The sequence below is a fragment of the Corylus avellana genome, chromosome 5 (genome assembly GCF_965113065.1).
Source record: "Corylus avellana chromosome 5, dhCorAvel1.hap1.2, whole genome shotgun sequence".
NCBI classification, from domain to species: domain Eukaryota; kingdom Viridiplantae; phylum Streptophyta; class Magnoliopsida; order Fagales; family Betulaceae; genus Corylus; species Corylus avellana.
Genome location: NC_142494.1, coordinates 19,785,575 through 19,929,753, shown reverse-complemented (window position 1 = coordinate 19,929,753; position 144,179 = coordinate 19,785,575). Strand labels below are relative to the sequence as shown.

Here is a 144,179-nt window from a genome sequence, read left to right as displayed (position 1 = left end):
ATTACTTTTCATGCAACTTGGTAAACGTTTTAATAACTTATTAATAAGATACATTGTATAACATGGTACACCGGTACATGCAGTATAATGGTCATGAGCTTATTATATAAACTTCATTCTATGATCAAATGTGTGCATATTATATGGATGTTGGATCTAATGGTTAGTTTGTAACTGGCGTAACTATGTTTGATTGGCGGGTCACTACATGACGTACATTATTAGTAGCGTGGGCCACCTAAGGTCGGACTCGATTTGCTAGTGTTCTTGATGGTAGCATATAATAGTCGAGACACTAGTATTGTAATACAAGTTCCTCGGGATAGAGCAAACCTTATGAGAATAGGTAATATCTTGAGTATATCATGTATGATAGTTATGATCTATTAACACAATAATTTTCTATATTAAAACTTATAGGCGATTGTCGTTGAGATTACACATATACATCTCATAAAGCAAAACTATACTTTTATGGTGTAATAACATAGGCAACACCTTATTTGCTTACCACAACAAAATACACGTTTACTTATGCTTATAACAAGAGCTCATCTAATACTCGACTATAAGGTTTACTTATTATGTCTTAGATTTACACAGTGTTTGCGGCTTATCAGGTTACCTGTTTTGAGATGATTTTTAAAGGAAAGAAGCCTCGAGTCTATGGTATATATATCAAGTTTGATTAGAATATCCATATCTCGATTCGTAGTTCTCAGTCTATGATTAATGATAGTACATACATGCCTTGTAATTTTTAGATATCTCAAATCTATTATTTTCACATTCCATTACAATTACTATGAATATTACAATTACTATGAATATGCTTAATGGGTAATCACTTCAATTAGTTATCAATTAACTAAATTGGAGGAATTGCCGATAACTCCACTAAAATGGTTAATGCCAATTTTGGGAGAGTTACAGTATGGTATCAGAGCATTTGGTTTTTGTCAACTGCAACAGAAAATTTGACAATAAATTATGGTGCACTAGGATTAAATTGTAAAAGACCGGATCATAGGATAGGATTAGAATTTCTGTCATGTTCTGAGTGTTGAGGTGTGAGCTAAAATAATAGTCTTATTGATTGCATAGTAATAAGTCAACTGAGAGAGAGAGCTCACATGCTCTGTGGCATAGATACTTGATTCTACTTTACACTCAAATGCGCGATCGGTGCAGTCACAAGGCAATTGTACGTGATTGACCAGAAGAATACGGACCGTATGCGCCAAGTTATAAACCTCCCTCCACACCTCCACAGAAGGTAGGCTAGTACTCATGGAGCGTGGTTATAATTGGACAACCTCAACTGAGTCACCTCAAGAGGTTATTTATATTAAACATGTTTGAGCAACTCGAGGAGTAGATAAGCAGCAAAGCCGCTGATAGTCAAATGGAAGCACCGCAGTGTGTCTGTAGTACAAGATTTTTCACCAATTCCTAGAGAGCATAATCCTTGCCTTTAGTTCCAAAAGGAGATGAGAGAACATTCAGTTTCGGCTCATCTTGCACAAAAGCAGCTCTAATGTCGAAATATTTTCAAAATATATATATAAGACACAAAATAATATATATATATATATATATATATATATATATATATTATTTTGTGTCTTGAAAATGTTTTAAATGGAAGGTTTTAAAGAGCATTGAATGAAAGTTGTCTTACATTAGAAAAAGTGAAGATTTTGTTGACATTTATAAGTTCTAACAAATTTAAGCTGTTAAATGAGCTATGCTAGGGTACACCATAATACATGTTAACGTACGGTGCAAAGCACCAGATGCACACGCGCTTAGCGCCTTGATGGTGCACTTGGCACTTAGCATCGGAGCTCTGAGCGATCTGATCATGACCATTCATTTTTGGACGGTTAAGATAATTCAATCTAGTGACTTGATCTAAACTGTAAGATGCTTCTCAAGTAGATCCAGTGGTTGTATCTATTGTTGATCTAACGATTGAGATTAAATAATTAAGATAATTATTTAATCCAACGGTCAGATTTAAGTGCTAGTTGGATTATCAATTTATAGCAGTTTAATTTTTTAAAATTCAAAACAGCGGTTTTATTTTGAAATTCAAAACAACAATTTTTTTTAAAAAAATTCAAAATTATCTAAGAGTAGATAATTATCTATGACAATTCAATTATCTTTAATATCTTTGTTTTATTTCGAAATTCAAAACAGCAATTTTATCTTCGAAATTCAAAATAACAATTTTTTTTTGAAATTCGAAATTATCTGAGAATGGATAATTATCTATGACAATTCAATTCTCTTTAATCTATTTGTTTGAATTTTTTTTTAAAAAAGCATTATCCTTTTATTTTTTGGTCTCTGATTAGAATAGAAAATTTCAGGGTATTTTCGGGTTTTAACTTCGTTTGTGCAGAATGTAGTTATAATACAGAAGTTTCTAGGCTGCATTATATCCTGGAGAAAAATTTGCTGTAAACCCTGTTGCATACCAATTCTGGTGGGGGCAAATATTTTTTTAAGGAAAGTGACGTTGTAACACACCTTAGGAGCATTTTCGTTTTCTGTATTTTCCCTATTTATATAACATCTAAGGATTAGAAACAACTTCATCCCAATTGTCCTCAAGATTAGAAACTAAACAAAGACTTATAACTATTATTTAGTAGATTATAATACGACTGTCATTCAATTAAAATGACGTTATATTTGTTTGGGATCATGTCTTTTTAGGGCACTTAATTTTTTTTTAAGTGTTGATTAAATGACTGATTTTCATGCTGATTAAATCACTGATGAAATTATAAATATCATTACTCATTAAAATTAGCAAGAATTAAAATAAAATAAAAAGTCGGATTGAAAAATAGATTATGTATGCAGGAGTTTGAGCTTCCAGCAGTAGAAGCCGCACGAGGCCTTGTTTTTATTATGCGTGTATTCACACGTGGCAATCAGACGGTCTGTCTCTATCCGCAGCCCTTTTTCTTTTTTGGCACAGTATCCGTTAACCTATTTTGTTTAATTTAATAGTTAAAACATATAGTACACCTCCCTAATCTATATACCATACTACCCCTAAACTAAACAAAATACCATATTTATCCCAAGTGAATGACGTGGCGGATTGGTGTCCTATGAACTTTTTTATACCTCAGCTGCAGCGTACAATGTCTAATGGAGACTGTACTCAGGAAACGTCCTTAAGATCTAGGATAGGCAAACTTTGTTAACTAATGAGATCCCGCCACGTCATGCAGGACTCGCTCGTGACCGTGGCGATCTAACACCGACTGTGTCTTGCGATCAGGACACAACACGTGTACAAAGGTGCCCCGGGTACAGCCGGTGGCATGGGTCTGGATACTGGTGCAGCCGGTAAAGCCCCCCTCTGCAATTCCCGCTAGGTATATATAAGCAGCCTCAACCAGAACTTCCTCTCTTTCTCTCTCTTGGCGATTTCGCAGTTTTGTAGAAAGCATAGAAAAGCAGCCAAAAAAAAAAAAATAAAGCGTTTTTCTTAGCTCGCGTTTCAAAGGTCAGTGGCCGGTCTTCATTTTAATTACTGTGTTTTTTGTTTTTCACCTGATTTTTGGTGGTAGTTTAAGTAATATAATTTTGCTTTAATCGATCTCTGAGACTGTAAAAGCTCTTTTTTTTTTAAAAAAACTTTTTGTTTGGTAGCTCCTGATCTTGTAGTTTTACTGGCTAATGATTCTCTAATGCAGTTTAGTATGTTTAATTAGTGGGGTTTAGAGTTAAAACTTTGTGCAATTTCTTATTCGATTTGAGCTATTTAGGCCTTCGATCGCAGCTTATGACTCTTGGAACGACAAAATTGGGGCTAAATTTGATTAATGGCTTATTTTTTAGTTTAATATTTCGGTCTTGCAATTCGATCGTTGTTTCGCGCATTTAGTTTATAAAGTTTTTGGAATTTTGCTGTATATGCTAAAGACACTGTTTGGGGTTAAAAGTTAGGGTTTTGTTCGAATTATTTCGATATATATATTTTTTATTTCCGCTTTTTCCAAGGGCTAGTTTGAGAGTGATTTTCGATGTCTTTAGGCCTAATTTCAGTCTTTAATTTAACGGGGTGAGGCAGTTAACAAATTTTTCGTGTTTATTTCTATTTTTAGCTAGTTTTTTTCTTGTCCTTTTCTACGGCTAATGTTGTTTGGTTTGTTCATTTTAGATCCCAATTACAAATTGTTGAAAGCTCAAACAGAATGAAACTTTGCGAGCAGTTGGAACGCACTAGAGCTTGTAGATTTGTAAAAATTGTACCTTGAGTGGTGAAATCTGGGATACAAGGGTTCAAATAGTGTTTTATCTTTGGTTGGTGAAGTGGGGAATGCACTACTATTTTTAGCTTTCCATGCTGTCTTTGTGGAGCTATTTTAGGCTTTTTTTTTAATACGGTTTTTGTTTTTGGATCATAATAAGTGGGTTGAGCGTATTTGCTTTAGTAAATATAAACCCTAGTTAGATCTGGCTCTGGAGAGCTACTTAGACTCCAGCCACCAAGGGGTGGTGCCCCCCATGGCACCTTCTCGGGTGGCTGGAGGGTTAACCCAATCTTCCTCAAGTTCTGGAATATTCTTCCAGGGAGATGGGCAGTCCCAGGTTGTAGTTAACTCGCACTTGAGCTCGTCTTTTGGGAACTCTTCTAATTCAATTCCTGGAACTGGGCGTTCAAATCTGGGTCCGGTTTCGGGGGATATGAACAATGCTGCGTTGAACAGTGTGGCAAACTCCGGACCAAGTGTTGGGGCGAGTTCTTTGGTCACAGATGCAAACTCTGCACTTTCCGGAGGTCCCCATTTGCAAAGAAGTGCAAGCATCAATACGGAGTCTTACATGCGTTTACCTGCATCGCCTATGTCCTTCTCATCTAATAATATTAGTATTACGGGCTCATCAGTTATGGACGGGTCTTCTGTAGTGCAGCAAAATTCTCATCAAGACCAGAATTCGCAACATGTGCAGCACAATCAGCACCAGCCACTGGGGGCTTCAAGTGCTACATCATTACCTACATCACAAACTGGCCAACCTTCACTTTCCATGGGTGCCCGCATTGGAGCTTTCATTCAGGATCCAAATAATTTATCCCAGGTGCAGAAGAAACCTCGGTTAGATATCAAGCAAGAAGATATCTTGCAGCAGCAGGTGTTACAACAGCTATTGCAGAGACAAGACCCCATGCAATTCCAAGGCCGTAACCCACAGTTACAAGCCTTGCTTCAGCAGCAGAGGCTAAGGCAGCAGCAGCAACAACAACAACAGATTCTGCAGTCTATGCCACAGTTGCAGAGAGCCCAGTTGCAGCAACAGCAGCAGCAGCAGCAGCAGCAGATGCAGTTGAGGCATCAACTGCAACAACAGGCAATGCCGCCAGTATCAGCCATGAAGCGGCCATATGATAGTGGTGTTAGTGGTGTATGTGCTCGTCGGCTGATGCAATACCTATTTCATCAATGGCAACGGCCACAGGTGACTACTTGCTTTTATATCTTTATCTTGTAAGACCTATAAAGAACAGATATGTTGAAATAACCTCCTTATGATCTGAATCATATCCAATATATTCTCCGCAATATCCAAATGTGTATTTGGATATGGTGGAATGCGTCTCAGATGTGGAATAGGATCAGATATTTATCTGTAAACAAAGAAAATTTATTTTTTTAATTCTTTTGACAAATATGATGGGATTCTGCTGGGACCGGGCATGAATATGGCAAAGATATTTGTTGAGGTGAAAGTTGGATATCCTTAAGAAAAAAAGGTTCTAAATGTTAAATGATTCTCTAGTATTTTAGAAAGAAAGATTCAAGATTTTAAAATTCTATCAATCTCAAATATGGATACTGTGGATCCTAGGTAGTTTCATTGTTATACATGCTTTATGCCTATTGATTTTGGTTATTTATTTTTTTAAACAAATACTAGCATAATATTTAGAAATATTCATTATATATTTATTAATTAACATATCACTGCCACGTTGCATCCTAGATTTTCAAATACGTTTCTGTGTCTGTATCATATTATATTTGTATTGGTGCTTCATGGGGTAAAACATATTTTTCTGCTGTATATGAATTTTGGTAATATTCTTCCCTTATTTACACAAGATTTCTGTGTTTTGATGGCCTAATATTTTTTTGAACATGCTGAACCTCCATGTTGACTTTATTTGTTAATTAAGGTGCTTCTGAAGCTCAATGGGCTTTTTGTTATTATCTTTTTTTCACAGGAAAATAGTATTGGGTACTGGAGGAAGTTTGTGGCAGAGTATTACTCTCCTCGTGCAAAGAAAAGATGGTGCTTGTCATTATATGATAATGTTGGGCATCATGCACTTGGTGTTTTCCCCCAGGCATCTATGGTCAGTTTTTCTGTTCCGATGATCTTTTTTTTTTTTTTTTTTTTTTCCTTTAAAAGATAGAGAAAATAGCTTATAGCATAAACACTTAGACTGACCTCATGTAAAGTTTATCCTATAATGAATATTGAAATATTTTCTTTAAAGTCATTGCATGAGTTGATTCTCATGTAATTGACAAGGACCTTGTATCCATGCTTCTGTAGTAATTATGGATTTGTTAACTTCATCAATTGCATGTATTTAGATTTTAATGTTATTTTCTCTATACTTGTTGAATTTCATGATTGTGTTTAGCACATATAAAAGTTTTTTCTTAATTTTTTTTGTTTCTTGTTTTGTTGCCAGGATGCATGGCAGTGTGATATTTGTGGTTCCAAATCTGGAAGGGGATTTGGTAAGAAAATTAGGATTATGGTATAGAATGCTTTAATTGGAAGACTTTCCTATCATGATCATGCTTTGTTGATTTTTCTGGACTTGTGTTTATATATCTTTTTCTGTTGGTAATCCTTTTCTGGATTTAGTTCTGGTACATATTATGTATTAATGAGAGCGAAAGAGATTCTTAATGAATATTAATATATTCTTGCATTTCAAATAGGTGGAGAGATATCTTTATTATAACAATTATTTTTGAGTTAAACTTAGTTTCTCATTGAGTTAATTTGTATTAATTCAATGAAAGTTCAGAGAAGCCTTGGTATGTTGTAAATAAGTTTGTGGAAGTCCGAGGGAAATTTCCAATTTAAAATGAAAGACTGCTGACAAAATGAAGAAAGAGGTTCTAGGGCCCTGCACTTGGTTTCGCATGGCCCTGCACCTAGGATTAGAATACATCACATAATCCTTTTAAATAACTTAGAGGGAAAGCTTTTGAATGAACTCTATCTGATTGCAATAGTTAAGTGGGTACTTACAGGCTGCTGGCAACTCCTTATTCTAATTAGAATAGGACCCCAAACTTAGTAATCCTATAATATAAGTTTGGCTACTGAACTGCTACAAAAGGACTTGGTTAGACCCAATTAGTTACAAGACCCATGGACTGTGACTGCTGCCTGTATCCAACAACTCAAGAACTTACAACAACCAAAAAACGAGAAGAATAAAGAAAAACCTTTACCTTAAATTTCAAGAAACTCAATGGAGACAAAAAGGGACAGAAGCCTAATGCAAAAAATAACATAAAGTTAACATGCAATGGTAACTATGAAGGGCCCAAGGTGGGGCCCTATCTCAAATTAAATCCAGTAATTCCACTGATCATATTGTCTCACACATGCCTAGGTCTTGAATCCAGCTTCACCTTTAATGTTATAGTTCCGTGAAATGTTTGCATGTTGGGATGTTACCATTTGAGGATCTCTGATCAAATCTAAGTAATAATTCTCCTTTTTACAGAGGCAACTTTTGAAGTACTTCCTAGACTTAATGAGATCAAATTTGGCAGTGGAGTCCTTGATGAGCTTATGTTTTTGGACATGCCACGGGAATATAGATTTTCTTCTGGAATAATGGTGTTAGAGTATGGAAAAGCGGTCCAAGAGAGTGTTTATGAGCAACTTCGTGTTGTTCGTGAGGGTCAGCTTCGTATCATATTCACCCACGATTTGAAGGTTAAAAAAAGATTCCAATCTCATCTCAAGTGTTGTTAGTCTCTGTCTTGCACTAATTGTCTGCCGGAAATTTTATGTTTTCGCAGATATTATCTTGGGAATTTTGTGCACGGCGGCATGAAGAGCTTCTTCCGCGTAGGTTGGTTGCACCACAGGTATTAACTTTGTTACCTTATCAACTCTTGCTTTTTGGTTGACATTATGATTTTGTCAACTAGTGCATGCACGGACTAGTAATAATCTTGATATTGCTGCTACAGTGTGTTGATTGTGATCTTTAAAGTGGGAGCTGTTTTAGATACTTTTTGGGAACTCTCACAAGAGATGATATGGGATATTTGTTTCCAGAAAAAATGGGAAATGGCTATAGGAGACAGTTCAAAGAACCTAATGAGAAAAGTTTCAAAGCTCAACTGTATGACATTAGGACTAAACACTAAGGACATCAACTTCTTAGGAATTGTCAAAACATTCTTATAAGAAAGTGTTGTTTTCTAACAAGTACCATTGATTGAAAAAATGTGTGAGAAATAAGGTGGGCTTCCTTTCATTGTTAAGAAGAGGTTTCAGTTGTTTCCAAAGATAGGGTTAGCAGGAAAGCTTCCTCCAAAAAAGAGGTCTACTAACGTCTAATGTGAATAGTGAAAAAATATTAGTTTTGGTCATGTTGTACTTCTCTGTTCATTATAATCCCCAAACATCTTTCCTACAAAATGTTAGTTGCCATTCATATTCCCATGCTCAAAGGTTGAATTTGTCTTAAAATTTAGTTTATTCATGAGAGGCTCAGCCCTGAAATCATTAATTTGTAACATAGGCGTCAATTTCTAGTTTGATTTTTTCTTACTGATTTTTAGATTGCCATTCAGTTCCCTGCTTTAAGTGTTCTAGTTTGTGTATGATTTTATACACACTGGTTCTTTATCTAGATTTATTTATGTTGCTCAGACTGCTTGAGGATGTTAAGTATAAACATCTATAACCTACTCATTACCCTTCTATTGCAGGTGAACCAGTTGGTTCAGGTTGCACAGAAATGCCAGAGCACAATTGCTGAAAGTGGATCTGATGGGATTTCTCAGCAGGATCTGCAAACAAACAGCAATATGTGAGTAGATCAATCAATAAGAAATTTTCTGTGTGGTTTGATATATTGTTTCTTCAGTCCTTTTTAGCTGAAGCTTGTTTCTTCAACTGGATAGTTTACTCGATTAGTGCATTAGTAGTGTAGGAGTCCTGTCCTAGCTCCCATTTTAGGTTTGGTGGTTGTGGTAAGGAAGGAAAAGCAGGTACTGTTGGATCATTTGGAGATATTTGCCCTTGCTCTCATCCTCTTGACACGTGCTGAAAATGCAACCAAGTTTGAAGCATGTGCTGCTCATTTAGGTGCTTCAAACTTGTGATGGGATGAGTGGGAGTATCAGTAATGTCTATTCTCCGCAAGGATGATACGGTCCTGCAAGGATACTGGCACCAGCAAGTAAATTAAAGTCTCATAGGGTTTTTTTGAAAAGCTTTTTGGTCTCACTTTTCACTTAGCTTTGAGGGTTAAGGGCATGCTGAGTAGATTGCTTGCTATGGAGTGCAATTTAATTATAGTAATATACTTAATCCTGCATGTTATAGCTATGAACTGAGCCTAGACTGGTCCTTTGAGAAAAAGAGAATGATCTGCTACTTATGTCTGGGTTTGAGCGGGATTGGTTCTAACATAAACTCTGTGAGGTAGCACTGGTGTCATGTCAATTGCTTTTCCTCAGGGTGCTGACAGCTGGGCGCCAGCTTGCGAAGAGTTTGGAGTTACAGTCATTGAATGACTTGGGTTTTTCCAAAAGATATGTTAGGTGTTTGCAGGTATGTGTTTATCTATTTCTGACATGGGTATAAAAAATTGATATGTTATATTTTATCTTAAGTTTTACTATAGTTGTCAATTCCAACTCTTTACAGATCTCTGAAGTTGTCAATAGCATGAAAGATTTGATAGATTTCTGCCGGGATAACAGAGTCGGGCCAATTGGTAATTTCTTTTTGGCTTTTGTTATCACATATCATTTTGTAACTTTAGAATTGGCTTGCTAATTATCTTTTTGAGACTTCTTCCTCCTTTGACTCAATTATGGACTTGCACTTAGCTCATCAACTTGATATTTTATCCAAACTTTTATCTGTTTACTGAGCTGGAAGTTTGATACGAGATTATTCATATTTATACACAAAGCATGGAATAATGATACTAAAACTTTTTAGAAGCTTAAGCCAGTACAATTCTCGAGTTTGATTTTATCTTGGTTACGGAAAATTTTGAAGCAACTTGTGTTGGTATTTTATCCTCTTAACTATACCCCAATTTCCTTCCCACCTCTTTTCCTTTTATGTTCATTTCCCCTCCGTCAAAGTGGTAGTTGTCCTCGTTTCATTTAGTGGTGGGAAGTCTTCTTGTAAAATTTAAACAGGTCTTGGTGGACATTCCGACTTTCATTAGCTGCCGACAAAAATGCTATTTATGGAAACTGTCTTCATTTCTTCAGCTATAAATTGTTTTCTGGTGGTGTTCTGTGCTTAGTTGTTACAGTTGCCTTATTTATTATGTGTCTGTATGAAATAGTTATTTTAACTATGTAACCATGGCCTTCTTGGACCTCATTGCGACTTTTATTTGCAGAGGGCTTGAAAAGTTATCCTCGACATGCCTCTGTAGCCAAGCTCCAGATGCAAAAGATGCAGGAGATGGAGCAACTAGCAAATGTTCAGGGTCTTCCAACTGACCGGAACACCCTCAATAAATTAATGGCATTGCATCCCGGTCTAAATAACCAAATAAGCAACAATCATAATATGGCTGGTCGAGGAGCTTTAAGTGGTTCGGCACAAGCTGCTCTGGCACTGACCAGTTACCAGAATAGGCAGAATCCTATGAATTCAAATTCTCACTCACTTCAACAGGAGGCTTCATCTTCCTTCAATAATTCTAATCAGAGTCCATCGTCAAACCTCCAAGGGACAGCTGCTTTAATATCAGGATCCATGCAGAATTTACCTGCAAGTGCCTTTTCAAGTCCCCATTTACCTTCCCAGCAGCCGCAGCAGCCACAGCAACTGCAGCAGCGCTCACTGAGCGGTAATAACCTACTCCAACAAAACCATCCACAGACCCCCCATGGTAACCAGGTCTTACAACAGCAGATGATGCAGCACCTGCTGCAGATGTCTACTAACAGTTCAGGTGCACAACAGCAATCCCTTGGTGGGCCAAATGCAAATGGGAGTGTGGCAAGAAATGGATTGGGATTTGGAGCTAACACTACGGCAGCAGCTGCAGCCATGGCCAATGCATCAGGAAGTAATGGGCCGGCTCCAAGTCGGAGCAACAGTTTCAAAGCTGCTTCAAACAGTGATTCTGCTGCTGGAGGCAATAACGGATTCAACCAGAGATCTCCAGATCTGCCACAGAATCTTCATTTGCAGGATGATATAGTAGTTCCGGATATATCCAGTGACTTCACGGAAAATGGGTTTTTAAATGGTGACTTTGATGATAGTATCGGTTATGGCTGGAAGGCGTGACTAACATAAATTGGTTTCAATCAATTATTAGCATCTGTTGGGTAAGTGTCCATCCATCATACATCTTTGTACAGGATATTTGAAATAGCTGGGTCTCTTTCTCCCTTTTTTTTTTTTTATTCTATTAATCACGGAATTTGTTGCGACTTCTCTCACTTGTACTCAGTAGGTATATTAGACATCTGTTTTGATGGCTTTCTGTCTCCAAGTCTTGCGCAAGTGTAATCTATTGGACAATAACTCTATGAACGGGTTCCTATTAATTATGATATTTACATGTTTCATTCCCGAGTTTTACACATTTGTATAAGTGAATCCGCTTCATTTTGTAGCTGCCTGCTTCAATAGCCCCCTTCCAGACCCTGATCCTTGATTGTTTGGTCAAATTTCCATTGTTCCTGATGAAAATAAACAGGTTGTGGGTGCCCATGAGAATTTGACATTTCTTCCCATCCCCTCCACTTCTTCCTTCGTACCCTAGGCGTGCTTTTCTCCAAGAGAATGTGACATTTCTAATTATCAAATGGAAGACACGTATATAATTTATCTATTATTGGATCAGATTAGGAAAATCCCTAATCAAAGGAAAATATGTTGGAAACTATTTATTGTTTGGTAGCAATTTGATTCCATTTTGTATGTATTGATACTTATCCTTTCGTAGGTATATGGAAGCTACGAGGATACTATTCGCAAGATGATCCAGTGCTTTAGAAGGGACTCCTTAATTTGTAAACTCATGTTAGCTGCAACTGTTTACATACATTAGAGCCAAGGGAACTTGACAACCTTTTACGCACAACTCTTGTAATGCGTTTTATGGTGTCATGTATTATGCAACCCGTACAACTCTATGCTCGCAAGCTTACACAAGAAAATAAATGGCTTCTATATCACTTTAGACGAGGTGTTTTTGGTCTCTCAGATGCTTTACTTTATGAAAGAGAGTGATTTGGGCTCTCTGAATTTCAATTCACTTTGTATTATTATAACACTAGTATAGAAATTGAGAAATATGAATCAGTTTGCTCCTGCATGGGCCTAAGTAGCCCTGAAATGCTGACCAACATGGCCTTTGCGATACTTCCTCAAAATTGATCGAGGAAAAAAGAGAAGTAACATTGTAAAAGGCATACCATTTCTCATGGCCTTATTTAGAAGCGACATATTAAACCATGGGCAAACGAGTCAAAGACCGACCTATACACCTTGATGAATTACTCCAAATTCTAAAGACACTAATTTGCATCAATACAAGCGTTTCCACTGATCAACATCATCTAATTACGATATGATAGTACTGTCCAGACTCAGCTGGGTTTATATAAACAGCAGAAAACAAACGGAAAATAAGTCGGTACTACAAATTTAGGCCGGTGGCTCCTCATCTGACTCATCGTCAACTGCCCCATTCCCTAGCAGCTGCATCAGGAATGTACGAATGCGAGAAGGTGTACTTGCCTCTCCCTCAGTCAATTGTGTTGAAGACGTGCAACACTGCATTTCGGGGTTGTATTTTAAGGAACATTTTCCCGAGGGATCAACTTCAATATCAAATGGTGGTAAAAGTAGTTGTCCCACAACTTGAACATGCGAGACACTGCACCACGCAAGAATGGTCCAGAGTATAAGAAACAAATAGATGAGTATAGAATCCAACTTTCAGAGGCTAAAACAATAATTATTGAAACTAAAAGAGAAGTGTGTGCGCTTTTTTTTTCCTCAGAAAGTAATTACTTCCCAGTCTCGAGTTTCACTCTTTTCCTAGGAAAGCATATATCTATATTTTCATTAATTACTTTTTTCCATAAGAAACAGTTTCATTAATTATTTCGAGTCTTGAGTTTCATTTGGCTCTTGAGTGGGACTTGAGATATACGTCTGACAATCTTACTTACAGTCACGGCTCCATACATCACTGGCAAAAACTTCTCAGTCCCTCCTCAAATTTCCATAGGTCACTATATATATGATAACAATGATTACCAGGGGGAGGGAAGAGAGAGAACGAGTGAGAACTGAGAAACTGACCATATATAATATAATCCATCCATTTCTTGTCTCTGAACCCGACCCAGTAGCTCGACCTGCAGAATCCCTCCAATGCAAAGAACAGGTTCTGGTAACTTGAACTTTTGCAAGAAGTTCTCCTGTTTCATCACATGGTTAAGCAAACATATTACCAATGCAGTTGCAAGCTAACACGGAGCCCTTTGAAACTCAAAACTATGTGCTTCCTTACAGATATTACCACTATATTCTAGAGTGATGATAAAATATTCATTTCATAAAGCATATTGAGCCAATCCCAGGATTAAAAAGCTAAAATACGAAATACCAGAAAAATCATGACGGGAGATTGCAGGTCAAGTGTTCTATAGCTATACTTGTATTAAAATAGACATGTCTAGGATCTCCAGGATTGAATATATATATATATATATATATATATATATATATATATATATATATATATATATATATATATATATATATATATATATGTTACAAGCAAGAAGACAGTGCTTACAAAAAGTGATTCTTATTTATCTAGGCTTAGTAAATTTTGTTTAGTTAGTATCCAAAAGAAAGTGCCATTGAATCCCTATCCACCTCCCCATTCTCACTGAACAATAAGTAAGCTAACATGTTAAACAATGCTACTCACCTGAGCCATTGGAAATTCTGGTGAAGTATATGTCCAAACAAACTCATCATCCATCCAACTGTGAGCAGCTAACCAATCATCTCTGATGTCAGCATCCAATATCAATGGAGTTCTGGGATAGCCCATTCTGAATCGAACAGCCTTAGGTGAATATATAGGCACGCCATGCTGAAAATATGCTGATGTGAACAAATTTGTCTTTGTCAGTTAATTAGCAAAATGTTCACGAGCTCAAATCATATTAAAGTTACAACACAAATCTACAGGCTGTGAGAATTAACCTTGGAACGGTTGAACATCGATTTCGGTAACAACACACAATTTGGCAACCAACTTATAGATTAATGTCTCAGGAACACTGGGATCACCTTCCCCTTTACTAGACCAATAAAAAGCTCTGTGCCCAACTCTATCCCTTGGTTCCAAAGTATTCTGTATGCTTTCATCAGGATAATTATCAGTGCTTGATGCACTAATGGGTTTTGATATGCAATCTTTTCTTATGCTTGGGGTCAGACCTCGGGCTAAGAAGGCATACACTCCATGATCCCTCTTAAGGCGCTCCCATTCTGTAGAATCATCAATGTTGAGATTCACAGGTTCTATCATGTTCTTGACTTCAATAATGTGCGTAGCACTAGATATTTCAGGAAACATTTTCAAGCAGAGCTGCTTACAAAGGCCATGTTCAATCACTGCATGATGATTAACCCACATCAGTATCAATCAAGAAAACATTACCTAACATAGTTCAAAGGCATACTTATTAATTAAATCAAGGTTATGATGAAAAGATAACTTGATGAAGTAGAATGAACATTGTGTGAACAGTATCTGTGAACGGTATTTTCTGTTTGGTATCTCATGAGGGTTGGGTGGTTTAAGGCTTTGATGATTAGGCTTTTAAGGCAAGGTTCATGTCTCGTAGGGTGGTGCACAGTTTTTTGGGGGTGTCATCATGTGGGCCTTCAAGAGGTATTTTGATTATGTGGGACAACAGGGTGGTGGGGAACTTCACCTTGGCTGTAATTCTTATAGGCTAAAAGGTTTCTTTGGGTTGAGATGATTGGGGTGCATTTGCTCTTTCTAGTTAGTGTTTTCTTTTGTATACTTCCTACAAAAAAGGGGGTGTTACACATCTAATGTTGAACCCTGATGGACTTGGATTCCTTGGGTTAAACTAGTAAGTCCAACCAAAGAACTAGTGAAACCCATAAATAAAACTCAATACCAACAAAAATAAAAAATACAAAGTAAGACCCAACTAGATTTTAAACTGAATTATGGATGTTCATAAGTAGGGCTTGACATTATCTAAACATATGCCAAATTAAAGTTTGGGCCTTGGAGGCATCTTTTCCACGATTTTTATAAACTTTTATAAGGATGTTGCTACTTTTCTTTGTCACTCAAATAACAGTCAAGATGTCATTCTTATTGATTGATAAGTTCTTTAGAGGGATTAAGGTTGTGAACAGGTAATTAAACTGCATTGTAATATTTTTCCTCTGCCATCATTATCAAGAAGAAGAAAAAAGATAAAGATGACTGTAATGATTGTAATCAGTTTATATTCTAAATGATTTCCTTTTATGAACTCTTTTTTCTTTTATTTTTAACAAGACACTTAACTGCCATGAGAAAAAGACCCATGTCAGTGCTATGCCACTCACTCCTATTTGTAGGACCATTTGAAATGACTTAAATGGAATGCAGTAAGCTAGATCTAACACATGTATATGCTTTTACCATATAGAGTAGAATCCTAGCAATAATATCACTGAAACACACAAATGTCATTCAAACCATTATAACCTATTTACATTGGTCACTTACTGGAGCCAAGGCTTCCCTGCTCAGAAACAATTATGCGGTTCCTTATTTAGATAACTAAGCTTAATAGATGTTTCGGGGGGAAAATTCACATTTGGGATACATAATACGGTTAGCTGACTAGCATTCCCTGCAACAGTACCCCAATCACTGCCTTCTTGTCCATATCTGTCATATGTTTCTCCCCCTTGCTTTATGGGCGTTGGCACCCCTCGCGGTTTACGCCATCAACTCAAGGTAATTAGGCAAGCTAGATTCCAAGCCTCGCCGGCTACCAAGCAAGAACACGAGAAGAGTACGAACTAGGATATGGATTCTGCTGTGCAATCATCTAAATTCAGGATTCCCAAAGAAGCAAAGAAGAGTGTAATAGAAATAAATCAATCACACAAGACACCAAGATTTAAGTGGATCGGCTTAACAAACCTACATCCACTGGCGGAGACAATCCAAGATAAATTCACTAACAAAAGATGGGGTACAAAAGAGTAAGGAGAAAACCATTAAAAATCCAAAGCCCCAATACATCCAAATCTCACTCTCACACAAAAGAGAGAAGAACAAAGAAAAAACTCTCTTTTTCTCTAAGTGCCATAAGGCACAACAAAGTGAGAAAATCCTAGTGAGATATTGCGGCTCTTTTTCTCCAATTTCTCCACGCTCTGCTTGCTGACTTTTATAAGCATTAAAGTCGGTCAGCAAAACACAACTCCAAATTAGTTTAGTAAATGGTGCGGGGCCCATGTGATTTTGACCTGAGTAATTCAAGTCACGCACAACAGGTTCAGTGATCAGCTATGAAATTTCCAAGGAGCCAGGCTTAACAGAACTAAGAGGAAGCTTAACCATAAGTTTTTTATTTTTTATTTTTATTTTTATTCTGCTTAACCATAAGTTATGCGTGGGGATCACCGACACTCACAAGCTGGTCTGACAGGACAAACTTGAATTGAGCATAGTAATACAGGTATCGGCATCCGGCATCCTGCAGCTGTACATTACTCCTTTATCCATATATATAAACAGGCCTCCTACATCGTCCAATACCCTCAATCGTTTTGGCTAAACAAGCAATGAGAACCTAAAATTCAAGCTGATAATTCCAATGGAAAAAGAGACATAGGAGTTGGTACCAAATTCGTGACAAGAACATAAAACTTCTAGCAACACACCATTAATTAAACCCAATTGAATTTGGTTATTCAACCCCCAATAAGCTTACCAAATCGGTGCCAAGAACTCGAAACAGAACTAGCACGGACAAGGTCAGATGGGTCATCCAAATGGGTGAGAATCTTTATGGACATGTCAGGTCCAAGCCATTGTATGAAGTCACGCCCATTATCCATTTTTGGCATATTAACAGTTATTGAAGCCTTCAAGCCACTGGAAACCTGAATAATTTTGGAAAAACGCCGTGAGAAGCATATTAGCAAAAATCAGGATTCTCTTAAAAAAGAAAGCGAGAGAGAGAGAGAGAGAAATAAAACCTTTTTCATTAACAACGCAAAACGTAATAAAAATCATAGTTTTAATTAAAAATTCAACGAAATTACGAGAGAAATACACATAACAATTGTCCGAAAACATTTTACCCCCTTTTATCATATTACATGCAATTTGCAAGAGAAAATTCATCAATGTCACAATTAAATAAAAAATTAAAAAAAATTTAAAAAAAAAAAAGAAAAAAAGAAAAAGAAAAAAGAACTTAACGGGCACACACAACACAGAGAGGAGAGAGAGTATAGTGTGGAAATGGAAGAGGAAGAAAGGAATTCGAGAGTGTATACAGTGTGGAAATGGAAGAGGAAGAAAGGAATTCACCTTTTCTGCAGAGGAGAGACGGATCTAAAGCAACACAGAGAGGTCTGGGTTTAGCTTCGGGACACCCTGGTGAAACCAAAAATAAAAAAGGTACATCTCATAAGTATTTCTGGACTGGATAAGAATTTATATCTTGAGGGTGAATACAGGAAATTAGAGTTGTCAGAAAAATAAATAAATAAAAAGGCTTAATTTTATATAAAGTGATTTAGTTGTTGGATTTGGTTGGTTTGATAAAAAAAAATTTAGAGGATGTTATTCGTTTTTTTTGGTTGAAAAATATTCCAACGTTACAAAGAAAAAAAAATTGTAGTTTTTTTATTTTTTATTTTTTATTTTTAAGTACATTGAAAGAATCCAAATTACAAGAAACAAACGAGATAAGGAGGGTCTTTCCCGCTATCAAGAGAAATAGACGAAAGACAGAGAGAGAGAGAGGAAAAGGGAATGCTTCCAGAAAAAGATCTGGCGGCAGCCCAACGTGCCACATAGTGGGTACAAAAGTTTGCACTTCTATTAACTTTCCTAACTTACCAAGAAGAAGCAGAAGGAATAGAACCTATAGTATTTGAAATGACATTGGAGACGCGTCAGTCTTTGGATTTTTGTGGGAGTTGTAGAGCTGAGATCACCACCTCTGAATCGCCTTCCAGAATAAAACGATCAATATGAAGTTGAGTAGCCAAAGAAACCCCAAGAAGAGTTGCTAGAGCTTCCCCCATGTTTGGAAGAGAAGGAGGGCTAATTTGGGAGATCATGTGCATAATATGTCCATTAGAATCACGACAGACAGCCGCCTACACAGAAAAGGAGTCCCGGATAGCAGTATCAAAGTTAATGTTGAACCAGTTGAGAGGAGGAGAGATCCATTTTTCCACTGGGGTTTGAGACTTGGATTGCCAAGCTTGGAATCAAGAGAGATTTTATTGATATGAATAGAAACACTGCGAGCATCAAAAGAAAGACCATCATGAAAAGCTTTATTCCTGTAGAACCATAAGATATCACATGCTACAACGGCAAAGATTTGAAACTTGTGATGATCAACTTGAGGAATACCCAGAGAACTACCTGGAGAGATAATAATATTAATCCAATCTACCATAGAAATGAAATTGAAGGCTGCAGAGTTCAGGGGCCAGAAAGAGTGACACCAAGCAACTTTGGCAAAGACACAATTGAAGAATAAATGATGCATAGAGTCAGCCTCCACTTTACATAGGGGACATGAAGGAGCCGATTTGGAAGAAAACAAGTGACTTAGTTGCTCCTTTGTTGGAAGAATATTCCAGGCAATTTTCCATAAAAAGAGCTTGAGCCTATCATTGAGATTAAGCTTCCATAAAGATTTTCAAAATTGATTGGGAAGAGAAGAGGGGACATGAATGGATGTATGCGAGTTTATGAGGCGGTAGGCTGAGGAGGTGGAAAAAAGTCCAAAGGAAGACGGTGTCCAGATGTAATTTGGCTCGAGATCCGTGGAGATGCAAATCTTTAAAATCACTTGGGCTGAGGTGTCGTCAAATAGAGCATGGATAGAAGAGGATTTCCATTGGGGGAAAAGAGGATTGATTAGATCCTTAATATGAAAAGAGGGAAGATTTTGATTGTTGGGAAATTTTGGCTTGGGTTTGAAAGAAGGGATAGTGGGAATCCAGTTGGAGGTCCAGATTGAGGAAGATGAGGTACTTGAGACTTTTAGACAGGCTCCCTCTAGAATAAAAGGTTTGGATTTTTGAATGCCTTTCCATATCCAAGAAGTCGAAGAAGGGCTAGAAGAGGATAGGAAATTCCCATATTTCACGTATTTGTTCTGAAGTTGTTTGACCCAGAGGCAATCAAAATTAGAGAGTAATTTCCAACCCAGTTTGGCAATAAGAGCCAAATTAAAATCATGCATCCGGCGAAAGCCTAGACCTCCCAATTCCCACGGGAGGTAGATGGAAATCCAAGATTTCAGAGAGAGATTTTGGATTTATCTTTTGGAAATCCCCACTAAAAATTCTTAAATTTTCGATCAAGAGTTGAGCTCAGAGAAATTGGGAGCAAAAAAGTACTCATAGCATAAGAGGGAATTGTAGACGCAACTGATTTAATAAGAATAGTGCGGCTAGCTAGAGATAGAGTTTTGGTACACCATCCCTCAATTTTGTTTGAGACTATCCCCAAGATATCCTGAAAAGCAGTTGCTTTAAATTTACCAAAGAAAAGAGGCAAACCCAGATATTTGGAGGAGATTGATGCCTGCTTGAAGGGAAAAATCCTACTAATGCTGTTGATACTAGAGGAGACAATGTTTTTGCTAAAATGGATAGAGGATTTGGAAGTGGTAATCGCTTGTCCAGACCAAAGGCAATATTTGTTTAAGCAAGACTTGAGAATACTCGCCTCTGAAGAAGTTGCTTTAGCAAACATAATGAGATCATCCACAAAAAGGAGATGAGTAATTGGAGAGCAATTTCGAGCAATTTTGATGCCTTTAAGAAGATCTAGAGATTCCTGACGGAGCAGCAAGTGAGAGATGACTTCAGTGCCAATGATGAAGAGAAAGGGCGATAAAGGATCCCCTTGACGAGGCCCTCTAGCTGGGCTAAAAAAACCGAATGGACTTCCATTAATAAGAATAGAGAAAGAGGGAGAAGTGATACGAATTCTGATCCAATTTATCCAAGTTGGATGAAACCCAAGTTTGGATAAAATGGCTAGAAGAAAACTCCATTCCATTCGGTCAAATGCGTTTTCCATATCAATTTTAATAGCCATAAGCCTCCTTGGCCTTTTTTTGACTTGAGAGAATATAGGAGCTCATGGGCCAGAATGGAATTATCTTGAATACTTCTAGAGGGAACAAAAGCAGATTGGTAAGCAGAGATAAAATGATGAAGCAAATCCTTAAATCTATTAGCCAAAATTTTGTAAATAATTTGATAGATAATATTGCACAGACTGATAGGCCGAAAATTATGTACATAAGAAGCACCCAATTGCTTAGGAATGAAAGCAATAAAAAAGTGGTTTTGCTCTTTTAGAAGATGATTATTTCTGAAGAACTCCAAAACGCTAGAAATCACAACATCCTTGACAATGCTCTAGTATTTCTTATAAAAGAGTGCAGTAAACCCGTCAGGGCCAGGAGCTTTTGTAGAACCAATCCTAGATAAGACAGAGAAAATTTCTTGTTTCGATAGAATAACACAAATGAAAGCATTTTCCTCAGGGAAATACAGTTATCAAAAAGAGATAAAAGATCCTCATCCAGACTAGGAGCAGAAGAGGAAAAAAGAGTCTTGAAATGAGACGTAAAACAGTTACCTATTTCAGGACGATCAGAGGTCCATGCCCCAGAGGGCAACTTTAAAAAGTCAATAGCGTTCCTCCTTCTTTCGGTGATAGTGGAAGTATGGAAGAATTTCGTATTCAGGTCTTTGCATGTGAGCCATAGTTCTCTAGATTTATTTCTCCATAAAGATTCTTCCTGAAGAAGAAGATTATCGAAATTGTGTTGGAGACTAAGTTCTTGATCAAAAGAGTGACATGAAGGCACAGACTGCTGAATAACATCAAGTTGACAAAGAGTGGAAGCAATCCGTTTTGGATATTCCCAAATTGAGTGGAATTCCAGATTTTTAGAGCCGCCTTAGTAGCTTTGAGTTTCTTAGAAAGGATGTAATCTGGTGAGCCATGGAACGACCTAACTCAAGCATTAGAAATAACCCAACTGCAAGAAGGGTCAAAGGTCCCAAATTCTTCAAATCTAAAGGGACGAGGAAGAGAGAGATCAGAGGCAGCTGTATCCAAGATAATTGGGTTATGGTCGGATGAGTACACAGGTAGATGTTGAACAGAGAAATGGGGAAACAGATGAATCCATTGAGAATTTGCTATGCCTCGGTCTAGACGTTCTTTAATAAGATGACGACCTTGCCTTTTATTAGACCAGGTAAAAGGATTACCAGAAAAGCCTAGATCAATGATACCAAAAGAGTCCAGAAAATTATGAAATGGGTTAGTCGAGGAGCATGCATAAGGACGACCACCATATTTTTTAGATTGGGAAATAATCATGTTAAAGTCACCAATGCAAAGCCAAGGCCCAACATACCCCTTACCCGCATCCAAGAGAGAATCCCAAAATCCAGATTTATTTTTATGAACAGGTGGAACATAAATGCAAGAGAGTAACCATGGATTATTTAGGAGGATCAGAGTAGCACCAAACATTTATTGTATTAACAGTGGTCGAAATACATTTTAGATCTACACCATTATGCCATGCTAACAAAAGCCCTCATTTAGTACCAGTGGGAGGAGCATGGGCCATAAAAAAAAAATGTAAACTATTGAGAACAACAACATGTAAAGGTTGAGTTAGTTTCAGACAAAAAGAGGATATCAAGAGAATGTATTCGAAGTTTATCCCTTAAGCTACGAATTGTAGTGGCACGAGATAACCCACTACAATTCCAGGCTAAAAACTTCATGCAGGGGGAGGTGGCCTCACCGGGCCAACCTCCAAAATCTCTAAATCAGCCTAATCAGAAGTAGCATAAGGGGAAGAGGGTTGAGTATCCATCTCATTTCCATGCACAACATCATTAAATAGCCTCCTTCTTCCACATAAAGCTTGATAAAAACAGCGTGAAATTGCTGGGGTAGCAGCCACAGAGGCAATTAGAGGGGTATTCCCTTCCAAACTAGAAGCAGGGATCTCAGCGGCCAAGGCAGAGGTGGCAAAAATATCAGAAGCAAAGTCCATAGCTGGTTGAGGCAGAGACTCCCATTTTTGTCCATGACTCCCGTAGAGAGGGCTGGCCATAAAGGATTGAATGGGTCCTCTAGGAGGGAGAGAGTCTTGGAGCTCAGTAAGAGAGAGAGCTGCCATTTCCAAGCTAGAGAGAGAACCTGTAGAATCATGTTGCGCATAACGAGTTTTCTTCAAATATGCAAGCGGGATGTCATTATCAGATGATATGAGCTTTGATTTTCCTTTGCCTCTAGCCGCAGGTGGAGTGGGTGGACTATTATCAATTGGTCGTATGGTCAAGGCAGTAGTAGTAGCATGGGGAATTTGGACAGATAGGCACGGTGGATCAGGAGAGGCAGGGGGTGAGACAATGGGCTAGTGATGAGAGTATGGTTGAAATCATGATGTTTGGTGTGGGTGGGTTACACTTTTCCGTGAGGGTGGGGCAGCTGTATTTTAGGTAATCTGCAGGTATGTGGGACTGATTGGGGAAGTGTGGCCTTGGGTGAGGGGATGGGTTAAACTGAATGGGGGAGGTTGGCCAAACAGGCTAGGGTTGTTTGAGTTCTGGGCCCAATTCGATAGGAATTCTCTAAGGAAAATGGGTTGAGTTGGGCGTGTGGGGTCTGCAGTGTATACATGGTTTGCAAGATATTTATGAGCTAGAAATGAAGTTGCTTCCAGCTGAGGGATATTAGGGTAGGCGTGGAAATAAGGGTGTTGGGATGAGGGATCATGTATTAAAGGATAGGGGCATGTGGAAACAGTAGATTGGGTTGGTAGGTGAGAGGAAGTACCTTTGGCTTCTAGATGACATAAAGATTGGGCGTGAGAGAAACTTTTCCATTGATGATGCTTTGTAGACACAATAGACAAACTTGACTTTGAGGGACTCATCAAGTCCACGTGTATGGCTGGGGTTACGTTGATGGAAGAGCTTGAAATGTTCATGGAAGCATGTGAGCCATCCATATTTGCAGACATGTGATGGACCATTTGAGATTGTTTTTGCCTTGGAGAAAGTTGCAAGTGAGTGGGCTCAACATTGCTTGGTGAATTACCAACAGATGCTACTGAAGAAATACCTGAATCAGAGTCCTCTTGATGAACTATAGAGACCATCCTTGGGCTGGTATATGTTGAAGTATGAAGAGAAATGTCATATTTCCCAGGAGGAATTAGAATTTGGGGAGCATGACAGACATTCTTCTTGTGAGCAATAAGACCGCAGAGAGTACAATAATCATCCAAACGCTCATATTTGAACTCGACCCAACAAGGTTCCACACTTGGGCGAGGAATATGGAACCCTGGAGCAAGAGGTAGAGAAATGTTGATTTCCACCTTGAACCGTATGAACTGACTGCAGATGAGTCCAATGGAGTTGTTATTATCTAACTCCAAAATTTTACCTATCCCTTTGCCAATCTTAATGGCATTCCTTGTGGTCATATTCTGATAGGGAAGATTATGGACTTGCACCCAGAATCGACAGAGGAGGAGCTTCACTTCATCAATAACAAGAGATGGAGACCAAGGTTGAAGTAGAAGAAGCGAGCCTTGGACATTCCAAGGGCCTTGAGCAATGATATTTGTGAAATGACTTTCTTGCGGAACTGTGAACAAATATTTGTTGGGAGCTCGAACCTCCATGGATAGAGGTGTTGCAAAACTGCACACAGATGATAGGTTGTATGAACATGATAGGTATTTTGAGGTTTCAAGGATAAAAGTTTACCAATAAACACAAAGCCCTCCTAACCAGTAGAATTACCATCATGCACTTTCAGCTGGTTCAGATTATCCCAGCCTGGAGCTTCAGTCTCAGTAATAAGAGCTTGGAGGGCATCTTAGGACATGATCGCATCTGCCATAAGACAAGGAAAACAAATGATAGAAGAAAAAAAAAAGACAAACTTTGGTATACGATGGGAAAATATAAAATATATAGAGTATGATGGTGTGGGGAAGGGATGGAGAGTAATGGAAAATAGGGAATGGAAACTTGGGAGAGGGATGTAGTCGAATTAGTAACTATCCATGAAGTAAGATAGGGAAAGCTCTAAGGAAGAGCGAGAGAGCTTTTTTCATCTTTAGAGTTAGTACTTAATAGTTAAGGACATAAATTTCATCCAAACTAGTTTAGAGGAAATATCCTTCAACCCATTTAAAATAGTACCAAGTATTTATAAACATTTAAAACGTTAGTCTAAATTAGGGAACATGATCCTCTCCAATCCATTTTGGATTGGAGAATATCCAGTTAATAGCTAGGATCTCTCTAGAGAGATCCTGAAGCCATAAATAGGAGATATGTCCATAAATAAAAAACAACAATAAAATATTATATATTTTTCAAACATAATTAAAAAAAAACAAAATTAAAAAATATATATATTAAAAAATTAAGGGGTGGCTGACCACCCTAGTTGGGGCTGGGGGTGGCCAAAGCCACCCCATATCCCTTGGGGGTGGTGCCAAATAAAAAAAAAAAAAAAAAAAAAAAATATATATATATATATATATATATATATATATATATATATATATATATATATATATATATATATATATATATATATATATTTAGCCCTTGGGGGTGGCCGATCCACCCCCAAGGGCGGAGCCATCCCAGACCGGTCCTTGGGGGTGGATCGGCCAACTCCAAGTGCCAAATTATTTTTAGTTTTTATTTTTTTGATTTGGTCCTTGGGGGTGGGCGGCCAACCCAATGGGTTGGCTGGCCACCACTTTATTTTTTATTATGTTTTTTTAATTTTTAATTATTTTTAAAAAGAATTTATAATATTTTATTATTATTTTTATTAATGGGACATATGTCCCATTTATGGCCCTAGGATCTCTCTAGAGAGATCTAAACCATTAACTGGGTATTCTTTTTGGATTGGAGAGGATTCGAATTCTTAAATTAATAAACTTCTATTAATGACCTTAAGAATTTAATGTTTGTTTTAAATGTTTATGGACACTTGGTACTATTTAAATGGATTGGAGGATATTTCCTCCAGATTGGTTTGGAGGATATTTCTGTCCAAGAGTTAATATCTTATTTTTGAGTAATGATATAAAGAGGATTAGAGTCCTTTCAAATGTAACGTAGCTTTTAAAATCATCATTGAATTTGAGATAGTTATTATTAAAATTTGATCTATGGCTAATTTTAAATGCCACATTACATTTGGGAGGAGTCTTCAGATTGAGATCCCCTAAAATTCTCCTTAAATTTGAGATTCTCAAGTTCATAAATCCTAGTCGTCCATCTCATCTAAGGATTGAGATTCCCTAAATACTCTACCCCTCTTTATATCATTACTGATAAGGCTAAAAGAGAGCTCCAACATATTGTCCTTACGTTATTCTCTGGAAAGGAAGGTGTCAGAGAGCAAAGAAGCAAGGGTTGGAGATGAGGGATCTCGTGGTGGTGCTCTTAGGGTTCTCTGTGGCTGTTGGTCATGCATCATCGTCTTCTTCATCTTCACCCTCTTTCTTTATTTCTCTCTCCATGTAGCTACAAAGTATATTTTGCAAATAGAGAGCTTGAATCCTCACTCCTAGGGTAGCCGTAGAGCACTGAAATTGGATATCATTGAAATTGGAGCAGTGGCTATAGATCATTGGAGCAATGAATTGAGGGTTTCAAAAATAAAACCCAATTTGTCTTTTTAGGGTTTGTTTGGGATTACAGTTTCAATAAATGCGATTTTAAAAATTGCGTTTTTGAAATCATTACTACTATTCAAAATCGTGTTTGGTAAAACATATTAAAAACTATTTTTTTATCAAATATTTGTTATTTGAAATCAAGATTTTGGTTTAAATTCGCACATTTTCAAATAAGCACCCTTAGTCTACTTATAGAAATTGCAGATTTTTTTTTTTTTTTTTTTTTTTTTTTTTTTTTTTTTTAAATCGCAATGCCAAATGCCTTACGTTTTGCGATTTCTTTTAAAAAAGCCGATTATCTTTGTGAAATCGAAATTTCAAACACTCCCTTATTTTTGTAGCACCTCTTTTGCGCCGAATACAAATGTGCATTATGATAGCCCATATATTTGATTTTCGTTTTGTGTTGTGTTTGATTTTGTTTTCATGAACTCTGCTTGATTTTAGTTTGTGGGTTTTGATGATTTAACTCATTTGTTGATTTAAATAGAAAAATAAAGGAGAAACTTCACTTACCCCCCTATACTTTCGCGCTTTTTGCAGACACCCTCCCATTGTTCAAAAACTCTCACTTTGGTGTATCAAACTTTTGTTTCATTCCAAATACCCCCTACCATTAGCTTTTGCAGTTAAATCAAATGGTAGATTTAGTAAAAGACCTTTATACCCCCAATTTTTTTTTTAAAATTCCAAATTTACCCTTATTTATAAATAAAAAATTATTATTATAATTATTATATTAAAAAATAATTAAAAAAAAAGTGACCCACCGGGGGTCACGGGGGCTCACATGCAGTCGAATTTTTATTTTTTTTATTTTTTTTTTATAATAATAATAATTTGACCCGTGGGTCACAATACGGGTGGGTTAGATCCACTGGTAAACCCACGGGTCAAGATTAAAAAAAAAAAAAAAATTTAATAAAAAATAAGGGCAAGATTGTAATTTTACACCCCTCCGTTAGGATTTAACAGAAAATCCTAACGGAATGGGCAAAGTGAAAGGAAACAAAAGTTGGATACATCAAAGTGAGAGTTTTTGAACAATGGGGGGTGTCTGCAAAAAGCGCGAAAGTATAGGGGGGGTAAGTGAAGTTTTCTCCTAAAATAAAGTTCATGTTAGGTTTTAGTGTTAGCCTATTCGGTGATCAAAACAAATGTTCTAAGTCATTAACACTTAATGTTTTTTCGTGGATGTAATCTAGAGTTAAATTATGAATATTTTTAAATTGCGTTAAGTTATTCGTCAACAAGAACATCACGATGTGGTTGGTCTAGAAGCACTCCAGAGGGCCTTGCTAACAACGGCGTCAGCAAGCTGTCCTAATGTGAGTGGTCTAGAGGAGCCACTGAGAGCCTCTTCTGCAAGGGTGTCAACAACACGTCTTGATGCAACTCGAGTAGATGACTTACTAAAGTGTCATTAGCAAGGCTGTCAGCAAACAAGTCCTAACTTGATGGATTATTGAATATCCATCGAGAGGTTTGTCAGCACCACGTCTTGACACCTTTGATATTTGGATGCTAAGACACATGAAACCCTAGAGGCATCTTATAATGCTTGAAAATAAATACATTTATTTATCACGCTTTATAAATCAAGACATTAAAATAAATCCAAATAAAAGCCATACACCAAGATTTTCAAAAACAACTTTGAAACCTTGACCATTTTCTAAATTCTAAAAGTTCGACATCCCATTGGAGTATTTGAAGTTAACCCTAGACGAACGTACAATGTATACCTAGAATGTTTGATCATGCTTGAGGAGCATTTTAACTTTTTAGTGACAATAGTCATTTTACCACTTCTCATGCCTATAAATAATATACTATTTCCCTCAGCCCATGTCCTTCATTTTTGCATTCCACCCTAAACCTAAAGAGAGAAGATTTTCAGAGAGAGAGAGAGAGAGAGATAATGATACTTGGTGAAGTTTCATCCTCAATAAGGTAACTCTTGAACCGAAAAATCTGTTTTTTCATAATATTAGTATACTAACCTTGTGGTTTATCATACATTTTGTGAGCCTTACCATGCCAAGTTAGGTTTATGATTTATCACGCCAAAATAAATCATATGAATGTATAGATTTATCTCTTTATATTCCTCTCTCTCCTATTCAGGTAATAAATGTCTAGATTTATATCTTTATATTTCTTTCTCATGCTTTCAAATCTGCATAAAAATGTATCCAACTAATAAATGTTTATATTCCTTCCCTTGCTTTTAAGTCTGCATAACCAAATCGGCTAGGACCACGCATAATAAAGCAGATGTCACTAGTTCGAATCCCCCTCCCCCCTCTTGTGCTGACATGTCAAAAAAAAAAAAAAAAAAAAAGAAGTCTGCATAACCAACAAATGTTTATATTTCTTTTTCTATTTATCTATTCTGTTTCCTTATGCAATATTGTTTCTTTAATTCATTTCGCCTGCTAGCTATTATGACCTTGGTATTTAAGCATTGGGAATCCTCACCCCCTCCCTTTTTTTTTTTTTTTTTTTTTTAATGATATCTCTTTCTCTTCGTTGATATAATAATCCAATGAACGACGAGAAAACAGTGCTTGGTGTCTTCTCTGTAGTCTCGGTGCCCTCCTCACCTTCCATGTCTCTCTTCCTCTTCCCCATGGTAGCAGTGCTCGGTATTTTCTCTGTAGTTTCTTCCAGACTTTGTTTCTAGTAGTTTTGTTTTATATATAGTTTGTAGATCTAGATCTAATTTTTTAAACTCAGATCTACTCATCTTCACTAGCCAAGGCAAGACTTCTCGAGGTTGTCTACAATATCGTGCTCCTCCATTGTTGCTTGTATTGAGAATTTTATTTTTTTGATTTTTTGTCCTAGTTTTTGGGTCGTGGATGTGAGTTGTTTTCCTAACCTTTTAGGTTGAAGAGGAATAGATCGGTGTGGGGGACTATATCTCATAGCCGAAAAATAAAGTTTGAGAATTTGAGCTACCCATGTCTTACTCTGATAAATCATGCCCAGAGCAGATCTGTTTCATAATTGTAATTGTATATGGGTTAACAGAAGTTGAAATCATAGATAACACTTGATTGTAAAAATTTTCTGATTTTATCTATGATTTTGTAACCTCATCGTTTTTGGCCATGATTTATCAGAGTTTTACACTATGTGATGTAAGAGCTTTATACTCTTGATATTTTGTCAATGAAATCTAACAAGATTCCTATTCAAAAAAGATATAATAATCAAATGGGACAAAATGCTACACAATACAATGCAAAAGATACAATATGAAACGTCCACAACCTAAACATTATCTATAACATACACAATAGCCTCTCGGGCTATTACAATCTTTGAATATCATTGTCCCCATCAGTTTCAAATCTGCAACAAATTTCTGCGAATCACATCTCTAGTTGCTTAGTGTAGTGGCCCAAAATAATTAACTAGACTTAAGACAGCTTGGTTAGGTGATTAATTAGAATTTGGGTCACTAGGGACAACTAGAGGGGCATTTTTGAGATTTCAGACCGCTTTGGCCGAACGCTCGAGTGGGGGACCACACGAGCGCTCGCCTGTCAACGGTACACGAGCGCTCGTGTACTGTTGGTCGAGCACTCGTTGATTTTTTGTTGACCAATGATTTTTGCCCGAATGTATTACCTGCAACCTAAAATCCCATTGGTAAACAATACATGAGCACTGGTGTACTGTTGGCTGAACACTTGTTGACTTTTTTTTGACCGATGGTTTTTTACCGGATGTATGACCTGCAACCTAAAAACCCCTGGGTAAACAGTACATGAGCGCTTGCTCTATAGTACGCGAGCGCTCGCACCTTTTTTGGACTTCTCTTGCAGCGCCCTCAGCCTTTTCCCCTATATATACCTACCCCCTCTCGACCCTTTAGCCTTATTTTAGCCTCTGATGCCCTCTAGAACTACTGTTTGAGTGTTGGTGTGAGCCTTGAGTGTTTCCTTGGTGTTTTTGGAGAAGAAGGAGGAGCTTCTTGAGGTTCTTGTTATGTTAAGGTAATTATCTCTCTCTAATGTTTTTTTTTTAGAAGTTATGTTAGCTTTGTAGTAGCTTAGTTGCTAGAAGCCTAGAAGTAGAAGTCTTGATCTTGTTACAAGCCTTTCCTTTCCATTAGACTTAATCTTATTGTATGGTGACGGTTTTTGGATAGGAAGTGTTAGAAATCATTTTTGTGGCCTTAGGACTAGTTGAGGAGGCTCAGGAGAGCATTGGACCAAATGAGGTTCTACCTGAACATCTCTGGCCGAACGCTCACCCCTAGGGGCCGAGCACTCACCTAGAGACGTTCCAGGGAATGCCATCTTGGCCTTAGGACTAATATTAGGTTTTCTATAGATTTAGAGAACCTGGAACCCTTGGAGGACTTTTCAGAGGATTTATACGACCCATGTGAGTTCTAACTCACATAATGCTCATCATTTCTTTTCCCGCATTACACGACTATTTGTGTACCAAACATGCATATTTACAACTCTCATGAAATACATTTTGTTGCATCATAAACTCTATCATTTGTGAAAATGTGCTACTTAACAAGATAATGACGATGAGACTTGTAAAAGCATGCATGTAAAATACGGACAAGACTAATTGTATCGTATGACATGGTACACCGATACGTGCGGGATAACAGCCATAGGCTTATTATACATGTTAACTTTATGGTCAAATGTGTGTGTTTATATGAGCCTTAAATCCAATTGTTGCTTTGTGATTGGCACAGCCTTAACATGTGGTCACTACATGACATACATCATTAGTAGTGTGGGGTCGAGCCACTAGTGCTTTGGACGGTAGCGTACAATATTCGGGGCACCGGTATTATATTACAGGGTCCCTCGGGACAGCGCCAACCCTGCTGAGAAATAGTAATATCTCAGGTATAGCATATTGTTGAACTATCACTGATTTTCATGATTATAGTATATACTATATCTATATTGCATTCATGGATAACTGTCATAACTAAAATGTCTCATACTTTACCAAACAGAGTTCATCACTAAATGGTATGGGTATTGTGTGCATTATTACTTACTAAGTCTTTGGACTTACCCAATTATTTTTTTCCCCCCTCATTATGTATAATTGCGCGGTTTAGCTAGCATAGTGGAAGATGCCTTCAGACTAAATAATGGTGGTGGCCCAGCATCTGATCCAGGTCATTTTTGAGGATATGGACCCGGTATGGCTGAAGTCCATGTGGGACGATGGAGGAACCATACGGGCAGAGATGATTGAGATCTTCATTATGTTGGCTTTACTTAAGGTTAGGCGTTGATTTTGTTATCTTATTTCCAAACAATTATTCTATGGGTTGTAACCTATTTTGTTGATCGGTCTTTGACCAGTACATTTTGAAAGATCTATCTATGTTATGGTGTTTATCTTTACTTTGGTGATTATAATTGTGGTATTTAGTTATTGCTTTCTATTCCTGTAGTTGAAGTCTTCCGCTGTATTCTCTCGTTTAGGAGGTTAAGATCCTTGAGTCTTGTCTCGTAAAGGATAAGATTGGGAGACGAACCATAAAGTCAATTACCAGTTAATTGATTTTCATGAGGTGTTACACCCGGTCATTGAATTAGGGGCTTTTTCATCTTCTCTACAAGTGCATTTCCAAATGCAATCCCCTTTAGTGCCTCTACTATAGTGACAATTCTTCTATATGCCTAAAAAATCCTCCGCATCGGTCAATGATTTACTTCCAGAAAAGAACCCTGACTCGAACATTAGAGACTCCCTGGTTTTGCTAGGGACTACCTTGCAGATGGAGCCTCAAACATTTGCGAGAGTTGGAAGAAAAAGCATATCCACTTCAAAGGTGAAGGCAATAATCTCGCCTGGGCCGGTAAGGGTACACCCCATTTAATGCATACGATACTCCCTTACTCAGCTACTTAAAATAGTGTTCGGGTATGCCTACTTGCCAAAACTCGCCATCTCCACATCAAAGGTGAAGGCAATAATCCCACTTGGGCCGGTAAGGGTACACCCTATCTAAATGCACGCGATACTCCCTTACTCGACTACTTAAAATAGTGCTCGGGTATGCCCACTTGCCAAAACTCGCAATCTCCACATCAAAGGTGAAGGCGATAATCCCGCTTGAGCTAGTAAGGGTACACCCTGCCTAAATGCACACAGTACTCTCTTACTCAGCTACTTAAAATAGTGTTTGGGTATGCCCACTTACCAAAACTTGCCATCTCCACATCAAAGGTGAAGGCAATGACTCCTGCCTGGGCTGACTAGGGTACATTCTGTTGGGTGCAAGAGGTACTCTTTTGCTTGGCCACCCAAACAGTGTTTGGATATGCCCACCCGCCAAATTCTCCATTTTACACTCAGAGGCACCAGAACGGGTATGTCCATCAAAAGTTAGGCGATTCTTGCCTACTTGGTTATCTCAACAACATGCTAGTAAACTCCGCAGCCATCGCGACCGTGCCTTCTCACCTAGGTTCATCCATATTTTAATTTTTTATCACTTTTTACAGCTAAAGCTAACTATGAACGTCAAAACAGCAGTTAAACAACATAAGTGGGAAAATGAGGTAAAACGTTATTGCAGTAATAACTCTAAAAAAATACACTACATGAACTGGTGTGGTTGTTACAAGTCAAGGAGAATCGTTAGGACCCTTCTCAAAATTTGATGGACCTTTTGGCTGAAGGTCCCATCTCAAAGCCAAAGGACCCTCTGCCGAAGGTCCCCTTTAAAAAACCGAAGGGCACTCAGTGCTTAGATGCCTATGATCCTACCTTCAACTTAATTCCCATTGGCCTATATATGTAGTCCAAGGGAATGAAGAATTACTTGAAATGGAAGTATACTACTTAATTCCCATTGGCCTACACAAATAGCCCAAGAGAATGTGGGACTACTGGAATGGGCCCCATGAAGAGGCTTATAAGACTAATTCCTATTGGGCCACTACTGTGACCCAAAGGAATGGCAAACTATTAGAATGGTCGGCATGAAGAGGTCCACAAGACTAATTCTCATTGGGTCACTACTTACTAGACTACTGGAATGGAAGCCTGCACTCCCACTGATCTAATGGACAGCCTGCCCAAACACAGCTTACTTGAAGCACACGTTCATATATAAGGATCCTATATGGAAAGCAACATATAATAGAAATTGGGTAAAGAAAACTTATTAAAGGGTGGCATAATTCATTACAATTGCCTTATGAATCACATGACATAAATGAAATTTAGCCTATATAATGCCGGTAGGAGGCTAGACCCACATATGCTCTTATGCCCTAATCTCCATTTTTTTTTCCTTCATTTTCACCTATATACTTTACTGACTTAGGCATCAAAGGTGGCGCTGCCGCTCCCCTCCCCCCTTTTGCGGTGCACTACTTTGACTTTTGTTGTCTTGCAAAGATCCTGAATCGAGGACTAAGCGTGGGTTGTCATTGGTTGATTTTATGCATTAATAGATTGCATTCAATAGTATTCCAATATTCATTTGGAGCAATTTGGACAAAACGTTTTCAAGGTTATGGCTATATGGTGATTAGTTTTGATGTTGATATGTTGTTTTGGGAGTTAGAGAGAGCACGTGAGGGGGAATTTTAGTTGATGGTTGATTCTCACATAAATAGTTTTATTTATGATTGACTTTGCCTTTGATAATTCCAGGTTTCCTTGTATATGATGAGTTTTCTTTGTGGTTTCCGAAGGCAGGTATAATATGCAACTTTTCAAATTCAATCAATGTCTAGCTAGTGGTCTTTTTGTTTTATTGTTTTTGTTTTTGTTTGTTTGTTTGTTTGTTTGTTTGTTTTTTTTTTTTTTTTTTTTTTTTTTTTTTTTCTAGTTAGTGGTTTGATATGCTTGGGTTGGGATTGTAAAAATATTATTGTTTACTTGCAACTTTTTGGTAATTGATTCTGTCACTGAATGACCAAATGGAGAATTTATTAGGTTTTAATGTCAACATATTTGGTGATCAAAATAAGTGTTGCAAGTCATTAACACTTGGGTGTTTTTGTGGATGTAATTTGGAGTTAAATTGTGATGATTTTGAATTGGCGCTAGCAAGGATATCTTGACATGACTGGTTTAGAAGAACTGTAGAGAGCCTCGTCAGCAAGGGCATTAGCAACACGTCTAGGGTTGGGCAAAAACCCGCCCAACCCGCCCTGCCCAAACCTGCCGGTTTTTAGTGTTTTTTTTTTTTTTTTGTGAATACGGGTTGGAAAATGTCCAACCTGTGCGGGTCGGGTCAGTTAGTGGGTACAATTTTTTAGAAGAGGCGAGTACCCGACCCGCCTGGACCAGTCCCGCCCTTATACTTAAAAGTTAAAACCCTAGATTTCCTAATATCCTTCCTCACCTTTCCTCTCATTCTTTCACACAAGCTGTGACTCTCCATTCTCTAGACCAAGCGCCGCTCCTTTCTCACTCTCGCCGGCGGAGGATCTCTTGAACGGTTGAACCATACCGCTCCTTTCTTTCTCTCTCATAGTCCTATCGATCTCAAGGTTTCTCTCTCATCTCTCTCTCTTTCTCTAGGAAGTGAACTAAAGTGCTCTCTCTTTATCCCTTTTGGCTCTCATAGACTCACAATGACCTTCGTCAAGCTGCGTCTAAGTCTCACAATTGTCACAGTCTCACCCCTCGGCATCAGGTAAAGAAATATCATCTTTGGTAAATTGGTATGATTAGAATTTTAGTCTGATTTGTTGGGTTGGGTTTTTGGTTTGTGAGTAGGGAAAAGATTGATTATGCTGTACTGATTACTGATTAGGTTTTTGGTCTGATTTTGATTATGAAGTATCGATTAGGTTTCTGGTTTGTGGTCTATTTTGGGTCTAATTTTGCTGGTTTGCTGATTATTTAACTTGGGTTGGTTTTGCTAATTAGTTAATTTTGCTGATTAGTAAAAGGGCCAACTCTTAATGATTTTGCTGGTTTGCTGATTATGCAGTACTGATTAGGTTTCTGGTATGTGGTCTGTTTTGGGTTTGATTTTGCTGATTTTGCTGATTATTTAACTTGGGTTGATTTTGCTAATTAGTTAATTTTGCTGATTAGTAAAGGGCCAACTCTTAATGATTTTGCTGATTAGTTGATTTTGCTAATTAGAGCAGTAAAAGGGCCCAACTTTTAATGGATGTAAATGTCAATTAATTATTTGTTCCCTATTTTATAAATTGTTGATTTTTTTTTTTATTATTTTTTTTTCACTTATTGTAGACTCATGGCTGGTCATTCAACTAGTGGTATTGGTTCTAGTTCTGCTTCATCTACTCCCACTCGTAGTGATAGTATTATGACTTCCATTGATAATGATACTTTGGATGTGTTGGCGTTGGCACTCAAAACCCTAGTTCAGCTCTCTCACCAAAACCTAAAAAATTTGAGCAAATATCAATGGTTTGGGAACATTTTACCAAGGTAGAGTGGGGTGATCCCGAGGATCCTAAATCACAATGCAATTATTGCAAGAAATTGTTTAGTTGTCACGGTAAAAGGCTAGGTACTTCATCAATGCTAACACATTTGAAGAATACGTGTAAAAAATATCACAGAAAGTTTGATAAGTCACAATCAAAGTTAAGTTTTCGAGGTTAAGAGAGAAGGCCAAATGGTAGTGGGAGAATGATCTGTTGGTAATTTGGTGATTATTAAATATAATGCTGCGAAAATAAGGGAAGCAATTGCGAAGATGATAATTAAGGATGAGTTGCCATTTAGGTTTGTGGAAGGTGAAGGGTTTTGGAAATTTCATGAATATTGTTGAGCCTAGGTTTTCAATTCATTCTCGTTATACTGTGATGAAGGATTGTGTTAAGCTCTTCTTGTCTGAGAAGGAAAAGTTGAGGGCAATGTTTATAACAACTGGGGTTCAGGTTTGTCTTACCCCTGATACGTGGACTTCGATTCAAAACCTTAACTACATGGTAATCACCTCCCATTTTATTGATAATGATTGGAACTTACACAAAAGAATTTTAAACTTTTGTTTAATTCCTAATCACAAAGCTGATAACATTGGTGAGAAGATTTTGTCGTGTATGCTTGAGTGGGGTATTCGTAACATTTTCACTATCACAGTTGACAATGCTGTTGCCAATGATGTTGCTTTGGATTTTGTGAAGAGGAGATCTGGTAATAAGGAGGGCACCATATTAGAGAGTCAGTTTATGCATATCAGGTGTTGTGCACACATACTAAATCTTATTGTGACTAATGGTTTGAAAGAGGTTGATGACTCCATTGTGAGGGTTAGAAATGCGGTGAAGTATGTGAAGTCTTCACCTGCAAGATTTGAGAAGTTTAAGGGTTGTATTGAAAGAGAATAACTTACTTTCAAGGGTTTGTTGTGTCGTGATGTTTCAACTAGATGGAACTCTACATTTTTTTATGTTGGAAGGTGCTGAAAAATGTCAATATGCTTTCTAACTTATGTAAAAGTTTGATAAAAACTTTAAGAGTGCACTGAGCGAGGAAAAGAACGAGACAGAGGTTTTGGGACCTCCTACATGTGTTGATTGGAATCGTATTAGGATTTTTCTCAAGTTTCTCAAACTTTTTTGTGATGCCACAATGCGACTTTCGGGGTCTTTATATTGTACATCTAATATGTACTTCCAAGAAATTTGTGGCATTCAAATGCATTTACAAGAGTATATTGATAGTGATGGTTTTGTATTGAGTTCTATGGCGGAGAGGATGATGATGAAGTACAATAAATATTGGGGGGATCTTGAAAACAATGATAAGGTTAACTTGATGGTGTTTGTTGCGGTTGTACTTGATCCACAAACCAAATTGGGGTCATTGGAATGTTGGTTCAAAGATGTGCTTGGTGACAAGAAATGTGAGGAGATGATGAAAAAATTGAGGTCAAGCCTTAACAAATTATATGATCACTACAACGTTGGACAGAGTTCATCTCAAGTTCAACATGGTAGTGAATTGCCTTAAGGTTCCTTAATGAAAATAGAAGAAACTGAGAGTGCCAACTTTTACTTCATGAATAGGTTTCATAAATACCTAACTTCTAAAAGTGATATTGAAAGCAAATCGAAGATCGATCGATAATTGATGGAGGATGTTGAAAAAGCAAATGCAAATTTCGATATTTTAAATTGGTGGAAGGTGAACTCAACCAAATTCCTAATTCTTGCCAAAATAGCACGAGATGTGTTGGTCATTCCCATTACAACAGTTGCTTCCGAGTCGGCTTTAGCACCGGAGCACGTGTGTTGGATCCTTTTCAAAGTTCATTGGCCCCAGGAATGGTTGAAGCATTGATATGTTCACAAGATTGGTTAAGATCAAAACCCCTAAGTTTTGACTCAAATATGGTTGATGATGCTGAAAGTTATAAGCTCGAATCAGGTAAGCTTTTTGATCATTTTAGTTTACTTCTTAATTTATTTTCCTATTTACAAATTTCATTTAACGATTTCAATTGAGATTGTAATTTTTTTTTTATTCATTTTTTGTAGAAATAGCTTTGAAGAACATCAGCATTCTCCTTGAGGATGATTAGTGACTTAAAGTTGCATACTGCTTGGTGTGGTGGTTGCTGGATTTTGTTGCTAGGAGCCTAGGCTTGGTGGTCTAGTGATTTGTTGGGCAATAGCTTGGATTTTGAAACTTTTATTTTTGATGTAACAAAGTTTTATGTGTGCTTGGCCTTTCAATTTTATTTATGTAATGTGTGCAATTGTTAAACATGTACCTGTTAAACATACAATTTATTTGCTTTTTTTTTCTTTTTTTTTTTTTTTTTTTTTGTAGTTATTTACCCTATTTTACCCTGCTATGAGCTCTAGATAGATTTCATAGTGTACCATTTTTTATTACAAAGAAACTGCAAAATTTTTAGAAGGCAAGTCTCGTATGCCTGCCAAGAATAGTATTGAATAGGCTTCTATGTGTTTCCTATGGGAAATTCCCCTTAATGTTCTTAGTAAATGAGTCTTTTTTTTTTTTTTTTTTAAGTGCCCTACTGTCCAGGTAGAGTTATTTGTAGTTAGATTTTCTGCATTTTGATCATATTTGATTCACACAAAAAAATCCAACCATTTATTTTATGAAAATTGTAAACAATACAAAATAATGAATTCCTGATGGGTTTTAGTCCAAATCCAGTTTTTTTAAAAAAAATTACAAAGAATGAGGATTTAAATTTGAAATTGATGCCCATTAAAAATACCCAACCTACCCTACCAACCCGATCAACCCGCCCCGTCCTACCCGAAACCCGGCAGTTTTAGTGCCTTCAATCCCGGTAATGGGTAGGGATTTACCAAACCCGATGGGCACGAGTCGGGTGGCAAAAAAAGCTAAACCTGCCTTGAACCGACCCGTGCCCAGCCCTAAACACGTCTAACGTAGCTCAAGTAGATGACTTATTGAATTTTCAATAAGACAAAAATACCATTAAAAATTTGAAACAAAAAATTTCTATTTTTGTTTTTATTTTAGTAAGGGTAATTTCGTCATTTTGTTAAAATTGATGGTACATTGTCATTGTTTTGGTAGTTTGGCGGGTAAATTGTCGCAATTGATAGTTTAAGGGGTAAATTGTCATTGGGGTGGTAGTTTGAGGGGCTTAAGTGGAGTTTACCCTAATTTTTATTTGTACTTGAATTCTTCTTAGTGATTAGTTTATTGGGTTTAGTTCTTCCATAGTGGTTTTACCTTTGATATTTTATTCAAGGAATTTTCACTTCAACAAAATCTTTGTGTTGACTGTGTGATTGGTTTTTATATTATCTTATGATTTGATATATTTTATTACTGCATTATTTTTTTTGAATGCATTAGGGTCAAAACTTGCGTTTTTCAATTCAATTGTGTGTGATTAGATAAAAACGATGAGATTGGTATCGGGGAGATATGGGGACATTGTTTGCGATCACTCTTAGAGGAAGCTTTTTTGGCTACAAACACTGTTGAACACATTTTGACATTTTATGATTATTTGGAAAAAATAAAAATAAAAAGTTATCATGAGAAATAATATTTTCTTAAAGGTAAAGAAGATAATAGAAAATTTATTGGGATGTGCATCGAAAAAGTAGTAGTTAAATTAGAGAATTATGTTGTAAAATCAAAGAAAATTACAAGACAAGATAAAAGATTGCAATATGTGAAACTAGTTCTTTAGAAACTATGTATGATTCTTCTTTATTATTGTGTATTTTACATACTACTCAATACTCCCTTTTATAGACATGGAATCCTAATGGGAGGTTAAGGAATATGAAATGGGGAATATGAAAGGGTAGTATATGAATCAAAATGCTATATCAATGTATTACATGAATGTTATAAGAATTCTAAAAGATGACATGAGTGTGTAGAATTCCAAGAGATGGAACTAAATGGTCATCCACCAAATGCATGAATGCATTCATAACACTCCCCCTTGGATGACCATACACTAATAATATGCCTCGTTAAAACCTTTCCAAGGAAAACCCAGTGGGAAAAAAAAAAAACTTTTGCGAAGGAAAAAGAGTACAATGTTCTTGTGTGTCTTCGTATGCTTTAGGACTGCCTCATTAAAACCTTGGAAAGGAAAACCCAGTGAGAAAAACCTTAGCGAAGGAAAAAGAGTACAATCAGCATAATCATTTTACTCCCCTCATTAACATGTAGAGCTTCAATTTTTTATGATGAAAGATCCTTGAGTCAGCGCATTCCAATGTTATTCACCAACTTCTTAAATGTTGCAGTTGGTAATGTTTTAGTAAATAAATCTGATAAATTATCACTTGATCGTATCTGCTTGACATCAATATCACCACTCTTCTGGAGCTCATGCATATAAAAGAACTTCGGTGAAATATGTTTGGTTCTATCACCTTTAATATATCCTCCTCTGAATTGTGTGATACAAGCAGCATTATCTTCATATAATATTGTTGGGCTATCTTTGATTGTGAATAAGCTACACTTTTCTTGAATGTGTTGAATTACTGATCTTAGCCATATGCATTCCCGACTTGCTTCATGAATTGCAATAATCTCTGAGTGATTTGAAGAAGTAGCAACAAGTGTTTGCTTGACAGATCTCCATGAAATAGCAGTACTTCCACATGTAAATAGATATCCGGTTGAGATCTACCTTTATGTGGATCAAAAAGAAAACCTGCATCTGGATATCCAACTAATTGTGAATTTGAACCTCTTGAATAAAATAATCTCATGTCAGTTGTTCCACAAAGATAACGTAGAACATGTTTGACCCCATTAAAATGCCTTCGAGTTGGTACAAAATTGTATCTTGCTAGTAAATTAACTGAAAATGCAATATCAGGTCGTGTGCAATTTGCAAGATACATCAGAGCACCAATTGCACTAAGATATGGTACTTCAGGACCAAGAATTTCTTCGTCATCTTCTCGAGGGTGAAAATGGTCTTTTTTTCATATCAAGTGATCGAACAACCATTGGAGTGCTCAAAGGATGAGCTTTCTCCATGTAAAAGTGCTTCAGGACTTTTTCTATGTATGTTGATTGATGAACAAGAATTTCATTTGGAAAATGTTCAATCTGTAAGCCAAGGCAAAATTTTGTCTTTCTAAGATCTTTCATCTCAAACTCATTTTTTTTAAATAAATGGCAATTTTTATGAGCTCTTCTAGAGTCCCAACAAGATTTAAATTATCTGCATAAACTACAATGATAGTAAATCCAGATTCTGGTTTTTTAATGAAAACACATGGACAAATTGGATTATTCTCAAATCCTTCTTTCAATAGATATTCACTAAGACGATTGTACCACACGCATCCGGATTACTTTAACCCGTATAAAGATCTTTGTAGCTTGATATAATAAATACTTCGGGATTTGGAAATCATATGCTTCGGGCATTTTGTATCCTTTAGGGATTTTCATGTATGTATCATTATCAAGTGATCCATATAAATGTTGTAACCACATCCATTAAACGCATTCAAACTATCTCTAACTACCAAGTTCATACCAGGGGAATATGTAATTACAACCACAATAGAGAAATATGTTTCTTCATAATCAATACTAGGTTTTTGTAGGAAACCCTGTGCAACAAGTCTTGTTTTGTATCTCACAATTTCATTTTTCTCATTACGTTTTCGTACAAATACCCACTTGTATCCAACAGGCGGTACACCTTCAGGTTTTTGGACTACAGGTCCAAATATTTCACGTTTTGCTTATGAGTTCAATTCTGTCTGAATTGCTTCATTCCACATTGGCCAATCATTTATACTTTGACATTTTTCGACGGTTTGTGGTTCAATATCATCATTACTTCTGGTAATGTCAAATGCAACTTTAAATGAAAATATGTTGTTGACAACAATTTTGTTTTTATTCAATATTTCTTCTGTAATTACATAATATATTGAGATCTCATTATTTTTAGGTACTTGTTCCTCTTCAGGAGGTAACTCTTCAAGAGGTTCCTCTTCAGGAGAATTTTGTACAGAAAGTTTGGATAGATCAATCTTTTTTGCCTGTTTTGTGGGTAAGGCCTCTTCAGGAGCACTGATTTCATTTCCTTGTGCTTTTCTCTTCCGAGGAATCTTATCCTTTGCATCAATAGGTCTTCCATGCTTCAGGCATGCTTTAGACGTGCTTTAGACTCATTTGCTGTTGTATTAATTGATTATCCTACAAAGACTTCTATCTTCGATGAAGTATTAGCAGCTGGAATGTGAGACTTAACTATTTTCTTGTTGTCAGTAAATGCATCCTGCAATTGATTTGTAATACTCTGCAAATGAATGATCTTCTGAACTTCTAGTTCACATTGATTTGTACGAGAATCAAAATGAGATAACGTCGAATTATTCCGACTAATTTCTTGTCGTGCTTTTGGCAACGACTTTTCTCTCCCTAGTGATGGGAATTTGTTTTCATAAGCAAAGGTCGATCAATTAACTGAAGTCGTTTAATAAACGATTTAGCTAAACCATTTTGAGTATGAGTATGACCAACATAATGTACTTCAACATTAATTTTAATTGACATGCAATAGTTATAAAACGCTTGACATGTAAATTCACCCTCATTATCCATCCGAATAGATTGAATTGGATAATCAGAAAATTGTGCTCGTAATCTAATTATTTGAGCAAGAAGTCTAGCAAATGCAATATTACGATTAGAAAGCAAGCAAACATGTGACCACCTAATTGATGCATCTATTAAAATTATAAAATATCTAAATGACCCACATGGAGGGTGAATCGGCCCACATATATCCCCTTGAATTCTTTGTAAAAATGATGGAGATTCAACAATTACCTTAGAAGGGGATGGTTTGATAATAAGTTTACCTTGAGAACATGCAGCTCAAGGATAATCACTTGGTAAAAAAATCTTCTAGTTCTTTAAGGGATGCCCATGAGAGTTATCAATTATTTGACACATTATAATTGTTCTCGGATGTCCAAGACGATCATGTCAAAGCACAAACATCTTTGGCTTAGAGCACTTCTAGTGCATCATAACATGTGACTTAATTGTTCTTATTGTTGTATAATACAACCAGAAGAGAAAGCATGCAGTTTTTCCAATATGAGCTTCTAGCTCGAAATTGTTGAAGTAATATAAAGATATTCATCACTACCTTCATTAGTAGTTTCAACATGATAACAATTTAGACGAATATCCTTAAAACTGATTAAATTTCTTATAGATTTAGAAGAATACAAAGCATCATCAATATAAAGTTTTGTTCCTTTTGGCGATATTCGCTCTTCCAGAGCCTTCGATTAGGTTTGATAAATCTGATATTGTATTGACACTAACTTTGTTTAATATCAAGTATTGAAAATATTTCTTATCTCTAAGAATTGTGTACGTTGTAGAACTGTCTGCTAGACACAAATCTTCACCAATCATCTTGGAATTAATCATTCCATCAATATGACCCATGCCTATATATATATATATATATATATATATATATATATATATATATATTAAATTTCATTAATCAAAAAGAAAATAACAAAATACAATTAAATTTGACAATGTAACCATACTATGATTAAGACATAATGAAAATATATTAATTGTTATAGACATATTCATCACCAATCAAAAGATCAGTTTTTGTGTTAGAGTCTACAAAGAAACCAGAAGTATCAAGATAAATGTTACCCTCTCTATTTAGAGTGTCAAGAAAAATTGGAGAATCTTTAGGATTACAGTGATTAGCAAAATTGATTTCAATCATCTTTTTTATTTTTATTATTATTTTTTTTTATGGAGGCTTGATATAGGTCTACCAGATGTTTAGGTGTACGACAGATACGTGAACAATGTCCTTTCATACACACTTGTAACATTTATCTTCATAGTTCTTTGTAGGTTTATTTTGTAAACCTTTGTTTTCATTTTGTTTCGCCTCAGTGTGGTTCCACCTCGGGTGGTATGGAGCATTTCTTTTGTAAGAATTATGAGTACATTCCCCTTGACCTCTATATAATTTTTTTTTAACCACATCTACGTCCACGACCACAGTTTCATTTATTACTATGAAATGGGGTTTCATTTGCTTCAAGAAATGGTGTATAACCCATTGGACGAGATTGATGATTTTTCATTAATAGCTCGTTGTTTTGCTCAGCCACTAGATGACAATATATTAGTTCAGAATATCTTGTGAAATTACGCTCGCGATATTGTTGCTACAGGAGCACATTCGAGGCTTGAAATGTGGTATATGTTTTTTCTAACATATACCACATTAGTGACTTTTTCTCCACACAATTTTAATTGTGAGCTGATTTTAAAGAGTGAAGAATTATAGTCACTGACACTCTTAAAATCTTGTAACCTCAGGTGCATCCAATCATAATGAGCTTTTGAGAGGATAACTGTCTTCTGATGTTCGTATCTCTCCCTTAAATTATTCCACTAGGTTAAGGGATCATTTATCGTAAGGTACTCAGTTTTTAATTCTTCATGTAGATGATGGCAAAGAAAAATTATTGCTTTAGCGTGATCCTACTAGGATGCTTGATTATCTTCTTTAATAATATTTCCAAGATTCATAGCTTTAAGATGGATCTCAGCATCAATGATCCAAGATAAGTAATTATTGCCAGAAACGTCAAGAGCGACAAACTCAAGTTTTGTAAGATTTGACATTATCTATACAAAAATATATCAAGAATTAAATAAATAAACATTATTTAAAATTAAGTGATATTATACGGAAACAAAAAATTTTCAAATATAAACTATAAGACATCATATTCATAGCATTAGTATGATAACATTCTAGTTCATATAAATCTCACATGGATCATAATATGCATATGTTAAAATGTTAATTAACAAAATAGATAATAAGGTTACTAAATGTTAAAGAAACTTGCAATGAATTGAGAATACCTCACGCATAACTTTTGATGTGGAAAATCAAAAGAACACAACAATTGGCTATAGCTTCGTGCTAATAACGTGTTGTAAAATCAAAGAAAATAACAAGACAAGATAAAATATTGCAATATGTGAAACTAGTTCTTTAGAAACTATGTATGATTCTTCTTTATTATTGTGTATTTTACATACTACTCAATACTCCATTTTATAGACATGGAATCATAATGGGAGGTTAATGAATATGAAAGGGTAGTATATGAATCAAAATGCTGCATCAATGTATTACATGAATGTTATAGGAATTCCAAAATATGCCATGAATATATAGAATTTCAATAGATGGAACTAAATGGTCGTCCACCAAATGCATGAATGCATTCATAACAAATTATCCCTTTTTTTTTTTTTTTCTATGGCAAAAATAGATAACCTTGCTAGAGATGCTAGCGATTTGTTTAATACTTAGTTTTTTACAACAAATCGGAACAAACATCAACATAATACACACATAAAGAAGGATAACCTTTCTAATTATTTTCAAAAAATTCAATTTATTATTCGAAACATAAAATAAAAAATTGAAGCATATGAATTTAGATCTTTTGACCCTAGTAGTTCATAGTAAAAAATATATTTAAAGATCTTATATTTAAAATCTTTGAAGACTCGATATTAAAAATTAATTGAAAACCAAGGTTTAAAACCTAAAATTTTAGGTCCTCAAGTGGTAGCTCAATTAGCTAGAGACTACACCTCATGAAGCAAAGGTCTTTGCTCGTTCGAATCCACCTCCCCACTTATGTTGAAATGTTTAATATATATAAACTTTGTTTTTTTAAAAAAAAAAAATTTGAAATAATTTTTTTTTTTGAAATTATGTTTTGATAGTTTGAAAGACATAAAACGGATCAGATCTCCTACAATTTAAAAAAATAAAAAAATAAAAAATTACACACTGTCAAATTTTGGAATTTAGGCCATTTCCCTGTGTTCTAAAAAATCTGAGTTCAAAATTGTCTTTTAGTTTTCTAAAAAAAAAAAAAAAAAAAAAAAAACTTTTTGGGAGGGCAATTCTTTATGTCTGCCTCAATAACATGCCACTTTTTTTTATTAAGTGACATTTTCCAAATGTTTTGATATAAAGAAAGTATTCAAATTCTGTAATTTAAGAATCTACAATTTAATTTGAAAATTGCATGAGATCTTGATCCACATAAAATAAAATTCAGAAAACATGTTTGGAAGAGTTGATTTCATTTTCAAATAACTGAATTTGTTTTAAAATTCACGTTTGGATGTATGATTCTTATGGTTTGTTTTCATATAAATGAAGGGAAGCAAATGAGCTACTGCATCAGATGGCCGGTAATGGCAGATCAACTACTTAGTTGATTCAACGGTACTGGGCTTTTGCTCTACTGAAAAATTGGACTTGAGTTAAAGATAAATGTTAAGCGTAATCTTAGTTTTACACTTTTAAGTGCACACTCTCTAACATGTCATTAAAAATTATTATTAAATCTAAAATTTAATGGTAATTTTCACTGCTACGTACGTTAAGAGCGTGCACTTTGAGTGTGGACATGGGCATGCATGTAGCATTTCTCCTTGAGCTAATGGGAAACATACAACTACGATTAAAACTAAAAGAGAAACAAAGAAAGCAACGGGCAATCACGGTTGCAGGGACAACATGTACTTTGTCACTTTTAAATTTTAAATTAAGAGTGTAATTAAAAGAGATATTTCGCTTGTTAGCCGTTTGAATTAATGAAAAACCCTAACTGTAAGAATAATTAAAATGAGCTGATATATCAAATACCCCCATTGCAAATTTTGATAATTTGAGATGACATTAAAAAATAGGTGGATAGGTGAAGTTTCCCAAGATAAAATATACACTCTATTTTTCCCAACCAATCAGACAACTGGTAAACAATTCACACTAAATCTTGTTGTACAATCAAATTCCAATCAGCACTGTCCCAATTTCCATTTACAACAACAGGCTTTAACAATGTTGCTAAAAGAGTAACAAAGACCACCAAAAAACATAACATTTGAAACAAATTAAATAAGAGCTACGTACTTACAAAAAAATAAAAATAAAAATAAAAGCATGCATTGCCTTGCTTCCAATGCAAATAATTCTGAACCAGGAAAAAAAAAAAAAACCAACTATATATATTGTACATACTTTACTTTCTTTCTGTATAATATATCAGAAGCTGGCATTAAAATTAGCTGAAACCCTAAAAGTGGTTTAATATTTCTCTAATCTCACTAGCTCGGACATATTAACACGGAGTCTACACAGAGACCACCTTTGGTGTGCGTGCAATCAATCTGGATCATTGAAAAGTTGATCTTGGTGGTCGTGTTAGGGTTGTCGACAACGAAGTCACCCACATGGTAATGTTCCCAACTCCCTGCTTCATGCAAATAACATTCTGAAATCGCACGCTGACCGTTGGATACTGACATCTGGAACCGGACAGGTTTGATGTCCCACCCATGCACTTGATCAAAGTTACAAACCCTACGACCAAATCTTTTGGAGGCTTTGCCAAGCTGAAGCCTGAAGAACACACCATATTTCCCCTCTGGAAATTCCAACTCTATATCGCCAACTATTTGAACCCACCAAATTTGTTGAAGATATGCGATTGTGTGAAATCTACGCATTAAGGAAAATATGATTAATTATGATGTTAATTAAATTAATTAAATTTAGTACACGTTTTGTGCAACATGTTAGAAAAGATTGCAAGAGAAAGTGACAACAAACAGTATCGATAGTATACCATGCTTCTCGTTTTACATTAAAAATGCAGTTTGACACGACATCCAAACACTTGTATACGTATAAAATAAAGGAAATTAATTAATAATATATTCATAGGTAGGTTGAAAAATCAGACGTTTTCTAGTACGTAATAGATTGGTATTAATTTTGTGTAATCTTTTTGTCATATATACTCAAACACGAGGCATCCAACTCAAGAAAATGGATTAGCTAGAGGGAAATTAAAGAATGCTTTGGCTATAAGGCAAGTTATCCAATAAATAAATATAATGAAAACTACTTAAATTTGAAATATGATAATTGATAGTGAAATCTTGAAAGCTGCATGCCCGCCCAGCTTGAAAATGTCTTTGTGGGTCGTTATTCTAGAGTCCAAATTAAATGCTTGCACTCTTTTTTAATACCATTGCTTGTGATATATATATATTATTGTCATGTGGAAGGTAAAGAGAAATTAAATTAAAATATTATTAGTTTTTACTTTTCTTAAGGGGTAGTTTTCATCCGTCCTAAATTTGTTCCTTGAAATTGATCATAAACAATATTATTGTGTAAAAATATGAAATAGAGCAAGGACTTTTTAATGTTTTTATTAACTTTCTACCTGACATGCAGTACTTTTTGGTTACTTTTGCCGAAAACATGCAGTACTTTTTGGTTCCTTTTTGTTTTTTTTTTTAATAAATTTTATGCCAATATATATATATATATATATATATAGAAAATTTCTAGTAATAATTAAGGCTGGAAACAAATCCCAACATTTGCAATTAAACATCATGATCTCAAGAGAAAGGGGATCTTGCTGAGAGAAATTTACTAAAGCTTATAAAAACAAGTTATGATGATCATGGTTAAATATTTCTACTTCTAGATCATCTTGAAAGCAAAATAAATAAATAACTAAAAATCAGTCTTTAGAAACATAAAAGGACATGAGAAAATCAGTAAAAACTTGATCTTCCAATGAGCAAGATCAAGGGATCATATATATATGATTTCCATTTAATATCCAGTAAAAACAGTAAGATTAAATAGAATCCATCTCACCTGGATTCCTCAGTTGGAATGAAATTCCAGTATCTCCGATCATCTATCCCCGTTATCCTCAATGCCTTGGACGAAATTGAAATAAAAAGCTTGCCGCTGATCTTGTCCAACCACACTTCCTAAACAAAAACAAAAAACAAAAACATGTTTGTTAAGTTATTACAATATATAGTAGGAAAAGAAAGTTGTTGGAATCTTTTCATCCAACAAATTAACAAAAAGTGAGAGAGAGAGAGAGAGAGAGAGAGAGAGAGAGAGAGAGAGAGAGGGACCTTTGTGGCATCATCAAAGGGATTGGGTTGACACAATCTTGCATAAATCTCCTTCTTAGACAAGTTCTGGGGGTCTTGATGAAGAAGTTTATTAACAAGAAACTTGTAATTTGAAGGCAACTTGGACTCCCAAACAAAATCAGCCCAAGAAGCGGCACGGAAAGCCCTGTTCAAGCGTGCCAATTTACAGATCTCCGGCGGATCCAAGTGCATGAGAATGGAGGAGACACAGTTCTCCGGCAGGTCACCAAGACTGGGTTTCATTGGAGGAGAGCCTCCATTACTCTCTGCCAGAAACCCAGAGAAACCGGCCCCCATAAACAAGACCAAAATAAATAAATAAATAAAGAAGAAGAAGCAATTAGCTAGCCTAGTACAATAAAGGGTTTACTGGTAGAGAAGGAGAAGATAAATTAGATGAGACACAGGGTGAGAAAGAGGTGATGGTGCTGCCATTTTTTCATGTAAAAAGGAGGCAATTAAGAGTTCTCAGGCAATAAGCATTTTAAGAGAGAGAGAGAGAGAGAGAGAGAGAGGGTGTGTTAATTAAAAAGAAAAGAAAAAGGGATAAAGCTGTAAGGTTGTAAACAGAGAAGTGTAGATGAGTGTGCATGGAATATGTATTGTGGGAATTATGATAGGTTATTCTCACACGTTTTAGGGGCGTGGAAAAAAGGGGCCAAGCAAAGCAATGATTCAGAGAAAGAATAGAACAAGTTCGTGGCTTCACAGAGCATTATGCTATTAAAAAAAAAAAAAAAAAAAAAAGGGGTCCATGGACCATACACCATTATTTATTCATTAATTTTAGTGGGTCTCTGGGTTTGCACTGAATTCCATTTTCATATTTTGTGATCGTGATTGATAAATTTATGAATAAAAACACAGATAAAGGAATATATATATATATATATATATATATATATATATATATATATAATACAAGAAAAATAATTTGATTTGACGATTTCGGGAGTCAAATTTTAATTTTAATATATGTTCAATTACTTCGAAATTTTTTTAAGACAACTGAACTACTAATGGTTAATGTTGTTGATAGTTGAATAACAAACTATGACACCCTTATACACATTTTGTCATACAATGCAAAAAATAAGCATCATCATGCTAATATACAGAAGAAAAAAAAATTGTTTTAAGTACTTTCAAGTTCATATTTTGTTTTAAGTACTTTCAAGTTCATATTTTTTACGAGGCAGTAAAAAATATTATTGGATTCGAAATTTAATAGTGATTTATGCAAATTTAATGATAATTTGTTTTTATGTCATGACAGTGAGTGTGCACTTGTGAGGGTGAATTTAGGAGTGCATGTTGTTAAATTATCAATTATCTTAAAAACTTAAGCTGATAAGAAGAGGTAAGTTTAATCATTTAATCATTAGTTTAATACTCTCCCTCACGTGTGGGCTCAAACTCCCTTTTAATAGGTGAAACCCAACACGTAAAATATTTAATTTAAATGAGGGTAAGTAACATTTCTGTAAAAAAAAGAAATGAATAGTTTGTTTTGTTTCAAAAAAGAAAAATAAAAAATCGGAGACTAATGGAATAAGAGTTCAAAAAATTACAATTAAGCAAGGAGATTTGATCTGACTGAACAAAAGCATGCCTTGTTGACCATCTGATTAATTACTGTAACACAAGATATAATTGATTTCGTAAAGATATGGGCTAGTTGGTTCCTCCTCTTCTGCGACAGTGTTTTCTAGTTTACTAATGAAGAAACTTATGAAGCCACGAATGCTCTTAAATCAACCATAGCCTACAGGTTGAAAAAAGAAGAAGAAGCCATAAATTGGTAGAAGATATTAATAGCCAATTAAGAAAGAAATTAATTAAGTAAATGTTAATAGATTAAGAATTTTCTTTACATTATTCAAGCAAACGAGGTGTCTACAAATTAATTCAAATGAATCGATCATGAATAATTAATTGTAGCATTAATTCTGTTGAGCCTTTGTCAACATGCCTACAGCCTACGGACCCCACGTGTGTTCATGTCACCTGAAACACATGTTAAAGAGAGAGAGAGAGAGAGAGAGATTAATTAGTTTAAACCATAAACGAACAACGTTGATTAGACCCAATAACCTACTTGTTTAATTTTATGATTGTTATTATTATTATTAATTTTATTTATCAAGTTATTATTATTATTAGTTGTTGTGGTTATTATTGTTATTGCTCATAAAATCCAAAATGCTAAGAGCATCCACATTCTCCCTCAAATTGTATTTACATCACATTCTGAATTCAACAAAAGAATTTCCACGTGGTTTTAGATTCAAATAATCATTCATTCGTCCCATATTTGGCCATATATATAACAATGGCAATAGAGCCAATCCGAGCCGAATATTAAATATTTAAGTTTGGTTCATTTAATTTTTAAAAAATATGAGTTTAATTTAAGCTCTATTCGATCGAGCCCAAGTCAAGTTAATCCTAACTGAGCTCTAACCTGTTCATGAGCGGCTCGGTCTATTTACAACCCTAAATAGTAAATACCAATCTGTAGACAGTTAATTAGCTATTGGTAATTCCGAAACCAATTTTACAATTTGGCTTTGCTAAAGTTATATACAGGAGACCAAAGAATCCCGTGTCTTCTGCAACATTTATTTGTTGGATTTGATTCTTTCTAGGATTGTGTCTGAAAACTAGCGCAGCACATGATTCTCTCCACTTGCATGCCCCCTTCAGTCTCTGATGGAACATCTTCCAAATTATAAGCTGATCTTGATTGGTTGATACAAACACATTTCCCGGCAATTACTAACGAACTTTATAAAACATATATCAGAAAAAGCATACGAGTTGAAAATGAAATCCAACCAATCAAACTGATTTAAACTTGGTTAAACGGATCAAATTGCTTTGATATTAAACAAAATGAGTAAGCAGTTGGAGCACGTGGATAAGAGAATAAATTACGCTTTAATTAGTTGTTATTAGTTATTTTTATTTATTCTGGAAAAGAAAGGGTAGCTTGGAAATCCCAATTAAAAAAAAAAAAAGAAAAAAAAAAAAAAGTTAAGCCTAACCCTGGAATTTTGCCTTGGAGTCGGCGGCCAGTGTATTGGACTGGACTTTGATAGTGATATGCCACTTATCTCATCCCAGCTTTAGGGTCAATAATTGTAGTATAATTCGCCTTGAAAATAAAGTGATATTTTGGCCAAAAAAGTGTTGAAAAAACCATAAAAAGCTCTCGAAAAATATTTCGATACACCACAAAAAAATTTAGTTTAGTGACTTGGTTATTTAGGGCCTTTTTTGCTCAAAAAAACACCACAATTGATTTAGAAATGCTTGAATATGGGGTACTTGACGCACGTCTCAAATTATAGCGATTGAACTTCAATTTAGATACGCTTGTATAGTGAAAAGCATCTCTAAAATGGGACATTTTAAGCCAAACATTTCTAAATTGAGAAGGGGGCACTTAATACTGTGCAACTCGATCGTACTGTGCAATCACCCCCATTTTCCAAAAGGTGCACTTGCCCATGTGGGTGCCTCCTTTGCAAACGAGATGTCAAGAGCATAAATCTACCGCTGGGAATGTTAATAATTACGGACTCATACTTTTTAAATTTACTTGTGCTCATAAGATGGTAGTAATTACTTTCTAGATATGTTGGCATTTTATAAATAGCGACATCGTCTAAATATATCGGCAGTCGCATTGTATAAAGTATAAATGCTATGTCCTCAAGAGGTAGTTCAATCAGTTGGGACCACACTTAATGAAGTGGAGGTCATTAGTTCAAATCTCATTCCCCCATCTTGTGTGGACATGTCAAAAAAAAAAAAGTATAAACGCCATAAGTTTTTAAAAGTTTATTTGTGATTGCGTTTGAAAAATAGAGTTTTTAAATTAAAAGAGTTTTTGAGCAAAAACTTCATTTTTAAGCTTTTGTCAAAAATGCGTTTTTAGCAATTTTTAGACTTTTTAAACCTTTAAAAACGCTTTTAATTTTTATACCAAACGAGTACTTTTTTTATTTTTTTATTTATTATTTTTTTTTTTTCAAACAGACATTTTGAATGTTAAAAGTACTTTTAGGCCAGTCAAATGCAACCTCAAACAAGCCATAAATGTATTTACATTTTATAAACGCCAACGATGTTATGAGTGCCACTAATTTTTTAATTTATCCATTTACAAACCACAGGTAAATGATAAATATATCGGCTAATTATACATTTTCCAGCGTCCAGTAAACACTGGAAAATTTTAAATTGTTGAATAATATTTTTAAAATATATTTTTGTCTCCATTTAGCTTTGCTCAATACATCCAAAATCCATAATCCTTCATTAAGTAAAACACTGTTAAACAGGGAAATAAACACAGCTTGGACTACCTCCATATTGTCAACATAAGTTACATGATGTACTGGAAATATAGAAGAAGTCGTTTGTTCAACATTGTCAATTTGATTTTAAAATGTTTCATTATGTTTAATCTCTTGGAAATAATATGTTTAAAAAGGAACTACACATTTTGAAAATAATATGTTTAATCTATTTTGGAAATAATTGCATTCAAGCTTTACAGATTTTTTTTAACCCTTCCCTGGCTCATCTGAATTGCAGAGGTTGTACTAATCATAACCACAATAAAACACTATATCGATACATTTGTTAGGCATTTGGAACCAAGTCCATTTTTTAGCTGATTAGCATTAAACCTATGTACATGTAGGCTTGGTGTAGGAAAAGACAGTGAAATAATTTTTCAAAAGGATGATTATCCCTTGAGAGATGATTCAATGCATGTCTTCCAGCTACTCTATCATAAAGAATATCAGTTTTGACTACCATTAAATACAATGTATTTGTGCATGACTCTTATTTTCAGGGTAAAATATTTTTCGTCCAAAAAAAAGTTTTTAGTTGAGAACATCATTTTGAAAAATGATTACTTTGAAAATATTTTTCAGTATTTAGCGTGTACGAAAAATTACAACTTATATATATTTTTTTATTCAATAATATTAAAGTATAAATTATGATAATGTCCTAATTGAGTTTCAGCGGTGATCTGACCGAATTTTGTGAGTCCTGATCGAGTCCAAGTAGGGTCCCGACGGTGGTTCGATTGGGTCCCGGCAAAGTTTTGACGGTAGCTTTATCGAGCCTCGGCAAGTCCCGATCGTGTTCTAACCAAGGTGCCAATTGTCTCTCAGAGGGGTCTTGATCGGGTCCTAGTGGTGTCCCGACAAGATCTCGACAAAGTCCCGACGTTGGCTTGGCCGTGTCTCATTGAGTCCCGATTCTATTTCGATTGGGTTCTAGTGATGTCTTGGCTGGGTTTATCGATTTGAAAATGAAATGCTCAAACTCGAAAAATGATTTATATTTTCAAAAATTGAAACTATTTTACGGAAATTAAATAAATTTTTTCAGTCAAACCGAAAATAGTTTTCGTTAACTATTATTTTTCATCGCACCAAATATTTGAGAATAGAAAATATATTTTTCAAAAAACATTTTATACCGAAACAAACCAAGCCAAAAATCTCATTTCTAAATTTCAAGATGGAAATGGAGGTATAGAGGAGCCGGCACATTAGTAGGCTAGTAGCAGTGAACTCCTTAAGACTCCTATTGGCAGCACCAAGGAGGGATCATTAAGAATATTAATGCAGAATATGACACGAGGGAGACCACCAAAAACCATGTGCTGCGACAAAATAATGAGGATTATTTCCTCCCAATCTCTGTTCTTTTTTTTTTTCAAAGTATTTAATGATAAACATCCTAGAACATTCCAAACACAAATATGTTACGAGATTTATGAGACACATGCCTCACATGCATGCAATTTAGTAGTTAAAGAGCTAAGAAACAAATCCCACCAACTCTATGCTTTATAAAGAGCACATGCTATATCTACTAGCTCTCATTGGTATAGAAAATTATAGAAAATAAAAAATAAAAGGAAAAGAGACAGCTTTTTCCAAAACATCATCAGTACTTGCTAAAAGTAAAAGGGTAGTTCATAATTAAAATTTAATATTTATTTACTATGAAAGGTAAAAAGATCCATCAAACTTTCAAAGGTGCTGTCAGCAATGCTGGGGTGAATTATCAGATCGTAATAATTACACGTAAATTGCCATGGTCTGAGTTGCAAGAAGTATCCACAGCTGTTATATTCAAAACAATAATATGCTAAATTAAGTAGCTGAAAAAAAGAAAAAAAAAATTCAAATCTAGCCATATTTGTTTATGCGAGGAGAAAATTCTAGCAAAAATCTAAAGAATCTGAGAGGTGTCTTCTAACCTAGCTATGGCCAATAATACTTAATTTATTGATAGAATACACATATAATGTCTCAACTTAGAATAAAATTATGGGTTAAATACTATTTCAATACCTGTGGTTTGTATCAAAATCAGATGGCCACCTTGATTTTTAAAAATATCGCAAATGATATCTGTGGTAAGTCAATAAACTCACTTACTACCACTGTCAAGATTCCGTTAAGTTTTTTAACGGAATGCAACATCACCCTTACACGTAGTGCCACGTGGCGTGGTACCTGAGTTTTGGGTGCCACGTCATATTTTATTTAAAAACAAAAAACCAAAAAAACATATTTTATTTATTTATTTTAAAAAAAAAAACATTGGGGTGGCCGAACCACCCTATAGGGGGTGGCCGGCCACCCCGTTTAGCCTCGGGGTGGTTCGGCCATTCCCTTGGGCCAAATCCTCAAAACCAAATTTGAGGGTTTGATCCTAGGGGGTGGCTAAACCACCCCCTTGGGCCCTAGGGATGGTTCGGCCACCCCCTTGGCCTAAGGGGGTGGTTCAGCCACCCCCATACTGGCCGTCTGAGGGTGGTCGAATCACTCCCATGGCCCAAAGAGGTGATTCGGCCACCCCCTTGGGCCAAACCCTCTATGGGGTGGTTTAGCCAACCCAGTGTATTTTTTTTTTTTTGGGATTTTTTTTAAAAATAAAATATGTTTTTTTGGTTTTTGGATTTTTTGTTTTTTTTGTTTTTTTTAAAAAAATGACGTAACACCCAAAAACTCAAGTACTACGCTACGTGGCACCTACGTGTAAGGGTGATGTGGCATTCTGTTAAAAACTTAAGAGAATCTTGACGGAGGTACCAATTGTGTTTATTGGCTTACCATAGGTACCATTTGCGATATTTTTAAAAACTCAAGTAGCTATTTGATTTTGGTGAAAACTATAGGTACTGGAATAGTATTTAACTCTAAAATCATATTCCACGTGACCAGGAGCTCCCCAAAGCTTTAAAAAAAAAATTTTCCTACCCAAGTCCCACAAAAAAAAAAAAAATTATTCTCATACTTACGCAAGTTACCACTTGACACCCTAAAAAAATTTTAACAGCACCCCTAATATAAATGGTTTGACTCCGCGACCGCACATGTCCTTATTACTTTTCTTTGAGTTTTGGAGCAGAAGATACCCCAAACGATATTCCTGACCATGGTTAATAACAAAAAAAAGTCAACCCATCTTAAGAAGTTGAGGCCTCCTACATACCTCATGAGTAGTAATTTTGGCTCGCATAGGGATCCTACTTAACCTTCTCAACAATTTCTGTAAAATTCACAATTTTATAAGTGAAAAGGTGAATCAATAGCTCAACAAGTAAAAACTGACTGTTCTTTGTGTGTGAAGTGAGTCTTTTTTTTCCTTAAAATTCTTTATTTTCTTTTGAAAAATGGATTTCAAGATCATAAACTGTTTAAAACAAATACATAGTTTTTCATAAAAACTTGTGTATTAAAGCTCTTTAGCAGGATTGACAACGCAAAATCATTTAACTTAAAGAGCTTTTTCATGGTAGAATCCAAACTACAATTTTCCTTGCCATTTTCTTTTCTAAAATTCCATACATATATTAATGTGGATAAATTCAGTTGCTAACATATGATAAAGGAAAATAGTAGTTAAATTACATTATGATGAAGTACATTTCATATTCACAATGAAAAATATAAAACATGAGCATTTACTCGTTTCTTTCATTAACTTGTTAAGCGTATCAGTTACATTTAACTACTGCATTGTTAAGTGTATTACCCCACTTAATTAATAGGTTTGTTAAGTATATCACCTCCACTTAACCCTGAGTTTGCTAGTCGTATTACTCCTCTAGCACTAGATAGTTAAGCATATTGCTGTCACTTAACCACTTGGTTTGTTACGCATATCACTCTCGCTTAACCTTGGGTTTGTCAAGCTTATTCCCCACTTAACCATTAGGTTGTTGAGTATAGTATACACGTGTTTTTGAAACAAGTTGTATTAACTACGTCTCTTAATAATGTTATTGAGGTACTTTGAAAAAAAAACAAAAAAAAGAAAGGGCTTTAGTGATGGTTTAGGGCCAAAAACCATTACTACATAAGTAGTAACGGTTTAATAGTAATGGTTTTGAAGAGTAGAGAATCAAGGGTAAGGAAAATAGGAAAGAAAATGTGACGGTTTAAACAAGACTGACACTAAAAGATGTCGGTTTTGCAAAACCATCACCTTCTAAAAGGTGATGGTATATATATATATATATATATATATATATATATATATATATATATTTCATTTATTTATTAATTTCGTTTTTCATGGATTTAACTACTAAATCCATGGATCTCTCTTGCTCTCCCGGATCTCCTTTAATTCCCTGGATCTCCTTCTTCTTCTCCTCATTCTTCTTCTTCTTCTTATTTTCTTCTTCTTCTTCATCGGCCGGAGAAGCTTCTCGATCTCTTTCTGTTGACGCCGGAGATCCGGAGAAGCTTCTGTATCAAGAAGAAGAAGAGGGGGAAGCTGAAGCCGTACGTTCCGTCTGAAGCCCAACCCTTAGAAGCCGTTCCGGCCGGCGTCAACAGAGAGAGATCAAGAAAAAATCTTTGACGCCGGAGATCCGGAGAAGCTTCTGGATCTCCGGCCGGAGACTTCAAGGATGGCCCTTCATCCAATATTAGCTTCTGCTGTGTCCACCAATGTTTATCTCTTTCATTTCTCTTCATCCCAAAAAAAAAAAAAAAAAAAAAGGCTCTTTTATTGCTATCAAAAAATCAAGAAACCTTGCATGTTTTTATTCATCCCAAAAAAAATAAAAATAAAAAACCTCTTCATCTTCTTTATGAAGAAATCAGTTAGCTATATATATATATATATATATATATATACCGTCCACACAAACAATATTAGGACCAGTAACTCTAATTCTTGCCTTGCTAGCTCTCTAGATCACGACAAGTTCACCTCCTCTTTGCAGATGCAGCAAACCTGAGAGAGAGAGAGACACACACACTTCTAAGATAATGAAATAATCATAAACCAAGTGATAAATACAGCAGTTGCTCAGCAACAATAAATAACAGCAGCAGCGTTTTACGGTACATGATCTCCCACGTGCATACTCCAGTAAAAATCACCGTTGGATCAAAAGGAGGAAGCTAAATTGCTCCTTTGGTTCTTTTCAAGAGTGAAAGTTCCTTCATTATTACAAAATTTGAGAAACAGGAATTTTCTGAATTTTTAATGACTTTTTTTGTTAATAAAAATAAATTTCACCGATGGGTAAATACTATTGAATGGCAAAAGAAAATAACTTTACCTTGGCATTTCTTAACCATTCCTTAATGCAATGGTCATGATATTGGTGTGTGCAGGGCAAAGTGATGAGCATATCCCCCTTTTTGAAATTTAGTTTACATATCACACACCTACACATGGACATCCCAGAAGCAATTTTTTTTTTTACAGGTGTTTCACATAAAGGATAATGTTCTTGAGATAACTTGGGAGTCAAGGTATATATGTGAAAAATCATACTCTTTAATTTCTTCTGCAGACTTTCCTTTTCCCTTTGAAGACACTGGTTTGTGCTTGTGAGATGGCAACCTGGAAATGAGCCTTTCAGGCAGTCCTTTGCTTACACTCCCAATATTCTCTTGCAATCTTTCCAATTCCTGGAACAAAGCTTCATCAATAAGATAAGAAGATAAATTGTTCTATGATTCTCTGTAATCTAGGGAATCAAAAATAGTATTTTTATAGGGATTGCAAAAATTGTTGGGCCCCTTGATTATTACAAAAGGTAGTGTTCTTTGTTGGTGAACCTACCTCATAACTCATCGGATTGGGATTAAAATTACCTTCATTTTCAACCTGTATTTGAGCAAAGAAAACAAGTTTCATCCTTTTATATAAAACCAAGTATCATTTATGAATCACAACATCATGACACAAAAGTTGTAGAAATTATATATAATATACTGAAGAAGAAGTGCTTCCATGACTGATATTCCTGTTCCCTGCAATTTATGCAGAAATAGGATCAGTTTCAATATAAGCAATCTAGACACAAGCTATAAGGAGTTTATAAATGTCACAATCCTGAAAAATTTACAGCGAACTCCATGGCATACTAAGCTTCAGAAGTGTAAAAGGGTTAAAGAAAACTGGAATCAATTTGGCATAACAAGAGAGAGAGAAGAACCAACTCAATAATATTATATTTATGACTCTGCATATAGTCCACTTACATTCTGAAAATACCCGTGTGATATGAGTGCCCAAGAGTTTATATATTCATAATTAATATTGTACTTAATTCATGTGAGACACTTAGAATCAAAACACTCATTTATAAATTAGAGAGAAATTTATAGTCAGACAGCCAAATACGCTCAATTATTTACTTAAAGAATGTCATTGGTTCTCCTAGCCACATATCTCCACTATCCATTTATTCATTTTTCTCTAGAAGCTTGGCAATTGGCAATGACAATTGACAAAGGAGCTTTCTCTGATTCCTCTATGGAGGCGCACAGATATGGACACCCACAAATACCCATAAAGGCATATTCAGTGATATTTCTTCTTCTTCTTCTAAAGTCGATCATCCTTTAAATGTTGTAGGTTGAAAAACAACTTTTCACCTAATTTATTTAGCAAGAAAATTTACCAAAGTCATCCGAAAGTTCTACCCCCACGGGGCAGACCTACTTTAGTGATTGGTAATCTTTGACGACCCCAAAATTTTTTTAAATCTTTATAAAAATAGTATTTTCTATATGATGACTTTTTCACTCCTAGATAACCAGATGATTTAGCTTTTGGTTCAGACCCTACGCAAAAAATAATAATAATAATAATAATAAATTAAAAAAGAGAGAATTATGCGAATTTTTACCGGCAGTAGTTCCAAAGTTCATAGTGTGCATTCTAACTAGTTCTTCAAACTCAGCTAACCGTGGGTGGAAATTTTGGTGAATGTGATTAAAAGCTGGATGTGATTGATGAACACCTCCCTTGAACATGATCAAACAAGTGTAAGAAGAGCACTTTGCTTTAGCTTTAAAATTTAAGAACAATGTTGTCTAATTTAAAAAGGGGTTAAAGCAACTGCAGATGGGTAAACTAAGTATATTTTATTAAGTAAATAAACTAAATTATATTATTTAAGTACCCGAATTATATGATTAAATTCATCTTCAGTGAAAAATCGATTGCATAAGTTCATGACCATTGGTGGGTGTTGATCATGAATCTCTTCACCAAAAATTCGATGGTAGCAGGCCCTCACATAGGGTGGGTATTCATCATTGTGGCTACAATTCGAGTTTCCCATCTTATGTCAGAAAATCCTCTGCTTTTCCCAATTGAATTGCACTTTAATCAACAAAACTGGAAACAAAATATTCTTAATTCATGCTTTAATCACCAAGAATATTATAAACATACCAGCTGTTCTTGAGGAATTTTCATCCTTCTTCTCCTCAGAATTATATATATATATATGGTTGATGCAGACAGTAGCATGGAGGTTGATAAATTTGTACATGAAAAGATATTTATGGGTTATGAAGAATTTGTATTAAGAGTGTTTTCTGAATTTATGGTCAAAATCAATTTTATATTTTCTGATTTATTTGTGCTTCCTTATAGATGAAAAAACCGGCACCTATTGGGTCACAGCACATTCGTTTCCAAGATTTTCTTTGATTCTTTCATTCAACTCGTTGAAGAGAATATAAACAAGGATTTTGATATTCAGGCCAAGATTTTAGTAAGATTATTGCAAAATTAATAGATCATTCTTCAACTATCTTTAGGATTTGATATACAATATTTGATAAATCTCTACTCATTAATATGAGCTCACGCATCAAGATGTCTGCACAAAATGCTCATGTCATTTTTGGCCCATTGCTTTTATTCAATCGTATCTCTCGCACCGTAAATTTCGTTCTCGATTTATTGTTGAGAAGCGCACCCTTTTTTTCAAGGTTTTAAATCCTTGTACCCTTTCTTAACTTTCTTAATTTGCTTAAAAAAAAAAAAAAAGCTGAAAGAGGATATGACAAAAATCATTCAATATCTTTAACCACTAACCTTTAGCATTGAAAATACAATAAAACAATCAACTCCCTAACAATTACAATAAAAAATAAACAAACCCACCTGACCAACCTAATGCCCCTCTCTCTCCATAAATTAATTGAACAGAAATTTCTTCTGAACCAGTATGGAAGAAATATCCTACAACCTATTTAAAATAGTGCAAAGTATCTATAAACATTTAAAAAACATATTAAATTTAGTCTAAGTTAGTAAACTGCTATTAATAGCGTTAAGAATTTAATGTGTCTTTTAAATGTTATAGACACTTGGCACTATTTTAAATGAGTTTGAAAAAAAAAATAAATAAATAAGGTTTGAGGATAATTTCTTCACACTGATTTGGAGGAAATTTCTGTCCAAATTAATTTTCACACCAACCAAGAAAATAAGCAAAGGGCCTGAAGAACAGATTGTGAATAAAAACAAAGTACTGCTTGAGTAATTCTAGATGGTCTACTTGTGTCTTACGAAAAATGATGTGGCTATTAAAATCATTATTAGGCTTGTGATTAATCATTATTGAATTTTGATCAAAGGGTGATTACTGTGATTTTAATAGTCACATCATTCTTAGTAGAATACAACTAGGACACAAATAGACTACCTAGAATTACTCGTACTGCTCACTAGCAATAATTATTGCTACGCATCTTTTCAGAATTTAAAGAGAAAATCGAGATGGGTAAAAAATCAAAAGTTCTAAATCTAGATGCCCCTCGGTATGGCTATTTGTAAGGGTTTTAAAATTTTTTTTTTTTTTTTTTTTTCAATTCATTACCTATTATTTCCAATAATAGAGAGAGACTATCTTTTCTCTAGATCTTCGCAAGCTACATATACAGACATACAGAGGGAAAGTGCATCTACATATAAACACCAAATAACAAAAAGTCAAGTCAATAACATAACATACTAGCAACCATTAAATGTGCGTTCACGACTAAGCGCATAGGATTACAATTTACAATCAACAAGTTAAAAAGTTTCGATTCTCCTCTTTTCTTTTCTTTTTTTTGGACTAAGAAGGGAGCTACAAGGTTTCAGTTCAAAACATACAGAACTTCCAGAGTCCATTAATAATACTAATAATACAAAAGCAGATCAATCACCCCCCACTTGCCTCTTCCATGAGTCTTCCACAATCAATTCATCGACTCCCCAGTCTTCATAACTGGAAAAATTCATGGAAACAAAGAAGAAAAGAACAAAAAAAAAACATGTATCAGAAGAACCATTGAAGAGGCAAATTTCCACTAAACCAGGAAAAAAAAAAAAAAAGAAGTGGAAACTTGAACTTGAGAACCTTACCTTCCATCAGGCAGGTAGCGGCGAATGGTGAAGGGTATCTTCCGCTCCCGAAGCTCCTTCATTGCAATCTGAAAAGGTTGGATAAATGAGATGTCACTAAATGCTTTCAATACCACAGAGAAATACAATAGATCAGATAAAAGAATTATGGCATGAAAGATTTCACCATTCGTATCTACAAACTCCACTTTCATCATCCTATTAAAGTGGACCTACTCTAGACGCACATTGGTTTATCAAATAAGAATGGTGGAATACTATTAGATACTTTAGTTAAATGCAAAGTTCAATATAGATACCACTATTTTGTTTCAAATCAAAAAGAGGATTTCTTGGACCTATTCTAGGCATTGGCTTGTCGAATAAGAATAGTGGAATACTGGCAGAAAATTTTGCTAACTGCAAAGTTTAATATAGATATGCTATTTTGTTTCATATCAAAGAGAGATCTTCTTGGACTCATTCTTGACCCCAAAAAAAAAGTGATAAAGAATCAACAGTTAGCCAATAAAAGCTACAATGTCAACTTTATGCATATCAAGCCTTAACAGGCTAAAGAGATGAGGTTCAATTATCTGAATGCTGCAAACCATGGGTTCATCAAGAGTTATCCAGCCTAATAAATGTCTGGTTGCATGCATATAAGATGAAAGAACGAGATGAAGGATCTGCTTTTAAAATTTCATCAAACAAAGCTTTTTTAGGAAAGTGCCACCAGATAGCTGTTAAATAATCTAACCTCAAGTGGGTCAGTTTCACCCTCCAACTCAACCATCACAGGCGCATTCATGCTGCTCACCAAGAAGGAAAATGATATCATGTTAAGGAATCAACACAAGTTGACAGCAGATTGATAGGTTATGAAAAGAAAACCTTATCTGGAGAGCGCGGGTACCCAAGATTCTAGCACGCTCATACTTTGTCATATACTTTGAGGTCTTACGAGGACGTTCTACCGGTTGCTGCTGTTCTTTATCCTCAGTTTCAAGGGGTTCTCCAGTTACGTCTTCATTGTTAGGGTTCTCTACATCTTCCTCAGCACCTTCCTGTCCATCATTCAGCCAATATGTTAATCAACTGTTTTTAAAGTGGGGCATAAATATTCAGTTCATCAGATTCTTCCAGGAAGCAAAAATGATTCCTTACTTCAATCTCAGGCTCCGCTGGTTCATCCTCATATCTGCAGCCAAACATTTCATAAGGCACATTTTAAGAAGTTTATTGAAAATATACAGCTCTAGAATCAAATATTATAGCTCCCTATGCACAAGCATAAACATACGCACAAAAATAATTCAAGTAACAATGATTTCAATGAACCTATTTAGTATTCTAGGGAAAAAGACAATTGAGTCATCATCCATATCTTATATGCTGCAATCCAAACCCATCACAATTTTTCATTTGACAGTCACATTTTTACAATGTACAACCTATATTGGAACTACAAGTTTGATGTAGTACAACAGGTTCCAATTTAAAGGTTTTTAAACTTTTGGAATATAAAACCAATTATTGGGATGCTTTGGTCACCATCATATCCCTACTTATCAAAGGATATGATTACGCCTAGGAACTCCTATGCAAGCCCAAAAGGCATGACAAGGCCAAGGAGGAGCCTGACTTTGCAGAAATGCATTGCAAGGCCAAGAAAAGAGCTCCTATCATCACAGGGCATTGAACCAAACTTTATTGCTCACCTAACTACTCTGTGAACATAACCTGGAAAAGCAAATGGAAAGAAAAACACTGAAAGGTTTGCTGCGTATTTATTTTGGAGTATATACTTTAAAGTATCTGCAGTAGAAGCAAAGTGCAAAACCATTGAAAGCTTTTGGTTATGATGGTAGGAGGAGAATGCTGTGTATGATGCGTTCTGGTCTTGATGTCTTTGTCTCATGGTTGAGGTCTATATCAATGGAAAGTGCATGTTCCTATTTAAAAAGAAACTGCAAAAGTTGATCAAAATTTTGTATGTTTGCTATTGTTTTCTATTTCCAAATGGGGAACTGGCAACCAAGATTAAGGTTCAAAGGCTTGAAAATTGTAACGAATAGAGAATATCATCGACAACGAATACACCAGTGTAATCTGATTTTGGAGGACCAATCTCTATATGAGATAGCTAGAAGGAAGCAGGTTAAGTCCAATGCAAATGGCTAATGGAATAAAGGCTAATATCTGGACCCCAAACACAGTAACCACTGCTGCAGCAATGGCAGACTGGACAAACAAAAAAAAAAAAAAAAGAAGAAGAAGAAGCAAGAACTGCTGCAACAATGGCACTGTTTAGCTAACGACCTTTGTTTGCTGGATCAACTGTTGACTTACAGAGAAAGCTGCATCATAGGTCAAGCTTCTCTACAAAAAATCATACAATCATTTTCAAGGATTTGTGCTGCTTCCATTATCTGAGCTTAAGACAGTTACTCTTAACATCGAGCATTAACATAACGCAGAGATCCTTTGAATTTACAAACCACTGTAACATTCATCATCAATTCCTTATGGTCTATAACTGAAACTAAAGATTTCTCATGTCTTAGATGAACAAATGCAACTCTTAGCAAGCAAGATGCAGGTAATATAGCAAATGGATTAGCTTCATTGAGAGGCAAGCACGTACTCAGAAGCACGGATACTTTAAACTCATGCTTCATTAAACTAGCAGCCATCTCCTGAATACAGGGCATACTTTTTTATTTTATTTTTTTTTTTTTTCAATTTTTCTCTCCTACTCTCACTCACTCTCTTTCTATTAAACTAATAGTTTCTTAATGAGTTTCATATGAAGGAGAGAAAATCAATGAAGTTAGTCTTCATCAGGAGAAAGAAACTGATAAAAGAAAATTTTAATACAGGCAGTACTTCTCTAAGGTAAGGTCAGTATTTTGATGTTCATTTCATAAAATGCATTACTTCAATGATAATAATAACAAGCCATCAACACCATCACATCAATTGAAGCCTCATCCAACAGCTCTGAAGGACTTGAAATTTTTATGGTAAGAGTTGAAACCTAAAAACTATAGAACATGTGGGGATTTGTTTGCTTCAAACCAAGTAGAACTTCCCTTAGATTGCCTTCAAATAATGACCACATGCGTTGAAGACATCATCAAATATAACAGTCAAACAAACTTTGATGAATTTTTGGAAATTGCAGCTATTTGTAGCACGACTTTTTGCTACACTGAACTCCAAGCCGTGCTTCAGCTAAACACTACCTAAATAATCACAAACTGATCTTGAATTGAACTGTACCTAAATACTCCCTATGAAATTTAGCTACTAGTAGAAAGCTTGTCTCTAGTCAAAAATGAAATCTAACATTTCTCGTCAAGTACTGATGCAAGGTTGCTTCCCTGACTAGACAGTTTCCGTCAAAACACTTTGGAAACAGCCAAGCAAGATCCATAATCAGCCTATTATTCAACCAGCATGTATTACACCATGATAAATCCTAAAGCCTCCATATCTGCAAATTGCTAAGAATTCCAGTCAGATCACGGACATAGCTAAGCTATAGGCATTTAAAAGCTATAAAGCTATATCCATGTATGTGAAGGCATCCGAAGTGGAAGGCATCACTGTTTGTGTTCAATCAGTAACAATAATAGAGCGACAAACTAAAAACGGAAAAATTAGGAATTCCCACAGAAAAACCCACAAATAGAGAGAGAGAGAGAGAGAGAGAGAGAGAGAGAGAGAGAGAGAGAGCTCAGAGAACCCAATGATAATCCAGTTACACACTGTTTGGTTGGTGAGAAAACTCAAACCATGAGATATTTATTGTTTATTAATGTTTGAAAATAATTGTTTTAGGTTCTGCTTTAGTGGAAGCATTGTTTTCTCGAATGCAAAACGATAAGAAAAGAAAGAAAAGAGATTTTGTTTCCCTTTCTATCCCATCTTTGGTCAGAAACCAAACGGAGCTTCAAGAAATACGAATCAAACGCCGAAAACACAAAACAATATAAAACCCTCACTCTTTACAAAACAATATATACACAGAGAGAGAGAGAGAGAGAGAGAGAGAGAGAGAGAGAGAGAGAACCCCATGTCCAATTCGTTGTAATCTTCGTCAGCCATTGTTGATTGCGGAAGAAACTTTTCCCTCTCTCTTGTATTTCGTATGCAAAACCAAAACCCTCTACCAAAAAGGAAAAGCGTTGATCTTGTTTTAAGTGAGCTTGTTTGTGGGGGTGTCAGGTGTGGACTGTGCCTGCGTGTTCTGCGGGTGAGAAAAAAAAAAATTGGTTTGGTTTAGGCCCAGACATGTCCTTCATATTTTTTGGGCTCTATAAAGGGCCAAGGCCCTAATTTACATTTTGTGACCCAAAATATAAATACTGAACTATACATTGGAGAGAGAGTTTTCTTGGGCTGTTTAGCGGCCAGGGCCTAATTTAAATTTTGAGGCCCAAATGTAAGAACAGCCTAATTTTTTTTTAAGGTTAAATACTAAATACCCCTAGAGTTTTATTACTTTATTTTTTCTCTTATAGGGTTTGATTTTTATCATAAGAAGTCTATATGGTTTTGATAATAGACCAAACTAGTCCTTCTGTCAGATGACCATTAGTTGACTTAACTAAAATCCATGTGAACCAATCAAATGTTGACACATGGCACTTACTTAATTTTTTTTTAAAATTGAAAAAAATGTATTTCTGTTTTTTTTTAAAAAAAAAAAGAAAAAAAAATTGGGGGTGGGTGGCCGAAACCACCCCCAATACACATGGAGCCTAGGGGGTGGCCAAAACCACCCCCAACGGTGGTTGGGGGTGGTTTCGGCCACCCCCTTGGTGCCCAAGGGGAGCAAGGGGGTGGCCAAGCCACCCACAAATGGCCAAGAGCCACCCCCAATTTTTTTTTCTTTTTTTTTTTTTTATAAATAAATTTTTTTTTTAAAAAAAAAAAAATGAAGTAAGTGCCAACATTTGATTGGTCCACGTGAATATCTGTTAAGTCAACTAACGGTCAACAGACAGAAGTGTCTATTATCAAAACCACAGGGACCTCCTGTAATAAAAATCAAACCGTAGGGGGGAAAAAAATAAAGCAATGAAACCCCAGAAGGTATTTAGTATTTAACTATTTTTAAAATTTTTTTTTATTTAGGGAAAACTTCATTTTAAATCTCTGAACTACCGCATGTATTAAGAAGACCCCCCTAAATTTCAAAAACTCTCAATTTAACTTATGAACTTTCAATTTCAATCAATTTACCCATTCCGTCAGATTTAAAACTTTAAAGGTGATAAAATGATGTTTATATCCTCTGACTTTTTTATAAAATTTTAAATTTACCCTTAATTTCAAATTAATTTTTTTTAAAAAAAAAAAAGAAAAAGAAATTGAAGGGTATTTTGGTCTTTTTAGGCATTTTCGTTAGAAGTTAACGACTAAAACTAACGGAACGAGGTAAATTGATTGAAATTGAAAGTTCATAGGTGTAAATTGAGAGTTTTTAAATTTTGGGAAGATGGGGTCTTCTTAAAACGTACGGTAGTTCAGAAGTTTAAAGTAAAGTTTTTTTTTTTTTTTAATTTTTTTATTTATTGAAATGGGGAAATAGCAAGAGGAGCACAGCCTAAAAAAGGTATTTGAATTTCACAAAAGTTATAATTCTAACATTACTCGAGGATCTTACCTCAAGTTCATTTTCTTCTCCTTTCTAGTATTTGAGTTAACCTCTCTTTCTCAAAGTAATGCTACCTTGGTCTCTCATCTTTAAAGTTGTTTCGAAAATGCAAAACTTACGACTGATTTATAATTCTTTGACAACTTGTTAATATGTGTCAGTATATGGTTCGGGAGTGTTAATTTTTATTTATTTTTTTAATAATTGACATGGCTTTAATCACATTTTGGCATGTGTCAGCAAATTGTAAACAAGTTAGAAACTAATTGTGGAGGAGGACATAGGTGATGAGGAAGTCATCTAAGTAGACTTAAAAAGCAATGGTGGAAACCAAATAGCATAAAAATGACAATGTTATTTTTTTACATATCCACACAAGAGGGGAGGGAGATTCGATTTAGTGACATCCGCTTCATAAAGCGTGATTTCCATCTGATTAAACTATCCCTTGGGGACATAAAAATGCCAATGTTAGTGAGTGAAAAAGTGTTCATTATGCGCTAACATATTTACCAATATATTTCCTTTTTTACATGTAAGGTAAGAATGAGAGGAAAGATGAGTGTTTAAAATAAGAGCAGAATCACTTTATATGATTCTCCCTATTTTAAATGAAATGAAAAATATTCATTTCATAATCTCCCTTATCACAGCAATCAAACATTTCTCAATTTAGCTCAAAATCCATCGGATCATAATTTTTATTAGAGTCAAAAGGCACAAAATCACCAATCCAATGACATTCAAGCTTCCTTATTGGAGTTAAATTACTTTAAAAGAGTGCCATACATCCAAATGAAAAGGCAAAGCACCAATCTAATATCATTTAAGCTTTGTCTTTTGAAATACAAAGAACAATACTTTTAGGGCTCGTTTGACTTGCGAAATAGACTCTTGGAATAGAATGGTCATTCCTATGGAATAGACTTTCTTTTGTTTGGTAAGGGTTTATTCTTAAGAATAGTTATTCTCATGGGTATCACTAATTCTTTACACATAAGAATAACTATTCCTCTAAAAAATTAAAGGAATATATACTCTTTAAGGAATGAAATACATTTTTCACAAGACATAGTTTTTCTCCAAAATAGGTTGGAGGAACTTCCTCCAACTTAGTCTATAAAAATGACATGTGTCGCTTTAACATGTAAGATGCACATGTTTTTTAATAACAAGGACAAAGTTGAAATAAATAATATTAAAATCCATATGCATCTCACATGTTCTGTTATTTTTCACAAACACTCATGTATATTTTTTTATTTTATTTTAAACTTTTCTTAAAAAAAAAGAAAAAAAAAAAGAAGAAGGTAAAATATGGAAATTAAAGTGGGTGGCCGAACCACCCCAATAAGTGGTCAACCACCCACAGAAGAGGCGAGGGGTGGTCACACCACCACCGGACGCCTCGCGGGACCACCTCCGAGGCATCCAGGGGTGGTGCGACCACCCCCGTGGCATCTCGAGGTGGCTACAGCCGCTCCAGATTTGCTCTAGGGGTGGCCGCGGCCACCCCCGGAGCTCCTCTAGGGTGGTTGCAACCACCCTCGATGGCAACGAGGGTGGTTCGACCACCTCTGTCCGCTTCTATGGGTGGCCGACTACCCATTGGGATGCCTAGCCGCCCACTATTTTTTAGTTTTTTAGGTTATTTTTTTTTCCTAATATGAATTGAAAAATAATAAATGAGGGTGGTTCAACCACCTCTGTCCACTTCTGTGGGTGGCTGACCACCCATTGGGATGCCCAGCCACCCACTATTTTTTAGTTTTTTTTTTTTTTTTTTTTTTTAATATGAATTGAAAAATAATAATAGTAAGGGAAATTGTATAATAAGTTCCTAAGTCAACCCTTCAAAATTTTTAAATCCCTAAGTTTTTTTTGTTTTTTCAAAAATTTTCTCCCTAGGTCAATGGAAATGACAATAAATTCCTGACGTCATAATTTTTTAACAGCCATTAGTCAAATTCAAAACACACCGTTTCACCCCATTAAAATATTAATTTTTTTTTATTAATTTAATTTTAAAATAAATCTAAAAAAAAAATAAAAAATTAAGGGGCCAACCCTGGTCACCCCCCAACCCCTATGGGGTGGTCTGCGGGGGCCACCCCAAACCACCCATGGGGTGGCTCGCAAGCCACCCCAAACCCCCTGGGAGTGGCCGCATTGGGGGTGGCCAGGGGTGGCAAGGACACCCTTGGCCACCCCTTATTTATTTTATTTTTTTAATTTTTAGATTTATTTTAAAATTAAATTAATAAAAAATTAATATTTTAATTGGGTGAAACGATGCGTTTTGAATTTGACTAACGGCTGTTAAAAAATTTTAACGGTAGGAATTTTATTGTTATTTCCATTAACCCAGAGAGTAAATTTTCAAGAGAAAAAAAAAATTATAGATTTAAAAATTTTGAAAAGTTGACTGAGGAACTTATTATACAATTTTCCTAATAATAATAATAATAATAATAATAATATGTGGGTTTTTTAGTAATTTTGATTCAATTTCAGTTAGACCATGTGTATTGTTATCAAATTAAATAATATTCTTCTCTATTCCGAATAATAATTATTTCATTTCCTAATGGAATACATATTCCGCAAACTAAATGAGGCCTTAAATTACAAAGTTCAAAAATAATGTATGATCAAGCGCTATTGTATCTTCCGAAAGTTGTATGATTGATTTTTTAGAAATGAAACGTGAAATTTTCTCCAAAAAAAAAAAAAAAAGTATCAAAATAAGTTGTCTTAAATATTGTACATCTACCTTTTTTTTTTAAAAAAAAAAAGGTAGCCTACGTTCTGATTAAGTGTTTTTTAAATTACAATGCTAAACGCCTTACGTTCTGCAATATCTTTTAAAAACGCAGATTATTCTTGCAAAATTGCAAGTCCAAACACACCCTTAGACTCAATATGGAGCACTAATCATGACCGAAAAATACCTAATAGGAAGATTAGTTAAACTTAACATGGAGATTAGCTGACCATCAACTTTCCCTAAGACTTATAATTGCACCAAGCCCGTCCACACATTTCGTGGTCAACATATGTGAGAAGACACTTGAGTTTGATCCAACGTCGGTGAAAGCTGAATTTGGCAATGGGTTGTATTGCAACATATGAAGATAAGGCGCGTTTCAATTCCAAGGACAACACTATTGCAATACCCATCTCAATTTCATCATACCATTGAGCTAATATGAGTTATACACCAGCTTTTCAAGATGATATTAATTTATTGTCTTTTGCTTTTCTGTAGCGTTGCAATTACTACTAGCTCTTTCTCTAGAGCGCCGCACAGGTAAGTTAAACCTAGGTTTGGGGAGGAGGGATGGCCGGTGGATGCTTCCCTCCTCCCCTTGCCCCCTCCGCATGGTGAGCTAGCCTATTTACTTGATGCCCCTAGCTCCGTTGCCTCCTCCCTCCCCCTTCAACTTGTGCGGTTTTCCTCCTTTTGTGCCGCCCCTTTTACTTTTTATCCTTTTTTGGCATTTTGCCCTTCTCCTTGCCGTTGTGCCCGCATAGCCGTTCTCCATCGTGCCATCTTTTTCCACTGCCATCTATCTCTACCGTGTCTTGTCTAGGTCGGGCTTGGCTTTGGATAGGCTTGCCTTGGCTCAATCTCCCTTCCTCCGTTTGACCCACCTCGACGGGTGCCCCGCCTTCCTGCTCTCCGAACCCGTTAGTGTCCATCCCACCGTTCGCACCAGACCCATCGCTCTAGCTGTGGTTTTTTTATGTTCTTTCTTTTGTGGCTTTTTTCCTTTCTTGTTTTTGCCTGTTATTTGCCGTTTCCTTCTCGTTGTGTTTGTGTTTGTTTCTTGTTGTTTTTGCTTGTTTGGACACTTTGTGGGTGCTGCTCGTGGGGGATTCACTCAAACTCTCTCCCTAGTTTTTTGTGTGTTCTGCCGATCTCCTCCACACCTGCTTTGCCGTCCACCATCCGCTGCCGGGTCTTTTCACGTGTCCTCCCACGATGAGCTTCTAACGCCACCCTCCGCGTCGGTTTCCGGCTAGCACGCGAGTGGCCTTCTTCTGGCTGCTGTCATCCGCTTTGTGTGCTTCTCCTGTTATTTTCCTTGTATTGTGGGCTTCCTATTGTTGTATTTCCGTTTTTCCATGTATTTGTTATTTACTTTCCTGTTTTATTTCCCTGTACGTTTTTTCTTTCCTTTGTTTTTTTTTTTTGTTTGTAAAAAGGCTCTGTCCTCCCTCTATGATTTGGCCGTTTTGCTTTTGGTCCAGACATTTGGATTGTGGATGTAAACGTTATCTTAGCTGTCGGGTCGAGGAGGATGAGTTTCGGCATGGGGATTCTTTGCTCTTAGGGCCAATGAATAAGCGATACCTATGCATTGGATGATGTCTGTTTGGTGCAGATTTGATCATAAACCTGATGAATAGTCATGGGTTTGTGGATGTTGTTGCCTTTGTTTAGCCTAATTGGTTGATGACTATAACTTTAGCTTCGGCTATGATTTGCTTCATAGCTTTTTGCTCTATTTGTAAGAGCACTTATTTGCGACCTTTTATCAATAAATGAGTATGAAATGTTTTCCCTTTCAAAAAAATGTTACAGTTACTACAACCTTTCATTTTGTATTTACTGCAACCTTTCACTTCTTTGTCTTTTGCTCTTTTGTAAATCCTCTATATATACAATGAGTCACTCACTCATTCATTGAGCTGGTTTTATTAATTATATTATGCCATTATATGGTATCGAAGCTACCAAAGACTCACGTCTTACTTGTTCTCATGTCTTCCATTATATTGTGCAATCTCAATTTTCCACCCTATTTAACCATCACATTACTCTAAAATTGTCCCGTGACAATTATATGCTTTAGCACTTTCTTATGACTTCTTATCTTGAAGGACAACAGTTGTTTGGATACGTTGATGGCTCTATTGCCTGTCCTTCGAAACTCATCTTAGCTCCCACCATGTCTTCCAGCTGCAGTATTGAAGTTCTCAATCCCAAATATAGTGTATGGTACCGACAAGACAAACTCATTTTGAGTTCTATCCTCTCCACTTTATCTGAAGCCACACTTGCTCGTGTTGTTGGTCTCAAGACCTCTCATGATGTCTGGTACACTTTGGAGAAAATGTTTTCCTCTCAATCTAGTGCTCGTATTATGTAGACTAGGTACCAACTTGCCACTCTCAAGAAGGGTACCTTCTCAGTAGCTGATTATTTTCAGAAGGCCCAGATCTTAACTCATACTTTTTCATCCATTGAATAGCCTCTTAAGGACTCAAAGCTTATCTTCTATATCCTTACTGGTCTAACTCTTAGCATTGATTATGATTCTTTGGTAACACCTATTACCATTCGTGTTGATCCTATTTCTCTCGAGGATCTTTATGGGCACCTGTTGACCCATGAACAAAGAATTGAGCACAACACGACTGTTACTGATTTGTCGGCCTCTAGTATAAATATTGCTCAGAGGAATTCCTCCTCCTTTACCAAGACTTCTCGGCCACCCTCATCTAACAACTCCCAATATAATGGTCGTGGCAGGGGCCGTGGAAGGGGGCGTGACTTATTGTCTCAAGGTCATTTTTCCAGCTATAACTCTGGAAATCGTCATGTGTGTCAAGTTTGCCATAAAGTTGGACACACTGCTACAAAGTTCTATCATTGGTTTGATCATGCATATCAAGGTGGTTCTCCTAATCCTACGGCCTACTTCACATCTCCTCACATGGCCTCCAATTCCTCTTCGTATCATGATACGGACTCCTGTCATCATTTGACAAATGATCTCTCAAACCTTAACATGTGTGCATAAGAGTATATAGGCACTGATCAAATAAGAGTTGGTAATGGGCAAGGTTTGCAAATCTCTCATGCTGGTTTTGGTTCTATTCCTTCTCATCATTAGAATTTCTCCTTGAATCTTTACTTCATGTTCCTAAAATACAAAAGAACTTGATTTCAATTAATAAATTTACTCGTGATAATCAAGTTTTTGTTGAATTTCATCCTACATGTTTTCTTATTAAGGATCTCAAATCGAGGAGGTTGTTGCTCCAAGGACCAAGTAGGGATGGTCTTTACCCCTTGCCCTCTCGGTTGTCTCATTCAAGTTCTCCCTCCGCTCTTGTTGGTGAACGGGTCTCTTTTGATCAATGGCACTCTCGTTTGGGTCATCCTACCATGCCTATTGTTTGTCGTATGCTCTCCTCTTATCAGCTTCCTATCACATCTAATAAATCAAATGTGGTTTGTTCATCATGTCAACTAGGCAAGTTGCACAAATTTCATTTTCCTGTTAGTCCTTCTGTTTCAATGGGTCTTCTGGACCTTTTGTTTCTTGATGTATGGGGTACTGCACCTTTATTTTTCTACCAATAATAAATGCTACTTCTTATGTATTGTGGATGATTTCTCTCGTTATTCTTGGATTTTTCCACTTAATTGCAAATTCGATGTTCTTGTCACATTTATTCGGTTTAAACAATTGGTTAAAAATTCTTTTCTCGTTCAATTAAATCTGTGCAATAGGATGGGGGAGGGGATTTTATTTCTGTTCAAAAGTTTCTTATTTCCAATGGCATCTCGTATCATCAAACATGCCCTCATACTGACCATCAAAATAAGAGTGTGGAATGCAAGCTTCGCCATATTGTTGATACGGGTCTTGCTCTTCTTGCCCATTCTCATGTCCCTCTCAAATATTGGGATGATGCTTTTGATACAACATGTTACTTAATCAATAGATTACCCTCCTCTGTCAACCGAGTCAAATCTCTCTATGAATTATTGTTTGATAAATCTCTAGATTTCAAGCTTCTTAAAGTGTTTGGGTGTGAGTGTTGGACGTATCTCTGGCCTTATAAGTTATAACTCTCACAAAATCTCATTTAGGTCTCTCTCTTTTGTTTTTTTGGGATATAGCAAACCTCATGTTGGTTATAAGTGTTTTCACATCCCTACAAGTCGATTGTCTATTGCACACTATGTTGTCTTTAATGAAAACAAATTTCCATTTTAGTCTCATTCAGTGTCAGTGTCTCCATCATGTCCCACATCTACTACTTTACCCTCCAACTTGCGTCTTCCTACTACCCTTCCCATTATGCCCTCTCAACCTTCATCTAGCCCCGCTTCGACACATGTCCCATCTTCTCCTCCAATAGCTTCTGTTACGGTCCAATCAGACTCTCCTTATGTCCATGTCCATAATTCTCCTTCTCAGTCCTCGGTGTCCACTTCCTCCTTAACTCAGTCTCCATCCCCTCTTTCGCCAGCTCGTAGTCATCAGATGGTCTCACGAGCCCAAAATAATATTCATAAGCCTAAAAGGTATATTGATGGCTCTGCTAGGTATTCTTTACCCCATGCCTATGCTACCTCTCTGATTTGTGATGAAATTGAACCCACCTCTTATACTCAAGCTACTGAAGATGTTAAGTGGCGAAATGCAATGGATGAGGAATTTAATGCCCTTATTAAAACCGGGACGTGGACTCGTGTTCCCAAAACTTGATATCACAACTTAAGTTCTTGCCTCTTGGAGTTGGGTTTCACTGGTTCCCAGTCAGATAGTTCTCTCTTCATTTTCAAGACTATATCTATTACTATTTTGGCTTTAGTTTACATGGATGATATCATTTTTACTAGGTCCAATTTGGCTGCTATCTCAAGTCTCATTCAGATATTGTCTTTGTCTTTTCCGATAAAGGACTTGGGTGAGCTTAATTTTTTTTCTTGGCATATATGTGACTCAAGTTCCAATAGGTCTTCACTTGTCCCAGCATCGCTATATCTCAGATATATTAGCTCGAACCAATATGACCAATGCCAAGCCTATCTCCTCGCCCATGGCAGCAAATTCTTCTCTTATCAAATTTTATGGCACTAAATTCTCTAATATCACTCTCTACTGTAGCATTGTGGATTCACTGCAATACCTTTCTCTCACCTGCCCAGATATTGCTTTTGCTGTGAGTAAGGTGTCTCAATTTATGCATGATCCAAGTGATTTTCATTGGTCTATTGTTAAGTGAATTTTGCGATATTTGAAATCCACTATTGATCACGGCTTATTGATAAAGAAGTGCTCCTCCACCCAATTATTTGCCTACTATGTTGCTGATTGGGCAAGGTGTCTTGATGATCGCAAGTCCACCTCTGGCTATTGTGTTTTTCTGGGTTCGAATATTTTATCATGCAGTTCTAAGAAGCAACCAATAGTCTCTAGATCTTCCACTAAAACTGAATACAAGGTTGTTGCCAATACCGTTGCTAAATTGTTATGGATTCAAGCTTTGCTTAAGGAACTAGGGGTGTTTCTCTCATCTACACCGATTTTATTTTGTGATAACATTGGGGCTACATATCTCTCATCTAATCCTGCCTACCATGCACATACTAAGCATATCGAAATTGATTATGACTTTGTTCGTGATCGTATTGATTTCAAAACTCTAATTGGTCAAATTTTTATCTAGCAAAGATCAACTTGCTGATGTGGTAACAAAACCTTTGGTCTCTTATCGGTTTAGTTTTCTCAAAACCAATCTCAACATGTGCCCTCCAATGTGAGATTGCAAGGGCGTATTGTGACATATGAAGATAAGGAGCGTTTCAATTTTAAGGACAACATTATTGCGATATCCATCTCAATTCCATCATACCGTTGAGCTAATATGAGTTATACACCAGCTGTTCAAGATGATATTAATTAATTGTCTTTTGCTTTTCTGTAATGTTTCAGTTACTACAACCTTTCATTTTGTATTTACTGCAACCTTTCACTTCTTTGTCTTTTGCTCTTTTGTAACATCTTGTCTTTTGCTCTTTTGTAAATCCTCTATATATACATACAATGAGACACTCGATCATTCAGTAAATCCATTATAGGTTGTTAGCCTTCGCACACGTTTTTTCTTTCGTTTTTTTGGGCAGCTACATGCCTTCATACAATTGGTTTTTTCTTTCGCTTTAGGTGGATGATGGGGTATGCTTAAATAAAGTGGCTCTACAAGAGCTCAAAAGCTATCAAATAACACAGGTGGCAGATTATAATAAGTGACATTTTTTATCATGAAAAAAAAAAGAAAAAAAAGAGAAGAAGATGTGGCTCATTAGACCGAATTCATGATGTAGAATGATTAATCCTCTAGGTCCTGTTTACTTAATAAAAAATGGGGGAAAGAATGTGGTGTACGTCTGCAAACTGATGTGATCCTCTACATACCCTAACAAAATAAATAATCTGCACATTAACCCAAATCGCCGAGTGAACAACTCGAGGAATTAGCACAACCTCTCTTAATTACTCCATTTTTTACCGGAATCTTCTTTTAATGACTTGAATAAATGTGCTTTAAATTCGTAGCTTTCTGGGATTTTGTTCCTTAATTTGTTTTTTGAATTAAGCTTTCCATATATCTATATAAGAACATAATTACAAAGCTCGATCTACCATTTCCTATTGGCCCCATCCCCATATCCTTTCCTAGATGGGTAATGAGAAAAGTAGTAGTTAATTGGTTGGTTAATGTGCCATGCTCTTCCCTGCTACGTGATTTGTTGGATGCATGCCAGATCTTAGAGAAAAATAAAGAGTGGTTAACACGTACGTTACAAGTACATTGACCAAAGCAATTATATATATATATATATATATATATATATATATATATATATAATAAGATGTTTATTGTATCATTTTATCCGATTTTGAGCAGAGGAAGTTAATTATTATTTCAATCCATAAACCTTGGGCTATTAAGGTTATCTTTTTCTTAATTAAATATTCAGAGATTAAACAATGAAAAGGCTTTCTTTCTCGAGAAGAAAACACAGAAAAATTCAAAAATATTCAACAATAAAGTCCAAACTCTTTTTGGCTCTTTTCTGGGGTAGGTGTAGGGTTTATATGTATGAATCTAAGACTAACAATAAAGTCCAACTCTTTTTGGCTATTTTATAGGGTAGGTTTAGGGTTTATATTTATGAACCTAAGACTATGCAAAATGCTTTTCAACCAAAAGAATGATTTTTCTTTTCTAGCGTTTAGCTTTTATGGGAAAAATGTGCGACCACTGAAAATGGTTGGTGACTTTTGGCAACTCTCGTAAGAGGTCTGATGGACGTGGTTTGTTTGGTGATCTGATGGAAGTCGATGGTTTGAGTAAGAAAAACTCAAATTAATTCGAAAAATGATTTACAAAGTTTAAAAAATCGAAACTATTTTCTAAAACTAAAGATGCCTTTTTGGTAAAAAGCTGAAAACATTTTCAATTTAACTAAAATTTTCAGTCCACCGAACACTAAAAAAATTCAAAAAGACATTTTTCAAACAATCTATGAATTTCTCCACAAATGAAAATCTATTATTGTTCAACTTCAACAAATCTTGGTTGACAAAACTAACAAGAAATGAATCGAGTGTCTTTTGGTAAGGTCCTTGCTCCTTAGTGCCGGATCTGTGAGTAAAGTGTATATATATATATATATTTATATTCTCCAGTTGAGAGTACTATTATAATGTATTAATGTGTGGGCATCAGATAGTATTGACCCAGCCAGCAACTCCCCGACATGCCACCGGCCACGACTGTAGATCGACACCTTCATCCTACACCCTATTATATAAAACGAAAACGGCTATATATATAATAATATTATTACAGAGACAGAGAGTTGACTCTGTCACCGGAAGCTTCAGAAAATGCAAATCCAATTAAATGCTAGTGTTTGACAGTTTGTTTAGGAGTGTACACGTTGTGGCTCTTAATTAATACCAAACATTTGTGGTTTCAATATCATTAAATTAACATTAATTCCTTTACAAAACCCTCCAAATTACCTAAAAGCATTCACGTTTCGGATTGGTGCAAATCTGACATAAAAAATGAAACTTCATGCAATACGTAACTGGGAATATATGTACTGGACAGGTCACAGGAGCATATAATCAAAGCCTAGGCCCACAAATCCCATGTCATTAACTGCAATTTAAGAAAAGGTATCCTCATTTAGTAAATAATATTGGTCAACATCTTTTCATATCCCAATTTCTTCCTATCGTCTCTTGGGTAATATTTATTAATATGTCAAATCGTATTTACTGTCACTGCCCCTTCCTCTTCACCAATCGCCTCCCATCTTTGTGCGGACATTAAACATGAATATAAAATTATATACATATTTAATTATATAGGTTATATTTTTTAACTATAATTTATTAATTTTGTATTAAATTTATATTATGTTTGTCGGTCTTTATCAAGTTGTTTGTGTTGAGTTTATAAGACTATATAGGTCACATGTTGGGTTTATGTCACATTTTTTAATTATAGTACGTACGTTAATTTTGTGTTAGGTTCATATCAAATTCGTGAGTTGTATTAAAAATAACGAATCTTTATCGAGTCATATAAGTTGATCGAGTTTATGTCGTATGTCGGGTCAATTTTGACTTGATCCATTTAATTAAACGGAACAAAATCTTCGACCCTAGTGATCTCGTGTAAAAAATTGACAACTCTCAATCTCTTTAATTACCCATTTACCCACATCGACGTCTCCTTCCTAGTTGCTACCACCCACATGACCAACTTGATTCAAAACTATTTGTGCCAACCCCTCCCATATTCTCACCTCCCCTGAATGGCAAAAACTCACCATAAATACATGTATCCTTAGGGAGAAATTAAGAAAGCGACAAACACACAGAGAGATAGAGAGAGAGAGAGCCATTTCACTCATGGCTAACTCAAGCCTACCACCATACCACCCCACCTCCAAACCCTCTAAGCCCATCTGCGGCACCTCCTTCTCCTGGAAAAGCACCAACCTTTTCTCCCTCGTCGTCTTCCTCTGCATCATCTCCTACTTCCTCGGCATCTGGCAGCACGGCGGCTCCACCGTCCCCATCAAGGACACCGCCGCCACCGTCGCCGCCGCCAACGCCGCATGCAATATCGCCACGATCAACAACAGCACGAAACTCGACTTCAACGCGCACCACAGCCTCGACGAAGCCGGCCCCACTTCCCGTGAAACTTACCCTCCATGCAACGCTATGTACAGCGAGTACACGCCGTGCGAGGACGCCAACAGATCGCTTAGATTCAGCAGAGACAGGTTGATATACAGGGAGAGGCACTGCCCGGAGAAGAGCGAGCTCTTGAAGTGCCGCGTGCCGGCGCCGTACGGCTACAAGAACCCGTTCGCTTGGCCGGCGAGCAGGGATCTCGCGTGGTACGCCAACGTGCCGCACAAGGAGTTGACGGTTGAGAAGGCGGTGCAGAATTGGATCAGATATGACGGCGATAAGTTTAAGTTCCCCGGCGGAGGCACCATGTTCCCTAATGGTGCTGATGCGTACATTGACGATATTGGGAGGTTGATTAATCTCCAAGATGGCTCTATTCGGACCGCCATTGATACAGGCTGTGGGGTAAGCTTTTTCTTTTTATTAATTAATTTGTTTCTTTAATTTCCTTAAGCGATTCATACAAAGTTAATGATGTGTTTGGAACGTCGAATTAACACATTTTCGGACTTCTATTAACGAAGAATCTACATTTTGAGGAATAAATTTTTTACAAAAATTTGGACTATATATTATTTAATTGTCTGCATGTCAGCCAAGATGGCCGGCAAATTAAAAAAGAAATGTGAAATTAACTGTTGATTTGTGGGAATTCGTACGTCAGTTGTCTTGTTCAATGGAATTTTTAGGGGACGTTGATGTTATAGAAACTTTATATATGATGATTGGTCGAATTTTATGAAGTTTCGCAAGAAAATTAAACTTCACATATTGGGTTGCTAAAGTTATGGGATGTAATTAATTAATTAATTAAATATTAGAGATTTAATGGGATCGTCAGAATCTGACTAAGATATTACCTCGTACCATGTACCAAAATTATATATATATATATATATATATATATATATATATATATAGCATTTGTATGTTTCCTAGAAGCCAATTCTATGTAATGGTTCTTAATTTACCCGCTGGGAATTGAAGCTGCCTTGCTAGCAGGTGATGAAAAGGAAAAAAGATTTTAATCTTCTCAAAAGAAATACGATGGTATTTTTCCTGTAATGCTGAATCTCATTAAAGAGAATTAAACAGAGAGATATATCTCATTTGGCCACCAAATTACAATTTGGGTAGCACATTGTGAGAGAGTGTATATGAGATTTATTTTATTAAATAAATTTTGAATAACATTATAAATTTTGCATGTAACTTTATATTATACATATTTTAAAGCCTTCTTGGACAATTATTATATTATTATTTTACTCCATTTTACTTGGCTAATGTGACAATATTCATAAACCCTTTAATCAATTTTTGTTTTATATATATATAAAACAAAAAATTAGGAGTTTAAAATGTTTAAATAAAAAAATTTATCACACTTGATCTGGAATATTCTTGGAAATGGTGGGTCTTGATTCTTCAAGCTTAGATTGCATTATTTGTTGTGAAATATTGTAACAAGTACACAAAAAAATAAAATAAACCGATTTAATTAACAATGGTGTTATTGGAAATGGTGGGTCTTGATCCTTCAAGCTTAGATTGCATTATTTGATCTGGAATATTGTAACAATTAAGTTGACAAAAAAAGAAAAAGAAAACTGATTTAATTATCAAATTCATTTTGTAAAGGCGTCTTTCCTTGTTCTCTAATCTAATTATAAAATTGAGTTAAGTAGATCTAACGGTGCAGGTTGCAAGTTGGGGAGCGTATCTTCTGTCGCGTAACATAATGACAATATCATTCGCACCAAGAGACACCCACGAAGCACAAGTGCAATTTGCTCTGGAGCGAGGAGTTCCTGCTTTGATTGGAATCATTTCCTCCAAGCGTCTTCCTTACCCTTCTAGATCTTTCGACATGGCCCATTGCTCTCGCTGCCTCATTCCATGGGCCCAATATGGTATATTATTATAATATTCCCATTTCACATAATTTACACATCATATATATATATATATATATATATATATATATATATATATGGGTTCATTTTCAAATATATAAGTATATCCTTAATTATATTTACCAATATTTTATTCTTATTTGTTTTTGGTATAGGTGGGATTTATTTGATTGAAGTTGATCGGGTACTCCGGCCCGGTGGGTACTGGATTTTGTCCGGCCCGCCAATCCGCTGGAAGAAATATTGGAAAGGCTGGAACAGAACCCGGGAGGATCTCAATGCTGAACAGACCACCATCGAGAATGTCGCTAAAAGCCTTTGCTGGAAAAAGTTGGTGGAGAGAGATGATATTGCAATCTGGCAAAAACCCACCAATCATTTGAACTGCAAAGTTAACCGCAAACTCACCCAGAATCCTCCTTTCTGCCCTGCTCAAGATCCCGACAAGGCCTGGTTTGTGCTCTTTTCTCCTCCTACAAGATTGTTTAAAAAAAAATGAATTTAATCATTTAATTTATATATATAGTTCATTTTGTCAATTTTCAGGTATACAGAAATGGAGACATGTTTGACACCCCTGCCTGAAGTTTCCAACAACCAAGAAACAGCCGGCGGAGAGGTGGCAAAATGGCCGGAGAGGTTACATGCTATACCGCCGAGGATTAGCAGGGGAACTGTGGAAGGCGTGACAGCTGAAGTTTTCCAGCAAGATGTAGAGCTATGGAAGAAGAGGGTGTCGTATTACAAGAATGTGAACAATCAATTTGGACAACCTGGGAGGTACCGAAACGTTTTGGACATGAACGCTTACCTGGGTGGCTTCGCTGCTGCTCTAATTGATTACCCTCTTTGGGTGATGAATGCTGTTCCTGTTGAGGCAAAGATTAACACCCTTGGAGTCATATACGAACGGGGATTGATCGGAACGTACCAGAATTGGTATATTTCTGCTCTGTTTTCATTTGGGTTGATTCATTTTTGCAGGCTTCGTTCGTTGGATCATAATTTTTTTTTTTGTTGCAGGTGTGAAGCCATGTCTACTTATCCAAGAACCTATGATTTCATTCACGCTGATTCTGTGTTTAGTCTCTACAAGGACAGGTAAAAATATTACAGAGGAAGTGTCTTTAATTATCTATGTTTTTGCTAGACATGATCTAAACATGTTATTTGGTGTTTTTAGATGTGAAATGGAAGACATTCTACTGGAAATGGACAGAATTTTGAGACCAGAAGGAAGTGTAATCTTCAGGGATGATGTTGATATAGTGATAAAGATCAGGAATATTATTGATAGATTGGACTGGGAGAGTCAAATTATTGACCATGAAGATGGGCCTCATCAGAGAGAGAAGCTTTTAGTTGCAGTGAAGAAATATTGGACAGCTCCTGCTCCTGACCAAGATGAATCCAGCAAAATACATTAGATCTTCTGTCAAATTTCCAGCTTACATTTTTCTTTTTTCTTTTTTTCCTTTTTGTGATTTACTGATTCTTTTGGTCAATATCATTTTTTAGAATTGTGATCGATGTTATATTAATATCGCTTTTATTGGACCATTGCAAATTATACCAATCACTCAACTGTTACAAAATATCTGGTGAGATGATAGAAAATGATATTTAACGCCAACTTACCATTAAGTCAATAAGTGTTTGCTTAATTAACCTTGTCTGGGAGATTTTTGCATTATTATTATTAAAATTGACTCGTCAAAATTACAATTTGAGTTTTCTTATTAGGTGGGTATATAGATAAAATAAATATATATGAAAAAGCCAGAAGGTTTTGAAATGAAACAAGTTCAGTACTGCATATACAATTCAAAAAATAAAATCTTAAAAAAAAATGTATTTTCTAACAATTGAATTAGCAGTAAAAGCGGGTTCAACTTGTAAATTAAGCATGCATCAACACCCTTTTACCTTGAAAAATGCTTCAGTAGGTTTTTTGTTTTTTCATATGGTTTAACCTAAGTTTTCGAGATAGAAAGCGAAGAATTTCACTCATGAATAACTCGATCTAAATGTAATGCTCAAAACTACTCTATGATTAATTGTTTCTAATGAGTAGTTTAATCGGTTAAAAGCCACACTTCCTAAAGTGGAGATCACTAGTTTAAATCTCCATCTTCATTTCTCTTTTTTTACGGACATGTAAAAAAAAAAATTTAAAAAAAAAAGAAAAAAAAAAAAGAAAAGAGTTTTTTACCAAATGGACTAGGTTTTTTTATTTATACGATTTTTTATATATTAAATGTATTTTTTAAGGTTCTTAACACAATTAAAAACATCTTCTTTTTTTTTTTTTTTTTGAGTAGAATTAAAAACATGCTCTTAAATAAATAATAACAAAAAGACATGCCTATTAGGCCTTTTATAGGCACCACACGATGTAAAACAATCCCATCAAGAGTTATAAGTAAATTAACACAATACAATACGTTCACACTCAGTATTCATACTCATTTAAATGTTACCATATATGGTCAAGGTGTATGTGTAGACAATTTTGTAAATAACGTATAATGAAATATGCATGTTAATTTAAATAAGAAAATATTTGGTGCTCTCTCAAAGGTTTAATTTATTTAAAAGATGTCTGATCAAAGTTCAATTTATTTACAAGATGGCTCAAAGTATATATGCATGTTAATTTATTTATATAATTCATAGTACTTTTATGGTTTATCAAAATAAACCAAAGATTCTTAATTCGCTAATTAACTTAATTTGAATCATGTCAAGCGCCGGGGGAGGGGGGAAACCCTCCCAAATAAGAAAATATTTGGTGCTCTCTCAAAGGTTTAATTTATTTAAAAGATGTCTGATCAAAGTTCAATTTATTTACAAGATGGCTCAAAGTATATATGCATGTTAATTTATTTATATAATTCATAGTACTTTTATGGTTTATCAAAATAAACCAAAGATTCTTAATTCGCTAATTAACTTAATTTGAATCATGTCAAGCGCCGGGGGAGGGGGGAAACCCTCCCCCCCCATTTCTCTTTCCCTTCTTTCTTTATTTGATTAGATTCACCATCAAGACTTTTTACCAACATGTCACGTTCTGTGCACCGTCATCCCACCAGATCTAATGAGGTTTCTAAATCTATTTTCTCCATAATCAGATTTGGCTTTTTCCATCAGTTTCGTCTATTTATGCTACTGCTCACAGTGCTCGCTAGCCACTTCTTCCAGCTGCCGGCCTTCATGCATTATTTTGCCAACCATGCACCAACGTGTCGACGTTGCTGGGAGTGGGGTGTTTTTTACTTTTTTTTTTTTTTTCTTTTTTTTTTTCATGTTTGCTTCTAAATAAGACAAGTCTGTTGTTGCTCTGGCTGCAGCAAGTCTTGGATTTGTGTTTTCTTAAATTTTGCTTAAGAATAATAAAATGGTTTCCGGTAGGTCTTTTGTTTTCTTATACTGGTTTTTTTTCTAAGAGCAAATTATTGACTGATAATGATGGAGGAATTATCAAGTTTATAGAAGAAGTGTCATTGATGAAACAAACAGCGACTAGAGAAGTGATTTGTCAGTTTATGCTGCATATGTATATACAAATTATGATGATGACATTTTTAAGGTATTATTTTTTAATAGCCCTAAAAACTATTGAGTATGTCATAGATAGTGTTGAAGAGTTTTCAACTTATATCTTTGTATGATGGATCATTTTGCTCTATATTGATTTTATATCAATGAAGATAACTCAGTTTGTTCAAATAATCATGTCCAAGTACAGACCTGCTTATCACTTGTAAACATTATATGCAGCAAAAGCCCCCCGTAAACCGTGGTGAACCTAACAGCAAAATTAGTTGACTCATGCAATTCATGACTCATCACCTCTTATTTACTATAAAAGGACGTAAGAGCCGCACAAATACAACACAGCATCTAAAGTACTACAACATACTATATAGTGCTATTTGTGTTTGAGAGAAATTAATAATTAACGTCAAAGTGATTTGATGGCAGCCCTCAAGTCCCTTGTCTCTCTCAGCTCTCAAGCTGCACTGCTCTTCCTGGTCGTGGCAGTTGGTGTTGCCGTGCAGGCCCAGACAGCTCAGGCGCAGAGCTGCACGTCTGAGCTCAACAACCTCAACGTCTGCGCGCCCTATGTCGTGCCAGGTGCCACCAACACCATGCCTAACGCTGACTGCTGCGGCGCACTCCGAGGAGTGCACCACGACTGCCTTTGCAGCACTCTCAGGATCGCTTCCCAGCTTCCTTCCCAATGCAATCTCCCTCCCCTCACCTGCGGTACTGATGATTTCTTTTATATACTGTTTGGTTGACATTTTTATACGTACTTCTCAAGCTAACATTTTGTTTTCCCATATGCAGGTAGAAATTAAGGAAACAAGCTACCGAATAAATGTTTTTAAGTTTTATGGTTTTGTCTTTCTGTCCTTGTTCCCGTTAATGTATTTTGATCTACGAACACTGACCAAGCAGTGGTGTGGGGATCAGAGAAAGAACTTGGTGTTATAATGGAATAAAGAACATATATCAAATGCGTAGTAGTTTCTGACATTTGCTATAAGATAGATGACATGGAATGCTTAATTAACTAAATAAAAAGAATAAAAGTCCATTATTTTCTGACTTGCTAATATATATAATTGCTAAAAAACAAAAACAAGAGAAAAAGAAAAAAGAAGCCTCATAAATTAAATTATTAACGAATCCATGTTATGCTGGCTAAGTATGATTTTACCCACAGTAAAGGGAATTTTTTTTGAAATTAATATACTTGCGATTTTAGAATGACATAAAGGAGAGGCATCCTTTTTCAAGAAAATGGACAATTGGAAAAGGATTATCCTAATTGAATGAAAAGGAAGATATAATTTATCTAGCTAGCTAGCTAGTACACATGAGGCAATATTGCTAGGCTGGAAGCTAAAATGTTTACCAACAAGAGGGCATTAATTATAAGGAGATTTCTTCAATACATCATCCGCCGATTCATTGGAAATCATTATGACACTTGTGACACATTTTGTTTAGTGAGTGTTATGATAGCCTTCTTGAATAGAAACCTTATGCTTATTGTTAGTATTTCTTCTCGGTCGAAGCTTCGTTTGCAAGAGAGCTTGCTGGCATCCAAACAGCTACATTACATAGTGAAACCTGAGAGTTCCATTCACTGCACATTTCCTAGGCCGTCAGAACATGATGAGTTACAAGTAAAACCCAAGAGCTTCGTCCGCTGCACGTTCACAAGTTCGTCCGAACGGGTGAAGCCGCGTCCGAACATAAGTCAGGGTGTTCGAACGAAAGTATGATGTTGTTGCTTATATATAAGACTCTATAGAGCACGACTTTTTTAAACAACTAATTTAGAAGGCAAATTCTATATTGCGCTAAGAGAGGATTATCAATATTCAGAGCTTTAGAATTATGTTCTCTTAGAGTGTTATTGTGCTCGAGAAGCCGTTTTGTTCATCAACGATAAGAAGTCTATCGGAGGGATTCAATAAAAAAGAATCACTTTAAGAAGATTGTCAAGCTAGGAAGACAAGCGGGAAGTTTGTTGATCTTACATAGCCTTGGAATTGCAAAGAGTTGTAAGTGTCATTGTGTCTGTAATATAGATTTTATTTTAGTAATTTCTTGGGTTTTGCTGCCTTAGAAATGTTTTAAGTTTAGAGAATTTTCTAAAATGTTTCATTTTTATCATCAAAATATTTGTCTTTGTGATTTACTATTTTACATATTTTGTTAATTGATTGTTGCATGAATGCTTCTTATTTTTAATTATGTATTAATTTTTGTTAAACACTTATTCATGCCATATAGGTGTATTGTGGAGTCTAGTTTATATTTTCACTTATATGTGACGTACGGGCAATGGTATTTTGTGGAAAAAACAAGTTTGCTTTATATATGGTTATTGAGTTTTGGAAGTACGTAAGAGATAAAGCTAAAGGAAAAGTGCAGACAATAGGCAATGTTTACAAACAATTTGTGTCTAACGTTTGAGAGAAATGTGATCAATATGGGCATGAAATTGTACAAGTACGTTTGATACTTTTGATTAATGAGAGCTGGCCAGTGTCGTTGCCGGTGTTGTCCGGGCACACCGGCGTTGTGGCCAGCTTGATATGTTCGATCAATGAGAGCTGGATAGCGACAATTGGTAGAAAAAGTAGGAAATATATTTTTTAGGGTTTTTTTTTTTTTTAATTTTTTTTTTTTTAACCAAGACGAGGAATATGAATATAAAAATTTAGTATTTTTGTTTATTTTGTTTAAAGTATTTCACGTTGATTTGTCAAACCCTCATTAAAGGGCAAATTAAAGATATTGATTTGTTCCAAGACCCTATAGAAATTATCCTCCACACAAAATCATATTGGTCATATATATTTTATAGCCAAGCAATGAGAGAGATATTTGGAAAATTTAAAAATAAAATGCAAAATAATAGAATGGCCTTTATACGAAACGCGGGAGGTACATGTTTTTAAAAGGCTTTGTTTGTTAATATATATATATATATATATATATATATATATATATATATTACTTTTCTTGTTGTTCTCTATTTTTAAAACAAAAGTATTTAACAAGTTATAGTTATAGGAAACTCCTGCATCTTTTTGAATTTACACTAAGCCCCCTCAAAGTTCATGAATTTGGAGGGACTTCATGACTTGGAATTTGAGATTTCTTTTTTACCGGAAACAAACAACTAGAATTCGAATCCTACCCATCGGGCCCAAACGAACCCAAGGTTCCACCCAGAGAGCGCCGATTCTCCTTCTCTCCGGCGACTAAGAGCACAAAAGCTACCGTAATTCAAAAACCTCTGAGCTCAAACCCTAATTCCAAGATCAACGCCTCAGGTTCTCTCTCTCTGATTTCACGAAGTTTCAATTAAAGCACTTGGTTGCATGAATGTGCCTGTGCCCTCGTCAATTACTTTGTTTTTGTGAATTTAGCTTTTGTTTTTATGGAGTATGCTAAATATGATGAAACTATGCCTTGAGCTATTTGGATTCTAATGCAGTATGGTTCAGCGAAAGTGGAGCGCTTTAAGAAATTCTTGTGGTTTGTGTACCAAAAAATTTAGCTGCTAAAATTTGCTAAGCCCGGAATTTGATTATTGTTTATTGAGAAATTCTGGGTGTTTGTGAGCAAAAAAGGAAGCAAGGCTGCATTTGAAGTTGGAGCTCCCAATAAGTTTTTTATTGATTGTGAATTACAAAGGCTCTAAAAAGTGGCTGAATAAGTGAATAGTTAGAAATATTCCAATGAAATGTTTTGTTGATTCTTTGTGAGGGTACAACTCTTCTAGGACTGTGGACAAGGTGCCATTCCTCGTAGAAACGACTATGGAAAATGTACTATTCTTCACATTGATGAAAGCAGTTTCAGAGCATTCCTAGTGAACTCTCTATTCTTTAGCTAAAATTTGGCTAAGAAACTCACCTTTTTTTAGTTTAGCTAACCACTTTTTAAAAGCACCCCACAACAAACTCTCTAAATCTCTCTCTATTCTATTTAAAAATAATTTTTATTCTTTCTTTATTTATTTATTTTTTTTATTCTCATGGTAGTTGGAAGGTTTATTCTTATGGTAATTGAAAGAAATGTTGGGAACTTACCAAATCTCAAAACCTTCTTATTAATTTATACAAGTATGTGAGTAACCAACCGTATACGGTGTAATAAAAGAAAAATATACATTTGAATTTGCATTTGCATTTTTTGGATGAATAGCTTTTGTCATTCCACACAAAATTTACTCAGTTCTCTCCAGCAGACTCCATAGTAGAAACACAATACACAAGGAAAAAAAAATACTCTGCTATACAGTTACCGCAACAAAAACCACTAAATCTGAGATGAAATAGAACTTCATAGACAGCAAGAAACAAACTAAAACATCTCTTTACATCAACAAACACAAAACCTCCTATACACAGAAACTATATCTGCTCAACAATTGTACAACCAAAACAGAAAAGAAAAGAAATAGGCTTCTCAATATCAGTGGTAACAGTCTGCATTTACAAGGAGGATAAGTCTTTCTCTCTTTACAAATGGCATAAACCTGATGCCCCAGCCTCTCTACCTCTCTGAAATTGCCAACAGAACTGGTAGCAACCCGCAAAGAACAAAACAACAGGCACCAGAAACACCAACTGCTAGCAGACTCAGAAAACAACCCCATCCAACAGACTAGGTCAGAAATCAACAAGTTCAATAAACCAGCACCACAAGAAACCAACAAAACAATCCAGCTACAAGAAAGCCCAACAGCAAAACAAAGCCTCTCCTCCAACTAAGAGTTCAGCAGCAATACAGAACAATTTGACACAAAACAACATGCCAAAACCAGCCAGTAGGAACAATACCAACAAGATCTCTCAGCAGGGACAAAGACCTCACAGAACCTCCCAGCAGCAACACCTTCCATTCTTACTACGTGCTCCAAAATTTTGCACACAATCAGCCCAAACTCCTGCTTCCTCTACTCATAGATTTGGTCCTCTTAATAGACCTTGTCTGCATTTACAACCACACACCACCCAGACCTGCAACACACCAAAACCACAACATACTCACTAAAAACGCAAAAACAAATCCCAAAATTACAACCAAACCTAACTATCGCTCCACACACACACAAACAAAACTTTCCACTACAAACCTACAAAGCACTTAAAATTCAACTCAGATTTCGCAAATTCCTCGTATTTGAACTTGCAAAAACTCCTCGTTCTCTCTATGTGTCTACAAAAAAAAAAAAAAAAAAAAACTGAATGCCCACAAAAATCTCTCCCGAAACTTAGAAGAGACCCACAAAATCGAAGGCACCCAGCAAGTGCAGAAACTATGCTTTTTCAACAAATACAAGAGACCCACAAAATCGATACAATATTTACACAAAATCGACATTACCTTCTTTGACATCACGGTGCAAAACGTATGGCATTCACATCGGACCAGTTGTATCTATATGCATCTGTTTGAGGTTCTCGAGTGGCGCGAAGAGGAAGAGATGAGAGCGAGAGAGAGAGAGAAGGGAGAACATAAAAATGTCTGAAAATGAGGTAGTGAAGGAAAGATTGTTTGACCAAAGATGGAGTAGAAATCTGACAAGAGTTAAAATGTCGAAGGAGAGGTGAGCTTGATAGACGACCATTTTTGTGAATTTTCTCCATTTTTTTGCGAAAACAATGAAATAGAGAGCTCATTGCAAATGCTTAAGAGGAGATATATCATGGTAGACAAGGACAAAGGATTGTTTTGAAAGAATATTAAGTTGTTATGTATTTTATCTCTTAACATATACATGGAGAGATGTTCATAGTTTGAACAAGAGGAAGAAAATGTAAATAAATGTGCAGAGTCTATGTCTAATGGACCTTTATCCGGGTTCATTGTGACTCCACGTCTTTCCAGGGTTACCAAATTTTGTTCATGCGGTTCTTCTCTATGTAAACAATTATTTATGTTTAAGAATATCTTTTTCCAAGATGAAGGTTATGCAGAGTACAAATGGGGTAGGCTTTGAGTACACTTAGATAATGTGAAAAATAATTAACTTAATTCTGGTAATGGTGAAAACTAGTGGACGCCAATGCAGATGCAGAATTTGTAAATATAAAATTTCTTTTCAAGATAATTTTAGCTTGATTTGATTCTTAACCCATTGATTGCAGAATAAGCTTCAATCACAAAGTGAGGCATGATTTTTTTTAAAAAAAAAAAAAAAAGAAAGAAAAAGAAAACACTATGTGAACGTTGAGCTTGAAATTCAATGAATTTCGCTGATGAGTTTTATTTCAAAAATCATCACTATTTCTGGATTATCTATAATGAAGAAAATTTAGGAAAATGTTCAAATTTCTACTGTGTGTGTATTCTTACCTGCATTTATGCAAATTTCCCTGTGTGCATACTTTTGGTTGAAACTCAAATATTAGGCATTTTATTCTGCATCCTTTCCCTATCTGATGGATCTTCTTCCAACATGAATAATTTATGGTATATCTATTTGAGCATTAAAAGACCATTGTGGATGGTGATTTGTGATCAATTAATTTTATTTGTCAGTTTCTACTGGACAGAAAAATATTACATATTTTTCTTTTTTCTGTTTTTGATTTTTTAATGTTTTACTCACTTGTCACACTTAATGAAGGTCAATGGACGGGGATGATGATGGCTTAAGTAGTCCTCCTGAAGAGAACGGGGATATGAGACTTCAAGCATCACATAACTTGGACTTGAACATGGAGCAGGACTGTCGCAGCCCAAAATTTGTCCATAGTAACAGCACCCTGTCCAGTCTTTCCTTAAATGATGAAGCCAGTAAAGATGCAGTACTAAAAATTGGTACAGAGTTTGAATCAGATGAACACGCATACAAATTCTACAACAAGTATGCCAGATTGGTAGGTTTCAGTGTTCGTAAAGACTGGGTAAATAGGAGTAAGGTACATGGTCAGGTGGTGTCTAGGAAGTTCACTTGCTCTAAAGAGGGTTACCGGAGGAAAGACAAAAGAGATATTAATGTGAAGAAACACAGAAGGGAAACTAGAACTGGTTGCTTGGCACACATGATCATTACTCGTCAGCCTGAAGGTAAATATCGTGTTACACATTTTGAAGCACAACACAATCATGACAATGTAAACCCCACTAACGCTCAAACATTACCGTTACAAAGAGAATTAAGTTGTTCTTCAGATGCTGAAGCTGGCATAGAAAATAATTTGGGATCACACTCCAAATCAGCATTTGGATCAATGACAAGGCGATTTGAATTCCAGGAATCCCTTGATGAGCTTGCCATTGATTATGACAATTATCTTCAATCTGAAAGGTTAAGAGATATGAAGGAGGGAGAGGCAGGGCGTATGTTGCATTATTTTCAAAGGCAGCACTTTGAAAATCCATCATTCTTTTACGCAACACAGCTTGATATTGATGACAAGGTAACCAACATATTTTGGGCTGACGATAATATGGCAGTGGACTATGACCATTTCAATGATGCAGTATGTTTAGACGCAAGTTCCAGAACAAACAAAGATTTTCGGCCATTTGTACAATTTTTAGGAGTGAATCATCACAAACAAGTCGTGATTTTTGCTGCTGCACTCTTATATGATGACACTGTTGAATCCTTTAAGTGGCTATTTCGAACTTTCATAGAAGCAATGTCTGGGAAGAAGCCAAAGGCCATTCTCACAGATCAAGATGCAGCAATTGTTGAAGCAATCAATTCAGTTTTACCAGAAACAAGCCATCGCATATGTGTATGGCAGATGTACCAGAATGCCCTCAAACACCTTAGCAATGTAGTAAAAGATACTGATTCTTTTGCCAAAGATTTAAAGAGCTGTATTTATTTCCAAAAGGATGAGGAGGATTTTGTTCATGCCTGGGAAGCTATGGTGGACAAATATGGTCTTCAGCAGAATGAGTGGTTAAGATGGATGTTTAGAGAAAGAGAGAAATGGGCTGTGGTATATGGTAGGAACACTTTTTTCATTGACATGAATGGTTCACATCTGGGTGAGTATTTATTTACTAACTTGAGAAATCAATTAAACTCTGACCTTGATATTCTTCATTTCTTTAAGTTTTTTGAAAGGGTAATAGATGAGCAACGATACAAAGAAACTGAAGCTAATGATGAAATGAGCAGATGTATGCCAAGACTAATGGGAAATGTGGTTTTGTTAAAGCATGCCAGTGATGTTTACACCCCAAGGGCATTTGAAGTATTTCAGAGGGGATATGAGAAGAGTTTAAATGTCGTTGTTAACAAGTGCAGTCAGAATGGGTCATTGCTTGAGTACAAAGCAAATACATTTGGGCAAGTGCGAGAACACACTGTTACATTCAATTCTTCTGATAATACAGTTATTTGCAGTTGTATGAAGTACGAGTATGTTGGGTTTCTATGTAGCCATGCACTGAAAGTGCTTGATCATAGGAATATAAAGGTTGTCCCATCCAGATATATATTGAAGAGATGGACAAAAGATGGAAGGTCAGGAAGCATGAGAGATAGTTATGAGTTCACCATACAAGACAATCCTAAGTTGGTTGTTGCTAGCCGTTACAAAAACTTGTGCCAAAAAATACTTAAGTTATCAGCCAGGGCTTCTGAGTCTGAGGAAGCATTTGAATTTGCTGCCAGACAACTTGATGAAATGATGGAAGGGGTGGAGAACATCTTGAACTTAAAACCTGAGGACGCTCAAGCTCTCAGCTCAAGTAGCACAGGTGCAAATGCATCTGAAAGTGAACATGCAGAAATTTTTCTGGATGCAAATGCAATTGATGATCAGGATGAGAACAGAGTAAAAGGAGTAAAAGAGAAGGAGGGGGCTATCTCCACCATGGATGGAAAAGTTTCTCATGCAAAAGTAGTTCATAATATAGAAGCATCCCCACCGATTGTAACCTTCATTTCGAGTTCCCCGACAGCATATATTTCACCTCAAGCAACAACTGCAAATCCCATCATGCAGGTGGTACTTTGCTGATCTTTATTGCAATTGTAGCGAATAATCTGCATACATATTTTGTGTAGCTTCTACTTATTAGTGCGTAAAGTTTACCCTTCCAAATTGCATTACACAGGGAATGTGCAATTTTGAAGCAAATCAGGTGGTTCAGTGCATGTATCAACAACCTAACGTAGTCATGGACCAGCAATCCAATCCTAACATCTATCAACCACCAAACTTCTTCTCCAACCAACATGATTCACCTGGCCAATCTCACCTATTACAGGTAGTTATTTATATACACTTGCAGTTTGGTTAGTTTGAAGTATATCCCGTATGCGACCTGTATATATATTGTCACGCAGGAACCTCTAATCCATAACCCATACCAAGAGTCCGTCTCAAGCACCACTCAATTGAGGCAGGTAAGTAAAAGTAGAGGTTTAACAATGCCAATAAATTGGCCAACAGTTTTCTCGCTTCTTGAAGAAAACCACTCTTTGCATACTATTTAATTTGCTTCATGTTATTGAATGTAGGCAATGGATCTTGATGTTCAACATCCACATTCATCTTCATTCTTGCTTTATGATGACAGATACAGAGCTTCCAACGTATATCTTGGGCCTAAATAACTGAAGAATATGGAAAGTTATTCTTCTCTCTCATCATTATCTGTTTTGTGCTGTACAGTCTCAAATGCTAGAATTTGTAATCCAATCATTGTATTTCATATGCACACCACTTAGTCAACTCCAAAGGATATAAAGGCAGTTTTACTTCATAGACCAAGAGAAAATGTAAATCCATCAATGCTTACAAATGTTTAGCAAAGTGGTGTGCATATGAAATATGCCTCAAGTTGTTGGTTGCGGTGAGCTTTTGTACCGTGTCACAATAAGTTGCCCCAGATAACATGTTCTCGAATGGCTATTGCATGTTGGAGAGATTTTGCAACAGTGTGCCTTGGTCCAAGACAAAATTTTATAAAATAATTAATAGCTCTAGTCCAACATGGGCAAACAAATTCTGATTAATTCATCCTGAGCTTGGTTTGAAAACTTAGAACCAAGATCAGCTTGCAAGCAATCACTTCAATCTTTGTAGTAGGTTTCTAAAACTAACCTTCAACTCTTGTGTTGCCTGAGCCGGGGTTGAAGAATTTAGAACCCAAAATGAGGTGTTATTGCTGGATAAGTATTCACGGCAATTACTTACCTGTGAGAGAGCTTATATGAGACCTACTTGTCTGGATAAGTGGTCGGGTGGCCTAAAATTTATTTTGGCACATAAGTTAAATATGATGTTCGTACATTTAATTTACCAAAATGGCTAGCAATTTAGTCTGATAATTATTGTGGATCCCAATCCTGCTACTTCTAGCAACTTTGGGATGAATGGGTCAATCCTCATTCAAGGTCGGATTGACCTTCAACCCAAGCTAATAGGGATCCGGATCCCCTGAAATCCTCAGGGGATTCCAGATTCTGGAATTAGGGGATCCTGGCCGTCCATTTTAATCCAAAGGCCAGGATCCTGCCATGTGTCCACTAAATTAAAAAACCTTTAAAATAATATTTAAATTTTAAAAAATAATTAAAAAAGAAAATAATAAAATTTAAAAACAAAAAATAATAATAAACTTGGGGTGGCTTCGGCCACCCCCAAGGGCCACGGGGGTGGCTTCGGCCACCCCCAAATGGCTGTTAGGGGTGGCACCATAGCCCTTGAGGGTGGATCGGCCACTCCCAAGAAGCCACCCCAAAATGGCGGTTAGGGTGGCATCTGGTCCTTGGGGGGTGGATCGGTCACCCCCAAGGGCCATGGTGGTGGCTTCGGCCACCCCAATGCCAAAAATGGGGTGGCCGGCCACCCCAAGTTTATTATTATTTTTTGTTTTTAAATTTTATTATTTTATTATTTTCTTTTATAATTATTTTTTAAAATTTAAATATTATTTTAAAGGTTTTTTTTAATTTTGTGGACACGTGGCGGGATCCTGGCCTTTGGATTAAAATGGACGGCCAGGATCCCCTGATTCCAAAATCTGGAATCCCTTGAGGATTTCAGGGGATCCGGATCCAGCTAATAGGGGTGAAAATGTGGGTGAATAATAATCCCCCGCATTCACTATCCGTACTTATTTGCTATCCGCATATACGGATTCGGATAGCAAAAATGAATATTCGCAAATGCGAATATTTGCTGGATTTGTAATGTTGTTGGATTTCACTTTTAAGAAACTTTAATGATTTGTTCTGATTTAATTGCCTTATATATTCTTCATTTTTTATGATTATTTTTAAAAATATTTTTTCTAGTCACCAGCTATAGATTTACTAGAAGATAGATATTAAATAATATATGTGATGAAAATTTCTTGGCAAAATAATTAGCAAGTGTGATATGAATAATAGTGTTCAACTATAATTTTTTTTTTTTTTTTTGGAAGCAATAATTAGTGAATTACAAATTTAAGGTCTAAAAAGCTCATTACCTCAAATGCAGATAATATCTACATTAACTGCGTAGATGCGGATGTCAAAAATTATTCACATTTTGCACATTTTCACCCCTACAAGCTAAGCCCAAATTGCAGCCCTATTATAAATGTAAACTTGATAAGTATTAATTAATTCAGTCCGATACTTGGCATATAAAAAATAATAATAATAAATTAATAAATAAAAAAAGTTAAATCTGATAATGGAGTAATGACATTAAAATTTCTAAGGTTGAACTTTGGGGAAACTTCAGAAAATCCCCCTGAACTTTCAGCCAATTTGAAAAGCCCTCCCTGAATTTTCAAAACTCTTATTTAGGCCACTTGAACTTTGATTTTATCTCACTTTGGACCCTTTTAACATTAAACTACGTCGTTTTGGATATTTTATACCCATTTTACCCTTCCCCAAAATTACGTCGTTTTGTGTCCTAAAATTACAACACCTACCCAGTCCAAAACGACGACGTTTTAGGCATTAATTTTTTTTTTTTTTTTTTTTTTAAAAAAAAAAAGCAAAAAAAAAAAAGAAAAAAATCGGGGTGGCTTCAGCCACCCCCTGGCCGGTCTGGGGGTGGCCGGACCATCCCCTTGGCCATGGGGTGGTCCGGCCACCCCCAAAAGGCCAAAAAAAAAAAAAAAAAACGGGGGAGGGGATGGGGTGCATTTGGGGTGGCCGGACCACCCCCTTGGCCATGGGGGTGGTTCGACCACCCCCAGATCGGCCAGGGGGTGGCTTCATTTCCCTCCTTTTTTTTTCTTTTTTTTTTTTTTAATAATTTTTTATAATTTTTTAATTTTGCTTTAAAAAAAAAAAAAAAGTTAATGCTTAAAACGACGTCATTTTGGGTTGGGTAGATGTTGTAGTTTTAGGACACAAAACGACGTAGTTTTAGGGAAGGGCAAAATGGGTATAAAAAATTAAATTGTTTGACTTTAACGTTAAAAGGGTCCAAAGTGAGAGAAAACTAAAGTTCAGGAGACTTAAGTAAGAGTTTTGAAAATTCATGGAGAGTTTGTCAAAACGGCTAAAAGTTCAAATGGGTTTTATGAAGTTTCCCCTTGAACTTTCAAATGAGGGATTCGTTGGACTAGCCCAAATTTTAAGAATGGAAACCCAACTAAGAAATGAATACAAATAGGGTAGAGAGGAGAAAATTAGTAGTGCAAATATTTGGCAAAATTGAGGAGAAAAAGAAAGAAGGGGAAAAAGGAAGAGAACCCCTTTCTCTCCTTTTCTTTGAAAAAATAAGAAAGTAGGAAAAGAAACAATTTTCCCTCATAATTAATAATACAAATATTAAAATATTAAAAAAGCCATATACAAGTCAAAGTCCGTCTCCGTTAAGTCGCATCGGCACCAACATTTGTTTTCCCAATTAAAGTTTTGTGGCCCCCAGTAAGCCAACCACTTAACAAGTCTCACATGACCGAAGATTTTTTTGTTATCAAAATTCAAAACCCCGTCTTCTTTTACTATAATTTATTGGTTTTCTTTTCTCCTATGTATTGTCACGAAAATAAAAATAAAAAACTGTTTTATAAAATAGTATATAGTCGTGTATGTCTTTCGGGGTGTGCATGCCGCATATGGTATAATCATTGCTTAGTGTTTTTTTTAATGGATTTTGATTGTCGAATGTCGGTAATCGTAAATCAGATCGCACTTTAGTGTTAGTGTGGTACAATTTGATTGGTGGATTAGACCTAACTTTTTAAAATTTTCAAATCCTTTTTGTAGACCTATTTTTGTTTTGGCAACCACGTGCAACCCTGCTTATGTTCCTAAATCTTGTCGCCTAATCAGCAACCTCATCGCACGGCCGGCAATCACTCATCAAACTCCCTAACAATTTTATCAACACTCTCTTTATTTATTATGTTAACAACTTTTCAAATTGCAGTAGATTTGATTAATATGATAAGAAAAAAAAAATATTTTGTTGTGGTTTTTTTATTTGAATGGTAATATAAAGTGATTGATGTAATATAAAGTGATTGATGTAATATAAAAAGTAAGAATATTGAGGTTAATTTTTAGAAGAATAGTTGGATTTTTTTTTTTTTTTTTTTTTTTTGCTAAACACATAAATTTTACATTAAAAAAAAAAAAAATTAAGAGGTGGACAAAATTTTGGTTTGAAACTGACCCAAAATTCAGATTTTTAAATTATAAAATTGAAAACTCTAGTTTTAGAATTAAAATGAGATAAATCATAAAAAAATAATAAAAAAAATGCTAAAAATATAAAATCTTTTACAAAGAAATAAAACCACTATGTGCGGCTCTAAAAAAGGCCTGGGCTTGCTTATGATTTTTTTGGGATCATTGGCAATCACTATTGCTTGCTGTTTGATCCTGTTGGACTGGATTCAATTATTGTTACTGTATTTGCACTGCATTTTATCATTTGGGCTTTGTTATGGGGTGCCCTCCACTTTTTTCTTGCTTGATTAAAAAAAAAGGTACTAAAATCACAAGGAACTTATTCATAAAAAATTATTAAAATAAATAATAAAAAAATATTACGAATTCCAATAATTTCTTATTAAAAAAAAATGAAAAAGAAAATATAAAATGGTGAGTTGAAATATGGGGAAAGTGATAAGGCAAATGCTAAATGCCCAACTTTTTTGTCCAATATAAATTCAACTTTTGCCTTTTAAAAAAAAAAAAAAACAAAAAAAATGTCAGAAGCAACCCTATCTATTTTTGGCCTTTCTCTTATTTGGTATTTTTTAATAAATGAAAAATGATATTTTTCTTCATAATAATAAAAAAAATGTCATTATTATGAAAAAAAAAATACCAATTTTCATTTTTTTTAAAATACTAAATAAAAGAAAGACAAAAAAATAAATAGAGTTGCTTAGACAATTTTTTTATTATTTTATTTAAAAAAAATAAGATAAAAATTGACCTAAAATTGAACAAAATAGTTGAGTCACTGTCACCCCTGAAGGGGCAATAGTAATTAGTACCCGACTAGAAGGGGAAAAAAGGGTACTATTTAGTACTTAGCCACTTAGCTCAGGAGTTGAGGTAATGTAAACATGCGAACAGCGCAGAGAAAGAGAGGCGATTGGATTTTTCAAAAGCTTTGTTTATTTTTAAGAAACAAACAAACTAACAACGCGAGCGTGTGACGGAAGCCATCAACCGCGCGTCTGCCGACCTCCTCAAAATCCTCGCTTCTCTCTCTCTCTCTCTTTGTCTCTCTGGGTTCAGAGTACAAAATCCCATCCGACTCCAACAACACTCCGACTCTCTCATCAGTCCCTGCTTTCCAACTTCCCACTTCCGAACCCCAACATGGGCTTCCTCCAACGCCTCTTCGGATTCGTCAACAAAAAGTCAAAGGACAAGAAGAAAAGGAGCTTCCCGCCGGACCCTGCCAACACCCCAACGACGCCGTCCCGAGTCGTCGGCGACCTGGACCCCAACAAGCACGCCATAGCCGTCGCGGCTGCCACCGCAGCTGTGGCTGAGGCGGCGCTGGCGGCGGCTCATGCGGCGGCCGAGGTTGTCAGGCTAACAAGCACCGGGCCGCCACGTGCCCCCTCCGCGCCCCATCGTCGGTGGACGGCGGAGTCCGCCGCTGTCAAGATACAGTCCGCTTTCCGTGCTTATCTGGTTGGTTTTATTCGTTATTTGTTTGCTAGTGTTTCTTCAATTCCTTCTTCCAAATTTATTATTAAAGATAACGAAAGATTAGATAGATAGATAGAAAGAAACAAACCGTGGCATGTGGGCACTAATTGGTTGCGGTCGGGTCTAGTGGATGGTGTCATTTCGCTATCGGGTATGGACACTACCCGGAGGCATGTTATGCGTGTGTGAGAAGCATTTGCCACGCGTCTGCATTTATAACGCGACGTGAACCACACGCGCCTTCATGTTCTCACGTCTTACCGGGAGCTTCGTCTCAGGTGTTGGATTCCCTTGTATGGAAGCAAGGGCATATCTGTCATTTGGTGGCCCTAGTGATTAGCTGGTTAGCTTCCTTGTTAAGAAATCCCACTCCAGTACTAAGTGCTCTAGTTATGATTCTTTTTGCTTTTTTTTTTTTTTCAACATCACCTTTATGGTAATTCAAATTCTTTACGTTTACTGCCCTGAATTCGAAGTTCCATAGCTAGCTATTTGTTGAATTTTGTGACCTATGAATAAGAAATCCCTGCATTTTTTTTTCTGGGCTGCTTGGTGTTCTTGTTGTGCTCCAATGATATATCCCAGAATTTTTTGTGTGGGGTTTTGGACCACAAATTTGATCAACTTTTTCCACTAGATTCTTCACTTTTTACCTATGCTGTCTCTTGCTGCGTATGTCACGTGGTGAGCAGAGATGAGGAGGAATATGTCCGCCACATGGCAGAGAGAGAGAGAGAGAGAGAGAGAGAGAGATTATGATTTCATCCACGGCCGTGTACCCTTTTCAATTTCCCAATTGATTCAAGATTTGCAATGAATCATAAAAAGGCAGCACTTGGTTCTGAGTTTTTTTTTTTTTTTAATGGATTTTTGGGTGAATTTTCAAGGCGAGGAGGGCGCTGAAGGCACTAAAAGCACTGGTGAAGCTTCAAGCATTGGTGAGAGGACACATGGTGAGAAAGCAAACTGCAGACATGCTGAGGCGCATGCAGACATTGGTTCGAGTCCAGGCCCGAGCACGTGCAACTCGCAAACACTTGTTGGATTCCTTTCTTTCTGCTGGCAAATCCTCCCACTTATTTCACCGTGTAATTCAACTGTGTTTTTTTGTCTTCTTTTTAGTTCGGTTATTTTAGAAATTCAAGAAATTTTGATTTCCATTTTCTGCTGCTTCCACTTGCAGGTCCCTGCAACTCCAGACATAAGTGATCGCCAACTTCGTGCTTGTAGCACCAAATTTGATGGCGCCTCAGTCTTAAAGGTATTTACTTTTCCAAAAGACATCTGTAGATCCTTAATTGTTTCTCACTTATGTGAATTGGAGTTTCTTTAAAATGAAAGTATAAAAGCAAATGTGCGTATATAGATTGCTCTTTTAGTGTCAAGATTCGGTTGCATTATCTTTTGACTGATCCTGCATCCTTGTGTTCCCACGCACAGAGATGTGGTTCAAATTCAAACTTCAGGGACATCATCGACCTAGACAGAGCAAACGGTGGTTCAAACTGGTTAGACCGGTGGATGGAAGAGAGTTTATTGAACAATCGTCGAGACAGTTCGTTGAAAAATGCGCATGCCGATGATGAGAAGAGCGACAAGATTCTTGAAGTGGATACTTGGAAGCCGCATTTGAAATCCCAACAAAGTAACAGAAGCTCTCAGACACCACAGCATGTTTTTTCTTCTGATTTTAACAAGGAGAGCTTTATGACATACAACTCTCCAACAAAAGCTCCGAACCCGGTTCCGGCTCCAGCTACTCAATCTTCCAGGGAGCTTTTATCTCTCAACTCTCTATCATTAGGAAAAGATGAAGCAGCAGCTGCAAGGACTGCTGAGAACAGCCCACAAATGTATTCTGCAACATCTAGGCCAGGAAGTAGTGCCAGAAGAGGTCCATTCACGCCCTCACGGAGCGAGTGCGCGTGGGGCTTTTTAAGCGGGTACTCGGGTCACCCTAACTACATGTCTAACACCGAATCATCTCGTGCTAAAGTTCGGTCACAGAGTGCCCCAAGGCAAAGGCTCGAGTTTGAAAATTTTGGTTCAACCAGGAGGTCTGTTCAGGGGGTTTGGGATGCAGGGATTAATGCAGATAGGGGTTTTTCCCCACAAGCTTATCCTGCCTCTACCCGCTTGAATAGAGTTGGGAGCTCTAGTTTTAAGTGATTTTTCTATGTATGGCAAGCAATGCTAGAGTTGTAATTATTTGACATGGGCACTCAATGTTCTCAACTATAAGATTATGTACTATATTTGTCCATCTGTGTGTTATGCCGGCTCCTCTAACATCATGCTTCTAACTTCTAGGGTTTAGTTCATAGCTCTTGGACCAGTCTACATTCTTTTCTTTTTGGAATTTATAAAGAGTATGTCGGAGAAATATTGATGCAATCTTTAATTCGGGAGAAATATTACAAAACCCAAAAGTTTCTTCACATAGATGCATACATTTTTGACACATTTCATGCTGACAGAAATTTATGGACTATTGGCTCTGTTTGCCAATAAGTGATCTAAAACTATAACAGATTTGATTGATGTAAAAAAAATAAAAAGTAGGAATGTTTTGTATGAAAAAATAAATTTTTTATTTTATTTTATAATGATTTTTTTATTTAAATAATAATAAAAAATAATTGTTATGATATAAAAATTAAAAATATTTACAGTTAATTTTGAGAAAAATAGTATATGACCTATTTTTTTTTGTTGCTGTCCGTGAACAGAGCCATTGTGTTTTATTATTTTCCTTGTAGTAGCGTCCCATCATCCATCAATTTGAAAAGTCAAAAATGTAAGGAGTAGCTACCACTGATTACTCTTGGGCCTTCTTAAAAGTTCGTACTTAAGACTTTATTATCACTTTTTGTATTGTGATTTGTGAGTTTTGATCCAGCCTACTTGCCATTTTGCATTTGATTTCACTGAGATTTGATCTTCTTCACATATTTACTTTCGGTGGACTATATGGGTAATTGGCCCCATCGCTAGTTTGTCCTAGATGACTAAAGTGGCAAGGAATTTGCATCCACTCCAGATTAAAATATGTTGGAAATAATTTCACTCAACCGTTATTCTTTTGAAATCTTAGGAAGAGTGTTACGGGGTCTAGATCCCTACTCCAAGTCGAATTGCAGCAGGAAACACAATCAAGTCCAATTAAACCCATTTGCACTCCAATTCAAATTGAAGTAGGAGACTTAATCCAGATCTTAACTCAATCTCTCTGACTATAAATAGCCCAATGCCAAATTCAAACTGAAATTTTGTGTTTTAGGCATCACACATTCTCCAGAAATCAACTTAGACATCGGAGTGAGACCGTCGACACACCCGGCAAGCTTGTTTCGCAACGCTCGTGGTCGTTAGCGATCGCATAGATAAAAAGTCAGAAGCATATTGAAGAACATGCATTTCATCCCAATTCGGAAACTGTTGTAACAAAACAAATGCAACCTTCAACCTTGGATACCCATCACAAGCCATACAGTTGAAATCGATGAAATGATGCTGCTTATCAAAGTGATGTCGACATAACTATTTAGGAACAGCTAGCCCACATCCGGAAAATAGCATACATATATTATTCCCCTTTTGGCTCTTTCTGACTCCAATTTTGGCCACTTGCAATTATAAATACTTTGATGGTAGTGGTTACTTCACGTGAAAATCAAATCTTTATAGGGCTATCTAAAATGTGATCATATTCTCCAAAAGCATTATAGACTTATGGTTCATGTCCCCAAATCATTTCGCTTTTCAATCAACATGAATAGAATTACTATACTTTACGAGGTAAATGTTGGTCGTTTTTGCATTTTTTGTTTTCTTTTTCCCATTTTGGAAAGTTGGTAAGAGAAAAACACCTATGAAATAAGGGTATATATGCGGATACAGATGCCGTTATTTGCAATATTCGTAACCGTATTTACAAAATGCGGACATCACGTTTTTACTAACCACATTCGCGCGGTTATTAAATGTTGTTATTATCCATATTTTAGTCTCTTGGACCTTCTTTGGACTTTCTTTGGGTCTCTATTACGACTTATTTTAAATGATTTTGAAAATGATTTGGACTAGTTTTTAGTGTTTCGGACATATTTTTATGTTTTTTTTTTTAAGCCCTAATGTTTTAAAGTATATTGATTTTACATTACTTTTGTTTTTTTACCCAACTGAATAACTGAATTGTAAAGAAAGAAAAAACAAGCCTTAAAACAATGTAAACATAACATATACCCAATCCAAACGATGCCATTTTGGCTTTTGCTAACCACATCTGCCTATGAGGATAGCAGATGTGGGCGGTTAATATCCACCTGCATGTACACATCTACTATGAAGTTCACCAAGAGTACATTAACATATATATATTTGGACATCTATGGAACTTGAGTCCACTTAGATATTATTAACTACTACTCACTTTGTTTATACTTTCTCAATATATGACACAATATTAATAAATCTTCCCTCGTGTACAAGTCTTTTATAAATCCAAGAGTGTCACGTGTACTCCAAGGGCCACCACACGTTTTTACTGGAGTCAATCCAAACTCATCAAACCAAAACATTTGTTTCAAAAGCGAAAACACCTAGAGAGTTCACCAAGAGTACATTAATATACATTTGACAACTGCATTAGCCCAAAAGTCTAAGCCTATAGACTTGAATTCACTTTTTTTTTTTTTTTTTTGACATGTCCGCAGAAGATGGGGGAGGGGGATTCGAACTAGTGACATCCACTTCATTAAGTGTGATCCCAGCCAATTGAGCTATCTCTTTGGGACAGACTTGGATTCACTTGAATATATTAATTACTCACTTTCTTTATACTTGCTCAATAAGAGACGTAACACTCGTAAGCAAGCAATTAATAGATAATACAAAATTAAACAAGCATGACTTGGGTACTTAATGCTTCAAAGCATCACTTATTTATATATCACCTGAATACTCTTCTCTGGGCAACTGAAGAAGGGCTTCTTATTTGGTCTTTATTCTTCCTTCAAAATATGCTGCACAATTCAATATGAAACAATTATTAGAAACCCTGCAAATTGAATACATCAATGGGCCAATTGTCAAATCCTTCCAGCCATGGCCCATGCCCATGCATGCCAAACCCTACATAAAATGCTTTCTGACAAGATTGTGTAATTTTGAATTGGACCATTCCACTACTTTGTCTGCCTACTCATTGGTATATTAATGATGGACCTAACGACTGAAAAGAGTTGGATGGGACCCATTAAACCATCAGAGTCGGAAAGATTAACGCTGTTTAATTAAAAGAATCAAACTCTTAAACTTTGATACAACATGTTTAAATACTTGAGTAACCCTTTTAATAATAATTTTTTTTTCTTTTCTTTTTTGACATGTCCACACAAGAGGGGGGAAGGAGATTCGAACTAGTGACCATCGCTTTACTAGGCGTGGTTCTAACCGATTGAACTACCTCTTGGAGACATAATAACCATTTTAATAAATTAATCAGGTTGGATTGACCTGAACACAACCTATTTCAAGCTATTTCGACATGTTTAATGTAAGTAAGTTAAATTGACCCAAATACTTGATATAACCCGCTGATTAATACAATTTCATATCATATAAAGCATAAATTTTATTAATTATACACATTTACAACTAGATTCATGACAATCAAAATATCCAATTAAAAATAACCCAATTTCTCAACATAATATCCAACCCAAAATAATATTACAATCCAATTAAGTTCATCTACATAAATAAACACATAGCAATAAAAGAAAATAAGATTATATGTCTAATCAAATTTAAACTCTAGTATTTTAATTTTTTAATGGTAAAAAAAACAAATAGTTCATAAGGGTCAACCCTAGGTTAAGTGGATTGGCCAGAAATTGGGATTGTGTGTCAAATTAGGTTGACTCGGTTTGACCCAAAGTCTACTTTACTAAATTCAAACACTTTAATTTCATATTAAGTTTGGGTACGATTATCATGAGAGGGAGAGAATTACAGGCTGCAATCAGTATTGGGATCAATGATGAAGCCGAGAGAGACCCCGCAAAAGCCCGGCAAGGTAGCAATGGCAGTGGCATTGGGACCGTTGGTGGAAATGAGGCCCATCATGCATCTGCAAACAAATCTTTGATCACCAATAGCGTTCAGGCTCACCATCGCATCGCAGCACGGTGTTCCGGGAAGCGGGTCCGGTGAACCGTCGGCGATGAAAGTAGAGCAAGTTGAGACCAGCGATGTCACAGTTGAGCACTCTATGCTCGCGCCACTACCACACACTGCTTTTATAATTACCCACATCAACACCCCAACCACAACCGTTGATGCTTTTTGCTTAACCATTTCCATTTTATTATTCAACCCCATCAACTTCTACTATACACCAGTCCTCAGATTCCCAGTTTTACATTAAATATATATCCTCTTATCTTATAGTTGGGAAGATGCTGGGTCGGTGTGCAATGAATACTGTGTGTGTTCTTCATCAAGTTTGTGTGAGTTTTATCCTTGTATCTAAACATACAAGATCAATTGGCCTACACGCCACTACAAGAAAGGTTTCGTGGTGTAGTTGGTTATCACGTCAGTCTAACACACTGAAGGTCTCCGGTTCGAACCCGGGCGAAGCCATTTCTTTTTTTTCTTTTTATTTCCTTGATTAACCCAATTCAATTCTTAGTTTTTTTATTTTTGTTTATACGAGTTTCTACTATATATTAGCTATTATTTGAAAATTTCCCTCATCTATGAAATGGGATAAATCAGATACGATGAAGATATTGGGCTGCACATACAAATAACGATTGATTCAAGTGTTCAGAACAAAAGCATATACAATATACTTCAAATATCCAAAGCTGCTATGAATTATACACGTACCAAATACTAGTTTATAAAACTACTATATATATATATATATAAGAGGAGAAAAGAGGCCGAGGAGGAGAAGGGTTAGTTGTCATCACAGTTCCATCTAGACGTTGGGACGCAGGCCACGTAGTGACACCAATGGCAATGATCATTCCCATTCTCTCCTCTGAAAAGCATCACTAATGCAACCGTAAACCTGCAGAAAATCATAAACTAAAATCACCAACTTCTCAAGAAAAAACCATATATGCATATGGATAATCCCCCTTAACAAATTTGATTTTTGGGTTGTTGGAAGAGTGAGTTAACTTACCCTACAATCAGCAGAACAAAGGAAATAACCCACAAGGCGTATTGGTAAGGCTTGTATTTGTTTTTTATACGAACGCCGCCGGCGCGGAGATTCCGCTGCTCTAACCACCCGAACTGCGGGCGGGGAAGCAAAACAAAGCCGAGGAGGAGGCCGGTCAGAAATCCACCGATGTGCGCGTAATTATCGACGTGTGGTAAAATTCCAATGCCAAGGTTGATGACAATGACGATCAGAAGTGTGATAAGTGCTGCAGCCTGTTGGAAGAAACTGATCAGGGAGAATTAGGAAGAGAAACTCAAGCATAATTACATGAACAAAGATTCACACTCCATGACTAACCTTGTTGGTATAAATAGTCCAGTTTGTTAGAAGTTCTGAGAGCATTGCTCCAAGAAGCCCAAAAAGAGCGCCAGAGGCACCCACAGAGATGTTGTTTCTAATAAATAAAGAGGAAACTATGCTCCCTCCGAAGCCTGACAACAAGAATATTATCCCCACTCGAACTGCCAAATTCCAACAAGTATATATATATAAGAAATCCTTCAAAGGATGGAAAATAAAGGATTGCTCTGGCTTCATAAGGCTATATATAATCAGCAGTAATTTTTCAGAATTGATTTCAAAAGCAAGAATGAGGAACATACCAAACCCAAACTGTTGTTCAAGGCGTATGCCAATGAAGACGAGGCTCAACATGCTTGCAACCAGATGAATTACACCAGCATGCAACCAGATGCAAGTGACAAGTCTCCATCCTTGATGCTTCTCCACAACTCTAGTCCACTCTAGTGCTCCCAACTTCTCCAATCTTAAAGAATTACAACAACAAGAAGAAAAAACCAGTGATCAATCATATGCTGTTTCTTACACAACAAGTAAATTTGATCAGAAATTCTATTCGATATTACCAAAACTTCCATCAACCCTACAGAAGGACTCATTTTGAAAATTTCGTAATGAGCATAAGTCCGCTTAATTAAGTATATTAAATGTAAGACACAACATAAAGGGTGCCGTCCCTAATAAGAGCCGAAAACTAAATACCCATAAACGAATCAACATGATGATAAAGAACCACTTCACCAGATGTAACAAATTTTCATCAATGCAGCAACTATAAGCAAAAAGAAAAGAAGACAGTGAAAAAGAAAAGGCAGGAACCAAGAACTGGCACAGAAAACGTGATTTTTCCCCAGAAGAGTCAAGCAGAGCCATTTCAGCAAAGTTACCAAATTTCCACCCAAACCGTTTCAAATCTTAAAAACTTCCAATTCACGCAGGCTAAGGATCATAAATCACTCCCAAATTCGTCATGAGCTAATCACTGATTTCTGAAACTTTATTGGATAAAGAGCAAATACAGCATCGAAAAGTACCAAAGTTTCACGCTTTCAACCCCTAAAAGTCAAATCAGTCAAAAACCTTTGAAAAAAGTACTCCAATTAATTCGAATTCATGCCACATCGATAACAATTTTAATATATAACAAACTCTTAAAAAAACCGACATTTACCGCTAAGTACCAAAGATCATTGCATTATTGAAGAAACTCTGTTCAATAGATTCAACCAATTTTCACCTCAAAGCACTAGATCAGTCAAAAATCCAAAAATCTAACAACACAATAGCCTCAATTTCATTCGAGGGAAACCCCAAATATCCAAATTTTAAAACTGAAAGAACTATTATATCAATAAAAAAAAATAAATAAAAACAGAAATTCTGTCATGGGTTAAAAGTGTAAGCAGGGGAACCCATGTCATAGAACTTCACCCTAAAAACATTCATGCAATCAAAAGCCCCTCATTTGATCACTGATCACACCAGCAGTCCCAAATTAGCAAAAGAATTAAAAAAACAAAAAAAGGGAAAAAAAAAAAAAACATAACCAGGGATTGAGAGATGGATCAAAAGAATAAAATCACATAATCACACGCAAACCAAGTTCACTAAAAACAAAAACTAGGATATGGGAATCTTTCATAATTAAACAAGTTCCTTACGTTTCAGAAGAAGGCCCAAACAAAGGATTCTCCTTGATAGGCTGGAACGAGAAGCGCCCAAGAAACCTAACCAAGCACTTCCCCTGAAACCCAAGATTGTTCTTGGGACAATTGTTCACGTACATGGCCACAAGAAACACAGCTACGTTCGCCACCACAAACATGGGAATCAGCCAAGAGGTCCATTGGGTCTCCGAATCATCTATTAGATAGGACGAAGAAGAGGCTGAGTAGCTCCTGCTGTTTACTCTGTTTTTCACTTCCCCTGTTCCTCCTCCCCTTCCTCCTCTGTTTTCAATATCTTCACCTGGCATTCTCTCTCTCTCTCTCTCTCTAAAAATTGAGTTTTTCTCTCTATAATTCTGCGTTTGATTGTGGGTTGGTTCGAGAAGATTAAGGTAGCTGGAGTTGTTGTAGGGTTTAATGGAGTGGGCAATGTGTGTTTTAGTGAGTGGGTGAGGAATTTCAGGTTTGTAACTGCCACAGTGAGCAAAAGAGGATACCCGGTCTATATTTGGTGTGGAAACTACTTCCAGAACATTTCGGAACCAGCGAATGACAGCTTTCCACGTAAGACAGTGGCGTGTGACTGGGACAAGATCAAGCATCTTTTGTTTTTTCTGTTGACGTGGCGGATATGTACTGGGCCGGCTGGTTGTGGGAGTACGATGCTTTGGAACAGTGGATTGGTGCTTCTCCACGAGGTGTCTCGCTTTCTGTGGGTGTTTCACTTCCACTAACCAGAAGTTTCACGTTTCGCGGTTATTTTAACTAACACTGCGCTTTTTGAAACGTGGGTTATTGGTTGATTGGCGGTTTAAATAAATAAGTAGTTTCAAATTTTCTTGAGTTTAGAGAGTAAAATTAAATTTGGACATTTAAAAAAAAACTAAAAAAATAAATAAATAAAAATTGAGCTATAATCTTTTTACAACAGCTAAACGAAATCCCCTGCAGTAAATAGTAAAAAATCCTCTATCATGATGGCTCGTTTGGGTGTGCGATTTAAAAAAATTGCGTTTTTTAAATCGCTTCTTTTTTAAATCACACAGGCATTAGGTAGAATATGTCAAGAAAGTTTTTTTTTTTTTTTTATCAATTGAGTGTTTTGGATAACATTAGCATATAATTGCGGTTTCATAACCAAATAGGTAAATATTGCCCCAAAATTTTTTTTAAGCAAAATCGTGATTTTAGTTTAAATTTGCACTTTTTCAAATAAATATTATCTAATCAGCTTATAGAAATCGCAGATTTTTTCACGATTTTAAAATTTGTGTTTTTAAAATCGTAATCCCAAACACTCCAAAATTGCGATTTGATTTAAAAATACAAATTATTTCTTTAAAAACGCACTCTCAAATGGACCCTTATTCAAATAATTTTAGCTAGTAAACTAGGGAAGGGTATAGTTGATTTGATAAAAATGGTGATTACAGTTAAATTATTGATTAAATAATTAAATTTAAACTTCCTTATCAATTTAAGTTTTAGGAATAAGTTGTAATTTAACATAATATTAAAGCAATCTTGAGTTCGAATCATAACTCAGTCAATTCACTCAACTTCATTAAAATATTAATGTGTTTGGCCTTATTTATTAAGTGTTAAAAAAAATGGCTTAAATTTCGTAATTTGAGAATAAAAAAAAATTGTCAAAAATTATAATTAAAAAAAAAAAAAAGAAGAGTTTGAACCCATTAATATTAAAATATTAATTAAATTTACTACTTCTTGCTAGTTTAAACAAAATAAATGATCATTTAATATGTATATGCTTTAATTATTTAATTATTTATGAGCTGTAGTCATTAAATATTGGAAGATGAAGTGGGTCAGAGTATTTTAACATTTTGTCAAAAAGTTTGTGATAGCATATGCTAATGCAAAGTGGTATGCTGGCACTAGACATTAATAATATTCTTTTTCAACAACAAATTAATGGATAAGACAAATAAGGAAGTGAATTCTATTCTCAAAGAATAAAATGCTTTAAGACTTTTATTGGAAATTCCTATAAATTACACATGCCTTGTAAATATACTTTTCACATTTTGCTTCATCTGTTGATTAGCATTGGAATTCCTCTTTTTTGATGCCTCCTACTCCTAGCGCATTCATGTATCAGCATATGCTCCCATTGTATTTATCTTTATTCCCTACCTTTACTCCTTTAAATTAGCTGCTGCTTCCCTTTTTTTTTTTTTTTTTTTCCTTTTTATTGATAACAACTCATAAAGAAATGGTTCTTGTTGAGTACATTTATGTCATCCATCTACTAAAAAAGAGCTATTGTGGACTAAATATAAAAGAAATGGGAAACTTCACAAAATTCCTCTCAACTTTTACGTGTTTTAAAATTATTTTCTCAAAGTTAAAAAATCTCAATTTAGAATATCAAACTTTCAATTTTTTACAATCACTACAAAAAATCACAATTTAGAAACATTTTTTAATAGGGTTTTTTTAACAAAATGACTCATTTAAGAAAGAGGGGTCGTTTACCGTAGCAACGTCCCCAATTAAATAATTGGGAACGTTGCAATAGTGCACGTCCCCAATCAGTTGAGTGGGGACGTGCTACAGTGCACATCCCTACTCAACGAGATGTTTAACATTTTGCACTGTAGCAAAACGTCCCCCCTCCCTCGATGCCTAACCCCTCTCTCATTATTGCTCACTCTGATCTCTCAACTCTCTCTTTCTCATGATCACTCTCCCTCTCACGCATTTATCATCAACTCCTTATCTCTCTTTCTCTCCCTCTCTCTCTCAGTTGTGAAACTCCCTCACTCTCCGGCAGCTCTCTCTCTCTCTCTCTCTCCACGACCCCCAAAAACCCACACACCCATTTGAAAATCTCATCCCGTCACCCGATAGCCATGCCCACTTCGATAATTAGCCGTCTGATCAGCCCAATGATCATACGACCAGAGGAGGCAACAACTTGGATTACTCTGATGAGGCTAGTGGGCCACACAAGGAGGAGAAGAAGTTGATGAAAGATTGTTTGGTCGGTGAAATAACCTCTTAACATTAATTTTTGGGAAAATTACAGTTTACCCCCCCAAAGTTGTCAGCGATTTGCAATTCCGCCTCCAAAGTTTCAATTTTTGCAATCCACCCCCCTAAAGTTTCAATTTTTTGCAATTCAGGCACTCCGTCAGTCAAACCCGCTTTGACTGACGGAACAGTGACCACGTGCGACGCACGTGGTCACTTTATGCGATTTAGTGCCCAAAATACCCCCATCAAGCGGTTACACCTTGACCCACGCCCAAACCCATCTGCCCACGCCCCGCCCCGCCCCGACCCTCCTCGTTACCATTCTGCCAAACCACCACCCCATCTTTCCAACACCCCAGCGGGATCCCAACACTTGAAAATGGTCCAATCCTCTGCACTTTGCTCCAACACTCGCCATCTTTCATCACCCAGAAGTCTATGAAAGTGCTGACATGTTCAGGCCAAGGATAGTAGATTACAGCCAGGGATTCCCTCAATACCCCGAGCTTCTTGCTGTACTTGTTGTAAGAACCTTCACAATATGGCACATGCACCTGCCGAAACACCTCCTTCCCCATGTCAAAACATACCACAAACTCTTCACGAATCGGATCCTCTGGTCCAAACCTTGTTTGCGGCCAAAACGACCCAAAACCAAGCCAATACGGCACTCCTTTCACGATTACCGAACACTTACATTGCTCTATTACAGAGGGCACCCTGGCATCGATCAATCTCCAAGAACCTGTACTCGTCGAATACACCTCAACCTGGGCAGGAAGTAAACGGTTATCCTGGTCTTTACAATACACAATCCTCACCAATTTATAATCATTAAGATTGTAACCAAATCCTATGGAGACCCAACTCAACGTGTTGGGGAACGTGGCGTGGATGCGAGGTGTAGGCAGAATTTTGTTTTCTCTAGTAGCAGGATTCCATAAGAGAATCAACAAGGATTTATATAAACAGATTAACCCATCACAAGAACCCGCCATTATTAATCTAACTTTTCCCTTTAAAGGAGTTTCTATCTTGACAGCCGCCGCATCGAGGTTGGGTCAGCAGGGTCGGGGGTTGGGTCTGGGTTGGGTTGGGGGTTGGGTCAGCAGGGTCGGGGCGTGGGCAGATGGGTTTGGGCGTGGGTCAAGGTGTAACCGCTTGATGGGGGTATTTTGGGCACTAAATCGCATAAAGTGACCACGTGCGTCGCACGTGGTCACTGTTCCGTCAGTCAAAGCGGGTTTGACTGACGGAGTGCCTGAATTGCAAAAAATTGAAACTTTAGGGGGGTGGATTGCAAAAATTGAAACTTTGGAGGCGGAATTGCAAATCGCTGACAACTTTGGGGGGGTAAACTGTAATTTTCCCATAATTTTTATTTCCTTTTTCTTTTTCTTTTTTCATTGTTGTTAGTTTTATGTTTGTTTTGTAAGGATTCATTTTGGTTCAATGTACCCTAAACAGGCAAGTGTGTGAATTTACGTGATGCCAAATTTTGTGTGCATATATATATGTATGTGAGTGGATCATGTATTTGTTGTGATTTTGCAGGAGTTGTTGCAAGGGAAAGATGAGAGAGGGGCCGAGGAAAAGAAGAGTAATGACATAGGAAAGAAAGGAGGGCTGAAAAAGCCAACCCATATTCTTCTCATCTAATTTTTTTAAAATTTATTTTATTTAAAAATAATAATATTAATTTGAATTTTTTTTTAAAAAAAAAAAGAAGAAAATTAATTTGATTTTTTATGTTTTATATATTTTATTAAAAATATTTTTTTGAGAAAATTTACTTATTTATTTATTTTAAATTTTTTAAAGATTATGAACGTTTTTTTAATGTAGCACGTCCCCTTTCGAAAGGGGACGTTTATAGTGGAAAACATCACCTTTTAAAAGGGGATGTGCACTATTCACACGTCCCCTTTTAAAAGGGGACGCGTACTTGAAAATGTCCATTTTTATGGACATTTTTCACTGTTCAAACGTTTCTAATTTTTATTCTAGTCACTTCTATTGAAACATTTGCAAAATGTCCCTAATTGAGTGTCCCTACTTAAATAGGGACGCTTTTTAGGCTTAAAATGTCACATTAAAAATGTCCATAAACCATGGTTTTTTTTTTTTTTTTTTTTTTTTTTTTTTTTTTTTTGTAGTGATTGTCCTCCTTTTGTTAGAATTTTCCGTTAAATTTTGTCAAAATCTTATTATGAAATTAAGAAAAATGCAAAGTTAACATTTACAGTTAATTTAAAAAAAATATATTTATATTTCACTCAAGTATATGTTTATCATGCTCAAAGATGATTTTTCATTTAAAAAATTATCCTTATTGATTATATAAATACTAACATTAATTTTAGAAATGTGATTTATTGTAACCCCCATATATGCTTTTTATGCTTGTATCCTTCTGATACTTAATTAGTAATTTACTTATCAAAGAAAATGAGGAATAAAGAAAAAGGGTGACAAGGACGAAGCCCATAAAGAAACCTTCCCTCCCCGCCTCTTCCCTTCCCCTCTTTTTTCCCTTTTGCTTGTCTTTGTTTTCTACTTGTTTGTTTGTTTTTGGCACACTTTGTGGGTTCCGTTTTTGGGGGATTCACTCAAACTACCCCCAGTTTTTTGAGTGCATCGCTGATCTCTTCCACGCCGCTTTGTCATCCACCATCCACTGCTGGCTCTATTATCACGCCCCCCCCCCCCCCCCCCATCGCGTTTCACTGGCCCTATTCACTTCCAACGCCAACTTCAGTTTCCGACAAGCACGCGATCAGCCTTTCTTCTGGCCGTCGTCATCCGCCTAATGTGCTCCTGTTTTTTGGCTTTCTGGTTTTTTTGTTTTCATTTTCCTTGTATTTTTCGGTTTCTGTTGTTTTTCTTCTGTTATTTGTTCCTTATTTTATATTTCCTATTGTGTTGTTGCTTGTAATAAGGCTCTATTCTCTCATTGACCTATGTCCAAACCCTTGTGTTGTGGATGAAATCTATATTCTAGTTTTCGGGCCGAGGAGGAAAAGTTTCGGCATGGGGGTTTTCTACTTTTACGTCGAGGAATAAGAGCTACCTATGCATTGGAATAAGTCTGTCTGAAGCAGATATGTTGTTATATCTGAAGATTAGTCATGGGTTAGCGGATCTTGTTTGAGATTGGGATGGTTGTATCTTTGACATTATCTTCGATGTTTTGTAACCTCGTAACTTCGGTTATAATTGCTTCAGACCTTTTTGCTCTATATTGTAAGAGCTTTATGCTTGTATTATCTTTGAATAAATGTGACTGGAATGTTTTCATCTTCATAAAAAAAAATAAAAAAAAAATGAATTATATATGTGCACAGTTATATATACAATTTTTAAATGTTGACCATAAAATAAATTTTATCCTAATTTAAGTGAAATTGATGGTCTCTTTTGTTACGACTATTTTGTAATACGTGTATGACAAAGTCTTTTTTATAAATCAGTAATGTTATTTTTCACACTTATTTATCACATCTATTTTATATTGGCCCATATAAAATTGATATAACGAATAAATGTGAAGATTATTATTATTCTTTTGATTAAAAATATGATTTATCAAATTAATTAATTAGTAATTTACTTATCAATATGTATGAAAATTGTAATAAAAACTCACACTCAAAGCATTTACTTATATCCCTTGTCACGGTGGAGTCCGTTGATTTGTTGACAAGAAAAGTTTTTTTAATTATAATATTCATCTCGTATACATCTTTATTAAGTTGGGATATTTTGTGAAAGAATTCACTTCCAATGTAAAATATTACTATTAAATGTGTTAAACTAATGATTACCTATCAGCTTAAACTTTTGGGATAACCGGTAATTTAACATGGTATCAGAGTCAAAGGTGATAAGATCGAACCTTGACTCCGTTAAATCATCCCCATTTAAATTAAACATTGCACGTGTTGGGTCTCACCTATTATAAAGGAAGTTTAAGTTCACACGTGAGGGAGAGTATTAAACTAATGATTTCTTATCAACTTCAGCTTTTGGGATAATCGGTAATTTAACAAAATGTAATTGAACAAATGAGTAGGCGAGGAAGCTCGTTGGAATTGACAATGACACACACACACACACATATATATATATATATATATACACACACTTAAAGATATATAAAAAGTGGGAATGCAAGCCAAATAGTAACTTTTCTTTGCACTTTAAATTTACTATTTTATCCTTACTCTTTGTTCATCATGATTTAGTTAGATAAGATTATTTTTGTCTTTTGACATTTCTTTAGATTGCGAAACTACTAATTTGCCCTTCCTGAATCTAATGAATTTAAAAAGTTTTCTGGATATTTTTGTCTTTTATTTAAATTTACTATGTTATCCTTACTCTTTATTCATTATGATTTAGTTAGATAAGGTTATTTTTGTCTTTTGACATTTCTTTAGATTGCAAAACTACTAATCTGCCCTTCTTGAATTTAATGAATTTAAAAAGTTGTTTGGATAGTTTTGCCTTTTATATTAAATTACTATTTTGCCCTCTGAGTAGGTAAAGAGTCAAACTTTTTGAGATAGATTTTTGGTCTTTTATGAAGGAAGCTTCATAAGGAAGGAATGGGCAAGATTCAGAAGGAATTAATGGGCGATTAAGAATGAATGGGCAAGAAAGAAAAGGAATATATATATATATATATATATATATATATATATATATATATATATCAGTTGCAGAAGTGTACAAAGTCAAAAACAAAATCTACCTAAACCGATTTTGTATTCAGAGAAGGAATGGAGGAGAAAGGAGTAAAAAAAAAAAAAAAATCTACTTGGAACGATTTGGATTCAGAGAAGAAATGGAGGAGAAGAGGCAGAGCAAATTTTTTTTTTTTTTTTTGTCAACTTCTTTGTTGCTACACAGAAAGAGTACAAGAGTAAAAAAAAATCTGCCCAGAAATCCATTAATTTTTTGGAAATGCAGGATACCTACCCCATCACCTAATTGGCTAGATTTTGCTGCCAAAAATATTGTGCATTTGGTGTGCATTCGGTCTTAAGAGAAACCAGACAAGTTGGGTTCTCTCGTGGGTTGCTCCTTGCTATCGCGCCGCCAACTACTCCCACTTCCCCTCCTATTTCTTTGTTAATTTCTTCCTCTCTTTGTCCAGAACAGAGAGAAAGATCGAGGGAGACGAGCGGAGAGTGAAATGCTGAGATAGAGGGAGAAGCTGAGAAACAAACTAAAGATAGCTATTGCTGGATATTACTTCCTCAGGTTAGTGATTGGGTATTGCTATTGCTGGGTTTTTTTTTTTTTTTTTTTTTTGTGTGGGAAGTTGATTTAGTGGTAAAGATTGACCTTTGGATGATTGGTTTCTTTCCATGAATTTTAACAAGTTTGGGTATGATTTTTCCTGGGTGAAATTTGATGGGTTTTCTTTAATTGTTTCTTCCTCTCTTTGTCTAACACAGGTTAGTGATTGGGTATTGCTGAGTTTTTTTGTGGGAAATTGATTTAGGATCCTTTCTATGACTTTTATAGATAAATTTTCAATTTTTCTTGAGTGAAATTTGATTGTTGTGTTTAATTGGAAATGTTCTTGGTTAAATCTCAACCTTTGTTTTCTATTTAATCTCAACCGTTGGGAGACTTAACAACACACATTACAAAATAAGTTTTAGATTCCAAAAATATGATTGGATTTGTTAGGAAAGTTCAACTATGTGTACCACATGACTCAATTACTTAAAATTACAAATATATCATAAATTTAGAATTTTTTAAATTTTTTAAATTTTTAGAATATATTTAGAATTTAATATAATTATATCAGGCTCATGTATAACAAAAGATAGTAATAAGTTTGGAGTCCATATTTACTCAGGGCCGGCCCAAGCCTTAGGCGGGTTAGGCCCCGACTAGGGCCCCTAATTAAAAAAAAAAAATCAATAAAAAATTTTAAGCCATTATTATCGTTCATAATCTTTAATTAAGGCCCCTAATCATGGTAAATAAATAATTTTAAAAAGGCCCTCAATTTAATAAGGCTCAATTAATGAATCCTAATAAAACAATTTCCTTAAAAAAATAAAATTAAATACATATTTGCCGTCAATATATACGCTTTAATTAATTCCTATACTTAATTTTAAAAAAAATGCATTAATATTTCAACATTTCCAAATAAATAAGGCTTAAAAAATCGATAACAATAAATAAGGGAATCAAATATGCAACCCTAATTATGTTGCACATGTCCAACCCAAAAAAAATAAAAAATAAAAAAATCTTGAAGATTGTGTTTAATGTTTAAAATCAAATGGGAAAAACAAATAAATAAATGCTAGAAGTTAGAAAGTTTCTAAAATATTTTATTCAATTACAAACTCCTTTCTTTATAATTTTTCATTTTCTCCCTTTTCAAGCCTTATTCAAATTTGAATTATTCTCTTCTTCTCCGTAATTTCGCTATTTGCCACCTACTCAGTCTTTAAGTTATTAAAATCCTTCTATAATTGATCAGCGATAAAAAAAGGTTAGTTACCAAAAACTCAATCAATGACTTTCATTATTATTTTTTATTTGATTTTTGAAAGTATTTTTACAATTAAGAACAACAAAAACATTTTTGGTTTTTTATTTAATTTTAAGAAATTAAAATCACTATATGATGATAGTTTGTAAAACAAATGTCTTAATTTAGAAGGTTTCCTAAAACATGATATCTATTATGATATTGATAGTTTAGATTTATTTTCAGAATTAAAAATTTAAAAGAAATTTTACAAATAGAAAAAGTGCTTCAATTGACATATCAAATTTTATAAAAATATATTGGGCCAACCCTGTATTTACTCCATTCAATTGATGAATTAAATTAAGTTTAGAATATTTGAATAATGAAACTCCATCTAACTGTATAAATATATGCATAATTTGGTTAAATTGACTTCTATAATTTAGTTGTACCAACAGGCATACATTTTATGTAACCAAATTGATGGTCTAAGGATTTAGATACCATCATTTCTTCACGAGCTTTTAAATGCATATGACTCATTGGTAAGTTAATTTAATATAATGATGTCTTGCCATGATACTCTACATCTTGTAACAAAAACATATGATAATAAGATAATGAGGATTAAATAGTGCATATATGATTTGAATCTGACAAGATTGGAAATTATTGGGACTTTTTTTTTTTCTTCTTTTTTTGATAAATTCAAGTGACATTTAATTTTTTTTAATGGTTCTTGCATTGGAACATTTTATATGGATTTTTTCTCAACGCTAAATTGGTAAGGAACACTTCAATATAAATATATATCCAGCAATATGAGAATACAAAATATCCTATATGATATTGAATTTTTAATGAAAGTATCACAACAATACCCAATCACAAGGAATCATTTGTGGCGAATATTTTTTGTTCTTGTTAAATTTTAATGTAAGTATTAAAAAAATATTAATCATAAGAAATTAATTTTGTTAAATATTGTCACTTGATTTTAATGAGATTGGTTTGTTACTTATCAGAAGGGGCGCCTTATGCTTTAAATGAGATTTGTTTATGTACCTATAAGTTGGTTGAGATAAAAACCATGAACATGAATGTGCTATATATATATATATATATATATATATATATATATATATATATTTCAATACCCTTTGATTTGAAGTAACAACATATGTATACTATGTAAATTAACTCTTTTTTAATATCATATTTACTTAATTTATAATTTTACTTTCTTTGTTTAGAAAATTTAATAAATATTTGTTCAATAATTTAGAAATTAAATATATTTTATAATATAAAATATACCTATCAATTATAACGTTAACAATTATAGTGATACATAACACAGAAAACCGAGCACGTGCATTGCATGTGCCACCTCCACTAGTATATATATATATAGCATGCCTTTTGTCCTTTTTGCATTTTAATATAAAAGAATTCAGTTAAATGTTGATATTGATGAGGTGAATACGCTCCATTTACTTTGACGTAAAATGGTTTCCAGAAAATGATTTCTACAGTTTACAGTGTTTACTTCGACGTAAAATAGTGATCAACGGAAAATATTTTCCTTTTGACCGAAAATTCTTCTTTAATTTTCGAAAAATAGTTTACGGTTTTGAAAATTGTCAACCATTTTCCGATTATGAGCATCTCATTCTTAAATTGATGGACTTTGCCAAGACTCACCCAAAACCTCGTCAGGACTTGACCGGAACTCACTTAGGACCCGCCTAAGATGTAACACCCTCAGCCCGTTAGGGTTAGGTTTGTTAATAATTTTTCTTACTCGCAAAGATCCATAAGGTTCATCAACTAAACAATACTATAATAAAAATGAATGCATGAAAGTCTAGAATATCATGTCCAAAAATAATAACTAAACTGAAATATTTTTGTTTAACAAACACATGTCTCACAACAATAATAGTGATCCTTATTAAAATAAATTCATCAATCTTTGAAAGTAATCTGTGCCAATGCACTTATTAACTTGACTAATATGAAATCATAAGAAATCCTAAATACGCCGCCCCCATTCCGGCCTCCTAGGGGGGCCAGTAAGTGAAATCCACAACCATAAGCAATTTTACTCCTTGTCCCGTTTTGAAAATTGGAACTCATAACTACATATGTTCCCAGTATATTTTTAAAGAAAACATAAAGCAAATAAAATATATTATCATCAATAAAATTTGTGATAATCTTTATCTCATACTAGGGCCCATGTATACTGTTACCCCCGTATACTAGGGTTGCACGGTCCTTGCGACCTGGGATGAGATACTGTGGCCATAGCCACGTCCCTTGGCTAGCCGATTAACTCTGGGTGCACTCAGCATGGCAAACAAAAAAAACTATGATGAAACCACCTTCTGGAAGAGACTCTTTCAGCGGTTGCACCTCCATCATTAGCATCGGTACCGAGCTTCTCTCTTTTTCCTCTTGGGGCCAAAAATACACTCCTCCCTACATGTGCCCTCATTTTATAACACTCATTTCTCATTTCTTGTACTTCTATAGGTACATCTTAGGGCAACATGTAGGAGGGTTATTATCATTTTTTCAAAATTCTCTTTATAAACATCAATATTTTCACAATGTTTCTTTTTCTCAAACTTGTCATGCATGCAGCATAATTCCATAATATAAACAAAATAATCATTTACAATTTGAAACAAAATTGCATAAGTAGCATGACATGATAATTTTTCTAGAAGGGATAGTAAATTCACTTACCTCTTGACTGTAGTAAAAAATTTCCTGACTGCTAACTAGTCTCCTGAAGGAAATACAGACATGTTACTACCCTCATACACGTCACAGTAAATCATTATATTACTACTATGAGTTGGCTTGCTAATCAATTGAGAATGAACTTACTTAGGTATTTAGGTATGCTTTTTCATAAAATTTCCATAACTTATTTTATTTAGTAGTACTCCTTTATATATATACTTTAAGTTCTTCCGTGTGTATATATATATATGAACAACCTGAATCTATATATGTGTTGATATATTTTAAAGTACCCCATATGTATATGTTTATCAATACATCACATTAATATATGGGAAAAATATAAAAAAGCCCCCCAAACTACCAGCCGTTTTCGATTTAGCTCCCTGATGTTCCAAAAGTCATAAAGTAGCCCCCCAAACTACCAAACTGTTGCATTTTGGCCACTCCGTTAGTCAAAACCGTCATTTTGGACGGAAACTACAAAACGACGTCGTTTGGTTACAGGTAAGTTACAAAAATGCCCTTGTATGTTTTTTTTTTTTTCAAGGAGCAAAACGGTGCCGTTTTGCTCCAAAAAGGATTCACTTGCCCTAAGCAAAACGGCGCCGTTTTGCTTAGGGTACGTCATTAAAATGGCGACCATCTCCTCCGTCCCCAGCACTGACCCAAGTCAACAGATCTCTCATTTTCTCCACCAGATCCGCCAGATCCACCCCTGCGCGCCTCCAAATTGAGCCAAAGAGCAAGGTAATCCCCATTTCCAATTCTCTCATCCAAAATCTTGAAATCCGGGAAACCCACTAGTACTTTTGCATAGATCACAGCAATGGCACCCAGTACGATCCGAAAGGCTATCAGGGCTGTGAAAGACCAGACAAGCATTAGCATAGCCAAAGTGGTTGGCAACATAGCACCAGACCTCGAAGTCTTGGTTTTAAAAGCGACAACCCACGACGATGACCCCGACAACCCACGATCGGCGAAGGCTGTGCGTGAGGGGGACAACCTGTGCAGCTATGTTGCGTGGGTTGGGAGATTTTGAGTTTTAATGACTTACCCTAAGCGAAACGGCGCCGTTTTGCTTAGGGTAAGTTAACCCTTTTGGGAGCAAAACGACGCCGTTTTGCTCCTTCTTAATAATAATAAAAAAAAAAAACATACAAGGGCATTTTTGTAACTTACCTTAATCAAACGACGTCATTTTGTAGTTTTCGTCCAGACTGACGGTTTTGACTAACGGAGTGGCCAAAATGCAACAGTTTGGTAGTTTGGGGGGCTACTTTATGACTTTTGGAACATTAGGGGGCTAAATCGAAAATGGCTAGTGGTTTAGGGGGCTTTTTTATATTTTCCCTTAATATATTTATATCTTTATAGGGAAAAATATAAAAAAGGCCCCCAAACTATCAGCCGTTTTCGATTTAGCTCCATGATGTTCCAAAAGTCATAAAATAGCCACCCCAAACTACCAAACTGTTGCATTTTGGCCACTCCGTTAATCAAAACCGTCAGTCTGGACGGAAACTACAAAACGACGTCGTTTGGTTACGGGTAAGTTACAAAAATGACCTTGTATGTATTTTTTTTTAAGAAGGAGCAAAACGGCCCCGTTTTGTTCCAAAAAGGGTTCACTTACCCTAAGCAAAACGGCTCTGTTTTGCTTAGGGTAAGAAATTAAAACTCAAAATCTCCCCACCCACGCAGCATAGGTCGTCCCCCTCACGCACAGCCTTCACCGATTGTCTCCCACGCACAGCTCCGGTCATCCAGCCGATCGTGCCGGTCGTCCTTTTTCATTTCCCTCTGTTTCTGTTTCAGAGTCCCTCTCACTCTTTCTCTCTCTCTCTCTCTCTCTCTCTCAAGCTTCCTGTAATATCACAGCAAGGCTCGCAACAATTTCAATTGACTCAGAAAAAATACCACTCGTTCTTCTTTCTAGCCTTTGTTGTGGTGTAAATATCATTCCCTTCCTCAAATATCACTGTATACCTTTCTGCATTTCAGCGTCAATGGAGGATTTTGGTAAACAGTCCCTGAACTCTCTGTTACAATCCATCCTTTGAGTTTCCAAATTCCTGTTTCTCTTGAAATTTAAGTTAAGCTGGAGCTTTGTCCGTACTTGATATTCGTTGAATATTCAGTTGGGTCGCTAAATTCATCGAAATGAAGTGTTCTCTTCGCTATTGTTGGAGATTTGAGAAGTGGGTCGGAGGTAATATTTGTCAGATTTAAGAAGTGGGGCTTGTGCCCCCCCTGCCCAACAGCTACTATATACAAAGATACAAAGAATAAGATTTCTTGGAGCTGACTTGAAGAACCTAGTGTGATGGGGACGACCAGCAGGATCGGCTGGATGACCGGAGTTGTGCCTGGGAGACGATCGGCGAAGGCTGTGCGTGAGGGGGACGACCTGTGCTGCGTGGGTTGGGAAATTTTGAGTTTTAATGACTTACCCTAAAAAAAAAAAAAATACACATAAGGGCATTTTTGTAACTTACACGTAACCAAACGACGTCGTTTTGTAGTTTCCGTGAAGACTAACGGTTTTGACTAACGGAGTGGCCAAAATGCAATAGTTTGGTAGTTTGGGGGGCTACTTTATGACTTTTGGAACATCAGGGGGCTAAATCGAAAACGGCTGGTAGTTTGGAGGGCTTTTTTATATTTTTCCCATCTTTATATTTTAAAGTATTATATATATATTATAAATACTTTACATCATTCTAAATAGATGCATACATGGGACAGTGATTATTAGTAGGTCTATAGCTTGTGTGTCAAAAGAAAAAAAAATTAATGTTTTACTCTCACAAGAGACAAGGTAAGTGTGATATATATGGCTGTGCGTGAGGAGTTAAAAAGAGAAAAGAAAACAAATCTCTCTTCCCCACTACAAGGCCACACGGCAAGCAAGGCAAGAAAATACTAAAATTTTGACAAAACACTTGTGCTCTTAAATAAGTATATATGTATAAGAAGAAGAAAAAGTAATTTGTGAGGCCATATATACCTGACGCACAACAGGGAGAGTGACGTGAGGAGAAAAAGGGGGCGGTAGGGAAATATTTTTTTTTTTTTCCTTTCTTTCTCTCTTGGTGTGCGGCAAGAGCTTGTTTTCTCCCCTTAAATAGGCTGTATAAAAGAGACACTGAATAGGTTTTCAAGGAGCTTAGGTTTTTCCTTTTTGGTAGTCGGCACCTAGGGCTTCAGTATATATATATATATATATATATACTCTTTTATTTTATTTACTTATTATTATTATTAATATTATTATTATTATTATTACTATTATTATTTATTTTATGATTATTATTATATATTTTTAATTCGTCCATTCTCATTGTTAACCTAAGCCAACCCATTTTTAAAAACCTATAAGTCAACTAAAAATTACCCTAAAGGGACTTAGGATTGTCAAAATCCTCCCCCCTTATAAAAGTTCCGTCCTCGGAATTTGGTGAACAACTAACCAACCAACCATAGGAAGTATCTGATGTGCTAGAGTCGCTTTGAGGCCTATCAGCTTTCACTCAAACAAATACGGGTACTTCTCCTGCATGCTATCCTCCAATTCCCATGAAGCTTCTTCCACGGAGTGGTTACTCCATAAGACCTTCACTAAAGAGATAGTCTTGTTCCTGAGGACTTGTTCCCTTCTATCAAGTATTCTTGTCAGTATCTCCTCATAAGTCATGTTGGATTGAATCTGTAGGGGCTTGCTTTCCAATACATGCGTGGGGTCCGATACGTACTTCCTTAACATGGATATATGAAATACATTGTGAATTCCTGTCAAGTTTGGTGGTAGTGCCAAACGATATGCCACCGTGCCGATCTTCTCGGGAATCTCAAAGGGACCCTCCAATCTGGGACTCAGCTTTCCTCTTCTTCCGAACCTCATTACTCCTTTCATAGGGGCGACCTTGAGAAAAACCTTTGTGCCAACTTCGAACTTCAGTTCTCGTCATCTGATGTCGGCGTAGCTCTTCTGTTGACTTTGAGCTGCTGCTAATCTCTACTTAATCACTGCTATCTTCTCAGAGGTGTCTTGAATGATCTCTGGTCCGAGTAGTTTTCTCTCTCCTACTTCATCCCAGTATAATGGCGACCTACACTGCCTCCCGTACAAGGCTTCATAGGGTGCCATCTCGATGCTAGTGTGATAGTTGTTGTTGTAAGCGAACTCTATCAACTGAATGTACTGAATCCAGCTTCCTTTGAAGTCCAAAACACATAGTCGCAACATGTCTTCCAAGGTTTGAATCCTCCGTTCAGTCTGTTCGTCTGTTTGAGGGTGAAATGTTGTGCTGAAGGTTAGCTGGGTTCCCAATGCTTCTTGTAAACTCTGCCAAAATCTAGAGGTGAATCTTGGATCCTGATCCGACACGATCGACACAGGAATTCCATGTAATCGTACAATCTCCTTAATGTAAAGCTCGGCAAGTCGGTTCATACTGTATGTCATCTTGATGGGTAGGAAGTGTGTAGTCTTAGTCAACCGATCAACAATGACCCATACTGCATCTTGGCCACTAGGAGATCGAGGAAAGCCTGACCCAAAATCCATCGAAATACGTTCCCATTTCTACTCAGGAATATGTAGGGGTTGCAAAGGTCCTGCAGGTCTCTGGTGCTCCGCCTTGACTTGCTGACAAGTGAGGCACTGTTCAACATATTGTGCAATATCCTTCTTCATTCCTTTCCACCAATAATTTCTACGTAAATCTCGATACATCTTGGTGTTACCCGGATGGACTGTATATAGGGACTAATGGGCTTCTGACAAGATAACTCTCTTCAGTTCTGCGTCCTTGGGAATGCACACTCGGTTGTGAAACTTTAGTATCCCATCTCCACCTATGTGAAAATCCGATTGTACCCCTTTTTCCACTTCTTCACAGCTTCTAATAAATTCGTTGTCCGATAACTGGGCAGTTCTAATTTGCTCCATTAAGGTCGGCTCCAAGCTTAGGCTACTCATGTAAGACTAGATTTTCCCCACCGTCATCTCTACTCCAGCTCTTTCCAGGTCAAGGAGTAATTCCTTTTGCATAGTGAACATGGCGGATACGCTTCTAGCTATGGTTTTTCTACTGAGAGCATTAGCAACTACACTCGCCTTCCCTGGGTGGTAGTTGATTGTACAATCATAGTCCTTTAGGAGTTTCAGTCAACATCTTTGGCGCATATTGAGCTCTTTCTGGATGAATAAGTATTTCAAGCTTTTATGATCTGTGTAGATTTCACAACGCTCCCCGTATAAGTAGTGTCCCCATATCTTAAGAGCAAAGACTACTGCAACAAGCTCAAGGTTGTGAGTCGAATAATTGCGCTCGTAAGTCTTCAACTGTCTCGAGGCATAGGCGATTACTTTCCCTCTCTGTATTAGTACGCAACCCAACCCTTTGTGTGAGGTGTCACTATAAATTACAAATCCATCCGATCCTGATGGGAGAGTGAGAACCGGTGCGGTGACTAAAGGTTGCTTCAATTCTTGAAAACTTTGTTCACACTCCTCCGACCATTGGAATTTCTCATTCTTCCTTGTAAGTCTGGTCAATGGTGCTGCCAACCGAGAAAATCCTTCAACAAACCTCCTATAATAGCCGGCAAGACCCAGAAAACTTCGCATCTCATGGGCATTCGACGGCCTCACCCAATTGACTACCGCTTCCACTTTCCCGGGGTCTACTGCAATTCCATCCTTGGTAACAACGTGCCCCAAGAACACCACATTGTCCAACCAGAATTCTCATTTCTTGAAGTTCACGTAAAGTTGGTGTTTCCTCAAGACGCTCAACACCGTCCGCAAATGCTCTTCATGCTCCTCCTGACTCTTTGAGTTGATTAAGATGTCTTCAATAAATACCAACACACATCGATCGACAAGCTCTCAAAAAATCCGATTCATCATATCCATGAAAACTGCCGGAGCATTAGTTAACCCAAAAGGCATTACTAAGAAGGAAAAATTACAGTTTACACCCCTAAAGTTGACAGCGTTTTTCAATTCGAACAACAAAGTTTCAATTTTTGCAATCTACACCCCCAAAGTTTTAAATTTTTGCAATTTGACCAATTGTACCCAAAACTTCCCATATTGCCCCTAATTTTTATTTTCTTATTTTTAATAAAAAAATTTAAAAAAAATTCGTGGTCTTTGGCCATTTGGCCATTTTTGCAGATCCAAATTTATTTATTTTTTCATAAAAAATAAAAAAAATAAATAAAAATTAGGGCAATATGGAAATTTTGGGATAATATTGGTCGAATTGAAAAAAATTGGAACTTTATGGGGGTGGATTGCAAAAATTAAAACTTTAGTGTTCAAATTGAAAAACGCTGTCAACTTTAGGAGGATAAATTGTAATTTCCTTACTAAGAATTCATAATGCCCATACCTTGTTCGGAACATTGTCTTTTATACATCCTTCTCTTGAATCTTGAGTTGGTGATAGCCGGAACGAAGGTCAATCTTAGAGAATACCTGTGATCCTTGGAGTTGGTCAAAGAGGTCATCAATCCTCGGTAGTGGATATTTATTCTTGATTGTCACCTTATTCAGTTCCCGATAGTCGATACATAGTCTCATCGACCCATCTTTTTTCTTCACAAATAGGATCGGTGCTCCCCATGGAGAAACACTAGGGCGAATAAAACCCTTGTCCAAAAGTTCTTGTAACTGATCCTTAAGTTCCATGAGCTCCAGCGGTGTCATTCTATACGGAGCCTTGGATATGTGTGCAGTGTCCGGTAATAAGTCAATGGTGAATTCGGTCTCCCTATCCTACGATATCCCTGACAGCTCTTCTGAAAAAACGTCCATAAATTCTCGTACTATAGGTATTTCCTCAATCTTCCATCCCGATTTTTCTTCTATCACGCAAGCCAAGTATCCTGAACACCCACTTCTCAGTAATTTGGTCGCCTGTAGTGCATATATCAATTTGAATGTGCCAGTATTCTGATTCCCTTTAATCTTGAACTCTGCTACTCCCGGTGGTCTAAACACGATCTCCTTGTGGAAGCAGTCCACGCAAGCATGATATATGGATAACCAATCCATGCCTAAAATAATATCAAACTCGCTCATCTCAATGATAACGTGATTTGCTGGCATGGCATGCATTCAACTAAAATAGGACAATCCTTAACTACTGAGGTGCATAAAATTGTACTCCCTACCAGTGTAGCAACTGCTAGATTTACATCTAAGGCTTCAGACTCTAGACAGTAGGCTTTAGCAAATAAATACGACACAAACGAGTGTGTTGCCTCTGAATAAAAAAGAACAAAAGCTATACCAGACGAAATAGGAGGAGTACCTGTTACTACGTTGTTTGACGCCGCAACATTGCTTGGTGTCAAAGCATACACCCGAGCAGGTGCCGTGGTTCTCTGTCCGTCTGGGCAGTTCTGATTAGCTTGGTTGTTGGCAGGAGTTCTACAGTCCCTCACGATATGTCCAGGTTTCCCGCACTTAAAGCAGCCTGATTGCCGATAGAGGCAATTCCCAGTATGCATCTTACCGCACTTCTGGCAGGATGGGCATTGCTCGCCCCCTCTTTGGTTATGGAATTGCTGAGGTGTGTAACTCCTCTCTGCCTGTTGGTTAAGTCTCCTCTTATTGGCATGAAATGATTGTCCTCTCGAGCGGTTTCCTTGCGGTGCAATTCTCTTCTTCTGATTAAAGTATTCCGAGTTGATTTTTTGTGTCCACTCAATTACTGCCGCCTTGTTGATCAAGTCTGTCAGTTTGCCAATCTTGAATCCCACGATCTGGTTCATGATGCGTGGCTGTAACCCTCGTTCAAACTTTCTTGCTGTGATCTCTTCAGTGGACACCAAGTAAGGCACGAACAGAGAAAGTTCAATGAACTTGGCAGCATATTGCTCCTTGAATCAAAACTGTAAATTCCTGGGCCTTGGCTTGTCTGGTTGTTTGAGGAAAGAATCGCTCCAAGAACGCCTCTTTGAAATCCATCTAGGGAATGGTTGCTCCAACACCTAGTCGTTGTTGCAGGTGTTCTTTATGAGCGGTCCACCATCGTTCAACTCCCTCTGTGAGGTAGTAGGTAGCATACTTGACCCTCTTTCTTCGGTGCAATTCATCGCATCCATCAGCTTCTCTATTTGTAGGACCCAGTTTTCAGTAGCTATTGCGTCGGGTTGTCCTTCAAAAACAAGAGGGCATTGCCGATTAAACTTTTCGAAAGTACACCCTCGCTACCCTTCGCTGGTTGTTCCTCCCTTGGTATTGGTACCCAGTGCCAGTAAGCTCACGAGTTGCACCGCCAATGCAGTTAAAGCTTTTGGTTGCTGGTTGGCAGTGGTGTTTCCTCCGTTCCCAGTCTCGTTGCCCTCGGTATGACCCTCCTTAGTGTTGTTAGTACGGCTGCGAGTTGGGGGTGCCATTGTTCTACGACCGAGGTAAAAGAGAAGAAAATAATAAGCAGTTAGAATGTATTCATGTACTATCTATAAGTGACTACAAAGACAGACTCTACTTGGCCGGAATGTGGCTTCCCATTACCTCACTACTTCTATCAATAGTTTTAATTCTTAGAGTCTACAGAACCTTATAACCTTTGCTTTGATACCAAAATTGTAACATTCTCAACCCGTTAGGGTTAGGTTTGTTAATAATTTTTCTTACTCGCAAAGATCCATAAGGTTTATCAACTAAACAATATTATAATAAAAATGAATGCATGGAAGTCTAGAATATCATGTCCAAAAATAATAACTAAACTGAAATATTCTTGTTTAACAAAAATATGTCTCACAACAATAATAGTGATCCTTATTAAAATAAATTCATCAATCTCTGAAAGAAAACTGTGTCAATGCACTTATTAACTTGACTAATATAAAATCATAAGAAATCCTAAATACGCATGCCCCCATTCCGGCCTCCTAGTGCAATCTGATCACCACCTGAAACAAGAAATAAAACTGATGATTTCAAAGGGGGCCCAGTAAGTGAAATCCACAACCATAAGTAATTTTACTCCTCGTCCCGTTTTGAAAATTGGAACTCATAACTACATATGTTCCAAGTATATTTTTAAAGAAAACAGAAAGCAAATAAAATATATTATCATCAATAAAATTTGTGATAGTCTTTATCTCATACTAGGGCTCATGCATATTGTTACCCCCGTATACTAGGGTTGCGCGGTCCTTGTGACCTGGGATGAGATATTGTGGCCCTAGCCTTATCCCCTGGCCAGCCGATTAACTTTGGGTGCACTCAGCATGGCAAACAAAAAAAGCTATGATGGAACCACCTTCTGGTAGAGCCTCTTTCAGCGGTTGCGCCTCCATCCTTAGCATTGGTACTGAGCTCCTCTCTTATTTCTCCTGGGGCCAAAAATACACTCCTCCCTACATGTGCCCTCATTTTATAACACTTTTTTCATTTCTTGTACTTCTCTAGGTATATCTTAGGGCAACATGTATGAGGGTTATTATCATTTTCTCAAAATTCTCTTTAGAAACATCAATATTTTCACAATGTTTCTTTTTCTCAAACTTGTCATGTATGTAGCATAATTCCATAATATAAACAAAATAATCATTTACAGTTTGAAACAAAATTGCATAAATAACATGACATGATAATTTTTCTGGAAGGGATAGTAAATTCACTTACCTCTTGACTGTAGTAAAAAATTTCCTAATTGCTAACTAGTCTCTTGAAGGAAATACAGACACGTTACTACCCTCATACACGTCATAGTAAATCATTATATTACTACTATGAGTTGGCTTGCTAATCAATTGAGAATGAACTTACTTAGGTATTTAGGTTTGCTTTCCCATAAAATTTTCATAACTTATTTTATTTAGTAGTACTCCTTTATATATATACTTTAAGTTCTTCCGTGTATATATATATAAGTACACTTTAAACTCTACCATGCATATATATATATAACTCCATCAGAATGCTATATATATATATGAACAACCTGAATCTATATATGTGTTGATATATTTTAAAGTACCCCATATGTATATGTTTATCAATATGTCACATTAATATATGTATATCTTTATATTTTAAAGTATTATATATATACTTTACATCATTCTAAATATATGCATACATGGGACATGCATACAGGGGACAGTGATTATTAATAGGTCTATAGCTTGAGTGTCAAAAGAAAATTAAATTAATGTTTTACTCTCACAAGAGACAAGGTAAGTGTGATATATATGGCTGTATGTGAGGAGTAAAAAAAACAAAAGAAAACAAATCTCTCTTCCCCACTACAAGGCCACACGACAAGCAAGGCAAGAAAATACTAAAATTTTGACAAAACACTTGTGCTCTTAAATAAGTATATATGTATAAGAAGAAGAAAAAGTAATCTGTGAGGCCATACCTGACGCACAACAGGGAAAGTGACGTGAGGAGAAAAAGGTGCGCGGCAAGGAAATTTTTTTTTTTTTTTCCTTTCTTTCTCTCTTGGTGTGCGGCAAGAGCTTGTTTCCTCCCCTTAAATAGGCTATATAAAAGAGACACTGAATAGGTTTTCAAGAAGCTTAGGTTTTTCCTTTTTGGTAGTCAGCGCCTAGGGCTTTAGTTTTTATATATATATATATATATATATATATATATATATATATATATATATCACTCTTTTATTTTATTTACTTATTATTATTATTATTATTATTACTATTATTATTTATTTTATTATTATTATATATTTTTAATTCGTCAATTCTCATTGTTAACCTAAGCCAACCCTTTTTTAAAAACCTATTAGTCAACTAAAAATTACCCTAAAGGGACTTAGGATTGTCACGTAGGACCCGCCTGAGACCCTGTCGGGACCTGCATGGGACTTGACCGGGACCCCAGCGGAATCCGCCTAGGACCTATCGGGACTTGCCCAGGATTTGACTGGGACCCACCTAGGACCTGACCGGGACTTGCCTGGGACTCGCCTGGGACCTAACCGGGACCCGCTCGGAACCCTACTGGGACCCGCCCAGGACCTGCCCGGGACCCGCCCAGGACCTGCCTGAGACCTTATCGGAACTTGCCCAGGACCCACCTGGGACTTGGCCTAGGACCCTGGCGGGACTTGACCGGGACTTGCTCGAGACTTGACTAGGACTTGCCCGGGACCTGCTCGGGACTTGACCAGGCTTGCCCAGGACCCGCCCGGGACCTGACAGGGACTCGCTTGACCCGCCAAGACTTGACCGAGACTCGCCCGAGACTTGCCTAGGACCTCGCCGAGACTTGGCCGAGACCTGCCCGCCAGGGACTTGCCTGGGACCCCGCCCGATACTTGACCGGACCTGCCCAAGACCCACCCGGGACTTGCCTGGTCGGGTCCTGATCAAGTCCCGAGTAGGTCCCAACGGCGTCCCAAACAGGTTCCGGTCAAGTCCCATTGGGGTCTCGGTCAAGTTCCGGGCTGGTCCCGGTGGGGTCTCGGGCGGGTCCCGGTCAAGTCCTAGCGAGGTCTCGGACGGGTTCCGATCAAGTCCCGGTGGGGTCTCGGGTAAGTCCCCAGGAGGGTCCAGGTCAAGTCCCAGCCGGGTTCCGATCAAGTCCCAGGCAGGTCCTGACTGGGTCCCGGGCAAGTCCTGGGCAGGTCCCAGGCAAGTCCCTGGCGAGTCTCTATCAAGTCCCGGGCAGGTCCTGGACAAGTTCGGGTCAAGTCCCAGCAGGGTCCCAGGCAGGTCCTTGCGAGGTCTCGAACAAGTCCCATGCAGGTCCCGGCGGGGACCTTATTGGAAAAAAAAATATTAAAAAAATTATTTTCAGTGTGCACGGTAAACGCTGTAAAATGTTTTTGAGAGAAAACATTTTCTGGAAAAATGGCTTTTCTGAAAATATTTTCCAACGAAAACCATTTTACGTCGAAGTAAACGGAGTCTAAATAAAATTGAATTTTGAAAATAAAAATAATAATAAAAATAACAATAAAGTTGTCATTCATGCGTTACCTAACATCTTTTATATCCATTTCACATTCCTACTGTCCCTCATCAAGTTTTATGAGGTAACATTTACCCACCACCATTAGGATCTTATATGTCCTCTTCTTTCCTTTTCTTTTCTTTTCTTTTTTGTGTACTTTCTATGTCCTTTTTATCTTCTGTCTGTTGAGGGAGTTCTGTCTTGCATCATTACTTCTTTTTTAAGACTACTTCTTTCTTAAGTAATATATGGGAAAGATATATGGATGGTTTAACAAAAGGGAAGGGTTAAGAGCCAAAAAGATAAATTTTAAAAAAAAATTAAATTGATATGGCAGATCGTGAGTGGTAGATAATGGAAAGAAAATTGCATTTTTTTAAGCCACGTCAGTTTAAATTTTTTTTGAGTTCATTTGTTAGACTCCCTATCACTTCTCTTAGCAAAATACTTACAAAAAAGACTTTGATGGCCACACAAAAGATTACACTTGATGAACGTGCGGCTATGAATAAAACCATAACGTGATCTTGAACCTCTTTCACTATCAAATCGTTCTTCTTCTTTAGAAAATTTATTTGAAGAAATGTATTTGAAAGGCCCTTACAAAAAAACCAAAAAAAAAAAAATAGTCTTTTAGCTAAAATTTAGATAGAAATTTACAAAAAAAAAAAAAAGATGCTAAAGGTAGGGGTGTAAACGAGACGAGCTAGAGCGAGCTTTCCTTGTTTGAGCTTGGCTTGTTTAAATTTTACTCGAGCCGAGCTTAAGGACGAGCCAAAAAAATTGAGCTCGAGCTCGAGCTCATAATAAATCGAGCCGAGCCGAGCCAGTTCACAATCTGGCTCTTATATTTAATTTAATTTATTAATTTATTTTTTTATTACAAATTTAAACTTCAAGTACTCTTAAACGGCTCAAGAAGCCAGCTTGCATATGAGCATTTGCTTAGTTTGGCTAGCGAAGTATGGAGCTCAAGTCAATACAACAAGGCACTTGGTTTCGAAGAGAAAGGATATGCATCATTTTATAATAAAATGATGCGATTAAAAAAAAAAATCATCAATTTTTAATATTAATATGAGGAATTATGTGAATAACTACCAATTCGAGCCTTATATGAGCTGCTCACGAGCTTAACCGAGTTGAGCCGAGCTAGTTTCATTTAATATTCAAGCCAGGATTCGTGTTCACGAAATGCTTCATTTAATATTCGAATCGAGCATGAGCCAAGCTCGAGCTTGCTCGCGAGACGCTTCGCTCACTTAACAGCCCTAGCTAAAGCAGAAGACATTTCAACTACTAGTATTGTCGTTGTTGATAACATCCTGTGCGGAACGACAGCTTACAAGCCGCAAGCTACCGACGTTGGACTTCACTTGTTTGAATAGAGGCCCAATATTAATGGGTTGAACATTTTTGCGAGCTGCCCATTGGCCTATGTCAATAATATTCTCCTCAAGGATTCTCATGGTATCACTATCAGTGCCAAGTGCCAACTTTTTGACAAACAAGTTTTTTTTTTTTTTTTTTGAGTTGTGTGGTTGTTAGTGCGTGCTTGTAATGTAAATATTTCCTAATTTATACCAAATTTCGAATATTTAGTTAGTTATATTGGATGAGTATTTTTGTCTTTTCACTTTTTGAGGAGACAAAAATATTCCTCCAATATTTACACTTTTTTATTCAAAATCAACCGGAGACGATCCTAATTGATTTCGAATATACTTGAGCAGATTAATTAAACTTTCATAAGTGGCAATCATGTAATTAATGGAGTATGAGTGTCATTAATTTAAGGCATGAGAATGCATCGAGTCAGAAGCTCAATAGGGATAAGAGTCATAAGACATCCATTTTTTTTAGCAAAAATACCAAACAGGCAGCAAAGGACCATATTCTATTGATTGCAGGGGTAAGTTCAACAAGAAGATACGAGAATTCTCTTGGACTTCCAACCCTTGTGGAACAATCTAAACTGAGGGCTTTCAATGGGATTAAAGGGTAGATTTTGGATCGTATCAATGGGTGAAAGGAAAAGTTCTTATCACAAGCGGGCAAAGAAGTGTTGTTGAAAGCGATAGTTCAAGCTATCCCGACATATACGATGAGGGTATTCCAGTTGCCCAAAACTCTGTGGAAAGATATCAATTCTATAATGACGAAATTTTAGTGGGGGGATAAGGAAAATGACAATCGCATGGCATGGATGAGTCGGGAGAAAATGGGTAAAGTAAAGGCAAAAGGTCGTATGGGATACAGAGACCTTGAGTGTTTCAACATGGCTCTTCTTGCGAAACAAGGGTGGCGGCTCCTACAAAACCCAGATTCATTGGTAGCTAGAATTTTCAAGGAGAAGTATCATATGGGGGAGTCTTTTCTTAATTCGTCATTGGGAAACAAACCTTCATATGTTTGGAGAAGTATTTGGAATGCAAAAAAGTTGTTACGGGAGGGGTTGGTGTGGAGGGTTGGAAACAAGCTGTCGATCAAGATTTGGGGAGATAGGTGGATTCAAACTCCATCAACTTATTCCAAACAATCTCCACCTCGAGTTCTTGATGTGGAGGCTACGGTAAATGAGCTTATAGACGATCATACTCAATGGTAGAATATTCCCTTGATTCAAGGTATCTTCTCGGTGGAAGAGGCAACAACCATATGTAGTTTAGCAATTTGTCCCCAAAGACAGATAAAGAAAGGCGAAAGAAGGCGATGAGGAGAGGTACGGAGGAAGTTCAAGTGGTTCATCAGCTACCAGATTGTGGAAGGAAGTTTGGAAGGTTGAGGGTCCAAGGGTGGTTAAGAATTTTTTATGGCAAGCATGCAATGAGATATTACAAACTAGATCCAATCTTTATAAAAGGCGAATCATCTCGGATCCTTTGTGCCCTATTTGCAGTTTGGAACAGGAAATGGTGAGCCATATTTTGTAGAGTTGTACGTCAAACAGCGATGTCTGGATTGAGTCATTTGAGTGCACGAAGAAACTACACAAATGCCCAAGTACTGAGGACGCCTTCCTGAATATTTTCGAAATGTTACATGAGCGGCTGCCAGATGAGGAGTTATACTTGGTGATTGTAATAATGCGGCAAATTTGGCTGAGAATAAATGAAGTGGTGTTGGGGGGATTGTAATAATGCGCCAAATTTTCCTGTCACGTTCAGAGATTGTCCGTAGAGCACAAGCCCAAATGGAAGCTTTCAAGTTGGCGGATCGTGGTAGAAAGACGCCTGTTGCACAACAAGGAGAACCAGCTGATTGTGTTTGGAAGAAGCCCCGAGTTGGGGGTTCATAAAAATAAACTGGGATGCTGCGGTGGATAAGGAAGGAAAAAAATGGGAGTGGGAATTGTGGCACGTGATCATGATGGTCAAGTGGGAGCGGCTCTTAGTGCGCCAAGATGTTTTATTACAGATCCTACTACTGCAGAAGCGATGAGAGTATGGAAGGTGGCTGAATTTTGCATTAATATGGAGTTGGAGCAGGTTATCTTAGAAGGAGATGCATTGGAGATTGTTCAGGCGTTGGGTATAGAAGGGAGTTGTTGGGGGAGATATGATATGCCCATAATTAATGATGCAAAGATGCTCCTTGATCGAGTTCATCAATGGAGAGTGCGTCATGTGCGGAGAGAAGCCAACGGCGCTGCGCATTGTCTAGCCAAACGAGCTCTTTCTTGTACCGAAGAAGAAATTTGGCGAGGGACGGTACCTGATTGTATTCATCAAATCATCAATGCAGAAACCTTCAATAATCTCATACCAGGAATGGGAGATGCAATATGCTAGCAGGAATGCTAATGGAGGTAGGCTTCGGTGGGCCAAGATGACGATTGTGATGGGTGAGGACTTCCTGTGGAAGGATGTTTTTTATTGTAAGTTTGCAAGAGATGTTACCGTTGTGGTTTTTGTTGCTTGAAGGATTAAAATATATATATATATATATATATATATATATATATATATATAAAAGTAATCTGAAATTTTGCGATTGTTAAAAAATAATGTTATTTAGTAGACTATTATATTGCTATTATACAATTAGAATGATATGACAGTGAAAATTAACCATTAATTTTTTAAAATTATTTTATAAGTAACACATTATCAAATTGTATGACATCGTATAACCTTCTATTAAATATCATTACTCTACATTATTTCAGTGCCCCCTAGAAAAATTCTAAAACTGCTTAAAAAAAAAAAAAAAAAAAAAAACCGATGAAAATTATATAACATGGATTACATTTGACATATAATGTAATTACAATTTAGAAGCAAACATAAATTGAAATTGATATGCTTTGGACGTACAGCTCAGGTATAATTGAAGTAGCTACCAACTTGCTTTGATTGTTCTGTGTGGTCCACTGCTATATGGTAATTGCTTCTGTAGTCCTGCCCTCTTTCCTTTGCATTGCAATCATCTTGGAAAGTAGATGAATCAGCTAGCTGGGGGCTCTTTCTTACTAAATGCTCCCAATTAATATTTTGCAATGCCTTCATCTTCTGGCAATTTTTTACATCACGTGCAAATTCAATACGAAGTTAGCAAGTTAAAAGTTTAAAAAGTTGACAAATTTAATTAAATGTATTAGGTTAGGGTTAGCATATATAGTCTTATACTCATGTCTCTAAATTATGCGAACTCGACATGTGATATTTAGCTGGTAATTTTTTACACAACCCACGAATCTGAAATGAAATTAAGGGGTTTAAAAAATTAAATTGGTCGACTTAGAATTGATCTATATAGTATATAGTCTTAAACTCACGTTTCAACACAATTCAACCTGACCCGAATCCAAATTGTGTGTGTTTTACAACATCTTTGAAAAAGGGTAAATGCAACATAATTATGACTTTATGTTGGCCCAATTTAATTGAATCGCTATGATTATACGATTAAAATGGGTTAACCAATGAATAATCTATCACACGGATAAGCCTTTCTGATTTAAATCACAGAATCATTCATTCATGCAACATTGCAGCTATCATAATTATGTTGCACATCCGTAGCTTAATTAAGACGAACATTATATGTTTAAGTAATTAATTAATCAAAATCTTTCTAATGAGATCCACCGTTGGAAGGATTCCTTCAATGAAGTAATTATGAGATTTGGTGCAAAGTAATGAGCAGATCCCCACCATACTCTCTGCTTCTTTTGACTCAACATCAATGGTTTTCCTCGTTTAAATGTTGCAAGAAGGGTAAGTGAGCAGAAACAGCTACATGTGTAGGGAGTCATAAATTTCATAAAATTTCATATTAACCTATAAAAAATCAAGTTTTATTTACAACACAAAAAAATTAATACAAAAAAATTAACCTAAAAATTTGAGTTTCAGCAAAGATCTGGTGGTGTTCCAACTGAGTGTTGGTAGTGGTCTGACGATTTGAGAATGAGAAACTTAAGCTTGAAAAATAGTTTACGGTTTTAAAAAAGGGAAACTATTTTGCAGAAAATATTTTTAAATTTTGTCAAACTGAAAATGTTTTTCATTGACTATTATTTTTTGTCGCATCAACCACCGGAAAATATTAAAATATTTTTTAAAAATTATTTTACGCCGAAACAAATAGAGCTTAAGTAAAAAATCTAAGCTATAGAAAGATCAATTTGCAACAAGGATACAATACCTTCGTAGTATTTGGTGGTTGGAAACGAGTGTTTTTCAGTTGGAGAACTATGTTACATGAGCTTTGATGGATGAAATTGGATACTTGTCCGATATATAACATTTCTCCACCAAAATATTAATTATTATAAATGTGAGTAGCAATATATCACCCACAATAACAAGCTCCCGAATAATGGGGATGGGAATTCTTCAAAGATAATTTTTTTTTTTTTTTTTTTGATATGTCCGCATAAGAGGGGGGAGGGGGATTCAAACTAGTGACCTCCGCTTCATTAAGCGTGGTCCAAGCCGATTGAGCTACCTCTTGGAGACATTCTTCAAAGATAATTAATATGCAAAGCATGGTACAAAATAACGAAGAAACTTCATTTAATTATTTGGTATATCTTAATTAATTATGTATATGCAATAAGTTACAAAGCTACAGAAATTAAAATCGTGTTAAATAGTGTATGGAATTTGTCAAGGGTGTGAATCCCATAAGCTTAAAGAGTTGAAGTTGTCTGAAAGCATTTAATTAACACGAAATTGTTTTCTCTCTAACCTTTCCCGGCCTTCACACTACAGTGCTTCTATTTAATTTCTTATGTAAAATGGTTGACTAAAACCTACTATTTCTAGTTTAGCTTTTTTTTTTTTTTTTTTAATAATCAATTTTAAAATTGTTTAAGCAAACTAAAATCAGACTAATTATCACAAATCATATGAGATAAATGTTAAAAAATGAGATCTCTTATATGGAGTTGCATGAACGGCAGGACTCTTTGAGGGAGTGAAAGAACAAATCGCCAGTATCGTCGACGATATTAACGGCTGTGTCCTCGGGTCCAATTGAATAATTTTAGGATTAGGGTTTGGTCAAACTGGGCCTTGAGGAGTATATAGAAGGCCGCTTTGAGGGTAAAATGGGAAGAGAGAGTTGAATTGGTGGGTGTGGCATTTGAGGTACCTGATTGCTTTGTCAACGAGAAGGGTCGACATCGGAGGTGGAATAGAGCGAAGAGGGTGGAGGGTGAATTTGGGGTTTTAAGAAGGGCATTTTGGAAATTCGAGAAGCAAGTTAGGGTTTCTCATAGAGAAATTGAGCAAAAACACATAAGGAGCTACTCCAACTTGGCAATTCAAGTCTCCAACTCTAGCATTGCCATGTTGCGTTTGAAAGACAAAGATATGTTCAAAAACGAGAAAAATGAGTCATGAATAGTGTCGTACCACACACGAATTTTGCATAATCGGATGGAGGTGTTTCTTAACATTTGCATTAGCCATTTTAGAGCATGTTTGGGATTGTATTTGAGAAATAGAGTTTTTAAATTAAAAATCGGTTTTTGGAAAAATCTTCATTTTTAAGCTTTTTTGACCTTTAAAAGTGCTTTTCAATTTTTTTTTTATCAAACGGGTATTTTTTTCTTCAAACGGACTTTTTAAGTGTTAAACGCATTTTTAGACCCCTCAAACGTGCACCCAAACATGCCCTTAGTTGAAAATACAAAATGTCTAAGCTATAGGGATCCTCTAATATGAAACCATTGAAAATTTGAATAGTTTATGATCAAAACTGGATGATGTATACCTTCATTCAAATAGAAAAGTACTACAATTTACAAGTAACATTGAAGTGTCACATCAAAATCTTAGAAGAATATAACAATCCATACAATTTTTTTTTTTTTTTTTACATGTCCGCACAAGAGGGGGAGGGGAATTCGAATTAGTGACTACTGTTTTATTAGGCGTGGTCCCAACCAATTGAACTATCTCTTGGGGACCAATCCATATATCTTAATTAGGCTAAAGGGTGACGTTGGTTTGGATTGTTTAGCTAATATCATGCCAAAATAAGGCAATCTGCTAATGTTTATGAGAATCCCGTAATTTCTGCTGTAGGAAATTCTCCATACTTTTTCTCACCAAATTTATTCTTTATTAAACTACTCTTATGAGAAAATTATTCAACAGGGTATGTTACATTAATGCGCAACCCACTCATATAATAATCCGATAACAACAAATAAGAATACTCTCTATACTTATTAAATGCACCTCTTCTTTGCCTTTTGAGTTTAACCTTATCCATCAAGTAATTTGCTTTAGTGCTAATCTCCTAAGAGTTTTGAGTCTATAAAACTCTTGCCATCTTAAGATTTACGTGGGTATAAGTAAAAAGGCTAACATTATCATCAGTGGTAATGGTGGTGGTTCAGTTGTCTCAAGAAAATTTAATAGAATTTGACTCTAGCAATAAGAATCCCAAATTTGATTAGTATTAGCCGCCTTAAGTTTTACTAATGTCTTGATGAGGTTGAGAGAGCGTCTGTAATTTTTACTGTCTTAGCGTACACATTTGTTTCTGCCGTTTAGGCCCCTCGTGTGCGAGTTGGAGCAGTCCACTGGACAATAACACATCAACTTTGTGAGATATTTTTGGGATGTTTGTATGGTATATATCATTACTTATTTTTAAAATCTTAATTGTTAATTTAAATTAGATAAATGAGATTTTACAATATAAATAATTATAATAAATATTCAAATGTCAAATTTTAATTTAATCTATTTAACTAAAAACAACGTTTATGATTTTAAAATTGCTATGTAATGGACGATTATAAAAGAAAGTAGGCTCTTTTTGGAAAAGGCCAAAGATTGATCCGATATTATTCCTAAAAAAATTAATTTATAACATTCTTACTTTTTATATCACATTAATCATTTTTTATCACTATTTAAATAAAAAAAAATACTACAAAACAATTTAAAAATTTTTTTTTTCACTTTTTCATATTAATATATATATTTTTTCACATTAATCAAATTTTATTACAAGAAGAAAAGGCGAAAAAAAAAAAAAAAAAAAAAAAAAAAAAAAAAAAAAAAACAGAGCCGTAAAGAATCCTTATTCCAATTGGAGAATCTTTGAAGAGAAAGACGGTGAAAATTTGAGGAAAATCCGGTTTCAGCCTGAAAACTCATCTCCAAAATCTAGAACCCGAAGTGCTAAGTACTAAACTACCCTTGACACTATTGCCAAAATGACTATGGCGTCCTCAATATTCAGCGTTGTCACGTTTTAATTGGCTGCCGTGAGTCTGCTGCACGAGTCGAATTGGTGATGCTCACACCCGAGTTACCAACCCGCTAAGACAAATTGACAAGGAGTACGGAGATGCACGCGCGGACGGACCCGCGTGGAATCTGTGTGAAGGGCGGACATCACGAACCCGAGTTTTCTTAAGTGGACCCACAACCCCGACTCTCTCTCTCTTATATATTTCTTCAATCCAACGAAAAGAAGCATTGAAAAGGGTTTGGACCTTTCAAAAAAAGAAAAGGGTTTGGAGAAAGAAACTTGTGCGTGTGGAAGAAGAAGAAGAAGAAGAAGAAGAAGAGGAGGAGGCATTGGAAAAAAGTAAAAGAGTGTGGAGGAATCTGAAGGGTTTTGGGGTTCGGTTTAATTCCATCGAGGCTTTGAAAAGGGTTCTTTTGTATAGAAAGAAAAAACAAAGCAAAAACCCTATTGACTCTTTTGTTTGCTCTCTGAGATACTGAGCCATTGTAAGTCAGCACCCAACTCTTTTTTTTTTTTTTTAACTATCAACACTGTTATTTTAGTGACTTTTGTATGTATTTTTCTGTGTCTTTTCTCTTCCGCAGATCCCCACACAGAGAGAGAGAGAGAGAGCGAATCTGAAAATCTGTTGTACTTTTATTTATTATTTTTGGGGTGTGTAACAGGACGCTTCATTGGCTTTTTACCCGGCTCACTGGCAAATTCGCCGTATTGGGTTTGAGAGGTCTGCAAAACTCTCTATTTTCTCCCTTATTCTTTTATGTGATGTATATTGTCACAGAGAGAGAGAGGGAGAGAGAGAGAGAGAGAGAGTCGGGGGTCAACTGGGTCTTTTTGCTTGGTTTCGGTGTGATGGCTTTGAAAAGTAAAAGATAGTGTGAATGCGACCTTCTACCTTTCTCTTTCTCTTACATCTTTTTTAGGTTTTCTCCTCACTGGGCCTCTTTCGTTACTGACAAAAAAAAATCGGTCAAGATGATCCGCTAGAGGATGGAAACTTAGGGTTTATTTCATACTTGACAGCCTTCCGTGGTTTTCCAGAGATTAGCTTTTGTGGGTATCTCACAGAGAGAAAAAGTGTGTACTGGGAATTAGGACAAAAAAGAAAAGGCCTTTCCTTGTCTCTTTCTAAAACAGTTTCTCTATAGAGAGAGAGAGAGAGAGAGAGAGAGGGTTGTTTGGGTCATGCATGGGCGTT

General features: G+C 36.1%; 12 protein-coding genes, 1 non-coding gene and 1 pseudogene across 18 annotated transcripts in view; 8 read left to right on the top strand and 6 right to left on the bottom strand.

The window, feature by feature from the left end:
• Positions 1-3,431: 3,431 nt before the first annotated feature.
• On the top strand, positions 3,432-12,472 carry SLK2 (SEUSS-like 2). Of its 2 annotated transcripts, XM_059595684.2 has the most exons (11): positions 3,432-3,532; positions 4,190-5,490; positions 6,257-6,388; positions 6,734-6,782; positions 7,790-8,004; positions 8,091-8,159; positions 9,012-9,112; positions 9,765-9,858; positions 9,955-10,024; positions 10,670-11,612; positions 12,236-12,472. In XM_059595684.2, exons 2-10 carry the CDS (start codon positions 4,537-4,539, stop codon positions 11,569-11,571), a joined length of 2,586 nt encoding a protein of 861 aa, XP_059451667.1. In that variant the 5' UTR covers positions 3,432-3,532; positions 4,190-4,536; the 3' UTR covers positions 11,572-11,612; positions 12,236-12,472. The 2 variants fall into 2 exon arrangements, with proteins under 2 accessions (XP_059451667.1, XP_059451666.1); XM_059595683.2 differs by lacking the exon at positions 12,236-12,472 and having other exon boundaries at positions 10,670-11,855.
• A 215-nt stretch (positions 12,473-12,687) lies between these two features.
• Positions 12,688-17,994, bottom strand: LOC132182442 (F-box protein At4g00755). The gene is made up of 6 exons (XM_059595687.2): positions 17,900-17,994; positions 17,295-17,466; positions 14,521-14,934; positions 14,240-14,418; positions 13,603-13,721; positions 12,688-13,171 (listed from the first exon to the last, which is right to left on the bottom strand). The coding sequence occupies exons 2-6, from the start codon at positions 17,428-17,430 to the stop codon at positions 12,940-12,942; spliced, it is 1,080 nt and encodes a 359-aa protein (XP_059451670.2). The 5' UTR covers positions 17,431-17,466; positions 17,900-17,994; the 3' UTR covers positions 12,688-12,939.
• Positions 17,995-46,966: 28,972 nt separating this feature from the next.
• PP2-A14 (phloem protein 2-A14) lies at positions 46,967-49,402 on the bottom strand. The gene is given in 4 exon segments (XM_059596201.2): positions 46,967-47,008; positions 47,010-47,391; positions 48,571-48,689; positions 48,843-49,402. Coding segments are annotated over 4 exon segments (861 nt in total). The 5' UTR covers positions 49,161-49,402.
• A 12,759-nt stretch (positions 49,403-62,161) lies between these two features.
• On the bottom strand, positions 62,162-66,791 carry LOC132181323 (DNA-directed RNA polymerases II, IV and V subunit 6A). The gene is made up of 6 exons (XM_059594497.2): positions 66,646-66,791; positions 63,735-63,768; positions 63,462-63,634; positions 63,328-63,379; positions 62,589-62,656; positions 62,162-62,451 (listed from the first exon to the last, which is right to left on the bottom strand). The coding sequence occupies exons 1-6, from the start codon at positions 66,678-66,680 to the stop codon at positions 62,382-62,384; spliced, it is 432 nt and encodes a 143-aa protein (XP_059450480.1). The 5' UTR covers positions 66,681-66,791; the 3' UTR covers positions 62,162-62,381.
• A 6,702-nt stretch (positions 66,792-73,493) lies between these two features.
• On the top strand, positions 73,494-73,638 carry LOC148585895 (small nucleolar RNA Z247; annotated as a pseudogene).
• A 6,286-nt stretch (positions 73,639-79,924) lies between these two features.
• LOC132182434 (putative methyltransferase PMT16) lies at positions 79,925-83,735 on the top strand. The gene is made up of 6 exons (XM_059595674.2): positions 79,925-80,672; positions 81,970-82,180; positions 82,339-82,636; positions 82,730-83,122; positions 83,207-83,284; positions 83,367-83,735. Exons 1-6 carry the CDS (start codon positions 79,977-79,979, stop codon positions 83,608-83,610), a joined length of 1,920 nt encoding a protein of 639 aa, XP_059451657.2. The 5' UTR covers positions 79,925-79,976; the 3' UTR covers positions 83,611-83,735.
• A 2,428-nt stretch (positions 83,736-86,163) lies between these two features.
• LOC148585894 (Bifunctional inhibitor/lipid-transfer protein/seed storage 2S albumin superfamily protein) lies at positions 86,164-86,490 on the top strand. The gene has a single exon (XM_088516813.1). It carries the CDS (start codon positions 86,164-86,166, stop codon positions 86,488-86,490), a length of 327 nt encoding a protein of 108 aa, XP_088372939.1.
• A 2,402-nt stretch (positions 86,491-88,892) lies between these two features.
• LOC132183323 (protein FAR1-RELATED SEQUENCE 5) lies at positions 88,893-95,636 on the top strand. Of its 2 annotated transcripts, XM_059596734.2 has the most exons (5): positions 88,893-89,046; positions 92,355-94,698; positions 94,811-94,963; positions 95,043-95,102; positions 95,217-95,636. In XM_059596734.2, the coding sequence occupies exons 2-5, from the start codon at positions 92,359-92,361 to the stop codon at positions 95,310-95,312; spliced, it is 2,649 nt and encodes an 882-aa protein (XP_059452717.2). In that variant the 5' UTR covers positions 88,893-89,046; positions 92,355-92,358; the 3' UTR covers positions 95,313-95,636. The 2 variants fall into 2 exon arrangements, with proteins under 2 accessions (XP_059452717.2, XP_059452718.2); XM_059596735.2 differs by lacking the exon at positions 95,043-95,102.
• A 4,598-nt stretch (positions 95,637-100,234) lies between these two features.
• LOC132181184 (protein IQ-DOMAIN 24) lies at positions 100,235-103,095 on the top strand. Its single transcript, XM_059594289.2, has 4 exons — positions 100,235-100,814; positions 101,720-101,920; positions 102,016-102,093; positions 102,273-103,095. Exons 1-4 carry the CDS (start codon positions 100,494-100,496, stop codon positions 102,999-103,001), a joined length of 1,329 nt encoding a protein of 442 aa, XP_059450272.2. The 5' UTR covers positions 100,235-100,493; the 3' UTR covers positions 103,002-103,095.
• Positions 103,096-105,823: 2,728 nt separating this feature from the next.
• Positions 105,824-107,216, bottom strand: LOC132180359 (Bifunctional inhibitor/lipid-transfer protein/seed storage 2S albumin superfamily protein). The gene is made up of 2 exons (XM_059593152.2): positions 106,849-107,216; positions 105,824-105,856 (listed from the first exon to the last, which is right to left on the bottom strand). The coding sequence occupies exons 1-2, from the start codon at positions 107,214-107,216 to the stop codon at positions 105,847-105,849; spliced, it is 378 nt and encodes a 125-aa protein (XP_059449135.2). The 3' UTR covers positions 105,824-105,846.
• Positions 107,217-107,406: 190 nt separating this feature from the next.
• TRNAV-AAC (transfer RNA valine (anticodon AAC)) lies at positions 107,407-107,480 on the top strand. Its single transcript has one exon. It is a non-coding gene; the product is annotated as a tRNA-Val (tRNA).
• Positions 107,481-107,635: 155 nt separating this feature from the next.
• On the bottom strand, positions 107,636-110,494 carry RBL3 (RHOMBOID-like protein 3). The gene is made up of 5 exons (XM_059594435.2): positions 110,037-110,494; positions 108,678-108,841; positions 108,373-108,536; positions 108,034-108,287; positions 107,636-107,916 (listed from the first exon to the last, which is right to left on the bottom strand). The coding sequence occupies exons 1-5, from the start codon at positions 110,348-110,350 to the stop codon at positions 107,802-107,804; spliced, it is 1,011 nt and encodes a 336-aa protein (XP_059450418.2). The 5' UTR covers positions 110,351-110,494; the 3' UTR covers positions 107,636-107,801.
• A 2,793-nt stretch (positions 110,495-113,287) lies between these two features.
• On the bottom strand, positions 113,288-114,103 carry LOC148585893 (F-box protein At5g10340-like; the record flags this gene model as incomplete). Its single annotated transcript, XM_088516812.1, has 1 exon — positions 113,288-114,103. A coding segment is annotated over one exon (816 nt), but the record flags the coding sequence as incomplete, so codon positions are not given.
• Positions 114,104-143,230: 29,127 nt separating this feature from the next.
• The window catches only part of LOC132182713 (homeobox-leucine zipper protein ANTHOCYANINLESS 2), a 6,690-nt gene continuing 5,741 nt past the window's right edge, over positions 143,231-144,179 (top strand). Inside the window, exons 1-2 of one of the 4 annotated variants that reach the window (XM_059596035.2) lie at positions 143,231-143,466; positions 143,647-143,705. The gene's annotated coding sequence lies outside the window, so the exon portion shown is untranslated. Of the gene's footprint in view, positions 143,467-143,565; positions 143,706-143,744 lie in introns of those variants that run through there. The other 3 variants (XM_059596034.2, XM_059596033.2, XM_059596032.2) reach the window with 3 other exon arrangements.

Coding starts and splice junctions, on each gene's coding strand:
- LOC132183323 (XM_059596734.2), top strand. CDS start 92,359: ATGGACGGGGATGATGATGGCTTAAGTAGTCCTCCTGAAGAGAACGGG. Junction 94,699..94,810: donor CTGCAAATCCCATCATGCAG/GTGGTACTTTGC, acceptor TGCATTACACAG/GGAATGTGCAATTTTGAAGC. Junction 95,103..95,216: donor GCACCACTCAATTGAGGCAG/GTAAGTAAAAGT, acceptor TATTGAATGTAG/GCAATGGATCTTGATGTTCA.
- LOC132182434 (XM_059595674.2), top strand. CDS start 79,977: ATGGCTAACTCAAGCCTACCACCATACCACCCCACCTCCAAACCCTCT. Junction 82,637..82,729: donor CAAGATCCCGACAAGGCCTG/GTTTGTGCTCTT, acceptor GTCAATTTTCAG/GTATACAGAAATGGAGACAT. Junction 83,123..83,206: donor ATCGGAACGTACCAGAATTG/GTATATTTCTGC, acceptor TTTTTGTTGCAG/GTGTGAAGCCATGTCTACTT.
- RBL3 (XM_059594435.2), bottom strand. CDS start 110,350: ATGCCAGGTGAAGATATTGAAAACAGAGGAGGAAGGGGAGGAGGAACA. Junction 108,537..108,677: donor TGAACAACAGTTTGGGTTTG/GTATGTTCCTCA, acceptor GGAATTTGGCAG/TTCGAGTGGGGATAATATTC. Junction 107,917..108,033: donor TTTGTTCTGCTGATTGTAGG/GTAAGTTAACTC, acceptor GATTTTCTGCAG/GTTTACGGTTGCATTAGTGA.
- LOC132182442 (XM_059595687.2), bottom strand. CDS start 17,430: ATGCCAAAAATGGATAATGGGCGTGACTTCATACAATGGCTTGGACCT. Junction 14,935..17,294: donor GAGTTCTTGGCACCGATTTG/GTAAGCTTATTG, acceptor ATCATCATGCAG/TGATTGAACATGGCCTTTGT. Junction 14,419..14,520: donor CGATGTTCAACCGTTCCAAG/GTTAATTCTCAC, acceptor TGTTCACATCAG/CATATTTTCAGCATGGCGTG.
- LOC132180359 (XM_059593152.2), bottom strand. CDS start 107,216: ATGGGGTTGAATAATAAAATGGAAATGGTTAAGCAAAAAGCATCAACG.
- LOC132181184 (XM_059594289.2), top strand. CDS start 100,494: ATGGGCTTCCTCCAACGCCTCTTCGGATTCGTCAACAAAAAGTCAAAG. Junction 100,815..101,719: donor CCGCTTTCCGTGCTTATCTG/GTTGGTTTTATT, acceptor TGAATTTTCAAG/GCGAGGAGGGCGCTGAAGGC. Junction 101,921..102,015: donor CCTCCCACTTATTTCACCGT/GTAATTCAACTG, acceptor TTCCACTTGCAG/GTCCCTGCAACTCCAGACAT.
- LOC148585894 (XM_088516813.1), top strand. CDS start 86,164: ATGGCAGCCCTCAAGTCCCTTGTCTCTCTCAGCTCTCAAGCTGCACTG.
- LOC132181323 (XM_059594497.2), bottom strand. CDS start 66,680: ATGGCTGACGAAGATTACAACGAATTGGACATGGG. Junction 63,769..66,645: donor TACAACGAATTGGACATGGG/GTTCTCTCTCTC, acceptor GTTTGGCTGCAG/ATATGAGGATGAACCAGCGG. Junction 62,452..62,588: donor CGCTACCTGCCTGATGGAAG/GTAAGGTTCTCA, acceptor GAATTTTTCCAG/TTATGAAGACTGGGGAGTCG.
- SLK2 (XM_059595684.2), top strand. CDS start 4,537: ATGGCACCTTCTCGGGTGGCTGGAGGGTTAACCCAATCTTCCTCAAGT. Junction 8,160..9,011: donor GTAGGTTGGTTGCACCACAG/GTATTAACTTTG, acceptor CTTCTATTGCAG/GTGAACCAGTTGGTTCAGGT. Junction 9,859..9,954: donor GATATGTTAGGTGTTTGCAG/GTATGTGTTTAT, acceptor AACTCTTTACAG/ATCTCTGAAGTTGTCAATAG.